This window comes from Xiphophorus hellerii, chromosome 3, assembly GCF_003331165.1.
Source record: "Xiphophorus hellerii strain 12219 chromosome 3, Xiphophorus_hellerii-4.1, whole genome shotgun sequence".
NCBI lineage: Eukaryota > Metazoa > Chordata > Actinopteri > Cyprinodontiformes > Poeciliidae > Xiphophorus > Xiphophorus hellerii.
The window spans coordinates 26,990,093-27,113,001 of NC_045674.1; the positions used below are offsets into that span (position 1 = coordinate 26,990,093).

Sequence of the window (122,909 nt, forward strand, 5' to 3'; positions counted from 1 at the left end):
GACCAATCCGCCAATTACGATCCGGCGATGTCCGTTTTTAGTATCACAGCAGCAGCAGTTTACGCTCTGCAGATGACAGCTCCCTCCTTGCAGAAGTTAGGAACAGGATTTACATTTTCAAGAAAAAACTTTCCATTATTATCCCAAAAAAAACCCCATCCATTTGTGCGCGCGACACCATCTGATTTAATATTGTAACCGTCTGATGAAACGGGTTACAATGAAAGGAACTCCGAGAAATATTGAATGCAACAATTATCATCTTATGTTTCAGATTGAATAAACTAGCTAAAATAAATATAGCAGGGTTTGGGTTTTTTTTGGTGGTGGTGGGGAGGGGGAGAGAAAAATGGTAGGAGCAGGTATTATTCTTTAGTCCACAGCGCAGTTGTGTTTATCAACCCGGCGCGTCTGTGACGCATTATGGTCCAAAATAAAAGGAGCAAAGCACCAATTATTGGTCTGTCCTCCGTCTCCTCTGGACGGAACAAAGTCATACATCTGTTAAGGAGTCCGTTCGTGGGTGAAGCACGCAGACACACACACACACATGCACACCCCCATATACACACAGGTGATGCAAGACACGCTGCCCTCTGCTGACTTTTGATTTAACCCTAAACAGGTGTATTTGACATAAAAAATCCTTGTTTAGTTGTTAAATTACACATAAGGAGAAAATTACAGCCATAAGTAGGAGTAACAAGCTGTTTGCGAGCAAGTGCAATAAAGTAGGAAGGAGTAAAGGGGGCGGAGGAGTGGGGGGCGCAGTAAGAGAACTGAGTTATGAGAAGGTTAAAAGCAGAGGGAAAGAGCAGCGGGGGTGGGACAGGACATTAAAACGATGGGTCCGTCTGGCTAATGGTGCTTTATGGCTCCCTGGTGTCCTCAGATGGACAGGATGACTGGCAGAGTGTGTGACCGTGGCTAGCCGTACACGGCCTCCGTTTGCACCCCCACCCGCGAAGAAGCGGGCCGCTAAAAACACCATAAAACCCCGCAGACTAAACAGCCGTTCATCTTCGCACGCGCCCGACTGTCCCGCTCGGCGTGCACATTAAAACTTCATCAAGTATTACTGATACAAAAAGCATTTAAAAAAACAAAAAAAAAGGGAGACCGACCACTTCAACCTCAGTGGCTTCTCGCGGCGTCCAGAAATAAGGCAATCACGGGGTGAAAACGGTTTCGCTGGTCACTTTTATTGAGCTGGTGATGACTCGAACCGAGAGCATAAAAAAGTACAGCGTTTTTGGTTGTTTTTTTTTTAATTTATTTCATTTTCCTTTTTTGATAGACGAGTGTGATCCGTCGTCACCAGGTAGTTAAAATCCGCCTTCCTGGCCGGCCCAGTTTGGTGTCTGGGGAAAAAAAAGAAAGAAAGAAAAAAAAACAACATAAAATTAGACTTTGTTTTTTTTGCAGGTAACTGGGGTCGATCATAACCAAACGTTTTGGTGCTGACTGTGGGGAAATGTGAAAAAGCAAAATACATGTGCAGGCAGTTAAAAACGCTTGTCGGGAAATGTGAGCGTGTGTGTGTGTGTGTGTGTTCTGCTGGTGAGTGCTGGGTGGCTGACAGCGACCCGAAGCAGTCAGCCCAGATGGCAGGCAGTAAATGTTCCCTAAATGTAAGTGATTTGTAGTGTTGCGGACAGCAGGATGGAGTGGTGCTCTGCAAGTTGTTTGCAGCCTCTTTTGTCTAATTAGAAAAACTTCCTAATGAGGCGGGCCGGTTTTTAACTAGACCGTTTTGTGGCTCCGCTCCAGCTGCAGATGTTCAAACAATAGACAGGAGAGTAAACAAGGAGCTTTCAGCGGTAACATAACCGTCGGGTAAAAGACGGAACCCGTCTGTTCCATTTAATGGAGGCTAAAGTGACTGGCAAAGGGTTTGGTTACAAGAAGCAGCCGAGAAAGTCACATTAACTCTGGAGGAGCTGCAGGGATCCAGGGCTCATGTGAGAGATTTTGGTTAACTTTGGTTAAAGTGGTTGTCAAGTTGAAAGTAATGTAAGAGCAAAATATTTTTTTTTCTTTTCTTTTTAAAGGGGCAGTATTGTGTATTTTCCAGCCACATGGTGCAATTTTATATCACAAGTAACTATGCTACCTATATATAAATATATATATATATATATACATATCGAATATGACTTAGAAGAAATCTGACTTAACGCCTGATTTTAACGCCTTAAAATTGGGCCAATGACTCTTTAAAAAGCTCTTGCTCTTTCTGAAACGCAGCCTTCAGGAAATCATCACAACATGGCTCCTCTATCAACCCTTTAATGATTTTTAAACAGCGTTAGTAGAGAAGTAGCTCATATAAAGAATTCAGCAGATGTGCTGCTGGTGTTTGCTAATTGCTGCTGGCTAGTCTGAATGAGCCGAATGGGGGAGTCGCGGAGGGAGAGCTGCTCTGTGAGTCGGAAGCACGGAGCTTGGAAACTGCAATTCTGAGGAGGAGTTGCGCCTCGAAGGCGGAGCTAGGTCCACCCAGGCGTCTTGCACAGCTGAATGGTTGCCACGGGAGATTAAAGAATTTCTCAAACATGCACGAAAGAACCAAGATAACACTCCAGACATATTTTTCGTGAGGGAACAACATTATAACATGAGGTTAAGCCTTACAAAAAATCTAGTTTAAATAATAATGCCCTTTTAAAATGCAAAAAATGCGCAAATGGCACATAATTATTGTACAATTGGTGTTTTTTCACAGAACGCAAAGTTAATAATCCTTCCTCTTTTAGGTAACATATAAGTTAAAAAAAAATTTGTCACACATTTGCAAAAACCGTGGGTATGTGGGCAACTCTATGATGTCTGCAGCGACGCACGGAGAACCTGGAGGTTATTTTTATGGGTTCAAATAAACCAAGATACTTCATTTTGACGTTTTGAAATTCATTGCCAGCCCAAATATAATGAAAAACAATTCAGATTAGGAGATTATTTCGATATACAGTACAGACCAAAAGTTTGGACACACAGTTGTGTCCAAACTTTTGGTCTGTACTGTACATCCAAATATATCTTTGTGACTTTATTTTCTTTTTCTGAACGAGCAACCTTTCGGATTTGGGTACCAACATCCACGCACGAATTTTATTGAAAAGAAATCCCAAACAATGCACATCACTGAAAACTAATTTTATGCTGGTCGGCACAAAACGAATTAGCTGGGTAAGAGCCGGTTGAAGCGACATAAATCTACAGGAAGGGTTACAGGAAGCAAAGCATGACCATTATTCTGAAATGCAGAGAATCCATAGCATCTGCACGGTGGTACGCATACAAAAAGTGTCAAAATCAAACAGACTTAAAAGGGAGTTGCGGACCCTAGGCCAGGTATCTCCGGGTCTTAAGAGCTGGGAACGCCGCACGTTAAGTAACGTTCACCAAACGCCGGCGAGAGCGTCCTCATTTACGTTGCCGAGCTGAGTCACGGCGCTCGGGCCTCGTTTTATGGCCGCTTAGACTCCACTTTCTCATTAAGCCTCTGAAGAGACGTGGAAGGATGAAAGCGCCGGCTCTGCTCTTATAAGCCTACTCCGTGTAAGGAGAGCTTTTTGTTGACGCTCGTTTCATCGACATTCTTGCGCCGCGTTCCACCGAGGCACTTTGAAGGTTCACGCTGACCTTGGAGCTGACCGGTTGATGGGAGTTATGGGAGCCCTGCAGCGACGGGCTGGAAGGGAGTGCTTTGTGCGGTGTTGGTGTGAGCATTACTCACCTCGTTTCTGTTGCTGGCGGCCTGCTTTTTCTCAATGTTCATAACCAGCATTTGGCTGCGGAACGAGAGGCTCTTGGTTTTCTCAATCACCTGCTGGTAAGGCGATATGGCGTTGTTCCCCATGACAACATGACCCTGACGCACAAAATAATAAGAAAAAAAGGAAAAAGATTGGACCAAATTATACAACGCACTGAAAAACAATTCAAACACAGAGTTTTTAGTGTTCATTTCCACTGTACGCACATCTACAGGACTGCTGGAGTTTGTTCCGATAATAACAGAGCGCCTTTGTGATGTGTATACCGCGATATCGTAAAAAAAGGCTTTGAGCACAGATGTTTTCTATATAACCTCACAAGGGCACATCATTCAAAGTAAAAAAAAAAAAAGAAAAAAGAAAGCGAATGTATTAAGCATTGAAGCCAAACAGAAGGACAGGAAGTCTCACCAGTTTGGAGTCAATCTTGGCGTCCAGCCTGGCGTTGCGGATGAGGTTGACGATCCATCTCTCGGCCTCCTCGGGAGACATGTTCAGCTTGTCGGCCAGCATGCTGTTAAAGAAACGGACAAGGAGATGAGGAGCTCCAACTTTATTTGAGCAACAACAAAATAAAAGTCAAATGGATCGGAGTCTTGTGCCGTCACTGTCGAGTTTAGATTTACGGCCTGAAAGTCAGGTCGAGTCGGCCTTGGGCTTCTGTGAAAGGTTTAATAGGCTTACAATACATCCAGCACAGAGACGGTCAAACGAGAATGCGCAACATAAAGTCGAGTCAACCGAATTATTAAAGTCTAAATATAGGAGTAGTTAGCGTAACTTGTTGAGGAAAGACAAAAAATAAGGTGTAGATGTTCAGTAGACCGCCCTGTTCCGTTCCTATCAATCACATAATCCCAGATGATTTGGTCTCGACTCATCCTGCGGTTACAAGCGACTAAATGAAGCTCGAAGACGTGAAACAAAAGCTGTAAACAGCAGAAGTTACACTGCGTACTCAAATTAAGGTCTAAAAGCAAAAGCTGTGAAATCTTAATTAAAATGGTATGTAGGTAATTAAAGTTAATTAGTCGGGTTGTGTCGGACTCAGGCACAATCCCCATGGGGTCGGGTCAAGTCGGGTCGAGTTTCTCTACTCTACTGAGAACTTCAATGTACCGGTGAATCATGTGATACTGTTGTTTAATGGTTCAAAGATCATTGAACAACAACACTTGTTCTGTCAGATCTTTATTCTTGTCCCAATGGGTAATTAGTTTTACAGCAACAATGAGTGTATGACCTCACATAACCCATATGCACACAGTGTTGTGTAGGTGCGCAGACTGTGGTATTCTGGCCATTCACCGATCTATACAAAGCCTGACCTACCGATTCCGATTTTGGCCAATACAGATTTTTTTTGTCTGAAAACGTGGTGAAGTTGCCAACAGTGGGGTGACGACTGTTAACTGCGCACATGCACAGGTGGACAGATATATCAGTCTTCCCTGAAAAATCTGTTTCTCACCAATTTCGATCAGCGTAGCGTCAGATCTGGCCTTTCACCTACTTTAACTGCTTCCAAATGTGTGATGCATTTTAGATCTTGTCAAAAATAAAAAGTATTTTTTACAGCACTGAGGGTCAAAATCTCCAATATATCAACGCTTTTAAGACTTTGGATGATTGTTGTGTTTGAAGGTTTTAAATGCCTGCCGCTACATGCTATAGGAACAATCGTATTTAGCTCCTGCTGAAACGCGTAAAGGGTTCATTTAATGTATGTATTGTGTCAAAGCTGCAGTATAAATGTGCATTTTATTCAACAGAAAACCAGTGAGTCAATGTTTTGGTTTTTGCAACACTGTTGAGATTTTCTTTAATCTGTCACTTCCAACAGCACTCCATAAATAATTGGCTGTCTAACGTTAATGCTATTTTAAGTATAGCGTATGCATCCGACTGGCCGATCAGTCCCCCTTATGTGTCCTCTCCCACATCATCACAGAAAGTTGCTCAATTATCTGTTTAGTGGCCGCTTTGGTGCTGAAACTTGGAAGACTTTGGTTGTTTCTGAAAATCTAAACCTGACACCTCTTCTGTTTCAGATTAACAGAAACATCAAAATTAGGCTGCAACATTCCTTTCTTCAGGCTCCTGAGAGAACAATAAACACTTGTTAAATTTAAGATCTTATAAATTTCTCTCCTATATTAGTAATTTGCACAGGCAGAGCTCATTTTTATTATTGTTCTGTTTTTTAAGCTGCCTTGATCTCATACTATAATGGAGTAAATCTTGGTGTGAATGCATAAAATTTCTGATTTGGTTGATTACTAGCGCCCGCAGATTTTTCTCATAAACTAAGTTGAAGTCTAATGATCTTTTTTAGAATAATAAATCTTAATAAAGAGAAATATACAGATATACAGAGTGCACCAATTGCAGTTTTCCAGCCGATCACCAATCTTTAAAAAGCCCGAACTGCTGATTCCAAATTTGGACGACAATTTTTTTGTCTGAAAAAGTCGCTACATACAGTGACAAAGTTGGCGACTATTGTTAACTGGGCAGATGCACATGTGACCCAGCGGGCGGGTCAGTCGGTCAGTTCTCTTTTATGGCAGAGCAAAATGGGACAGTGGCTGATTCTCAGACCTTTGCAGGTAAATAAGATCAGCTTCTCATGTAAGCATCAGACGATCGAAAATCTCTCAAAATTAAGGAAAACAAAGCCTATTTATTGGGGAACCCCTAAATTAATACAGTTCAACTGAGCATAGTGTAACTATTTTTCTGTCTTGGGGTTAATATAATAAAAACATGCATTTGGGTCCGGCTGCTTTATTGTCAAAGGACAAAGCTTAATAACTCTTCTTAACGATTAGTGAAACAAATCTATCATCTTCAGCTGGATTATAGTGAACATGAAAACATCATGTCAAGCTAAAAATGGTAAAACATGTAACAGACAACCAAAGCTTCAAACCATTACTGTAAAGCAGCCTCCTAGAACCCTTAGGAAAAGTCCAAGCAGATCCCAGAAACAACAACAGGTATCTTAAAGCAGACAGTTTGAGAGTAATAAAGAACACATGAAATTGAAGCTATAATGACACCGTTTTTCTTATCGGTAATGAAGGGGGATATTTTAGAAATTCAAACACATGAACTGCAAACAATCACTTCAGCTGAATTGTAGAAAATGTGTGACAGAACCAAAAAATCTTTCAGTTAACGTAACAACATGCATGATCGATGTTGTGCGTTTAGCGCTAAATAAATAGCGACTGCTCCAATCTGTTTTGCTCCAGGCGACGTTCCTAACACAAAGCACACCCAGAGAACCTATAATGGCCCAATACTAATGGGAGCATGATTTATAGACTTGCAGGAATTACTCCATTAATGGTGCCGGGACTGGTGTTGCCTTCGGTTGCTTCAGTACCTGCGTCCGCGTCAAAACGCGCTCCGTTCGGCTCGCGCGGTGACTCGCCGTTCCGACCTGCGGCCGTAGCGGAGGATGAAAGCCGGGTTGGACGCCGGTTTGCTCTTTCAAACATCTCCGAGCCTGTCTCTGTGCCACAGAGACAGGAGGAGCGGGGAGCTGGCCCGCTTTGATCTGAAGCTTTCCCCCACTGCAGCTGGCCTCCCTTGTGGCTTTCTTAATAACTAGACCCCCTTGATACCCTCATCTAGACCCCCTCTTCCACCCTCCTTCAACATTTCCTGCCCTCATCGTTTGACCCTCCCCACCGCTTCTACCGCATTTCATATAAGGGGCCCAATAAATATCCTCTAACACTTTGAGCACAGCTGAGAATATGACGACCTCATCTAAAGAGCTTGACAAAAAAAACAAAACACCCAACCTGTAAAAGCCATAATGTAGAATGAGTTGAATTTTTCTCTGTATAATAAGGGCCAATATAAAAACAATTTACTTCGCTAATTTTTCACTTCCTGGTCCATAAATCACACTCGGTGAGACTCGGTCGGCGTTGGCTGAAAACTCCTGAGACCCGGGCACTTCTCACGCCACCGCTGTTACAGATTTTATTCATGACATTCTTGTAGTGGGAAGTAATCTTATTTGGGAATTGGAATTTACAATATGACCGGTCTTACCTCAAGGCCACTTTCAGGCCCATGAATGTTGCTAAAATGGTGGCAAAAACCACATGAAAACAAGGAAGGGAAATGAAGTCAGTCTGTGGATGGGGCGTAAACAACAAATAAGAAGCATTACCTCAGCATAATGAGGAAAATACGGTCTGGTTTCCCCCCCGAGTGACCAGGCCTCAACACGTCCGCCGCAGCGAAGCGTCCCCAAGAAGGGCAGGTAATGAGCTGAAGGAGTGGCACGTGTGTGTGTGTGGGTGTGTGAGTGAGAGAGAACGGGGTCATGACCAGGACAGAAAAGGACACAGAAACGGATGGATGCATCACTCGCACCGAACAAACACGAACGCTCGGTCTGCCGAACAGAACAGCTGATTACAATTCAGCTCATCAGACACGGGGACAATGAGTCATGACGGCTAAATTACACCTATGGATCATCGTTGGGAATCTGATCTGAATCTGGAATCAGTTTTTAACCATAAAAATCTTGACAGATCGATCAACCGACAGACAGACAGACAGACAGACAGACAGACAGACAGACAGACAGACAGACAGACAGACAGACAGAGCAATAGAGATAAAGATAGATACAGAAATGGAGCAATCAATAGAGAGAGATAGATGCAGATAGATAAGGACATAAAAATAAGATAGACAGGTAGAGTGATAGAGTTAGATAGTGCCATTGATGCAGCGACAGATCAATTGATAGTTGATTAATTGTGTTAAAATTTGTAATGAGTTCAAATCTATGTAATTAATCAAAATGAAATTCTGGCCCCATCTATCTATAGCTATCTTATATCTGCATCTGTCTTGTATATAAGGTGGATACAGGGACATCTATCTATCCATCTATACAGATTGACATATATATATATATCTTATATCTTACTTCTCCACAATAAAGTAACCTGAGGAGGATGTGAATGAACCCTGACATTTCTTCCAGTTCTGCAGTGATTAAATGATTGCAGCAGAGCCACGGTGTGGCTGTTTTGCTTGATAATTTAAGTAACTGGGGGCACATGTCAGTCAAGTCCAGGTCAGACGTGCTGATCAAAACAAACATGGTCTGGTTTCCTCACTGGGGACTTCAAGCTAAGCTCTAACCCTTGTCAACGAGCTCTGTGCAGCATAACACAGGACCACCAACCCCCGCCCACCCCTCCCAAGAAGGGCCACAGGCTGAGCCCCGGATCAGTCTAGGCTTCTCTAATCTAATTTATAAAAATCAAGAATGGCAATGTTTTCCTCCCCAGAAGCACATTTGTACATCAGATCAGAGGTTCTTCACTTTTTGTCTCAGTTAACAACCCCACTTAAGCAGGGGAAAAAAATTGGAAGTTTTAAAAGAAAGAGAAGAAACAAGGATTGGGTGGGATCTCAAAGAACCGACACTATTGACATCCTTTGGCCGATGAGTCGAGTCTGTGGCTGGTTTTATTTTACGTAACCATGATCTTGTTCCCTGGGGTGCAGAGATCAATTTCACTTCGACCCCTCGTGCTCTCTGGCTCCTGAGCCTTCCACTTCAGGCTGGGTGGGACTCCTGTGGCTCTTAATACCCGCCTCACATTTGAGGAGAGGGGTCAGGATTGGGGTCTAACTCTGTTAGAGAGGATGGGTGGTAGTAGTGGCGGGATCCTTCACCAAAGTGGCTCCCTCCTTAACATAACTGCTCTAAAAATGCATGCATTGTTAAACAGGAACACATGATAGGTAGTCTTGGGATTAAATTTTTTTTTCTTTTGGGGGGGCGAAGGGGGGACAACAAAAAAACAAAATGATTGTGTGGTTTTTTTAATGACTCAATTGTGAGGTGGAAAAGATCTCCGGGTTTCCGTCCAAAACACCCAACAACAAAAAAAGAAAAAATCCTTCAAACTACAAGTGAGCTGTTGTGTACAAATAGAGATGGAGTGGGGAAGCCTCCCCTTCCCTACCCCCCTCTCACCCCCAGATAATCACATCTCAAGCTTTTCTTCAAAATCTCACAAGACAAGTGAGCACTTTGAGGTCGAGAGAGAGTCTTGCCACTCAAACGTTCATGGGAAGACGACGTAAATAAAGCAGGAAAACAAGGCTAAATTGAAAACATACACTTTAGACAGCAAAAAGTCTAGGCAAAATACATTTTATCTGACTGCAGAATGCTTCACATAAGTCTTTATTGCATAAAACAACTTCATCATGCCAATGTCTGGTGTAGTTGGGGTTTTTTGGGGGGGGAAGGGGGAGGGAGTCCGAGCTGTGGGCAAAGTATCTGTGAAACCATCATAGCCAACAGCTGTAAAAACCGCCTCATTAAGTGGGGAGTGTGGGGGGCAACAAATTCATTAAAATCAACGCTTGGGTGCAGAGGGCTACTTGGGAAGAGAACTAATGACTTGGCCAATCCCGCCGTCTGTCAGAAAATAAGACGTTTTTCCCCCCCGTCTCATCGTCATAACACCCGGCAAGTAAACACGGAACTCCCTCCAACGACCCCTAATTTGTGTTTCCCGCGTCGGAAACTTCAACAAGAGGAGAGCCGAGGACGCCGAAGCGAATCGCTGTTCGACTTCCTCTTCCAGCGTTACCACTAACCTTTGTGGGCCTTAACAAGAAAATGGATCCAATTGCAGTAAGTCTGCCAAAAAAGAACCAGGGCTCCTAATCAATTCCAGACGATCTGCAACTGGAGATTTAAACGGGCCCCAATCATGTTCCACGGTTCAACCTTGACAGCAGACCTCCGAGGCTCAACGCGGCAGTCGATGGCATCATCTTTATGTGGGGCGATGGGTGTGGGGAAGTAATCAACTCCCCTCTTTGTTTTGTTTGTTTGCGTGGCGTGTACAAAAACGCAGACCCTTCCTTTGAAATCTTTAGCGTTAATTACATGTCTGGGAGGCCGCTTCTAAGAAGCGCAGTCAATTAAACCATCCAAGGAGCAGGATTAAACACAACATAACTACAGGACAACCGTGCGATACGAGACTGAATCCCCTTATATAGACTAGGAATCGTTTCTAAGACGGGTGAATGCCGTCTTTATCCCAAGTCAGCTTCCAGATCTGATGTAAGGCAGCAGCCAAATCCTATAATCTCTCCTAATTGCAGACAATTAAAAACAATCTTTTTTACTTTTCTCTCCACTAATGCTATAATTAGCAATTACTACATTTCTTGGTTTTGGGGAAGCATCCAAGGTCAACTGTATTTCGTTGCAACTAAACCCCCGTTTCAAAACTGCGGACACCGTAGGCAAGAAGAACCCCCGTTTAACTTCCATTTACACCAACAAACAAGAGCTAGAAATGTTTCCGAGCACTGAAGCAGCTGGGAACGTCTGGAGCCGTCTAAGCCTTGACCTCTTTCTGGGGGGGGTAAAAAAACAAAAACGGTCTGAGTTTGGCATTGGACAGGTGGTCTTCAAAGTCAAGCCAGCTGAGAAACCTGATGAGACCTGGAAGCAGTTAAGCCACATCAGCTTTAATCCCAGAGACGTGTGGGGTCAGAATGGTTGAGTGTGTGTTGGGGGTGGGGGCAATAAACACTTGTTTGCAAGAAAAATATGACAAATCACAACGCAGACCACCTCAAACGTCTAATTACCACAAAACGGTGTCGCTTTTTTTTTTTTCCTTAGAAATGTCTGCAAGAAGCTACTGCTTGAAGCAAGACTGCATGTTGTTTATCGGGGTCGTGTAGTGGGACCAACCTGATGCTAATGCACTGGTGGATTCTGCAGAATGTCTCGAAGATGAAGAGTCGGGCGTTTTCAATGAAGTCCTCCAGGCATGCCACCAGGAAGAAGTCGTTCACGAGAACCTGCGAGGCAGAAAGCAAAATGTAGATGGAAAATGTTCCGCAGGGATGTCAACACTTGAAAGCCGAATGTTTCCTCTAATGGACAGAAATCCTAATTCCTGGTAGGCCTGTCGCAATAAGCAATAAATCACCTAATTGCATAAATAAATTAGGATAATAAGTTCCATTTGCATGTCTTACTGTTTTTTCTCGCTTTCTACCAAAAGCTGGATGACAAAAGTTTTCATTCTGGTGCTTTGGTCTCGACAAGCTCTTTTTACAAAAGAAAATTTTGTTTACAGAGGCTTCATAATTCATTTTATTTGTTTTTCTTTTATTTTGTTTATTAATTTGGGATATTTACAATGTCTTCCAGTTCCTGTGTCTCAGTGTCTCTGTGTGCCAGTTTCCCGTCTCAGAAAGTGTACCCAGCTCTGTTAAAATCCAAATTTTATGATGCAGTAAAAATGAGCAATTTAATTTAAAAAAATTATCAAATGTAAAAAATAGCTAAATATATCATTTTTATAATTCAAAACTATATTAAAGAAAAAAAAAATTAAAAAGTGTGCACACTTAACACTTGCTTGAAGCACCATTTCCATTAGTTTCAGGATTCAGTTTTGACTTCTCATGTGACGTAACACTTCCAGGAACTTTATAGCTGACAGCCATCTTGGTAGGTATCCGTAGTTAACCATCATGACAGTTGCTATGGAGTTGGTAGGTCAAAAATAAACAAGCCAAGTCCTCTGTGTGATATGGATCGATCCCAATAGCAGCGATTTTGTTGATGTATTTTTCTCTTGCACATTGGTCAATAGTGTCAACACAATCTTGAGACTAAAATCTGTTCATCTGTGTTTTGCAGGAAAAATATGACAAATTTTTCTTGTCTACCAAGATGGCGGTTCAGTGGGGTGGATCACTTCGGGTTCAGACTTGTGGGAACTACGCATAGGCAACAGCAGGGTGGGTTAACCGCACACAAATGCCGATGTGACCTGGTAGCTGGGTCTGGTAGCCCTCTCTATTGGCAGAGTGAAAAGTGTCGACCAATTACTGGTCTCCCAAAATTAAGGAACTCGGGGCCAATTTATTGGGGTAACTCTACTAATAACGGTGTGACATCAGAGATGAAATGTTCATTAAAACAAACAAAAAAAAAAACATTGCCATCTGTGCAGAGACAAGCCTTTTCTGGACAGCATTTTCCTCCAGTGTATTATAAGCCTGGCAGGCCACCACGCTTAGCTTGCCACCCCACAAGGCTAAGCATCATTTCTTTAATTTAAATATGGTTTTTATACACCACTAACGTTGACAAAGTAGACAAATTAAGCTAGGTTTGTAGCTGGTGCACTGGAATGGGCACGAGAGGGTGCGCACCAATTGCGCTTTCCCTGCACCTGCCTGTTAGTATTATTTTCAAATTATGATGCCTACTTGCAGATCTCTGAATTTTTAGAATTTAACTTTTTTTTTCTTTTTTCACAAAAAGACGGTGGTTTGCTGGTGGATTTGCCTAGCACCCCTACCACAGCAGGTTTTGTGGGGGAAACCTTGCTGGACATATGTCAAGAGTGTCTGTTGTTCAAAGCTTACCAACCAGATGGCAATCACCATCTAAAACCTGCAGGGCCTCCTAAATGTACCGCACACAGACCACTCCTTCACTGAATCCATTACTTGTGCTTAGATGAGGTAAGAAATACAGTCTTGCTTGAACTTGTTGACTTTTTTTTTTTGCATGAGACCAATTCAAGTGCTTCATTCTACTGTAACTGTTCATGACAAAGCTGTGGCCCCAGGGGTACAACTGTGTGAAATTCCAACTCTCCACAGAGAGCCATTTTGCAGCACAGACTTCCCAACTTTTAAAAAGTTATTTAAGAATTACTGCCTCTTTGTTTTCTTAAGCCTAAAAAGTTGTTATCTAACCCAGGGTTCTGGTCGAATGAATCCAAACTGCACGGTGCTATCGGCCGACGCATTCTTCAGCTACATCAATGCTTATCTACGGTTGATAAACTTTGAACAGCTAAGTACCCTAATTATTGTCATCTGGGGTTTCAGACCACAAAGCTCAAACAAATTCTCAAATGGGTTGAAGAGCCCCTTTGTGCGCAATCTGCGGGCCTCGCTGTACGTCGCTCTACGCTTTTCGTTCTTGGATATGAAGGCATCTCACATCTGACAGTGATTCGAGATGCGGGCAGAGCGGGTACGGATCTGAAAGAAAACCTGCGAGGCCTAAACAGGATCGTTTAACGCAGGCTAATTTCCTCATTTAAAAGCGCTTTTATAGCGTTCAGCAAACTTAAAGCGGGACAGCTGAAAAACAATATCGGCATCTGGCTGTTAGGGGAACTTACAAACAGAGATGCTCTCGATGGCTCTAAATTGATGCACTGTTAGGAAAACTCAAGCGAGTGGAGTATCCATTTACCCCAATTGCCACTGTCTGTGAAACATCCCTTCTCCCTTTGAAGTAACCTGTTTATTCTCGAGAAGCCTGCATGTGTATTTCTGAGGGTAGACCAGCTGCTTTGCTGACTTCAAACAAGTCAATTTTGATAAAATACCCGGAACCATTTTTACTCACCATACAGACGCTGCAAGACCAGCTTCTGAACTGCCGTTATTTAGGGAAAGCCACTGTTAAACGGACATGGAATGTCTTGGTTTTTGACCCGAGAGGGATTTTGGAATGTCCATCAATTGTTAACAGTGAAACCAAAAAAATGCATGCAAGTACTTAACAAGGCCTAGGATTAAAAAAGAATGTGGATTTTAGCTGAAATCCAGTGCTGTTTTCATCTCGTTGACAGGCTTTAAGCTAATATTTATTCCCTAGCAAAACGGTGACATACATCTTTGATGAATTAAACTCAACTTTGCACTTTGTCATTTAACATATACACAAAAGTATATTTTTAAAAAAGCATATTTCAAAGCGTATTTCAAGCTGTCAACATTAATATGTTGATAAAAGTGATCTGAAAAGTTCAACGTGCTAATATTTACGTAATGTCAATTAATTAAATTACCTATCCTGACCTAAAAGTCTTTCTCCGGCAAAGGGCTACCACAACGAACGGTGCATGTTTTCCACCACTAGGGTTGAACCCAACACAAGGAATGCAATGGAAGTCGCAAGAGCGACAAAAGTCGAACATTTTCCAGCTGTCTTGTCTTGCGTCGATAGCCGAAATTTTACATGCACAAATTTTGTCGGTTGCTTGGCTGGAGGAGGACAGGAGACTGTCGCCTCAGGTTCCACAGGAAATGAATGGGCGGAGAGTGACGTCGCCTCCCGTGTGTCGAACCTGTTACTGCGGTCAACGATGCGGAGTTGCAAACTCGAGTGAAAAGATGAGCGAGGAGAGTCAAAGTGTCCAGAGAAAACTTTCCGTTAAAAAAAAAACCACCCAGATTGAAGCTTGGATAAAACCAAGGTAGCATGTACATTTTGCAACGGGAAATTGTCCTTCCATGGAAGCACATGCAGCTTATACTTAACATTTATACATTAAAGTTTGAAACTTATACCTTCCTGAACATCAAAATCTGGAAGATTGAGAAACTTCTGACAATTTGGTTTAAGACAAAACATTTCTTGCCTGTTTACATTTCAAGCTTATAAATGTTAAGCATAGTGAGTAATCGCAGCGCTAGAGGGTAGTTAATCCAATTACACTTTTTAATCAACCTTGCACAGTTTTAAGTTGCTTTAATGTTAGTAAATGTGCTGAAAAAAACCTTTTACTCATCTGTATTGAGAATAAAGGACACAGCTTGACTTTCCCCTACTTGTTGTCGCCGGCTGGTGTGATGAAAGTGTTTAATAAATAAAACTACAGTTATTGCAGTGTGTTTTAGACTGCTTCGTCCATTTTTTTCTTTTGCTTTACTCCGTGTCTCAAAAAAACTAAGGCACCAAATCAAACTATAAAACTATAGTAATCAAACTGGCATGATCAAAGGTCAATTAATAGCAAGTGAAAATAATTAATGGACGGACGGACAAATGGATGCTTCAAATCAAAGCAGTTGAGTCACATTCCACATCTTAGTTTTGAATCTCATGTATGATGTGTGATATTATGATGTCTTTATATAAGGTTACTGTGAGAATCTCTACCAGTGGTGGAGGAGCTTTGGAGGATTTAATCAGGTCAGGTTTGTTTCATTCAGGAGCTTCATTAGCTAAAGGGATAAATAAAAAGCCTCAGTTTGAACTGTTCCTACTTGCGCTGTAAATCACATCAGTCTAAGAAAGGCAGAATATAACGACACGGAGAAACATTCATAAAATTGTACAAACGAGACATTAAATTACGATTTTGGTCTATTCACGTAGCCAGCACGTGTAGTTATCTCCCGCTAGACATAAAGTATCAATATACCAAACTGCCAAATGACTGTAAAAAAAGTGGAGATCAAATGTTTCCAATTTGCATGATTCTTTGGAGCTGCGGAGGCAGAATGGATGTGTCATCTTTTATGAAATTCAGCTTTTATTGTGACGATTAAACATGGTTAAAGTTTATGTTTCGCACTGTGTGTTTTTGATCCCGCAGTGGGGAGTCGGCTGAGACACTTTCTCTTTCAAGCCGAGCCAGTAAAGCTTTCATCCAGCAAGTTTTCTCTTTTCTAGTGCAAAGTGTAATAATAAAAATAAATTTAAAAAAAAACAAAGAAGAAGCTGATGTTGGTCCACCAGCAGGAACGATAAGTCAGAGAAGAAGGAGGCGGCGCATGCACCAATGTTTCCAAACAAACAGCAGCTATTGTCAATCTGCTGTTAGCACAATCCTAACGGCATGCATGAAAGAACATTGCTGTGCAACATGGCCTCCTTCACTGGTTTGGGTATGAGAGAAAATAAAGAGAGAGACTCATGTTTGGCGCTTTGTAGTGTGAAACAACAGAGCGCATTACAGACATGTAGCTTCATTTTAAAAGTAGGGGAAAGTTTGCAAAGAGAGAACCTTAAGGTCTGTTATACGACCAGAAATATTATTGTACTGACTTAAAAAAAAAAGACATCAACTGAAATTAGACAGTCGGCTTAGTTTATAGCTACGTAAAGTACAAATCTGCACTCTCAAAAAATACTTTACGGCAGAAAAACGTGAAATATATTTAGCTTTGCATGCCAGCTTGAATTCCAAACAATGTAATATGAGCTGTTCTTTAGGTGGACACCCTACAGATGTCAAATCTCAATGTTCCCCGGTATAAGTTTTTTAAAAAATGGCTCTGCAACCGTGGTGCTGTAATCCAGTTATATTTGGACTAAAGTCCACCAGTTACATTTTACAAAGCTCAAAAACCTGTTGTATCAAAGACGGAATGATTTGCCTCCTTAAAATGTTGCATATGTTTCATATTATCATTAGCTTTACAGATAAGAGCTGCTCAGCCATCAGTTAAGTCATGCTTGTTTTTTGTTTTGTTTTGTTTTAAGTGATGCATATGGATTTGAAACCAGCTACAAATTTGCAACACGTGGTGGGAAGAGCAGCTCAGACCCTTTGGAAACTGAAATACTTCTGCGCCTGGTTTGAATGTAAAACCAACCATGTTCAATGCAGTGTTTAGAGCATTTTAGCTTAAGGAACTAACGTTTTTAGCCATTACTTCAGACAAAGTTCCAGGTGGGTTTTTTTTTTAACATAGCAAAAAATAAATGACAAAATTTAAAGCATGAAATGTTTGTTTGAGCTCTAAAACTCCTTACATGTTCACCGTAACACTGTTCTGCGAGTGTTTAGTTCTGCAGTCAACATCCAAACCCTTTCGCTGCGTACTACCAACTCTATTTTCAGGTTCTGTAGTTACATCCAGCTTTTATGAAGCAAGAGTTGAAACTCCCTAAATAGCAGCGCAATGACAGATCTCCCCCTCTAAAACAAGTGTCTGCACGCCTCTGCGGAGACTTTTGCTTATAAAGCTTTTACTGTTAACAACCGGCCTGATGGGTCAATTACAGGCCGTAGTAAAATCCGACTGAAGCCTGAGTCATCCAGCATCCAGAGAGGCTTCTATATGAGACGGTGAGATACGGCGTACAGGCTCTTACTGTTCAGTAATGACCCTGCATTGAATGGGGCTGGGGGTTGCGGCGGTCAGACGGGGTCACATGACTGTTAGTCGTGTTTACTGCGACGGCCTGTGAGAAGGTTCAAGGGGTGACCAACAAATCGAGAATTCCGAAGTGGGTAGAGATAGAGAGAGAGACAGAGACAGAGGCCGAGTGCTGCTGGTGTTTCAGGAGCGAGCAGCTAAAATGAATGATGCCAGTTACATTGTGGAGGCGGTTTACTTACAGACTCGCACTCCCTTAGTTTCTTCTGGGCGCTGTCGAAGTCGAAGTTCACGTAGAGGCACTCCACAAACTCAGTAATTGGGTCTTTGTAGGTGTACGACTCCTAAAAAAAAAATTAATTGATTAATGGAGAACGTTTTGTGTGTTTATTGTTTTTACATGTTTGGCCACATTCATCTTGAATCTCTCAAGAAGCAACTTTGACAAAGACAACATTAGGCTTCATCTGAGCCTAATGTCCAATAAACGCCCACTGTGCTCAAAAAGGAAGAGTTGGTTTAACAATTTTTCTCAACCTACCTGTAACGAGTAAAGGTGGACTGATAAATCCTCCCTGACTTCCTTAATTTTTGAAGATCGCCAATCAGGCGATACTTACATGAAAAAGAAACCGATTTTATCTGTTCCAAACTTTGCAACTTTTTCTATATTTAGCAACTTTTCAGCCCCCCCAAAAAAAGAAAGAAAATCAGTATTGGCCAGATTTGGCCGGCTCAAACATTTTAAAGATCAACAATTGGCCAGAAAACTGCAATCTGTGCACCTCTATTGGCCACTTTTGTTTTTTAAAATAAGTTGAATTAAACAAAATAGCGTCTCCGTGTAACCAAGCTCTTACCTGCTGTATGACTTTCACCAAATCCTTCAGAACCTGCCGGCGCTTCCGGACATCCTTGTTGGTAATGACCGCGGTGGTCAGGTAACGCAGGATGTGGGGGCACATAGTCTGGATTGCATTGAGGTATCTGAAGAGGAGGGGGGGGTTCAAGTAATCACTTATTAGAGCAATGTAAGCAAAGACATGATCTTTACAGAGAGACACATAATATAACGCTCTGGCTGCCTCTTGGGCCTTTGGCATTTTGACTTATGAAAAAGCCCTTGCAGCTAAACAGATAAATGTCCCGACAGGACCTGCGTTTCTGCACATGGGCTCCGGCTTTAAGTTGTCTCTTTCATTAGAGTCCTGAGAGCGAAGAGGAGGAGGAAAGGGGAGGAAGAGGAAACCCTGGCAAGAAGATATAGATCAGTGAGCACAGACGTGCCCAGTAGCTGAAACTCAATCCATTAGGGACTGTTGCTCCAACCACAGGTCAACTTGCTAAGGGCTGAACACAAGGTACACAATGTTGTTACAGGCTGATTCTAATCCCACGCCTGCTCTGGAGTCATGGTGCTGTTGGCGAAAAAGCAAAAAAACAAAAACTAAACACACACATCCCTTGGTTCTCCCGGTCCAAACTGTCATAAACTCACATCACCTGTATCGTCAAAGGCGGTCTCTAGCATGGTGACTTTGAACTTAAACCTCAGCGACCACATCAATTTAGAAGAGAGGAAGCTGAGTGGGTCTCCCTATAGCAACGGCTGGAGAAAACACATGGCGCTCAGAAAAGCGGTACTGACAACAGTTTAATTAGGCGAATCAATGAAAGGGACAGGGGACCTGTGGCAGCTGTGATGCCAGCAGCGGGTTCCTCTGTGAAGCCTTTCATTGGCCGGGTTTTTGGGAGGGCTCCTTCCTCCTCTCTGGAGCCAACCACAACGCTTCATGCTGTGGCCTTGATTAACTTACACCTACTCACTCCAGAGGGGGCCCCCACCCCCAATAACAACAATTATTGCAAGAGTCTAAAACTGAGAGAGTCTACACAACATTTATGTCAAAATTACAGGTTTTTTTCTAGCTCTCTTGGTCCTTTTAAGGCCATTTTTGAAGTGTAGATTAGAAGACATATCCATAGTCGTTTGGATTCATAATCTGGAAAAACCAGAGAGTCAAATGAGGGGCAGAGTGGCGCGTCGCTGTGAAGGAGACACCCTGTAGGAGACCCTTCAGTTCAGACCAATTCATTTCTGACAGAATTTGAGGTGACAGTCGCCTGTTCTCACCCAACCAAGCGACCGGCGAAATTTGTGCACCTGAAATTTCAACCTCGTACACATAGACGCGATGCGTGAGCTTGCAAAGCAATAAGAAAACCGTTCATTTGTCACTGCTGTTGATACCGAGTGTGTGTGTTGGGTTTCACCTCAAGAGGCGACGGCTTTGTCCGGTAGCTGTTTGTCGAGCCCAATAGTCCTCAATGATTAATAATTAATTAATTCTTGCATTAAAAGTGTCAACTTTGCATCATTCTGTAAATAATGCCATTTTAATGCAACGTTGCATTAAAACTGGCATTAAAAGTTCATTAAAAGTGTCAGCCTTGCATTAAAAATGTCAATATTTGCCAAATGACACTTCATGACAACAGTCATAAACATTCATGAAGACTCCTTCGTGTTCATGACAGGTGTTATGTTTATGACACTGTCATGTCAGTCTTATGAACACACCTTCAACTAAAGTGTCACTTTGTATTCATCTTACGCAAAATGTATATATTTTTTTTTTTTACAGTTTTGGCTTAATTATTTCTCAAAATATGTTGTTCTGAAAGTCTGTATCCTCCAGTTAACGATTAATCGCTTACTAAATTAGTTGGCGATTATTTCAGTGATCACGATTAATCACACTAGTCATTTTAGCCCTACTTTTTATTTCTGGAGTTTTATTAGGTCAAACTGCAACAATGTTTTGGTGAAATGCAGCCCAAATGCAGAAGTCACTGGATATATTTGATATTTGCCCATTCAGCACCTGGATAATAATAATGCTTCACTGAACATCTTTCTTTCTCCAGCAGCCCACGGCGTCTGTCAGTAGCGGATAAACAAGGCTTTGGACAAACATCTGCTGACTGCAGGGGTAAGGGAGGTCAGATGTGAAGCTGAACCCAGCCGCTGGTCACCGACTGCAGCCAAAGGAAGTGCTGGTCAAGGGATGGGAAACAAGAGCCGAGCCAAGCCTCAGCGGGGAAAACATGGGGTTTCTACACTGTGAAAACGCAAGGCACACAAAACTACCTCAGTTTGTCCAAAACAGATGGCTGGGTGAGCGTTTCATGAGTAATTATTGGGCAGGCCTCCTTAATCATCCGCAATAAAATTAAAAACTGAGCAAAAATTCAGGGAACCAGACATTCGAGCGTGCTGTGTTGTGGTCTTCGGTCATACAGTCTGTGCAGCCCAATCATGTGTACAATTACACAAGCCTGCAATCAGATCGTACGGGGGTGGTGGTGGCAGTGGTGGGGGCTGAGTGTGGGGAGGGGGCGAAGACATCAAAATAGGCAGTGTGCAAATTTTAATGCGCTGTGTAAAGTTTCCGATCTGCGATACACATGGCCCGCTTCTCCACTTAGAGTAAACAGACCACACGGAAAATACACACACTTCTGAAACCACTTTAAAAATACCAGCAGGGTTCATGAAGAAGCCCGGCACCCAGAAAATGTGTTATTAAAGCAAATAGTTTACTCTACATAAAAAAAAAAAAAAACACACTAAAAAAAAAACAAACAGAAGAGCTGTTATTTTTAATACTTCGCAGTTCGAAACATCCAAACCACGTGCGACTTCGTTCAAAACCCGGCGATGCAAGGCGTTCGTAAAATGTGTTTGTTTTTTTTAACAGCAAGACAGCTTTTTTGTAAACAGAGGTGAGTCTTAGCGACCACATCCACTTTCGGTGCAATTTAAAAAAAAGGGTCAATCAAATTCAAGTTTCCATTGCATAATGGAAATGCATTTAGACTCAACAGTTTTCCGTTGTTGGGGGGCTTAAATGCGACTGAACAAATAAACTTAGCTGGAAAAGGAATTGTACTTACTGTGGTTGGTAAAGAAACAGGTCAATGATGTTGTCTCTGCCCTTGGGGTGGTTGAAGAAGACGAAGAGCGACTGAACAAATAAACTTAGCTGGAAAAGGAATTGTACTTACTGTGGTTGGTAAAGAAACAGGTCAATGATGTTGTCTCTGCCCTTGGGGTGGTTGAAGAAGACGAAGAGCGACCAGTGAATGAGCCATGTCCGCTGCTGGAGAGACTGGAGAGGCGAGCTCACCGACTGAACAAGACCAGACCAGAAAAATGTCACAAAAACATACGCAAAAAAAAAAAAGAAAAAAGCTGAGTTTTATATGCAAGATATAAAACTCTTTCTATAGTGAGGTACAAGGAAAACAAAATCTTGTGTGCTTGCCCTCTAAATGGCAATTAAACACCAACAACGCCTTCATAGTGGGATCCAAGTTCTTAAGTACTCAGATGAGAGCCGGTGGTAAGAAATAAAATGCCATAGCAGAGCTGTTCTGCAAGTGAAATGTCAATATGGGAGTCTATGTAAGGGAATCTAAATGCGGTATCAAATTCTGAGAAGTGGGGCATTTACGTTGTTATCAATAGTCTCTCTCAGGCGGGTCAGGTCCTCCATGGCTGCCTCCCAGTTCTGCATCAGGATCTCAGAGGCCAGCTTGCCCCACAGCGAGTTCAGGGCATTCCTGTCAGTAGACGGCACCTGGGGAGGGACAAGTTGACATTGTGCACTTGTTAAAAAAGAAAAAAAAAAGTTATGAATCGCAACAATGGAGAAAATACGGTTCGGCAACAAACAAACAAATAAAGAAACAAACAGGATTTAGGAGTAGTGTGTGTGCTAAATGTGTTAGATGATGCAGAACAGAACTCGAGAGTAAAGACAGGCTGCTAGAAAATAACTGAACTGGTGTTTCTGTGCTTACTGCACTTTTTCCATTCCTTTCAACAAATTTAGGTGTTGGAAAAATATTTCTGGTCATGTAAAACACTGACATTGAAACTAAAAGAAGCACCAGCTACCAGACACATTACACTGCCGTCAGCTAAGGTGAGCTCCTGTTGTTACTCTTCAAAGGGCAGAATGGCAAAAATCTAGAATATTCTAGGTAGTGAGCAGGTTTTTAGCCAGTAGGTATTTGCTTATTGTGATTAATATTTCAGATTAGGGCTGAAGCAATTAATCGTGATTTATTCGATTGTTGAAAAAGTAATTTAGTAGTCAAGTAATCGTTAATTGTTGTATGGTCTCTAAAAAAGGCCATTTGCTGAGAGAGCAACGCAGCCAGAGCAGTGATTAAATCAGAACTGTGCAAAGATTATGTACATTTTCCATTCAAAAATGAAAACCTTCTTCCTCTGTAAATATGTTCTACCTAAAACTCCTCCAGTGACAGTTTTAGATTTAAAAAAAAATAAAAATAAATAAATCTATTAAACACCTTTTAACAAATTAGCTCCACAATGTCGTGACGTTAAGTCGAGCAGGAACAGCTGAGCTTTCACGTGTTAATTTTAGACGTTTTTAGTTTTGTTTTTTCTTTGCTGCAGACGCATCCTTTGCTACAAATCATCACTACAGGAATACTTTTGTTGCATTTCAGGTAACAAAATGTTTCTTTTCTTACTTAAAAAGGAACTGGATTATTCGTTTATTTGAAACTTAATGCATTCCTAATATTGTACAATAAAGCTTAAGTGGTTAAAATGAAAAATCTGCAGAATGCAAAGATTTTTAAAAAAATCCAATTAATCGATTAATCATCAGAATAGTTGATAGAATAACTGATTACTAAAATAATTGTTAGTTGCAGCCCTATTTCAGATTGTTGTATTAGGTTTTATTTTACAAATAAAAGCAAGCAGCTGATCCTGCTTTATGTCAATACTGTGATATTATGAAACTGTAGATAACTCGAGGTGATCAAGAAACTTTCTTCCTAGTTACACTCAGGAAGAAACTAAATGCGATTATTTAGTTACATTAAGTTTTTCGTGTTTTTTTGCTTCATGTTTTTGTGTTTTTTGTTTTGCTGGTGGCAAGTAGAATAAGCAAGAACTCAATAAATATATTGCTAAAAAAAAAAAGAAAATGTTTTAAACAAAAATTACAGTTTTGTTGCTTGTTATTTTTAGCTCAATTCAGATAATAAACACAATTTTCAGCATTATCCCCACTCAATCTAGTCAATCTTCTTCTCATCACGGGGTAATTAGACTGAAACCTGACCCGACTCGGACGAGGACATCTCTGAGAGGATAATTACTCTCAAACATGTTGCAGGTTACCATTTGTGATTTCCAGAACAGGCCAAAACAAACAGGAGAAGCAGTTAATGAAACGCAGGTTGCAAAAAGTCCTCTGATCCTCAGCTGGTAGTGGACATTGGGCTACACCCCAAGACTCATGGGAAACTCAGACTCACTTTAGTCCGTGGTAACATCAGACGGCCAACGCTGATGACATGAGTCAAGCAGGAAGTGAGGGTGGATGTCTGCTGAGTGTCCAGCGAAACTAACCACACACCCCCGTGCATCAATTATGAAAAAAAAAAAAAACAAGAAACACACAGACGCAACCACTTGAAGTGGTTGAATAATTCTGATACATCAGTTTGAATGAAATATTCGTGGAAACACAAAGGGCGGCATTGCGACTCTGGCTTTAGAGTAAAGGTCAGGGTTTCATCTGTAGAAGTGTTTTATTTTGGTTTCCTTTTACTTTTTTCCCCCCTCTCTTCTGGAAGTCCCTGCCTGCTACATTTGGCTGACCCCCAGGTCATTATGGCAGCTTTCTCCACACACACAGAGTCCGGCTTTTTTACTAGTGGCCACGCTAGAAAAGTCTCAATACCTGGGTTTTTCCAGCAGTTACCTTAAGTTTCCACTGGGTTTGTGAAATGGGCACATTTTCCCTGACTGACCAGCAACAATAAATTTACTGTGCTGGGGTTCAGGCGGGACACCCAATCTTTATTCTTAACATCCAATCCCTGCATTAAGTGATGATATGAATAAGTTGCTCTTTTCGGGGGCCTGGGCCGCACTGTAACAAGACCTGAGGCATGGATTTTGCAAGGCTGGCTTGCTTCGTTTAATTGACTGAGTTTCCCACGTTAAATGACTTTATGGAGCCTCACCTCTCCCCATGGAGGAGGTCTGGTTGGGGGATAAGAGGGCGGGGGCGGGGGGGAGACAGACAAGGAGCTTGTGAGGATGGGAGGTCCACAAAAAGAGAGCCATACACTGAGTAATGAAATCCATTTCTACCTTTTCCGTTCGCCCGAAAACCCTGCCGCATTGTCAAGTTTAGCCAACAAAAGATTTAGTTACAGAGCCCAATTCTGGCCTGAACTTTACACCAGGGGTCTGACCGACTGTGGGGTAGGAGATTTTCTTAAAGTCTACGCTAGACTTTGAGCGACTGAGCTCAATTAGAGCAATTTTGGTTTGTTTAGAATGAGCCGGAGAGCCACAAACAACTGTTGGAGGAACAGTCTGACATAACTTTTGCGAGGGGGGTTTTGGGCACTTTTTAACGGGGTTTTCTCCTCTTGTACAAATGACTTGTCGCCATGGATGTGGTATGGTGGAGAGATAAATAAACAGATCCACTGTTTTTTAGGGGAGCGGCCAAGTTTCCGAGAAGAGACCTTTCACGACAACCCAGACATCAACGACGTCAAAAAAAACAACAACAACAAAAAGACACCACAGAAAAAAAAAAAAAAAAAAGACGAGGAGGGATAGTGCAGGAGTGAATCTTAATTTGAATGAATTCGTTTTATCACTGTTTTGGAGGAAAAAATAAATAAATGTTGCCGTTACGGCTGCCAATTCTTTCAGGCCTGGGTTTGGCCTGAGCGCTCTTCTTTCCCACAAAGCTAAATGCTGAACCAAAGTCAAACCGAACGCAGCGGACAACTGGATGACATTTTGAAACCGGCAGTTATGCAGGCTGGTTGCACTGGTCATTAAAGGACCTTTAGCTGAGTTCAAGCTCCTCACACTTGATGTAGCATCACAAAGTTCACATTCAAATAAGTAAATAACCTACTTGTAGAGAAAGCAACCTTTAAAGATATCAAAAGCCACTTTGGTGTGAAGAAAAACCAAAGCCATTGGAAATAAACTTTATCTAAGGTTATTATCGTAACTTGAATCGCAAAGGGACTAAAATTATTTTATCTCCTATAATAATGATTGCAGTCAAAGAAAGACTGCTGCACCTGCCTGTCTATGATGTTTAATAACAATGGTTATTAAATTGTACTAAATTTAAAAGCAAACATCCATTAATCAGGAGAATGTTTTTAAAAGATTGTTTGGACACAATTAGCTGGAACTGTACTGAAATATGTGTCAGGCTGAACTATCAATGAGTCATATCAAAACAGAGCAATCATTTAAACTCTAGCCATTGAATGATTCCAGGATTGTAGGTGTTATGCGTTGAGCTCAATGTGAAAACGAGTAGGGCTGAAACAATTAATTGGATTCATAGTGATTAACTGATTATTGACATAATTGTCAACTATTTTAGTAGTTGAATAACAATCAACTGGAGCATAGAAACTCTAAAACAGGCCATTCGCTGAAAGAACAACATGATCAGAGCAGTAATTAAGCCAAAACTGTACAAAAAGTGCATACATTTTGCATTTACAATGAATAAAAAACTTTGTTTGAATATCTTTATATCTAGTGGCAAATTTTCAGCTTCATGGGATTCAAAATGAGGAAAGAGAATCTCCTGCTAGTCAATTATTAATTGGTTAATCAAAAAATAAGTAAATAATAATAATCACCAGAGTAGCTGTACACTATAGCATTGATGTTAAGTGAAGCAGAAAGGACTGAGCTTTTCACATGTTAATGTTTGAAATACTGTGTTTAGCTGCAGATGAATCACTTGACAAAAATGATCTAGGATACATTTAAGGAATGCTACGTTATTGCATGTTAGGTGATAAAAAGTTTATTTTTCTATTAAAAAAGGAATTACATCATTTGCTTACAAATTTTTACATTAAATAAAACAATCTTAAAGCGGTTAAATGAAAAATCTGCAGAATGTATAAATTTTTCCTCTGATTAGCCATCAGAATAATCAATTACTAAAATACCTGTTAGTCACCACCCTATACAGAGAAACCTTTATTTTCTAAATTATCGTCTGTACACAATTAACTGGGACTGAACTGAAATATGCATCAGCCTGACCCATCAATGAGTCATATCAAAACAGAGCAATCATTCAAACTTTGCTGAACAAAAAACAACTGTAGGTGTGTGTTTTGAGATTGGAAGTAAAGCCGGATTCAGTTCCACTCACTCATCAGTCAAGCTTCACTCATCTTTGACTATATTAATGACTTTACTGCTGTTTCTCAATAACATAACCCTCTGCAGCCTCTTGTAAACTGCCTCTAACACTGGCAGCCAAGTATAAAGTGTCTTGCATAACTAAGCAGAGAAGCTTGGGAGTCGTGACTGGGGACTCTCTGGCCACAGTTCTGAAATCAATAAGCTGTCTGGCGGGGCCCCGCCCTGTGAGAAGAGTGCAGATTATGCAGCCTGCCGCTGATCATTTGGCCCAATAAAAGATCCAACTCAAGTAGCACAACAGCCTGCGCTTGATATGGAAGATGTGGAGGGAATTAAAGAGGCAATAACTTGAGCTTTTCCAAGTTCTAATGTCCTCTCCTGCGGAAGCACTTACATCTGACAGAATTTCAAAAATCCATCAATGCCTTTTTGAGGGCACTAAAATTTGTAAAGATGAATTCTTATTCAGCAAATACATTTTATATTGTTCTGATTGTACACTTTGCCCACTATATTTTGCATTATTTTCCAATTGAAGATGAAATAACATCAATTTTGCTCCTACAAAGATGAGTGAGGTTGGTGAAACTGATGTTCATATTTGAGAACAGAGAGGTGACACTAGAAACGACTGTGTAAATGTAAATGTGTGTGATAAAAGCTGGAAGCTTACCAAGACACGGAAGAAGTACAGGTACTCGGCGGCGCCGGAGTAGTTCCCGCACTCGTACTGGAACTTGGCATATCGGTACAGTGTGTCCAAATACTCCTGACGGAACTTCAAAGGAAATACAAATACAACAATTTTAAAATTCACCGTTGCTTAATGTGATGATGGCAGAGAAACAACTTATCTTTACAGGGAAAGCATTTATCCACAGTCCAAGCTAACTAGCCTGAGTGATTACGACTCAAGTAACGCGGCAAGCGATGTGCACACAAGCATGATTGACAGCACTGAGACCCTCCTAGTGGCTCTGATTGGTTGTTTCTGACAGAGCTACGCATTTCTGTAGCAAGCACTGGGAGACGGCAGAGGAACTTGAGTTTTTTTGCAGGTTCGTATTATGTAGTAACGGTTTTAACAAATATGTGAAGAAAACTTTTTTTATATATAAAAGTTGCATACTCCAGCTTTAAGGCCCAATTTCTACAGCACATCGGCAAAAAAATAAACTGATTGATTTATTCTCATAGTAGCACAAAGTATAACAACTGTGAAACTGAAGGAAAAAATCTCTAAAAACAGTGAGTCATGCATTCTTATTCAGCTGCCTAAGGGTGAACACTTGCATCTGAAGACAAGTGGTTGTAAGGATTTTATTTTTGAAAGACAGAAAAGTAGAAAGAAAGACGGAAAGGAAAAAAGGAAGACAGAAAAAAGTCAGACAGAAAGGAAGAAAGACAGAAAAGACAAAGAAAATGCTTTTACTTAAATGTACAGTACAGGAGTTTGTAGGAGTTGAACATGAGTGCGACCCATTCATTGTAATTAAAATCACTATTTTAATTGTAATTTTAATCTACAATAAAAATGAAATTTTAATTGTAAATAAATTATAAATCATCTATCCTTTTCCTTCAGCTTCAGTTATGCGTTTTTTGTACTGGTTTATAACATAAAAGACATTAAAGTACGTGGCTGTCACGCGACAAACTGAGCAGAGGGATGTGAAAACTTTTGCAAGACGCTGTATGCGCAAACATTTACTGCACGATATTCTGTCAGTGGGATTTTTCTCCCAACTTCCAAATCTGCCGTCCGTGGCCAAGTGAAAAAAATAAATAAATAAAAATATTGAAAATGCATAAATATATAGAGGGCGGTCGCTTCCAGCATGCAGGATGGTGTTTGCTGATGTGCAGCGTGTCAGCAGTACCGACTGATGTCAGGAAACCCCCAAAATAAAAAGCCTGTGCAGCAGCAGGTTGAGAGGCCCAGCGCCTGGTCTGGGTGGAGGTACGTTGAGGATCGCACGCAGGGTCAGCAGGATGCAGGAACGGGACGGGACCGATGGAGGGGAGGGTAAGCGGCCCGACATCACGGTAAATATAGAACCTCCGGCATTCTTGCGGCTCCATCCACAGGTTCCGAGCTATTCCGTTTATTCTTAACAATTCACCACAGAATGTAAATGTCCGCAGGATTTGTGCAAGCCATACAAACCCCGAAAATGAGTTAAGGGTTTTGGGAAGTAAATCTGCTGTTCCCTGCTCGGCCCCGTCCTTTCTCTCCCTCTCTCCCTCCCTCCCACTTTGCCCCCGAAACGACCACGAGTTCACCCAGAAGCCATGGGAAACGCTCCGGAGAAGCAACATGTCAGCAAATCGGGGCTCGACTTACGTTGTGCTTTTCTTCCAAATAGTCAAAGAGCATTCGTCCGTCCCTGGAAAACACAAAAAAACAGAAAGAGACAAGTTCCTGTAGTTAGTTAGAGCCAGTTTGAACCGAGTTGTCGTCTGGCTGACATTTTAGAACCACCTCCAGGTATACTCTTCAACTTTTGGTTGAAAACAAGAGGAAAGTGTTCAAATATGTGTGATGAGCTGTTTATTAAATTTGGTTTTGGTTTGATGGGAGGAGTGGGGGGAGCAGGGGGATCTTTTGCATGGTGAATAAAGTGAAGACTGATTTCTCAGCCCAGCCTCTGTGTCTCTCTGGGTTTGTCAAAAATCGAGGAATGCACTGGCTCCTTTGGAAACCGTTGTATCCCGAATGCATTTTACTACTTTGCCGTCGACCAAAAAATCTATTTATGTGGACACCACATTCAAACTATGTGTCTTTCTAGGGTAAATTCAGTTTTATAAAAAAAAAAAAAGAAGCCGGGAGACGTGTGAGTGTGAGTTTGCTGGCGCGTTTGTGTGGTGTGTTAAATGAATTTTGCTCTGAGGCATTCCCCCACGGTTTGCAGGCCAGGTTGAAGCAGCAAGAATGCGTCGAGGTTAGGAGATGGGCGGTGTGTGTGTGTGTGTGTGTGGAATGGCGACCCGCTGGGTGTTGCAGAACAAAGATTCCACAGATTGATTAGCACCAGCGACTGCTGTGCGCCGTTCTCTCTGCTGGACGCCTTGAATGCTTCAACACTTCCAGAAACTCTGCTTTGGATTTACCGGGGTGACAAAAGTGAGGAAACAGGAGCGTTATGTTTGGACTACGGCTGTAATGATTGTTTTAGTAGATGGATCATAGGCCTGTCAGACTACAACCAATAAATCAATTAATTAAATGATTAATTTAATTAAATTAATTAATTAATTTAATTAGTGATAAAACCCTTTATCAGGACTAAAGGGGCTGCACAGTGGCGCAGTTGGTAGCACTGTTGCCTTGCAGCAAGAAGGTCCTGGGTTCGATTCCCGGCCAGGGTCTTTCTGCATGGAGTTTGCATGTTCTCCCTGTGCATGAGTGGGTTCTCTCCGGGTTCTCCGGCTTCCTCCCACAGTCCAAAAACATGACTGTCAGGTTAATTGGTCTCTCTCTCTAAATTCTCCCTAGGTGTGAGTGTGCGTGTGCATGGTTGTTTGTCCTGTGTGTCTCTGTGTTGCCCTGCGACAGACTGGCGACCTGTCCAGGGTGAACCCCGCCTCTCGCCCGGAACGTAGCTGGAGATAGGCACCAGCAACCCTCCTGACCCCATTAGGGACAAGGGTGAACAGAAAATGGATGGATGGATGGAATTAAATGATAAATCATTTCCATCTGTACGATTTATTGTTTTTCTCCTTTCTTTCTCTCTTTATACCAAAGATTTGATGACAAGAATCTTTAGTTTGGTCTCAACTAAACACTTTTTTGAAGGGCAAGTTTGATCACAGAGACTAAAAGCAACACTGTCTGTTGAGCAACCGACTCAACACTTCCAGCTCTACACTTTATTGAGAAGAACTACCACATTACTTACTTAGACGTACCCAACAAAATCCAAACAAGAAACGTTACATGCAACATGTTCATAACTGTAATAATTAGTATCCTAGGAATAACTGCTTTTTGTCCTGCTTGGTTCAAAACTGTTAGAATCTGTTTGCACATTTTTGTTTTTAATTCATGTGTCAAAAATGTAACAGCCTGCTATTTATTCTCAGGTTTCTCATACCGTCCAGGACTAAAAGCCTTATTATCTCTCATTGTCTGAATTGAGTGTATTTAAAAAAAACAAAACTGTATCAGGTATTAAACAAAAACAACAGAAAGAAATATTTTTTTCAGTCACATTTTTTGTGGTTCTGTGCGACTAAGCTACATGTACTCAATAACCCGAAAAGACAGCAGCAGTTCTCAAGATCCCCTTATTAGCAGACAAACACAATAAATCAAGCAACAACACTGCACATAATTTAGGACATAATGGCAAAATAAAGAGGCAAACTGTCTGTTGGCCTGAGAGACAGATCTTTAGACCAACAATTATGAGATTATGATCGCGTTCGAATCCGACAGACACAGAGTGAACATCTGGTGAATAAAAACAAAGGCTTCTCAATGTTTTACTGGTTACAAACTACAAATCTGCTAAAAAAAAAAACGTATTTTAAACCAATCTGTCTTTTGAACAGAAAATTTGTTTGATTGAAGAGGAGATGAGGGATACGGTCTTGAAAGTTTTGTTATGATATTTTGCTGTAAAAATGATGACAATAACTATTTACTTCTACTTTTTTAGGGAACTGTATGACTGTGACTGTGTGTCAAAGCATTTACAGCCCCACCAACCCAAATACGGGTCTGGACAAACATTCCCACTGGCAGTGTGGTTCTTTAGGACAGCAGTCACACAAAAAAGTGTGATTTGTATCACTAAACTGCACACAATGTTTTCAAATTTATTGCCATTTATTGATGTTTTCATTGGAGCGGAGAAAATAGTAAAGCTGTCAACCCAACAATAGGGACAGTTTTAGAGGATTTTAAACATCATTAATTGGAATGTATTGTGACAAAGATAGATCAAAATTCTTATCAGAATTAATTTATCGCAATAAATGATGAACGTTCCTGTAGATTAGGTTAAGATACCATTCCAAGACACCAAAGTGTTTTGATTTTCAACAACACTTGGGATCTTGAATCTTTCTGCGATTGTTCAACCAATTTAGCTCTCTAAAACCAAAGACAATCTGATGGATATCAAGAAGTCTAAGGGTTTTTTTATGTTGTTTTTTTTTACATTTTTGGCCTCACCTGGTGGACTGTATCTGCCTCGTCGCCTCTGGGTCCTCAAACATCTTAACGATGGGTTCCGTCTCCCCTTGCAGCTGCTTCAGCTGGGCCACCACCTCCGTCCTCTTCTCCCTGAGAGCTGACGAGAGGATGATAAAGAAAGGTAATAGTTACGCCGGCATCATAAAGCGGCATGTACGGAGTCCGGACCCCAGCGCTGGAAAAGGCTGTAAAATAAGTTTACTGCTAAATCGATGGCGAGTGGAGTGAGCGGTGTGCGGCAGTGGCCCTTTTATGATGTCTATCAAACGATATTAACCGTACTGATTGATTTTGTGGGTGTTAGATCTGAAGACGGCAGTGCGACGTCGACACTTACTGTGGGGAATTTCAGTGTCGGAATAGAGGTTTCTGTAGACGTCCATGGCGAAGTCCACCATGTTGGTGTCACTGAGGAGATCCAGTTTCCCACGGAGAAGTTCCTCCTCATTGTAGATCTGGAAATTTGTCACAACTTACATGAGATTTAAAAAAAAATTAAAATAACATATCAATAAAAATCTAATTTCTGACAGCTAACATATCAATAGAAAGCAAAAAAAAAATTATTTTATATTAATTCATTCCTTCGTGTTTCTAGAAGCATCCCAGAATTTTACAATTAAATCAACTTGAGAGCTGGCAGTTAAATGACTTCGTAAAAACAGATTAAAAGGCCCAAATGAACATAATTCATTTAAATAAATCTTATTTGAACAAGTAAACCAATGTTCTGCCTAATTTAGCATTCTTTACTATCTCTTGTGTTGCTTGAGGCACTTAAGTGCTGCTTAACGTGAGCAGCATTTAAGAATTAAGCCTTTAATTCTGCCCATATTCTGTCATCATTAATAACATGAACTTCTATGAGTCTAATATTGCAAATTGGTAATTCATGCATTATGAATAAGTTCCTATTAGCTCTAATGGCGCCAATTCCAAATTTTGCTTGTCCCAGAAATTATTGAGATAAATGGTAATATTGTCGTTCTGAGACCATTTTCAAGTAGTATATTGAGAATGACATAATAACGTTAGTACCATATCTAAAAGGTCAATAAACTTGAATTTCTAAAGAACAATTAACGCTGGAAGTGGAAGGCATTCTAAATATCCAACAGAAACAATAAATAAAGTTGCATCGTCTCAAACACAGACAACAGAATGGCCCATTTGTCATAACTAACTGCTCATTTTTGTTAGCCTGTAACGTAAAATGAGGTTTGTGGATAAAACGACAAAAAGTTGAAGAAGTGTGAATACTTTTGGCCAGCCACAGAAGAGTGTAACACTTGCTAACTTGCAAATGAACATAAAAGAGTTTGTCAAAGCAAACCAGGAGACTCTGTTGGCAGCAGTTCTGATTCTGAAAGCTGAAAAGAGTTACCCAGCTGCAAGAGAAGCATAACATGTAAAGTATAAAGCTTCTGTAGCTAGCGCTACGTAGACCCATTTAATGAGAACTTCTTACACCAGAATATTCCACTGGGGCATCTACAGCTCTTATGACACTCTGTACAAAATCTCCGCACAATATTTGGACACAAACAAAGCAGTTCAAAGCAAGAAAAGACATACTTTAACGAGCTAGTGTAAAGTTAGCATTACTACAGCGGACACTTCCGGTTCATTCTCTTCACACATGACTCTGCTAAAATCTTAGCGTTTCTCATTCGTTATACTGGAGTTTATATATGCGCGCTGATATAGACATTTATCTTTGAAGTAATTTTATGTTTCAGAAATCACTTCCCACATCGTATTACCACAAATAGTTGTATCCTACTTTTTAAACAAATGTTGAGTAGTGCTTTTATTTTGAAAACAGCTCCCCCTTCTTCCGCCTAAAGTGGAAAGATTTTACACGCGGGAAGAAAATGTGGCCACCTAATCCTACGCATGTTTGGGCTTCCCCGACTGTCTAATTCACATATTTTGAACGATTGAAACTACGAAAGACAGGAAATAAATGTTTTAATGTTTAAGTGTTCCATACCTCTTTGACGGACAAGAACTCCAGCAGAGGAAAAACGAGATGACGGTCTAAAAAGTGGGCTATTTTCGTGGTGAGGTCGTACTCCGCCATCTTTGCGCCGGGGAAGAGGAAGTGAATTTGTGATGCAGCTGTATGCAGAAGGATTGACCAATCATAGACGTTCTTAGCATCCTCAACGAAAGGGAGAGAGAGAAAGAAGAAAACCTTGGAAATACATACTGGAATACATTTGAAATATTCAATAAACATGTAATATGTTATGGCGTGAGTATTGTAGACAGCTAGAAGCATTAAAACATATTCTTAGAATGTATTAAATATGTACATTAATATCAGAAATCGTTATGAAAATAAGAGTTAGTTAATATTAAGGGAATTACTTCAAAATCATTTCAGGTGGATCTTTTGGGATATTTTTACATATTTGAAAGAAACTTTAAAATGACACAGTGATAGAAAATAGATTCTGACCCATAACTACTCTACTTATGAAGGTGGTGGCAATTAACCTAAAAGGTATTTGGCAACAAACAAATAAAAGAAGGCAGACCCAGTACTGTTAAAGCTGAATGCAAAGAAATATTCCTTCAAAAGTGATGTTATATCCAATGATGTTACCAAAAAAAGTTATCTGGTAAAATTGAAACATAAATATAAAGTTTTTTAAAGAAGTGTATTTAATTTAAAGAAATACATCCCATCCAATATTGTTTAATATATATATTAACATACCTGCACAGTGACGCAGTTGGTAGCACTGTTGCCTTGGAGCAAGAAGGTCCTGGGTTCGATTCCCGCACGGAGTTTGCATGTTCTCAATGTGTATGCGTGGGTTCTCTCCGGTTCTCCGGCTTCCTCCCACAGCCCAAAAACATGACTGTCAGGTTAATTGGTCTCTTTAAATTCTAAATTCTCCCTAGGTGTGAGTATGTGTGTGCATGGTTGTTTGTCCTGTTTGTCTCTGTGTTGCCCTGTGACAGACTGGCGACCTGTTCAGGGTGACCCCCGCCTCTCGCCCGAAACGTTTGCTGGAGATAGGCACCAGCAACCCTCTTGACCTCATAGGGACAAGGGTGTTAGAAAATGGATGGATGGGTATATTATACTTCAGAAAAGTATAACTTCACCAATATTTTTACACATTTTGCATCCAATTTTTTTTTTAAATTAAATACAACTGTGAAATCTTCAATAATGGATACCTACTGGATTTGTTATCTAAGCTAGTTTCACATAGCATTAAAATAAACATACGGGTAACTAAAATCGTCCACATATTTGCAACATTTTTAAAATTGTTCTCTTTTACTGGGTGCTTTTAAAATGAAACTGACTTCTTCACAATGCAATCTTATGTGCAAAAACAGTAGTGCTCATCATTCTTTAGAAGTACAAAGAAGTACTATGTATTTCTTTTCTAAGCTGTTTGATTTTCTTCTGATCTTTCTAACTGGACTTTTAGGGACTTTGTTGTTTAATGGAGGCAACTCATAACCAAAAATTTTACTGAGGCACAGAAGACAGATTCTGGGACACAGGTCAATGCCTTTGTTTTTTTTATCTTCTTTATGGAACCTATAGAGAATGTTCTTTGATTATTCTCATATTGTCCCATTGCCTGTGTTTACATCAACCAAAAGAAAACCTTACAGGACTGATCCCTAAGGGTTAGCGATTTCTAAAATCTTCAGGGAACATTCCAGGGTCATTCAGGTTGTACAAGGATTAGACCTTATTAGGTGACCTTAAAGACACATCTGTTGAAGTTTATCCTAAAGTTGCATTTTGAAAGTTTCAGGGAACTTTTAGGGGAACATTCCCAGAAAGTTGGACTGGTTCTCCACCGGTCAGGTATTGTTTAACCATCAGGAGATACTCGGGGAACATTAGCTGAAGGTTCTCCTGACGCTCCAGGGTTCAAGTTGAGGGTGACTTTTAGAAAATATTTTTGCAAAAGTTACATCACTGTAGATGACAACCAGGGAACCTTTCAGTGAATATATGAGATCACCAAAGGTTGCTGTCTATACTGCAGCAGGGGAGACGCCCAAAAGATTCCCTTCAGATCACATAGTGAAAGTGGTGATTGATCTTTAGGGAACATTTAGAGACAATAGTTCCCAGAAATTCGCAATGTCTGTGTTGAAACTAACCTTCCGAGAACATTTAAGGAGCATTTTCTAAAGGTTCTCACAAGGTCACAAGGTAGATTAATAACCTTCGTAGGATAGGCCTAGAAAAGTCTTTCTGGGGAATTTTGTTTCGACACATACAGGGAACATTCCCATATTATCCTCTGTGGATTATAGTTTATTTTGCCCTTCAGGAACATTCCCTGAAGGTTTCAGTAAAGTTAGTGTTTGCTAGTGTAGTGTTCCATTTAGTAACAATGAACGCTACTTAGGCAAACATTTTTACCTGTTGACTTATTATGCTGTTGCTTATAAAAGTGTGCAACATTTTTTAAAATATGTATCTATTTACTTTTTTGATATTTATTTATTTACCTCCAGTGGGTTTTCCAAAGAATGCATGGATGCAAATTTCAGGCATCCTATAATTTCCTTGCCGTGTTGATACAGTAAAACATTTCCTTTTTAAAGGTGGATCCAAGTGAACACTTTGTTGAATATAAAAACATAGGCTTTTCCTCCAGACACCACCGATATTGCTCCTAAAACTTCTTTATGAGGCTGAATCCCTCTGAGGGCAAATACAGTCCCACTATACCCCTTCTCACCCCCACCCAAACAACCCTCCCACACACACACGCACCCCCCCCCCACCCCCCAACACACAAACCACCACCACCACCACTACTCGTGAGGCTGCTAAATTATAATGAAAACCACCATGTCATTTCCATCCGCCTGACTTTTCCAAAAAGGTTAGAATGTCTTTATTGTGACTCCGGACCATCCTTCTTTGTCTTCCCTGTTTTCAGCAGCTGACACATAAAGGTGGCCATGTGTTAACCACGTCCTGCTGACAGCAGCCAATATCAGCCTCCAAATGGCTCGCCTCTAATAGGTTTCACTGCTACCTTGTTTTCTTGACAACCCCACTGCACTGTCCCGTGTCCCTGCACAATTCCCCCCTTGTGGGCTCTGGTGAGCCTCTCTCACTGCAGCCCTCTCTTCTCTCCTCTGACTGATGGCAGGTAGAAATGAGTCACGAAAAGACAGCACTCTCTGTGGCCCGTTGGTGTTTTTTACTGGGTGCTTCTGACACGGCCAGCTTTCGCTCAGCAGTAATTGCCCATTTATAAATGAAAAGGGAGAGGAGAAAAATACATCTTGTACCCTGCCGAAATGTTTTATTTCAGGAAAGATTGTGCAATAACATTTTCTTATATTATCGGTGCTTTATATTGCAGAGGTTGAAATGACTTTAGTCAATCTGCATGCTAGTACAGCGAAGTCTGCAGTTCTTTGCAGAAATAGCGCTTGCCTTGAACCTTTTTCATATACCGTCAACGTGCTCAGAGTATATATTGTTTTCCAAACGGAAATCTTAAAAGTGCGAGTTCTTACTTAGTAGAACCGCTGTTAGAAGCTGTTTTGCAAAATAGATTCAATTCAAAGACAACTAATGGAGACTGTCTGTACATTACAATTTTTATGTCTTGCCACACACCTTCCAAGCTGAATTCAGGCCTGGACTTTGACTGGGCCAACCCGCATATCTGCTGTTATGAGAACGATTCCATTGTGGCTCTGGCTAAGATAGTGTTTGTCTTTCACCCCAGTCTGAAGTGTTTTGTGGTCTCTAACTGCTGTTTTCTTCTGGAAGTGTCCTTTATTTAACTATGCCTATCTTCCCATAAACTCTGACCAGCTTCCCTGTGGCTAAGGGACTCAGAGCATGGCAGTGGCACGACAGTTTTTCATGGTGGGGTGTGTTCATGGTCGAATCTTAATTCACTAAAAAAAGGAAATACTTTTATGCAAAGTGTCACAAACGTACGGCCAGACTGATGAATCGATCATAGTTTAGCGTGTATGCCTATATTAGTCATGCCTTTTTATGTTTAAAGAAATCTAATATTCTAATATTTTTCTAAATGATCCAGCAAAAGTCACAACTTCTATCTGATAGAGAATCTAAATATTAGCTCAATAGGTGTTCCAACCTTAAAAACTTGGAGCTCCTCACCAACTACAAATAGCCAACAAAAATACCAGAGCATACTTTAAATAAGCGTTTCAGTAGTTATAGGGAGGATTTTGGTTATTTGTTTGTTTGTTTTTTCCTTATTGGAAGGGTATACCATTTTTAATAAGCCATTTTTTACAAAAAAATAGAAAAGAATATTTTTTTTCAAAACTGGTAGTCTTCTTTTATCTCTTGGGTTACGTTTCAGAAACAAACTTCATTGCATCAAAAATAATTTTAGCTCTAAACAGGCCAGAGGAAAGGGTAGTTTTGATATTCACCGTATTCACTGCAGGTGAATAAAGAGGTTTCTGTTTAAAGGGAGGGTTATGGAAGATAGACTACATTTAACAGTGTCATAGTCCTGTATCCTGTTTTTAATTTTTAAGAATTTGCATTATTGCCACCCTGACATGTACAGAAGTTGAGGTCGTATTTTGAACGTCTACAAAGAGTTCAAAGAAGACATGGTTTGTTCTGGGAATTAGCTTCATTTTTTTTCTGTCCACTGTAAAACATAAGCTCTTCACCATCCTATCGGTTTTCATAAACATCTGTCTCCTTGCATACTAAATTTCCTCCCAAATTACCAGAACCTAATAAGCGGTCCACCATCAAACAGAAATATGTGCACCATATTGTGTACTGTTACAGGTTAATGTGAGGCGTGCACTGGGATAATAATACTTATTCCACATTATTGAAAATTGAATAAGTTTAAAAAAAAAATACCATCACTGGTTGAGCCAAAACCAGTACACTCAGTCAGATGGGTTTAATACCGCAAATTATATCTAAAATGACAAGCGCTGATGTATTTTAAACAATGCTTTGATGGCCAAATTGCATTGGTTTCTCTTCTTTCAACCAAGAAATTCTCATAAAGAAGTGCCTGGGATGAGTACTTTGGAAAAACACACCACAGGATTCTTTAATTACTTCTGAGGTTGATTGTTTTTTCTGTCCTGAGGCCATCCTTAATTTGTCAGTCACATGTAAATTATGTGTCAAAACAGTTTTCCTTAGCCTCTTTGAAAAACTCCCGCCGGACATGTAAGTGAAAGAAACATCTGCTTCTTCTTCCCTTCTTGAATTTGACGTCTCGTGCAGCCTTCATAACAAAACGCAAAAATCAAACCGTGCTCGCCGCTAAATGTCAGTAGAACCTAAAATATGCTCAACCAGAGCCCAAGACTTTTGGAAAACGTTGGAAAGTGGGCGAAAGAAAATCAAATAATGTATACAGGGACCGATGAGAGGACAGGTTCATCCCACTTTTCACACAACTCCTAATGTTGTTGCTCACAAGTGGAAGATGAGTGCAGAGAACCGGTTAGAGGAAAAAAATGCTTTTAAACCCTTCAGTTTCCAACCCACAAAATAACAGCAGAGACCGGCAACAGCCCACTATCCCTGGGCGAATTCAATAAACATGGCTTGTAAGTCAATCGAAAATAAGGAAGCAATGACACCACAAATGCCCCTTAACAACAATAATATCGCTTTGACTGCTGTTTTTATTAATGTAACTTGGCAAGGTATTTAATATAACTACTACTTTAGTGAGCTCTGTTATTGGTACCATGGACATTCCTTGGAGAAGTTTATGTTCATTTTGTTATGTTCACGTTTTTGGGGGTGAAGGCAGACTTACAGTATGTGAGACATTTCTAAACAAATATTACATAAATTGTAATCCTTTCATAAAGACAATGAAAATATGGATATTTTTATAGTAGAATTTTGGGTGGAACAGTTAAATAGATTGTAAGTAGTTACCCAATTGGATGTGTAGTGCATGCAAAAGAAATAATATAGATGGGCAACATTCAAGCAAATTTAGATGCTAAGCACCCCATTAGGTTATATTTTCATTTTTTATGATGAAAATTGTCATCTGTCAATTTTTCATATGCTTTTGGAGCCAACAGTCAAAGTTATTGCTGTTATCATTATCTTTACACATTGAGTTTACATGACTTACAACCCACACATACCTCATGCATATGACATTTTAGTTTAGGCTATAGCACTAGATAGAAATCACACAGACCAAGGCATAGCTAGCTGAATTGTGCTAACCGGCTAAACCCATGCTAATGGTTGTTATTTATTGTCACTGCTATTAGCATTCTTGGCTATATTAGCATTGAACCAAGAACACTAACTGGTTGTGGTAGAGTAGACTGTGTTTGTGCTGACTGTGCTAATGCTGACTGGTTGTATGTTCAACAATGGGATGTAATGTTGAAACAAAAAGTCAAAGTTTAGATCTGGAAATCACATCAAATTTGAGCGTGTTCTTGTTGTGAGTAGCGAAAGCAGCTGGATTCAGTATTTGCTTTGCTGCTAAATGTTATCACTACTAGCTGATTGTAATGTGTGTCTCCTCATTTTAGGTATTTAAATTTTAAAAGAACATGTTCAGACGTAGATGGATGACCCACTGTGTGGCGCTGGTTGAACAAAAAGTTAGAAGTCCTTATAGAAAGTATTGCAAAGCAGCCATGTTGGATCCACATTTCCCAGTTGGCACTCTGATTGTAGGAGATGTTTTTGCTGTATTCCCAACTGGGAACTTAGTAAATCCAACTTCCAAGTACAAAGATTTATCTTTACCATCCTTTCGAGTTTTTGGAAGTGACTAAGCTACTTTATGAATATCTATCTCTTTGCAGTTATCTTTATCCAACTTCACTGAGCTCTGGTACGCTTCATCCTTATTAAAGTTCATCATTTTCAACACAATCCAAACACAAACAAATTATTTGCTCACATCATCTCCCTCAGTATCCATCCAGGGTGCTCAGAATGAAGTTTGGACTAAAGACTCATCAAAACTTTATGCAAAGCCAATAAAAGTGAAGTAAACATAAACAGCCAGCCACAAATTGAGACTTTGCGAGTCGAAGCATGCATGTTTTTTTTTTCCTCGCTTTTTTCTGTAGGGTGATGCAGTTGCCGACAGTGATGGCTTAGACCACACATGACAACTAGGTTCAATACTCGGATGCTGTCAGGATCAGCGATGCATTTCTGCATGCACCACGGTTATCCATCATTGTTCTCGTTTGCCTTGCAGAAAGTAGTTCTCAAGCCTTAATGGGATAAATTCAAAAGGGCCCTGATGCCCCCGTCCAAATATTCCACGAAAAACCTCAACTCTTCAGTTCTCTGAAAGCTTTCTTGGTCAACAAATGAATCCCAGAGAGGGAGAGGAGATGACACTGCCAAAGACACCCACCACTGGCCTTGCGCTAATATTTGTCAAAATATAAATCAATAGGATCTGAAGACAAATGACCGGGCATTTAATGCTGCAAAAGCCAAGCGTCCCTCGGCAGAGTCGGAATTCCAGCATCTCATATGAATTTCAATGATTCTTCTTTAAACCTCTTACATATGCATCACCTCACTCCCGAGTGCACGTCAGGTTATAAATCAGCGGCCAACCCTCCGGATTCATAGCCCACTGCTGACTTCAGCACTGTCACACTCAATGGCAGTGGGATGGAGGTTATCGACCGGGCCGATGGGGGCTGAAAACAGTACGGACTCCTCGTGAGCGTCCGTGGCGCAACATGTGTGCAACACATGTCCCACACCACAAACAAGGAGGGATTTGTTTCATCCAGATCTGCAATATCATACAAGGGACGCAGGGAAGCCAATCAATATTTGAGCCTTAGCCCTTCCCCCTTCCTGTGTTTGAGCCTGTTATCAGCCACTACTTCTCCTTAGCTTTGTGATTTAGAAATTTAGAAGAGTAACATTTGTGAACCCATGGAGACCGGCATGCGGAAGGGCTCCTTCCTGCTAATTGGATTTGTGCGACTTGCTGATGTTCTTAGGAACGACTCCCCTCTTGCAATACCGTGAAAAAAAGTAAGACCAGATCACAATAACAGCACTTTCCCCTGTCAAAAGCATGATCTCTTATTTAGATGAGAAACTCATTGAGTTCAAACATATTTCAAGTTCCAGCAAAACAAAAAAGTGCTGGGGGTATGAAAGAAATCTACCAGTTGCCTGGACTTAGAATGAAAGTCATGTGATTCTTGGACACAAATAGGACCCTAAATATTCAATATTTGACTCAGAGTTATCAAAACTGCAGTATCTCTGCAGATCCTCTCTTGGAAATCAACCTCACTCTTAAAAAAAAAGAGAGAGAGAGCATGATGCTTATGTAAGGCTCAAATGTAAGTGCATCCGCTTCTTTTTAAAAAAATTTTATGCATTCCGATACACGGAGATCGAGCTGCTGATGGGGAAATCCATTAGAGGTTCTTGTAAATACACCACATCACCTGCTGCTTGTGCTGAAGCGTTGCTGTCAGTAATCGTTTGCAATTCCAATGCTAAATATGCATCCAGATTTAATGAGAACAAACAATTAGTCCTTCAGTTCAGCCCAGCAACACAAAGGACCGCACATGTGGTAATACTCCGGCTAAATTTCTGCAATCAAGCAACCACACGGGGCGTCGGGGGAGTAATATGTTTTAGTATTTGTGCCGTGCGTGTACGTCAATTACCAGCAGGGTCCTGCTCTAACATGGGGGCCGACCGTTTTTCTTGGCACCAGAACCGCAAGAGCGAGGAGAAGGAGCGTGAGGAAGCCAAACTGCGACATGTCCTAATGTTCCCTGTCAAGGCTTCTCCATCAGGATACGGATGAGGTCAAAGGTGCAATCGAGGGAGTCCATCAAAGGCGAAGCATGCTCAAAGCCATCTGCGCAGAGTTATCTGCGGTGAGGTGAAAGCAGCTTGCTCAGTCAGGAGGCCTAATCAGATTTCAAAGCAAACACTTGAAGGCAGAGTCCAAACACCGCCCGCTAATTGCATCTGCCTTCATTTTCCTGTAACTCACTGTACAACACCAACAGAACAGGGGGTCCCAGTGGAACAGGAACTGTTTTCAAAAACCGCAGGGAGCACCTCAACGTTACCTCAATTCCTGCGCCACAACTGTTCATTTTGGAGATTGCCAACTCTGATTGCTTCTGTCAGAAATCAAAATATAACGTCTGTGAGGTATTTCTTCTGGAATATCTCTTTTTTCTTGTTCTTGTTCTTGTTCTTCTTTTTCTTCTTCTTCTTCATACGTGGAAACCGAAAAGGAAAATATATACGTGTTCACCCTGGGTGCCATATGTTGGGAAAAGAGCAAGTCAAGTAGCAAAGTTTGGGTTTTCAGATGACTGCAAGTGATCAGCCATAATGTGACATTTATATGCAAGGGAGCTGCAACAAGCTAAACGAGCATTTCATGGTTCCCGATACATGCACTCACTATGGGCATGGATATTTTATCATGCAGGGCTTTAAAAGACTTATTTGAATCCTTCTTTATTATGAAATACATAAAATCCATAGCCTGAACGCTAGCTTGTTTTGCCTGTTCCAGTTTTTATGTGGGTTTGGGTCATTCTCCTGTTGAAACACCCAACTGTGTCCAAGTTCCATTTTACTTTTATGTCTGAAAGCCTCACCTAGACTTCTCCAGACAACATTGCTATTATGGCTATCACTCAGTCTTACTACTAAACTATTTTACCAGATGATGTTTGAATATTTGGTAGAGGCAGCTGTAAATTTCATTTGAGGGTGTTAGTTTTGGAGCGGGAACTTCTTTCTTGGTTGTCACCCTCTCGGTCCAAATTGATGTTAAACTACTTTCACCACTAACAGTAACAATGGTGTTCCAGAACCGTTCAGTTCATGGTAAGCTTAAATTGTAACTGCTCCTGAACATCCTCACCAATTTCTCTTCCTCTGAGGTTGACAGATTGACACTCGGGATGGGGGAGGGGGAACGAATGTTACAATTTTCAAGGACGACGACCCCAAACACACACACCAAACCCAGTTTTGGTATAGAAAATATCAAGCTTCTGGAATGGCCCTGACCGCAACCCTTCTGCGATATTATGAAGTTTGTTCAAAAGCTCGATCCAGCACGATACACCTCATCCAATTTAAAGAAGCCCCATCAGTTCTGACAGGAAGATTGGTCAATTATGGACTTAAACTGATGCAAAGATGTTAACTGATTATGATAGCTTTTTTTCTTCTTCTGCATCTTGCTAATGAAGTATTAGGTAAAGTGTACACATCTCTATTAACTTTAAAATAAATCTTTTCAAAACAGTTTTTATATGCTATAATGCAACATTTATCCTTTATTATTCAAATGAAAAACAAATGAACCTTAAAAAGATGAAACAACCCAGTTGCAAAGGGTTTGCATTCTTAGGCTTTCGGAAAGGTATTGCTTTGAATTTAATTTTATAATTGGGGCCTGCCATGCAAAGCAATGGCAGGAACCTATTACTATTGTCGGAGAGAAGCGTCTCTTTAAGTATTATTGGGGCCTGCCATGCAAAGCAATGGCAGGAACCTATTACTCTACACCCAACAAGCGTCTCTTTATTATAATTGGGGCCTGCCATGCAAAGCAATGGCAGGAACCTATTACTATTGTCGGAGAAAAGCGTCTCTTTAATCTTTATTTTTCTTCCGTAACCGTTAATGCGGCTCATACCGCTGCGTGCACACCTACAAATGAGGTATCAAAACGTGCAGAAAATTCACGCCATTGGAGCTATTACTTTTGGTGGGATTTGGGCTTAACGTGGCGACATAATTCGCAAAAAACTACGAAAAAAACTCCATTATAAGTCAATGGGAAAAATCCTAGAAATACCCTATTTTTGAGGATTTTCTGTGTCGTCACGAATTCACGTAGAAATGCCATTCAAATTTCATTTTGTAGATACGTCTGTGATCTCTTCGAAAGTGAAGACGGCTCGTCGATACCAGTTACGGTTTGTCCACAATTTGCCTCTAAGCGACCCAAAGTTTCTCATTTTTCCTAAAATTAGAGTGCGTCTCTCGCTGATTAGAGTGAGAAATCAAGAGACCTTTTTCACCCCAAAATAATTTTGAAATCGCCATCACGCCCACAAATATCGCACGATTGGTATCAAAATCGGTCCTCACATTGATACGCATGTCTGCTCCGGTAAAATGTTTTCGAAATGTATCTAGACCGTACGGTTTTCTGTCACGGTGCTTCAGAGCAAAGTCATGCGACAGGATTTTCTAGGCTGTCTGAGGCTCTGTCACTAACACTTCACACCTTGGTGAGAAACTTATTTAACATAGCAACGGAACTCAAGAGGCTATTGGCTGCTGATTAGGACTACAAATACGCATCACTGTAGTTCTATCTATAGTGGAACCCTCAGTTGAAACAGATCAGGACTGAACTGGCCTTTAGAACTACTTTCTGCTATGGGCTGTATATAACTGATTTAACTCAGTAACTGTTACACATGGGATTAGTTTGGAACTTTAAAATGAAGTTTAACAAAAATTCCAAAATAAAAGCCTTGAATATTTTTAAATCAGATATTTGCTCTGTTGAGCTTTATATAACTGATTTTATCCAATGACTGTTCACATGGTATTAGTTTGGCCCTTTGAAATGAAGCTTAACAAAAATTCCAAAATAAAAGCCTTGAGAATTTTTACATGAGATTATAGCTGTTTTGAGCATTATATAACTGATTTTATCCAATGACTGTTATTCATGGGATTAGGTTGGCCCTTTGAAATGAAGCTTAACAAACATTTCAAAATAAAAGCCTTGAATATTTTTACATCAACTACTTGTGTTTTCAGCATTATATAACTATTTTAACCCCATCCCTATTACGCATGGGATTAGTTTGGCCCTTTGAAATGAAGTTTAACAAAAATTCCAAAATAAAAGCCTTGAATATTTTTACATCATGTAATTGCTCTTTTTGGCTTTATTTGACTTTTTCATCCAAAGCACTGTTACACATGGATTAGTTCGGAACTTTAAAATGAAGCATACTGAAAATTTCAAAATAAAAGCCTTGAATATTTTTACATGACGTAATTGCTCTTTTTGGCTTTATTTGACTTTTTCATCCAAAGCACTGTTACACATGGTATTAGTTTGGCCCTTTGAAATGAAGCATACTGAAAATTTCAAAATAAAAGCCTTGAATATTTTTACATGACGTAATTGCTCTTTTTGGCTTTATTTGACTTTCTCATCCAATGACTGTTACACATGGTATGAGTTTGGCCCTTTGAAATGAAGCTTAACAAAAATTTCAAAATAAAAGCCTTGAATATTTTTACATCATGTAATTGCTCTTTTTGGCTTTATTTGACTTTTTCATCCAAAGCACTGTTACACATGGTATTAGTTTGGCCCTTTGAAATGAAGCATACTGAAAATTTCAAAATAAAAGCCTTTAATACTTTTACATCAACTACTTGCGTTTTCAGCATTATATAACTGATTTAACCCAATGACTGTTACACATGGGATTAGGTTGGCCCTTTGAAATGAAGTTTAACAAAAATTCCAAAATAAAAGCCTTGAATATTTTTACATCATGTAATTGCTCTTTTTGGCTTTATTTGACTTTTTCATCCAAAGCACTGTTACACATGGTATTAGTTTGGCCCTTTGAAATGAAGCATACTGAAAATTTCAAAATAAAAGCCTTGAGAATTTTTACATGAGATTATTGCTGTTTTGAGCACTATATAAGTGATTTTATCCAATGACTGTTATTCATGGGATTAGGTTGGCCCTTTGAAATGAAGTTTAACAAAAATTCCAAAATAAAAGCCTTTAATATTTTTACATCAACTACTTGTGTTTTGAGCATTATATAACTGATTTTATCCAATGACTGTTATTCATGGGATTAGGTTGGCCCTTTGAAATGAAGTTTAACAAAAATTCCAAAATAAAAGCCTTGAATATTTTTACATCATGTAATTGCTCTTTTTGGCTTTATTTGACTTTTTCATCCAAAGCACTGTTACACATGGTATTAGTTTGGCCCTTTGAAATGAGGCATACTGAAAATTTCAAATTAAAAGCCTTGACGATTTTACATCAGGTATTTGCTCTTTTGGGCATTATGTGAATTTATTATCCAAAGCACTGATAAACATAGGATTAGTTTGGCGCTTTGAAATGAAGCTTAACAAACATTTCAAAATAAAAGCCTTGAATATTTTTACATCAACTACTTGTGTTTTCAGCATTATATAACTATTTTAACCCCATCCCTATTACGCATGGGATTAGTTTGGCCCTTTGAAATGAAGTTTAACAAAACTTCCAAAATAAAACTTTGACAAAATTTTCAATCATACTGAATGGTGCACGTCCACCTTACTTAACGTTCTTGTGATTCTCCACATGCTATTGATTACGTTGCAGCGTTCTTTAGCATCGATGCTAATTTGTAGCATGACAACGCCGGGCCCAAACCGACGGGCACGCCTTGGCAGGCCCCGGCTAAATTTCTTCCGAAATTTTCTAGTTCTTTATTTTTCTTCCGTCACCGTTAATGCGGCTCATACCGCTGGGTGCACACCTACAAATGAGGTATCAAAACGTGCAGAAAATTCACGCCATTGGAGCTATTATTTTTGGTGGGATTTGGGGTTAACGTGGCGACATAATTCGCAAAAAACTACGAAAAAAACCCCATTATAAGTCAATGGGAAAAATCCTGGAAATACCCTATTTTTGAGGATTTTCTGTGTCGTCACAAATTCACCTAGAAATGCCATTCAAATTTCATTTTGTAGATACGTCTGTGATCTCTTCGAAAGTGAAGACGGCTCGTCGATACCAGTTACGGTTTGTCCACAATTTGCCTCTAAGCGACCCAAAGTTTCTCATTTTTCCGAAAATTACAGTGCTTCTCTCGCTGATTAGAGTGAGAGATGAAGACAACTTTTTCAACCCAAATCATTTTTGAAATCGCCATCACGCCCACAAATATCGCACGATTAGTATCAAAATCGGTCCTGACATTGATACGCCTGTCTGCTCCGGTAAAATGTTTTCGAAATTTATCTAGACCGTACGGTTTTCTGTCACGGTGCTTCAGAGCAAAGTCATGCGACAGGATTTTCTGAGGCTCTCAGGCTGTTTCACTAACACTTCACACCTTGGTGTGAAACTTATTTAACATAGCAACGGATCTCAAGAGGCTATTGGCTGCTGATTTGGACTACAAATACGCATCATTGTAGTTCTATCTATCCTCAGTTGAAACAGATCAGGACTGAGAACTGGCCTTTACAACTACCTGCTGCTATGGGCTGTATATAACTGATTTAACTCAGTAACTGTTACACATGGGATTAGTTTGGAACTTTAAAATTAAGCATATTGAAAATTTCAAAATAAAAGCCGAAATGAAGCATACTGAAAATTTCAAAATAAAAGCCTTGAATATTTTTACATCATGTAATTGCTGTTTTTGGCTTTGTATGACTTTTTCATCCAAAGCACTGTTACACATGGGATTAGTTTTGAACTTTAAAATGAAGCTTAACAAAAATTTCACAATAAAAGCCTTGAATATTTTTACATCATGTAATTGCTCTTTTTGGCTTTATTTGACTTTTTCATCCAAAGCACTGTTACACATGGTATTAGTTTGGCCCTTTGAAATGAAGCTTAACAAAAATTTCAAAATAAAAGCCTTGAATATTTTTACATCAGAAAATTGCTCTTTTGAGCTTTATATAACTGATTTAACCCAGCAATTGTTACACATGGGATTAGTGTGGCAATTTAAAATTAAGCTTGATGAAAATTTCAAAATAAAAGCCTTGAATATTTTTACATCAGGTAATTGCTGTTTTTGGCTTTATTTCACTTTTTCATCCAAAGCACTGTTACACATGGGATTAGTTTGGCCCTTTGAAATGAAGCTTAACAAAAATTTCAAAATAAAAGCCTTGAATATTTTTACATCAGGTAATTGCTGTTTTTGGCTTTATTTGACTTTTTCATCCAAAGCACTGTTACACATGGGATTAGTTTGGCCCTTTGAAATGAAGCATACTGAAAATTTCAAAATAAAAGCCTTGAATATTTTTACATCAACTACTTGCGTTTTCAGCATTATATAACTGATTTAACCCAATGACTATTACACATGGGATTAAAATAGACTGTTTTGCATGAGCAGCAGATAGATCCTCTATTGCACATGTGTCAAACTCAAGGCCCGCGGGCCACATGTGGCCCGCTACGTCATTTTATGTGGCCCTCTCCCCCCTACCACCGTTTTACAGCCCCATTGATTGACTTAAAATAGGTTTTGAGCACGAATTGACTGCAAACTACATATCCCATAATGCCTTCCGATTCTTACCAACCAACATTACGGCTTCTCGCCACTAGAGTGCAGCAGAGTCACCTCAAGCTGATTATTAATTTTCCCAGCGAATAAAACTGAAACATCGACAAGCTAACAAGCTAAAGAGCGAAGTTTAGCTGAGCAGTTTAAAAATACTGAGCATATTTTTAAACTGCTCAGTTTAAAAATACTGTAATTTTTAAACTGAGCAGTAATTTTACATCCATGCAAACTCAAATGTAATATTTAAAACTTGAATACATAAAATCAGTTATTTAACAATATGAGGTGTTGTTTAAAAATAAAAAAGATAGCAATTTCTTTTTATTGCAGAGACATTAGATTCTTAAATTTATGGTATTCTTTAAATGTTGTAATTTTGGTTCATTGTAAACTTTACCTGTAAAAAGTTTGTAGAAATCTTTAACATAAGGTCAATATATATTTTTAAACTGTGATATGTTTTGTGTGTGTGCATTATTGAAAATTTATATTTGTGACAATCATTAGGTAAATGCTAATGAACTGCCTTCCTGCAGTTTATGAGCATTGAACTGTTACTAAACAGTTCAATGCAAGGTTCATTAGCGTTAGCATTTTAGCTTCAATAAGCTATTAGCTATTTATTTTACTTTTTAGCAATGTTTAGTATACTGAATGGAGTAAATCAATTACAGAAAATATCCTAGTGATTTCCCACATACTGATGAAAGCAATGACGCTAACATTAGCGTTTCTGCTGATTTTAGCTGATATACTTACTTTATAATACTGAATGGTGCACGTCCGCCTCGCTTAACGTTCTTGCGATTCTCCGCGTGCCACTGATTACGTTGCGGCGTTCTTTAGCGTCGACGCCGATTTGTGGCGTGACGACGCCGGGCCCATGCCCGACGGGCGCGCCTCGGCAGGCCCCGGCTAAATTTCTTCCGAAATTTTCTAGTTCTTTATTTTTCTTCCGTAACCGTTAATGCGGCTCATACCGCTGGGTGCACACCTACAAATGAGGTATCAAAACGTGCAGAAAATTCACGCCATTGGAGCTATTACTTCTGGTGGGATTTGGGCTTAACGTGGCGACATAATTCGCAAAAAACTACGAAAAAAACCCCATTATAAGTCAATGGGAAAAATCCTAGAAATACCCTATTTTTGAGGATTTTCTGTGTCGTCACAAATTCACCTAGAAATGCCATTCAAATTTCATTTTGTAGATACGTCTGTGATCTCTTCGAAAGTGAAGACGGCTCGTCGATACCAGTTACGGTTTGTCCACAATTTGTCTCTAAGCGACCCAAAGTTTCTCATTTTTCCTAAAGTTAGAGTGCTTCTCTCGCTGATTAGAGTGAGAGATCAAGACAACTTTTTCAACCCAAATCATTTTTGAAATCGCCATCACGCCCACAAATATCGCACGATTAGTATCAAAATCGGTCCTCACATTGATACGCCTGTCTGCTCCGGTAAAATGTTTTCGAAATTTATCTAGACCGTACGGTTTTCTGTCACGGTGCTTCAGAGCAAAGTCATGCGACAGGATTTTCTGAGGCTCTCAGGCTGTCTCACTAACACTTCACACCTTGGTGTGAAACTTATTTAACATAGCAACGGATCTCAAGAGGCTATTGGCTGCTGATTTGGACTACAAATACGCATCATTGTAGTTCTATCTATAGTGGAATACTCAGTTGAAACAGAGGTTGACTGAACTGGCCTTTAGAACTAATTGCTGCTATGGGCTGTATATAACTGATTTAACTCAGTAACTGTTACACATGGGATTAGTTTTGAACTTTAAAATTAAGCATATTGAAAATTTCACAATAAAAGCCCTGAATATTTTTACATGACGTAATTGCTCTTTTTTGGCTTTATTTGACTTTTTCATCCAAAGCACCGTTACACATGGGATTAGTTTGGCCCTTTAAAATGAAGCTTAACAAAAATTTCAAAATAAAAGCCTTGAATATTTTTACATGACGTAATTGCTCTTTTTGGCTTTATTTGACTTTTTCATCCAAAGCACTCTTACACGTGGTATTAGTTCAGAACTTTAAAATGAAGCATACTGAAAATTTCAAAATAAAAGCCTTGAATATTTTACATGAAGTAATTGCTCTTTTTGGCCGTATATGACTTTTTCATCCAAAGCACTGTTACACATGGGATTAGTTTGGAACTTTAAAATGGAGCATAATTATAATTTCAAAATAAAAGCCTTGAATATTTTTACATCAACTACTTGCGTTTTCAGCATAATATAACTGATTTAACCCAATGACTATTACACATGGGATTAGTTTGGCCCTTTGAAATGAAGCTTAACATTTCAAAATAAAAGCCTTGAATATTTTTACATCAACTACTTGTGTTTTGCGCATTATATAACTATTTTAACCCAATGACTATTACGCAGGGGATTAGTTTGGCCCTTTGAAATGAAGCATACCAAAAATTTCAAAATAAAAGCCTTGAATATTTTTACATCAACTACTTGCTTTTTCAGCATTATATAACTGATTTAACCCAATGACTATTACACATGGGATTAAAATAGACTGTTTTGCATGAGCAGCAGATAGATCCTCTATTGCACATGTGTCAAACTCAAGGCCCGCGGGCCACATGTGGCCGGCTACGTCATTTAATGTCGCCCTCTCCCCCCTACCACCGTTTTACAGCCCCATTGATTGACTTAAAATAGGTTTTGAGCACGAATTGACTACAAACTACATATCCCATAATGCCTTCCGATTCTTACCAACCAACATTACGGCTTCTCGCCACTAGAGTGCAGCAGAGTCACCTCAAGCTGATTATTAATTTTCCCAGCGAATAAAACTGAAACATCGACAAGCTAACAAGCTAAAGAGCGAAGTCCCGTGATGTTTCAATCGAGGACTTTTACCGTCTACTGCCCCCTGATTTGATGCCACAGCTTCGACTCCATGCAGCTCGTGTTTTGTCCACGTTTGGAAGCACCTATCTGTGCGAACAGATGTTTTCAATAATGACTTTAAACAAGGCCAAGCACAGATCGCGCATTACTGACGAAAACCTACACGCCGTTTTGCGGATTGCCACAGAATAGAACTAAAACCAGACATCGACGAACTGACCAGGGGAAAACGGTGCCTGACATCCGGCCAGAAAACATTGGTAAGCACGAACAAACTACATTTAAATAGAATGAATGTAAAACCAAAACTCAGTATACTGGAATATGCATATAGTTTATTGATTTTGCTTGTGTTTTGTTTATTTACAGAACACAACACAATGAGGATGTGTGTGAGTTGGTGACAGGGTGAAGAGGGATCAGCGTTGTGTTCAAGGACAGGCAACGTCACCTCATTGTTTTGTTCTTATGTGAAATGCATGTTCGTTGTGTAATAAATAACGAAAAAGTTTTGTGAATGAAGTTGAGAGTTAATATCAAAACTTGTTTTTTATTATTTGTCTGCTTATCTTCAAAGCAGACAAAGAATAATTTTCCCAGTGAATAAAACTGAAACATCGACAAGCTAACGAGCTAAAGAGCGAAGTTTAGCTGAGCAGTTTAAAAATACTGAGCATATTGTTAAACTGCTCAGTTTAAAAATACTGTAATTTTTAAACTGAGCAGTAATTTTACATCCATGCAAACTCAAATGTAATATTTAAAACTTGAATACATAAAATCAGTTATTTAACAATATGAGGTGTTGTTTAAAAATAAAAAAGATAGCAATTTCTTTTTATTGCAGAGACATTAGATTCTTAAATTTATGGTATTCTTTAAATGTTGTAATTTTGGTTCATTGTAAACTTTACCTGTAAAAAGTTTGTAGAAATCTTTAACATAAGGTCAATATATATTTTTAAACTGTGATATGTTGTGTGTGTGCGTTATTGAAAATTTATATTTGTGACAATCATTAGGTAAATGCTAATGAACTGCCTTCCTGCAGTTTATGAACTGTTTAGTAACAGTTCAATGCAAGGTTCATTAGCGTTAGCATTTTAGCTTCAATAAGCTATTAGCTATTTATTTTACTTTTTAGCAATGTTTAGTATACTGAATGGAGTAAATCAATTACAGAAAATATCCTAGTGATTTCCCACATACTGATGAAAGCAATGACGCTAACATTAGCGTTTCTGCTGATTTTAGCTGATATACTTACTTTATAATACTGAATGGTGCACGTCCGCCTCGCTTAACGTTCTTGCGGTTCTCCGCGTGCCACTGATTACGTTGCGGCGTTCTTTAGCGTCGACGCCGATTTGTGGCGTGACGACGCCGGGCCCATGCCCGACGGGCGCGCCTTGGCAGGCCCCGGCTAAATTTCTTCCGAAATTTTCTAGTTACATTTTTTATGTAGTTTTTTTTTCTTGACTTGACAACCATGCAGACATTCTCTAAGTTTCTCACATTGTTCACAGTCCTCTTCAGGTGAACTCTCAGATTTGCTGTTGTATTTTCTTTGGAGTTATTCGAAAAGTTTGATTTCTCTCTCCATTAGTCATCCTCCTGGTGATTTGGATGGATGGTTGGACTCAAAGGGAGACTTAAATTTGAAATATGTCTTTATTTTTTTGCTTTCTAGCAGAATCCTGAAGGTTTTAAGCCAAATCAGACTGGTATCTGAAACAACTTATGATTGTGATTAGCTCTGCGATTGAAACCCCAGTTCCATCACAGCATCATCCTGCCAATATTACGTTTCACAGTGGGTCCAGCACAGAATCAGTCATGACTAATCGGTCGGAAAGTTACAAATAAGCATTATAGCTAGAAGAAAAAAACCCATCCCAGCCCAAAATCACCATTGACCCAGCAGACAAGTGCCCGGTTTCCCCGACTTCCAGTCCAGCGGTGGGTTCAGAGTACTTTTGGGGTTCAGTGTTGATTTTGTTTCGAAACATACCAGCTCTCCCACAAAGTTAGAATATGGCAAATTGTTGTTGCATGTAAAACACAAAAACTTCTGTAAATATTGCTGTCAGGCTATGTAAACCAAATGAAAATTCAACTGGGACAGCTTTATTACCGGTTAATCAGGCTCAATACGGATATGTCAAGAAGACTGAATGCTGAAACTAAATTGAATATTTTTCAGTTGTATTGTAAGGAATCTATGTCAGACTATATGTGGAAAAAGGTTTAGTTACATCACAAAAACTCTCATTTCAAAAGAGCATGGTAGACTTTGGAAAGCTGCAGTATCTGAACTAATATGTATAATTTTTAACATGTGTGGATTGGAGAAAATCAGCAATATATTCGGAAGCCAAATGGTTGTCCTTAGAAATAACTGAAATAGTTTTTTTTTAATTCATTTTCCCACACAGAAATAAAAAGAAATGCATGTTCAAATGCATCTTTGAAAGCCCCAAACTAATATGATTTTCATTCTCATGATGTGAGCACATGCGCAAACCTCTCAACTGTACTGCGTGTCAAGAGGATATTTTTCGCCACCACAGCATCCAGCTGCATCTCAAAGTTATGAGCAGTGTACTCGCATATGGCTCTCACCCTCATCTCTCGAAATCCCGAGAGGCTCACCCGCTGCATGGTGTTTATTGCAGGTCATTATTAGGGCCCTGGCCCTCACAAGCACCTTGGCAGACAGAGGAAGCCCTCCACCCCAGAGGACAGAGTGTGATTGTTTTAATGTGGCCGCTTTGGTATTTGGTGCTCCAGCAGAAACCCCAACCACATATCAACCGACTGCCATGTGCAGACTTGAAAATTACAAGAACACCAATTGCCAGAGCTGAGCGTAACTTAAACTGTACACGGTGTTATTATTTGTATCCCTGGAAGGGATGATGACATTTCTCCTGCCAGCTTGCACTTGCCCATTACTGATGATGTTAGGCTGTTTTAGCGTATCAGTGTACCTAAGAGCATCTCTTTGTTGGCCTCGTTGCCCTTTCTTGGAGGAATATCAACAAAGCACGTAACAGAAGGCTGTGTGCAGTGAGCAGCAGTAGATGACATTACATCTCTGAAATGTCCTTTGTAAGCAGGTTTGTACTGACTACACATCAACAAGTGTGTAATGTGGTAAGGGAGAAGAGTGTAAGCAAGCATTCGCAGTAAAGGAATGAGATTCTCAGAGGGTCCTCTGGGAATTTGGGATAAAATGCCAGATGTGCTTGAAAAGCAGTTCTCAAATTTTCCAGGAGGAAAAAAAGTTGTGGCACAGGCAGACCTTGCTATCCTATACTTTGATAAAGATTCGTATAAAAATTGATATGGGATACAGTCTCCTGGTAATCATGCTGCACTTTGCTGACTCCTATACAGTTGCACACGTTTAGGTTTACACTGCATAGGACAAGTTCAAATTGGGCTTGAAAGTCATTAGGAAATTACGTGCTCACCATGTTTACAGCTGAAAGTACTTCTTTGTGATGTAAAATATATGATTACAAAACCTAATGTATTTCTTTTGTTGTTGTAACACTCATATGTTTAAGATCAGCAAATTCTCCCCTCACTAAGTCATGAATTAACGGTAATTAACATACATCTTATGAAAAGCCGTGTTCAGTTTAAATTCTGAATAACTACAAAGTGACGTTTTTGAGTTTTCCAATACACCTTAAATAAAATAATTCTAAGAGTGAGTAAAAATTCCCATACAACTCCTTGAAAAAGATTATTATTATTATTATTATTATTATTATTAATAATAATAATAATAATCTTAATCAATTATAAAATATTGTGTTTCATTTATGTGTTTAAATTTTACTCTGGATATCTTACTGTAAAATCCTGTTTGTTTGTGTCAATAGCAGCGAAAATATCTGTAAGGAAGCGAATAGTTTTTAAGCACTATATATTAAAAAACAGTTTATTTTTGTTCAGGCACGCCTCCAGTCGGCATTTTTCTGACGTAGAAGTGGCGTATGTTGTCATATGAGGGGGGTAAAAATATGGCGTCTTTGTCAGAAATGTACGATGTGGGGTGGGAAGGTAAAAAGACATTTTATGTGTTCTTACGCAGTGGCATGCTCTTATATGCCTTTTAAGATGTCTGATTTTCTTGCTTTATAATACTGCGTTTGGTCCTCGCTGTTAAACTGTTAAATTTACACGGAAATACGTCTGTGAAGAATTGAGCAATGCTAATTAGCTCACAGTGCTAACCTGTCAACTTAGTGGACACACTGACACGAAAACGAGCTTAGCTACTCCTCAGTGGTATTCAGTTGATAATAAACTGTGTAGCGCATTTATACAGTTTAGAGGTTGTAGATTGTCTGAACGAGAACGACTCGTAAACGTAGAAGCATGTCGTTAATGGTTACGGCTAGCAATAAGCTAACTCTATTGCTGTAGAGGAAAAATAACGGTGTATCGCAACGTTAGCGATGTTACTTATCCTCTTAGGCTTCACTGATCATGCCACGTGCATGTTAGGTAGGTGTAGTTTCATAGTCAACATTGTTCAGGTTTATTTTGGGTACTTTTTGTGAATGATGTGCGGCTAAAACTGGCTAGCAGTCATTGCTAGAAGAGCAAATTCGTACTGTGCAAAAATACCAACATGACCAGATTACACATATTCAGGTGTGCATGTGTTTAATAACCGAGTAACGATGCAAACTATAATTGATTTTATGTGGTTGAATGTCTGTTTGTACAGAGATGAGAGACAAGCTGCGTAAATGGAGAGAAGACAACTGCAGAAATAGTGAACAGATAGTGGATGTTGGTGAAGAGCTCATCAGTGAACATGCATCAAAACTGGGGGATGACAGTAAGTAGCTTTTTTTTTTTACTCAACTAAAAACATGCGTCAATTACTTGATTTTTCTTGTGTGAAGCAGAACTTTATAAGAAAAATTAGTGCCTTTTTAATAGTAGTGGTAACCTAAAAATACAAGTAGATTATTATCTTCTTACTTAACGAATATGATGTATGTCTTTTAAGTGATAGTCATGGATTTGTTTAATGCTGAAAGAACACTTGTTCATTTTAAAGGCAGGAATGTGGCTGTAAAGAGTCTTTAAAAAAATTAAAAGAAAGAAAAAGTAGAAATACCAATCGCACAAAAAAAGTCAACAACCATTACACTGTGGGTGCTGAATTAGTTTTACAGATAGGATCACATTGTTATGTTTATTTAGCTGTACTGAGAACACAGGTGAGGGTCAGCGATGAGCTCAAAACAATGTATTGCACAAGTTTTTTTTTTTTTTCAGGTCAAGATTTTTAGAAGAATCAGGAATTGAACTATACTTTAGTCATAAATAGTGATATAAACAGCAGGTGTTTATGAAATAGATGTTTTTTAAACAGTTGTGTTAGATTGAAGTAAAACTTAGCATGAATTAACACCTGCTAAATTCAGGATTTTGTAACTAAATGTGTCTTATCGCTTCTTGCTATTCTAATCGTAGAAGTAACACTGAAAAATAATACTATCTGATTCTGATCAGTCTGGGTTTTACCTGTTCACACAAATTTTAATAACCTCTTATGTGTCTTGTTAAGATCTTATATTAGCAAAAAATTAGCAATAGTAACTGTAAATAGCAGTTTTGTGTGTATTCTCGAGGGAATGTATACCCTTACTTGGTTAGCTCTTCATTTTCTTTAAAAAAATTATAATACAAGGAGCTAGTTGGTTAAGCCTAAACTTTGCTAAAATTTGTTTTGCCATCTCATTATCTGCTTCCTGTTGTCAACCTCCATATGTTTCATTTTAAATATCTTCTTACACCTTCTGTTTAGCCTCTGACTTATTTTTTTTAAATATTTCACGTATACTAAAATTAGCTAATTTTGAGTTTGTTTTTCTCAGTAACAACTTCCACACCGAAGCCCACCTCTTGTTGACATCTTGGTGGTGCAATCTCTGAACGGAACAGTGTTGTGCTTGAGTTTTAGCCCAGCAATACTCTCTGCATATTTCTCTTTTAATCTTGACTAATTGAATCAAATTCGTGCAAAAAAAATCACAACTTGTTAAAACTCATCCACAGTTTTGAACTGGAAGATGTCTGGCTTTGCTTTTTGCTCGGAACGGTCAAGAAACAAATTCACCAGGCATAAAATGCGTTCGGTGTCCAGAAACGCCTGGACACCGACGTCATCCAGAAGTGATGCCTTTTTTAACAATTGAGACCAAAAGCAACGCAAGAGAGTAAATTGAGGGGAGTCACTTTGCTGTCGGGTTGGATAATGAAACGGTATCAGCAAGGGATTATGGCAGCTTCTTATACGTTTGATGCCTCGTTTTTTTAAACGCAGCCGTGCCTCTGGTCAGGATTTGAGGAGTCCTTCATGCTGAGACAAACATGCAGCTCCGTAAATATCATGTCATATCTTCAGGGCAAGAGAGGCTTATGTCATTTATAGAGATATCTTCTGCTTAAAGAAGAAGCGGGACTTCTGACAATGGCATGGCCTGTGCAGAGCCATGATTTCAACGTTTTTAAGTTTGTCTGCCATTACATGAAAGGAGTCAGTCACGTGAGTCGTGAGGCTGCCTCTCATAGATGTTTTCAGATTCCGTCAAAAGAAAATCCATCAAAGTGTATGTAGACAAAATTATGTCCAAGTAAAAATGTTGATTATTTGATTAGATTCTTTTGTATGTTTGTTCGAATTACATTTATTTGTAAAAAAAAAACAAAACAAAAACCTGGCAAAAATAACTGAACTCTGCAAAATGTTTTCTTGCATCCCAGCATTTTCTCACTTGTTTTTATTGGTGCGGAAAGCGCATGCAGTCAACTGTCCTCGTGAGAGCGATACAAACACTTTGACATGCCATGTTTTTATTGAGCCCAGGTCCCGAATTAGCTGTAAATGAGATGGCAATTATCGGAACCAAAGCTGGAAGCATTAAAGTAACATAAGAAGAAGAAGAAAAAAAAAGTTGTTTGTTCTGGCACTGTCTGCAAGCTTTTATGAGGACCTGTGCTTCACAGAGGAAGTGTTAACTTTACCTTGTCTAACACGTACTAATTCAAATAATCAGTCTTTGTTGGCTGGCTGTCAGTCTTTTATAATGATAAAGTAAAATGGGGAAGATAAGTGTTTCGTGCTTACTACAGAATTCAGAAACTTAAATCATAGCATTAGCTTTCTGTAATAGTGGTACTGAATGTACGTAGTTCAATAAATACAAGGCTAAACATATTGGATAGATTTGGAACACTTTTCATTTTGTAAAAGCAGTTCCAGAGTGAAATAAATGTAATACGATTCACTAAATGTATATGCATGAAACTTTTATGCATAACAATATTCTAAAGATTTATGTAAGGGATTTTATTACCAACAGAATCTGTATCTTAAACAATTTCTATGACATTTGTGCAAAAGGGGGACTATTTTTTTCTAGCGGCGCACAGATTGCAGTTTTTTGCCCAATCGCCAATATTTAAAAAGGCTGACCGTCCGATTCCGATTGAATAAAAAACGCAACAAAACAAAACAAAAAAGAGAAAAATAGCAGGTTACCTTTGAGGTATGTCAAAAATCTATGACAGGTGTTTTGAGATTATAGTAGTGTAGTGTTAGCCACAGTTTAGAAAGGATTAGGAGTGTTCTCTGTTTTAAAAATACAAGCAAAGTTATTGTAATATGATTCTAGACAAACTGCAGAATTTCAGGTACGAGAAGTTTAAGGTACCTATGTTTTATAAGGTTTGAAGTTATAAAGTTCTTACTGACCTTGATGATTACTGGTAACATTACAATATTCTCTGTTCCCTATTGAAGCAAATGCTTGATTTTACTAGAATTGTGAGTGTTTTCTGTAGGGCTGGGGTGTCCACAGTGTGGCCTGGGGCCCATTTATGTCCCTTAAAATGACTTCACAAGTTAAGAATAATAAAACAATTGATGACCCAAAACATTTCAAAAGTGTCTGTCCTGTTATGTTTTTTTAATAATGCAACCTTTCCAGATTAGATCTGCACACTGTCTAGATAATTAAAACACGTCTTAACTTATTTGTGTTCATTGGCATTTAATTGTTGCCTGACTTTTCTGTTGTGATGTTTTATTTACTCATTATTATTGCTCTTATTAGTTTATTATATTATTATTACTTTGGTTTTGTTTTTGTTTTTTTCTTTTCATCAAACGATAACGCATTTATTGTGTTATCATTTTTGTGCAGCGCTTTGGTGCAGGTTTAAACCTGTTTTTAGAAGTGCTACACAAATAAATGTGACATCGACATGCAACAGTTCAAAGCCCTTTTTATGTTTTAGATCTTTACTCATGTAGAGATTTCATTAAAATGTTTATTGTTGAGCAAGTTTAAAGTAAAAACGCAAAAATTAGTTTGCAATTGATTTTATTTGATTTTTTTAAGGACTTCATGACCTGCCAGTTTTGGCCCCCTCTGCAAAAATGTTTGGACACCACTACCTTAGTAATGTAGCACTCTGAGTTAAATGAAATACAACAGTCATTTAAATGAACTGGAAGGTTGGTTATGTGAGGGGGGAAAAAGCTGCTCTTGTGAGGGCAAACTCCACACCAGGTAGAATTTAGGATCTTTTTTTTTTTTTTGCGTGTGTTCATAACGAATGGAAAGGGCATTTAACACTGTCCTCTTTGTCCGTCTCTCTTCTGCCCAGTCTGGATTATTTATGAGCAGGTGATGATCGCCGCGTTGGACTGCAGTCGGGACGACTTGGCTCTGGTGAGTTTTCGCCACACTTCCTCACACGCCCAGAAAGCTTCACAAGTTAATCGTTCACCCTGTCGCAGCCAGTTCGAGTTTGCAGCACCCCGCACTGCCAGATTAAAAAAAAAAATTATATATATATATAATAGCATTATATATATATATAAATAAAAAAGTAATTTTTATTTGGCTCCTCTGTGCTTTTGGAAGAAAACAGCGGGAATTCAGAGGGCGTAGCAAATTAGTTGTTCTGACTTTTTTTCTTCTTCAGCTTTATTAATGTTCCTAAGTATTCTTAAGCCTTAAGCACAGCACAAAAGACACACGATAGTACCAGAAGTGGTTAATCATTAATAAATGTGGCATACACTGAGAGGCAGGACTCGCTTATTAAAATGAGTTGTCTGTTGGCGATCCTCTCAGTCCAGCTGCCACGCTTAAAATAAAAACAAAACAAAGGACCTTAGTTGAGTTGATGGCTTGTGGAAGCGATCCAAGTCGCTCTGTAGATTTTTCCATTTAATTCAGTTTAGTGCAGAGGATGTTTTTTTTTTTTTTTTTTTACAGTGCCTTGTGAAAATATTCAGAACCTTTGAATGTGTGTACATTTTGTCACATTACAACTAACTTCAAACTGTTTTATTCATATATATATATATATATATATATATATATATATATATATATATATATTTATACATACAGTACAGACCAAAAGTTTGGACACACCTTCTAATTCAGTGGGGTTTCTTTATTTTCATGACTATTTATAAGGCAAGAAATCCCACTTATTAACCTGACAGGGCTCACCTATGAAGTGAAAACCATTTCAGGTGACTACCTCTTGAAGCTCATCAGGAAAATGCAGAGTGTGTGCAAAGCAGTAATCACAGCAAAAGGTTGCTACTTTGAAGAAACTAGATTATAAGGGCTATTTTCAGTTGTTTTACACTTTTTTGTTTAGTGCATATTTCCACATGTGTTATTCATAGTTTTGATGCCTTAAGTGTGATTCTACAATGTCAATAGTCATGAAAATAAAGGAAACTCATTGAATTAAAAGGTGTGTCCAAACTTTTGGTCTGTACTGTATATATATATATATATACAGTATATATATATATATATAATGTTTTATATTTGATAGATGAACAGAAAGTTGGTCATAATCGTGGAGTGGAAAGAAAAGGATACTGGGCAGGATTTCACCAGCCCATTATATCACATGAATAGGTTTTGATCTAAACTATTCCATTGTAGCTCTGGTTGTAGGTAGGGCGGCAACTAATGATTATACTAATAGTCGATTATTGTGACGATGAATTGGTTAAAAATATTGGCACAGTCTGCATATTTTTCATTTAGCCACATTAGCCATTTTTTATTAATGGATAGCACAAAATGCTTAATAGAAGATATATTTTTTACAGACTGTGACCCAAGTGAAGATAAAACTAGGATACTTGTGGAATTATGGGTAGAACAAAAACAAAGGTGGATTTTTTTCCACCTTAAATCCAAAATGTATGTTTGTATTCAGTTTTGGCTGCTTTCAGTTAGCTCTCTCATCCAATGGCATGTTTTAAACTATGTACACTCCAGTTACAGATTGTTTGATTACTAAATTAGTTGATAGTTTCAATAACCAATTAGTTACAATTAAGCCGATTAATTGTTTTAGTCTTAATCGAAACATGACCAAATGTGATCTTCAGGCCTTTAAAAGGCACTGTAGCAGTTCTGACTTGGATCATATGGTATAAACTCCACCTTTGTGTGGAAAAGCCATAAAAAATGTTGCAGTAAGAATCCTTATTTTTCTTCTTTATGGCTGCAAGTTTCCCAGATGAGTTGCAGACTAACCACAAGTTGTCGTCAGACAAAGGAGGGAGGCGGGAGGCTTTATGCCAGGTTATTTTACCAGTCACTTCTGTTTATAGAAAGAAAATGAACAAATCCTAGAAAATTCTACGGTACCTACACGAGAACAAGTGTTTCATAAAAATACCACTGCCTGAATTGGTCTGATTTTCTTTTTCTTCTTCTCTTCCCCCCCCCCCCCCCCCTCCTCCCAGACCTGTCTACAGGAACTGAGGAAGCAGTTTCCAGATAGCCACAGAGTGAAGCGATTAACGGGCATGAGGCTGGAAGCTTTGGAAAGGTAAGCTAGAGAGAGCTGAAAAAAAAGCAGCAGCACCAGAGACGGTTCTGTGTGATTATATTGGGAGATGAGGGAAGGGGGAAAAAAGTGTTTGCAGAGCCTAAGTGGTGCTGCGACTAAGGCGTGTTTATGTACAGTACGCTGTGTTTATATTGGATCGCCCGGCGTTTGTCGTGGAGAAGAAGAAGTGGGGGTGTGGGTGGGTGGACGGGGAGCAGCGACTCAGCCCTGCGTGCTCCTGTGGCGCTTTAGCTTGTGTCAGGGATTCCCGGGAAGGAAGCGGTCGGCTCCCACTGTTATTCCAGGGGTCCCTCGGTCGTTTCTGGTTTCTGCGCTATATTTTTCTCATTTTGTTTGCTCCTTACCGCCATTTCTATTTTTTATTTATTTTTTGTTGCTTTATTTCTTCCTTCTCTCTATTTTTACACTTTTACTGTCTTGTTTTGGTTCCTTTCCCGCGAGAAGGTCTTAGCCTGGTAAATATTGACACTTTACCACGCTCGGCATGCGGATCTGGGGGACGAGACGTAAACGGGTCGGCTCGCGGCCTGGACGGTTCGGTTTGTTTATGACTCGGTGAGGATCACCTCTGCTGGTTTATTGGTTATGTCAGTTTATGTGATAATTGAGAAAGGTTGCTCAGGCTCTGTCAGATTAAATAAACTGCACAGTAGGATCTAATTGGCTGCAGACAGAGCTTCACTTGAATGACACGACTTCAAACAGTATAGCCCTTCCTCTCCGACACACACGCGCAAACACACACTTGGTTCTTGAATAAATAAAGCAAATCAAAGTGGCTCGTGAGTGGTTGCCTGGTGCCATCTGAAATCTCCCAAAGTGTGGCTGAGTAATAAAGTGAATGTGAGGGAAGCGTCAGGGCTGGAAATGGGGCTGTGCATTGCTAATGGGAACCAGAGTTGCCTCTGTATGTTGCAGACTGTGGGTGGGATGGCTTCTGGTCACAGAGCCACGGCTCCAGCTGCCGGCAGCCGGCGCTTCAACGCTGAAGAAAACAGTCAGGAGTCACACCTTGGTGCCTGATTTGATATAACAAGTGAAGTGCAGATTTCCCTATATTATTTGGTATTTATAGCTCATACAGCCTCCCTATTGCTGAAGTGTCTTATGACCACAAACTTCAATGTATTTTGTTTTGATTTTATGAGATGAAACAATGCAAGTGGTGCTTGACTGTAAATCAGAAGGAATGATACAAGGTTTTAAACTGTTGTGAAAATCAGGGTTCATATGGGTTCTTCAAATCCTTGAAATGCTTGAATTTCAATTGGGTGTCTTCAGTTGGGTTGATTTCTGTATAAACTCCTTTAAAGTTCTTGATATTCAACCTGCACAGTTTTGTAGTAAAGTGCAATTTAATCTTTGATTATAAGCCTTAATTTGGAAAACTCTATTTGCAATTGAAACTCGAAGTTTACATACACAAAATAACAAGACAGACATTTTTTTTCTTTGTCTGAAGTTAAATAAGGCTCAAATTTTTCTTGCTCTTTGTGAATTAAGCAAGTGGAATTGAATAAGATTATGTTCTTTTTGTGTATTTCTTTTGTCTAATATTATTCTGAACTGAATAGCCAATTTTAGGAGGCAAATAAAAGCGTACACACCCTGACACATACAAATCTGAAAAAGGGTGAGATGTTTGACGGGTATAAATACTTTATCTAAAGCTTTGGATAAAGTGAAAACTCTCAAGGTAAACTCGTAAGAGCAGCAGTTTTATTTGTTTAAACCAAAATAAACTTGAAAACGGTTGCATGCAATAGTAAAAATGGTTCGATCTGTTCTTATTGTGTTCATAACTCGTTGAGGTGAAATTACCATGTCAGAGTGTGAGCTGCACGACTATCAAAGCCAAAATGATTTCTGTGCAGCCTTCACTTCAATCAGCCTTCTGCCATGCTGTAGACACAGACTTCATTACCTTAAATTCACTCTTATTTCCCACGACTAAATTTTGCCCACGTGAGGTTTGCGACTGGCTACGAGGCTAACTCCTGCCTGTTTCTGTTTGTCTGCGAAGGTACGACGAGGCCAACAAACATTACGACGCCATTCTGCAGGAGGACCCCACCAACACGGTAAGATGGAGAGCAAATCTGCCTGCTTAGCCTCAAACTCGGCTTCATGTCGTCGTCTTGGCTTTAAATCTGCCTGACCTTGGTGTTAGCGGTAGGAGTTCACTAAGTTGAGCTCTTTGGCCTCACTGCTCTCAATCATTGTACTGATCAGCCTATCACTCACACACCCACGCACACACAAACACATACACAGCTGAAGACTGATTAGGGTGTGGGGCTGGGTCATTGGGAGGTGATTCATGATCTTAGTCAGTGTTATATATGTTTGGAAGTGAAATGTTAATAAAGGTCCGGTCTTTGAAGGTGGTGATTTATCAGACCTCCTAGGGTCCCAAAGTTTCTGATCCACCTTCTCATTTTTTTCGGTCATTCATTGACTTCAGTTGAAACGTCTGTTTTGTGGCAAGCGCCGAACAGCGTTTTGTACAGAGCACTACTAGACTTTTGTTGGGATATTGCTTTTTTTATTCCCACGTGACTGTCCGTACTCATAGTGGACCTGCTGGTAATTGCTCCCATCAGTACTTGTGGCTTGTTGTAGGAGTGATTTATTTTAAAGCGGTTCACAAAGAAACTTTGCCTGGATTCACTGTTGCTACGCCCATCCCCAACTTTCCCAGAAACGTTCAAGTTTCCTCTGACACATCGATACAAGGTTGGTTAAGGTTTGGTCAGTATCTCTCTCAGATGGACATCCAGCTATGTGTTTAAAAAATATAGCACTTGCAAAATAATGTCAGACATTGTTTTATTCTATACCATTAGGGCCTGTGGTAGCAAAGGAAAACACAGTACTTTTTCACCTTGCTAAGTTTTCAAGTGTTGCTTCAGATTCTTGTTTTGTCTAAAGGCAATGAATTATGAAATATGCTACTTTCTAAAGAAAACTATCAGATTGTATCTTAATCTGTAATCATAAGTAGTGGTGTGACTTGCTAATGCACAAGACACAAGAACACAAGAAGACATACAAACACTGTTCAGATTGTCTAGCCTTCCTGCCATAACCAGCCAATTATAATAACTCATATAGGGATATGTGACATCACACTGTGTTTTATTAATCATAAAACAGTGACTAAGGATTTTACTTTCTAAGCTGTCTTTAACATCTTTGACTATGGCAATGGTACTCTATTATTTTCTGTCATGGCCTTATGAAGCATACACTTTTTTCACTTCCCCCTTGACTTAAAATACTATTTAGTAACTGATATTTATCTGTACTAGCCCCTGTATTCTGCATACACCTGATTTTCAATACAATTCAAGAAAATGAGCTGCAACAACTTAAAATGTAAGTTTGTGTTAAGTCTTAAAATAATTTCCAGGCTCAGTTTATTAACTCAGTTTCAATCAATTAATCAAGACTGCTCAGTCTGTGGGATTCTCAAGAAAACACAGTGAAATTCGCAACAAAATGTTATTGCTTGGTTACCGGAGCTGAAAAATTACAAGTGTACCAAATAATGTATTACTATTTTAGCGATAGTCATACTCAATGCAACGTAGAGAAAGTGAGATGAGCGGCGGATGAGATGTTGATCAGAAACTGCTCAGATTCAGATGTCAAAATATAACAAACGATCTCATGCAAGTAGTTACAACCTTGCATTTTGGTGTTTCACTTTATTACAATAAAATTTGAGCTAACTAGCCGATCTGAGATGAAAATGAAAACATAGCAAAAATTAGCTATGTTTTTAAGTTCGTTTAACTCTGTGTTAAATATTACACAGGATTTGGCTGGCTCTGTTTAAAGAGAGGCATCATTTTACATACTGTTAAGTAAATACCCCAAAACAAAAACCATTAAGAATGCCTAACATTTAAATTTTTATTTGGCAGCACACAAAATTAAGAATTATTAGATTATCTTGTCTTTGCATTCAGTTTATGCTTCGGAACGGCTGTAAATGCGGAATTGGTGCCACCGTGCATCCACCCACTGTTTTGACAGTGGGAGTAGTGATTCCAGTGACTCCCATGGCACCCCACCTCCTCCACCACCTAAAGACTCCTGGGACTCACTCGGAAAGGGAACGGTCCATTTCCTGGTCTTTGCTCGCGCTGCCACCCTGTCGGGCTTAAGCTGTCACTCAAACATGGGACTGGGAATGGAACAAAACACACAAAGTACATTCCCTTATGGTAACTTTCAAGTTTTTTGTTTTTTTTCCCCCACAGTGCTTTTCCTCTCTATAAGGGTATTGATGGCAGTTGGTGTGAAAGACACAATGACCTCATTTAGCCCACCTGTCTCGGGGTGGGGACACTTTCCTCCCTCTGCGTTCTCCACGGAGCACGAGATTGTGCCGATGGGTCTGAGAGATGGCGGAAAATTGGCAGCTCACGAGGAAGACTTGCGAGGCATCCCAGCATGTGAAGCAGAGATTGGAAAGGGAGCTGTTGTAATTACAGACTGTGGAATAGATGTGGTACACATTAACCAAAATTGTTGAATCAACAAAAATTGCTTAGGATTTTTTTATTTTTTTTGCCAAGGAGCTTTTCCAAAAAGCATTTCAATCTCTTTAGACCTTCCACTGCTCAATATATTCCAATGCCTACATCAAGTTGCTAGCCAAGTGTTTGTCTCTTTGTTTTACCTTCCGAGAAGGATTTTTTATTTATTTATTCTTTCCCACAAGAAAATAGCAGTTTAGTACGTTATTAAACATCGAGTGAAACCACACATAATATTAATATTAAACTCTTCTGCACTCTTTGCATTTCCTCCGTCGCGTTTTACGTCGGACGATTCCTGAGGTTTATCCACAAATGTCTGGAATTAGATTCACTTCTGAATAAATTATGCTCTCCCTCTTGAAGATTTGAAGAATAACATCTCTTATTTGTTTAATGAAGATGTTTGCTGTCCTGTGTGCCCCTGTGTTTCTTTTTTTTTCCTTTTCTTGGTGGCTAAAATATTGCCTGTCAGATGAGGTTGCAGTCTCTCAGCAGGTCTCTATCCCATCTTGATGGATAAGTGGATTTTGTTTGATGGCAGTGTCAGGCGAGGCCCAAATTTACAGTCCCCTAGACATGAGTCATACACGGCCCCCCAACGGTTCCAGTTATTACTATAGGATAGGAAGCCCCACTCAATCAAGTGCCACTCCATAAATAAAATAAGGTTGTGGCGGGGCAGCGTGCAGCTAATGGAGCAGCAACCTCCTGTTAAGCTTTTTCCCCTTTAGTATCAAAAGAAGCAGGAGAAGAAGAGAAGGAGGAGGTGGCAGGGTGAGGGGAGAGTAAAATATTTGGAAAAGTCAGAGCAGCAGGGGTAATTCTTCCTAATGCAGATTGATGAGAATCTAATCCACCTTAAGGTCAGCTCCAGCTTCAAAATGAGGCGGAAAGCAATTTTCAGCTGATGCGCGTCGGAGGCCCGTGCAGCTGGAGATGCGTGCTGCGCCGGCAGGAAAGCCGGGCGTCGGGGTTTGGGGGAGTGTGCCATTTTCCCCACTTGGTAAGAGGATGAGTCACCGCTTTATCTCAGCCACTGAGCTCATTCCAGCTACCAAACACTGACTCATAATGTGTGCCCATCTCATGCTAGACATAGCCACTAACCAATTTCCAATTATGCCTCCGTAGACGTATATTCATGCAAGTCTCACATTAATTGTATTGAAAAAGAAACAAACAAACAAAACAAAAAAAAACGTATCTTCTAAAATCTCAATAATGCAGGAAACGTTTTGGCTTCTCTTCTAGGAAATCTATTTTGTTTCACAGCGAAGGGGTAAGAGTTACAGTGGCTCGCTGAAGAAGTGGAACTCTTAGACTCACTCGAGCTTTTTACCGCCGTGCACACAAACACTTGAGCCGGGGATGTTAATCCTGTTTACTCTTTCCTCCACAGGCAGCAAGGAAGCGCAAGATTTCTATACTGAGGGCCCAGGGCAAGAGCACTGAAGCAATAAGGGAACTCAATGAGTATCTGGAGCAGTGAGTTTTCATTCTCTTTATCTGCTCCAACTTTTATTTGAATAAAAAATGAGTCTACTTTAAATAAAGGCAACAAATCCCCACGTTTATTAATGCTTTTTAGTTAGTATTGGCACGATTACGTTGAGTTAGTTGGAATGTGTACACTTTGTTCGAAAAGAGGAAGAACGCAATCTGTTTTTGCTCTTCCAGGTTTGTTGGAGACCAAGAGGCATGGCATGAGTTATCAGAGCTCTACATCAATGAACATGAGTAAGTATATTGAGTCTCTTTTTGGATATTTTAGGACTGGGTCATATGGCGGAAAAATGTATCACGAGAGCTATTGTACTCATTCTCCTCCTGATCCTGATTGTTGTTTTTTTTAAGCAGTTATGGGAAAATGTCTTAATTTTCCACAATCTTAATGGATACTAGCAACTTTGATGAGCTAGTTATGCACTCAGCCCAAATCCTTCTAGACCAGGGCAGCAACATAAAACAGCTACTGCGCATGTTTTGCAACAACTTGTTGTGCAACAACGTTAGCTTACCTAACTTGTTGCTAGATAAGCTTGCAACCACTTTGTTACCAAAGAGTTAGTGAGTTAGTTGATGCCACCAACCTTTCTTAAATGGGTCATGAAAGGTTAAACTGCTAAAGCCTTTCATCTGCCTACATCATCCAGAATGCTGTGCGGCTTTGCATCGGAGTTCAGTGAACTTATCTAAATTCTATCGGACATATTTTCTGTTTATCACGTGTCTTATTGCAATAGATATCGTTATTGTTTTAGCGCCCAGCTTTGGCGTTATTATGTACCCTTTTTCTCACAACCTAATTTTGTAAAATGCCTCTATTGAAAATGAAGCTGCAGAAATGGACAACTTATAATAGAAAGTTGTCTAGAAGGACATTGTGAGTTGGAGATGTGGTTCATTCAGCTTCAAACATTTTGAAAAGTGTGGGTCAGCTTCAGGATAGAGTTAGATGAGACTGCTTTATCCACTGTCCTCTGATGTTCAGTGAACTAAAAATATATTTATACACCTTGAACATTTGCACATTTTTTTCACTTTACACCCACCAACTTTATTGGATTTTATTGGGATTTTTGTGATGAAACAACATAAAGTAGAGCATAATTATTAAGTGGAATGAAAATAATGTCCTGGCTTTGTATTCAGTGTAATTGGGTCTACCTGTCTACATTTACAAATGCTATAACAAGTGAAAAACTAACACTTGACATCAACCCAAAATACATCATTTCTACATTACAGCTTAATGCGTTTCTTGACAATTAACTTGTAGAAGATGATTATAAATACATCACCACACCTGTCTTCTTTTTTGTTTTTTCAACCATGTATCATTTTCTTTCCCTTTACAATTATGTGCTACTTTGTGCCAATTTATCATGGTATGAAATACTTTGGAGGTTTGTAGTTGTAACGTTACAAATTGTGTAAAAGTTCAAGGGAAGGAGTGTGAATATTCCCGCAAGGCACTGTAGGCTTTATGTCTTTCTAATCAATTAGCAGATATGAATAGCCCCCATTCTTCCTAGTTAAGCTATTACTAACCTGTACAGTTACAACCCATTTAATATAATAGACCATACAAGCAGGGCATTTTCTCCATATGGGTGATATAAGGCACCATTAACAGTCTGTGAGCTATTTCTGCTTTTCCCTCAGGACAACTACTGTTTTTATTTTAAACCAAAAGTAAATGATATTAGAACCCAAGGTTCAATAAAATAAAAGGCACTTTGGGACATTCCAACACACTAAAGAAATTTCAGTGTATAAAATAGTTATCTTGTTCTACTAAATTACTTTTTTCTAGCAAAATAAACTTGTTACATAAACAATAAGGCAGAACCGTGTTGTATTTGGTATTTAAATAGCGCTTTGGATCCGTCTGACAGCTTGATCTCTTGAGCGCTGCGGGATAGCCACAACATAACGGTCTGAGATGCCTAACTCAGCCAGGGGTCTGAATAGAGTTTTGTCCATGTTTGTCACATAAGAGTAATTTGATAGGATTTCAGTCTTAAGCCCCTCAAGACTACCTGGCCTCCCACTGGTGAATATATGCATGCGTTCAAGATGAATTTCCAGACAAACCAAAGACTCGTTTTAAACAACAAAAAAAAAAAACATGAAATAATTGGTGCCAGATTTGTCATATCTGAGATTGTTTGAAGGTTCAGAGGTTAGTGAAGCAGTGTCTGCTGTTTCATTAAGTCTTCTCTACAGCCATTTGTGTAGACACTTGTCTCTGTGGTTGCTCCGGTACAAAAGTAGTGGCAGCAGGAATGTGTTGCGCCGTCAGACAGCTACTTATTGGATATTTGGTGCTTTTGTCTGGGAGGCTTGATGGCTGTAGCGGCCAGAGGAAATCCAAGGGTGAGACCATTATCTCCTGGCTAATCCCAACACTTCTAATATCACACCATTCACTCCCACAGAGCCTTATCTACAGGCGTGTCAATTTCTTTTCATTCTTTTCTTTATTTTGGGTTACAAACTCCCTGTTTCCCCTCCTCCTCCTCTTCCGGCCGGTCGGGCATTATCACCAGGGTTTTCCTAGAGGGATGGAGCAGGAGAACACTTGCTGTGAAATTCCCAGGAGAAGGTGGCGTTGCTTGTCCTGCCTCCCTGAGCCGCCTGAGAGAGAAAACACGGGTTGTTGTTGAATTGTGCAAGAAAAAAAAAACACTGTCCTCCCCTCAATGTCCAACTCCCTGGGAGCTAATAATAAGCAAAGTGATGTGTGTTTGCATTGCTGCTGAAAGTGTTGCATCACAAACACACCACCTAAATAAGAATGACCAAGTTGTTAATATTTCAATGATATCTTGATGGGGTTTTGCTTTTTGCAAGTGTTAGTCCCAGGTTCTGGTTTTGAATGTGATATAGAATATTAAGCTCATAACTAGGGCTGAAATGATTAATCAGATAAATCGTGATTAATTGTGATTAATCGGTTATTGAAGTAATTGTCAACTAATTTAGTACTTGCGTAATCGTTAACTTGAGTATAAAGACTCTAAAACAGGGCCATTTGCTGAAATAACACACTCAGAGCAGTAATTAAACCAAAACTCTACAAAAAAACACACATTTTTCATGCAAGATATAAAAAATCTTTTGTAAATATTGTTCTACACACAACTCCTAAGGTGTCATAGTTGAAATTTTGTAAAAACTAATGGTTTTCCTAGAGGGGAACCCTCTGGGGGGTAAAAACCAAAATCTCCCATTTAGCAGCTTTTCCTACCCAATCATCTATCAATTGATGCAATGAGGTTAATTAATCTACAAATGACCAAATGTTCACTTAAAGAAATACCATGTTATTTGATTCTAGGCAATAAAATGTTTTTTTACGTATATTTTTTAAAGGAACCGAATTGTTTTAGTATCTTTTAATATATTAATAATTTATTTTTTAAAAAAGGCTAAAAGGTAAAAGTGGTTAAATGAGAAATCTGCAGAATGTGCCAATTTGTTTATCCGATCACAATTACTAATAAAATAATCGTTAGTCGCAGCCTTACTCATAACCCAAAGGCTCCCCCCGCAAATGCATTTCGCCAAATCTAAATCAATTTCTGTCTTCTACGCTGCGAGAGTGTGGCGTTAAATACAGAGAAAAGCATTTGATGGCGGTTTTCTTAGCCTCCAAAAGAAACAAAAACAAGTCCTGCAGCCTCTCACATCATCGCGGCTACAACCTTATTTAAGGCAGCCCTGGTTAGGAGTTAGTTCAGGAACCCGTTTTAGGGTTGCAGCTTGGTAACGGTGGACTTCAGACGGCGAGTACGTGGGGGTTAGGGTTCTGGATGTGGTACAAGATTCTGCTTGATGGCTGACGGGGTGAGCTCTGATGCAAGCCGCGGCCTCTGCACAAGCACATCTGAAAGTCTTTACGGAAAGGAAGTGGTAATTGTAAGCAGCCCCTCAACCCTTCAAGCCCTCTGATCTCCCCCTTCCACTCAACTCCTTCCCAATGTTTATTTCTTTCTGTGTCCCAAACCTTCCTTCCCTGGCTATTCTGCTAATCTTTCAACCGGTTAGAATGGAAGATGTTAAGCTGGCTGATAAGTTCTTCTTGTTCTCGCGTTCAGCATTTCAGTCATGGTTCTCTTCACATCCCAACATTTGCCTTCATTCTTCAAACACAGTGGAAGATATTTGATGGAAGATATGTTAGTTTGAAGTCAAGTGAAGTGAGGTCTAACGCAAAAAATGTGTAAACAAAAATTACACAAACTATATTCAGTATTTTGTAGTTTGACTTGATTTCTGTGTAAATCCCTGCACAGAAAGGCGCTTTTTTTCTTTCACACAGTAGCTTGTCTGCATTGCTTACTGCACAAAAGTGTATTCTTGTTTAGTTAATTATTTAATATTATTATTATTATTCGACAGTCCATCCAGGATTTTGATTATTTTGCAATCAAAATAAAAAATTTTGTGGTGCTACTTCAGAAATATTTGCAAGAAATTTTGCAATAGTTTTTTCCTCATTAAACCTCCTCCAAAATCTAAATGTAGAAGCACAAATATGAAAAAAAAGCAGACGGATTGTAATCCCAAACATTTTCATTCTTTAAAGCACTTAAGAAGATACGTTTTTGTTAGTTACCATATCTGTCTTACCAAGTTGCACGCAGACATCTTCATTGCGTTGTTTCACTTTAGGCAGTTAAGGCTAGCGGTATCTCGCTGGTAACGTACCCTTGCTAGCTAGCTAGCTTTTTTGACATCCATCATGGGTATGTGGAAATTTATCACCACTTGGCTGGACGACATTCCTGCATTTCTGTGGCGATATTTGTCTTAAATTCCTCCGACAACAGTCTTAAAAAGGTCTTAAATTTGAGTTTGTGCAGCCTGCAGAAATCCTGCTACTACTTGACATCTACGAAGGTTGAGGCAGCAGTGTAGTAGAAAAAATTATGCCCCCTGTAGGTTTTTTTTAACTGTTTTTTTCTTGTTTAAAATTTTCAATAAACTCAATTATGTATTATTGCAAAAAAAAAAAAACAACAAACAAAAAAACATCAACAGAGGGATCTGGTGATATTAAGTCAAATTCTGCGATTGTGGAACCGTGACTGAAAGAGTTGCATTAACAGAATTTTGCTAACTTACAATCTATGGTTTTGTAAAACTTTGAACTGCTGCTACCAATTTTGCTTTAGGAACAATAATATAAAATCTAATGCATCACTAAGAATCTGTCTTTAAGCCATCCTGTGGGTGTTGATTGGGACCAGAGCAGAATTCAGGATGCATGTGTGAAAGAGGAATTACTAAAACAGGGTATTCATATTCTTTTAAAACAAATAAAAATTGATTACAGGGTTGCCATTTAAGTTACCTAGGCTACCATTACCAAAACAGCACTTTCTATTAAGTCTAGAGAATGTAGATCCTGATTTTTAGCTTTAAAACTCAATGGAATAAAATGGAACACCTTTGCTGTGCTGTTAAATCTTCCTGGTTTTTGTAGAAAGCGTTGCTCTCCTGGAAGACTTTCCTCTTATGTTTCTGTGCTGCTTCTAACTTCTTTATGAGACATTTTTAAACACCTCACTAACCCTGAAAAAAAAAGCTAATTTTCAGTCTTATTTCCCCAGTAACAGTATCCACATCAGAGTTTGTCATTGGTCAGCTCTAATCAAACTGAAAACTGACTGACTCGGATCAACAGCAGAATTTTCAGTCCATCTCTCAATTATCCTAATGGTTTTTGGAAAAGGAAAACTTTGTTTTAAAAGCGGAAACTGCTGTAGATTAGTGTGAGAACAACAGTTTGGTTGCGTGTTGCTAAGCAGTGCTGTCATATGCCTATTAGTGTTTCTGCTTTACCTGTGGTGCTGAACTGAGGAAGGTAGAGAAGTACAAAAACTAAACGCACATTTAAGAGTTATCCCCAGTGTCCTCAAGGGAGAGCGAGAAATCACAGTAGATGGTGTGGAAAAGAGGAGCCTGAGTACCCTCTGCCCTGATCCTGTAAATATGTTGTATGTCGTTACTTGGAAACAGATTGAAATCTCGTGTGATGGCTAAGATTTAAATCCTGAAACTTATTGGTGAGTTTCAAAATGCATTTCAAGGTTGGTGGGCAAGCTAACGGATGACTCATCCTGAGCTGAATCTATTGACTTACTGTTTGCCTCGTCATTTCCACAGCTATGGAAAAGCTGCGTTTTGTCTGGAAGAGCTGATGATGACCAATCCTCACAATCACTTGTACTGTGAACAGTATGCAGAGGTGAGTTCATCATCAACCTTAAGGGCAGGCTGCGGAGTTAATGCTGAGATCCCTCTTTTAATAAGAAAGGAAAGATTATTACTATTTTTTTGAAGTGAGGTTATGTTAAAATGTTATAAACAGTAAGTATCCTATGCTGTCGGCATTTTCATGTAGTTTATGTCCAGATTTAGTTTCAGAGCGTTAAGCTAACGGCTATTCTCTGTCAGGAGAAACCAAAATGATCTTCCGCCATCTTAACATGACTCCAATGTCAAAAAGGTCACACTTTTTATGTACATTCCATTTCATGGGCCTTTTTGCTGTCTTTAGCTTGTGTTGTGTTTGGATGAACTGCTCTAATCCTTTTGGAGCAGGAGTTAATTTTGCTGCTTTGGTCCTCGCTACTCTTGGCTTCAGTCTAACTAATTCGGATGTATGCTAACTAAAGATACGAAGAGAGTCACTGCAAGTACGATAGTAACTGCTTGCAACTTTTAGCACAACCTCACTTCAAAATATGCCCACTTAATTGCATCTGTGATGTGAATAAGAAACCCAAATGATTTCTCTTTTAAAGGGCATGACCACTCAGTGTCATTGGGAACATACTGTAGACTCATTAAAGCAGATGTGTTTACTCAAGGTGGTCATGTCTTGCTTGTTCAGATGTCATGCTGTCATTGCTTAAGTTGCCCTTTAGCAAAAGCCTTGCTTTAATGTCTTCTCTCACAGGTGAAGTACACACAGGGGGGGATGGAAAACCTGGAGCTGGCCAGAAAATATTTTGCCCAGGCACTGAGATTAAACAACCGGAACATGAGGGCCTTGTTTGGCCTGTACATGGTGAGTACTGCCTTGCTTTAAAGAAAAGCAACACAAGGAGAGAGGGAAAGAGGGGGGGGGGGGAGGGGAAAGAACAGCAGGACCATTTTAGCAACCCTGCGGTTTGTCAAGGTTAAGGTTGGCCACAGTGGGAGTTAAGTAAGACCGCGTGTGTATGTGTTTTTGTGGGGGGAAAACAGAAGGGGCTCTCAGACAGGTCATCTCGCTGCTGACTCAGACGTTGAACCCCACTGCTGGAAAAGTCTCCCCCTTTGCAGGGCTTTATTTAACCAAAATCTTGTATTAGCAATGCTTCATGTTCTACTTAGAAAAAGTAGAGACAAGTAGTAGAAAAAATATATATCAGCGAGAACAGTCTGACCTCAGCAGTTATTTTGTCAATGGCAAATTATCCAATCAGTGCTGATTTGATTGCAGCCTGGGTTGAATCTGCCTTCCATCTGTGCATTTGTTTAAACAGGATGTTGTCAGCTATGGCCAGTAAAATACATGTAAGAGAGATGTGACATAAAAACACAAATAAAGCATCGCTGAGAATAAAGGTTTCAGAAGGGAAGAAGGAAACTCTAGTGTTTTCACCTTTCTCCAGTGGGAGTTTTCCTGCAGCCTAAACACCACAGAGCAGCCAACACCTTGTCAAACCTCACCGAGTTGGTGGCAGCAAATCCACAAGCAGGACAGGTTCTGTTTCAAGACATTTGTCTATGCTGCCCTTAGGTATGGTCAGGTTAAAGATGTACAGCAATGCAGTAGTCAGTGTTCTGTAAAAGTCTGATGGGCCAAATGTGGTGTTTGGTCAGATTACCAGCTAATATTAAAGCATCTAAGCATAGTTTGCTTCTAAAACATCTATCAAAAACTGGTTGCCCTCCTATGATCGGTTAATTCCAACGTGGTAGTCTGATAGGATGGCACCTGTCCAATAAATCCACAGCAAGTCAACCGCTAGTGAAACTATAACAAAGTGAAAGCGACTAGGAACAACGGCCAGTAATCCAGGAAGGTAGATCACAGAGCAAAGAATGCAAAGCCACATAGTGTGGAGAAGTTGTTTCCGGCGGAGTCAATAAACTTCTTGAGGCCTTTAGATTAGCTCAAGTAAAGTGGGTCGAGACCTTCCAGGTTAGGTTTCCCTTCAGGGAGCAGGTACATGCGGGTTGGTGTGATTTGGTATGCCATTTTATCTATTGCCAGTGTTAAAGAGACCCACACAACCAACCCGGGTCCCCTTCAGTTATAGATGTATGATAATGGTACATTAGGGGGAAGCTACTGGCATCACCCAACATAATCTATTGATTGACAAGCAAGAGTTGGGGTCAAACCCATTGATGCAGTGAAAGGAACTCTTAACGCATCAGCAAACCAAGACATTTTGTCCAGTTTCATGGTGATGATTTTGTGGAAACAGGTTGGGGGACCCTAACCGTGACCTGTTGCCGATGTCCACAAACCAGTCAATGAAGACATGAAGGGCCAAGTTTGGTGTGGAAGAACCAATGACCTTTGGGATGGATTTAAGCGGAGGCTGCAAGCTAGTCCTTGCCATCCAACATTAGTGTTTGGCCTCACTTATGCACTTCAGGAAAAACAAAAGGTCTAAATTCCCATAAACACATCCCTGGAGCTAGAGGAAGACCTTCCCAGTGTAAACTATTACAGTAAGGAGCAGGTTTTATTGAACCGTAGGGATTAAGAATGGGAATGTCACTTAAAGATGTGTGTGTAAAGACAGACAAAAGAATACTTTTGTAATATAGTGCAAAAGTATTCATTATGTTGCAATATAGTATTTGAGCCGCATATTTGACAATATCAAATATGCGGCTTGGGCTCCAACCATTCGTCACGCAGTGAAAACCTCCCTAATGAAAAGTGTTATTAGTAGGGCTACACATTATTAGGAAAATGTGCAAAATGCAGTACTTGAATAATATCGACTTAATATTGTTATGATAATAAACTTAATAGCCAGCTGTTCTGGCTATTAAAACCAATTTTCAGTCCCTAGCTATGCTTTTTAGTTTCCTGATCAAACATAAAATTGGATGATTCCAGGCATCTTAGCCCATTTCTCAGGAAATGTTCACATCTGATATAGAAATTTGTTTGTCTAAGTGGTTTTTTTCCCCCTTTGGAAATTGTAATTGTCACTTTTTTTTTAGTCTTGACAGGTGCAGGCAGTTCAGTGAAAGGGCAGAAAACTTTCACCATCCCAAACCCTGTGAGTCAGTGTGACAGTGGACTTGGTAGCACTGACCACAGTTGGCTTGCGGTCGAGTTACTGACAACACATGCACGGGGATTCCCCTCCATAATGGAGCGTGCTGTTATTCAGGGGTAGCCTGTCAGGGTTGACATCATCCAAACTGAGGTTTCTATTGAGTTGAAAAATAGAAACAAAGAAAAGGCATACTGAAAAAAATAAATAAAAAAATACAGAAGCCAAACCAAATTTTTTTCCTCAAAACAACAGGGCCAGGTTGATTGGTATGTAGTTAAGGTTTCAGCACAGTGGAAGAGAGAGCTTTGAAGTGCGGGCCGACTAAGTCTTCTGGGGTTTGCTGTGTGGAGATGATGGCAGGAACATGGGAAAGACATGGGATTTGTGGTTCAGAGGGGAGCTGTCGAGGCAGGCACAGACTGTGATTCACAAGGCACTCTACTCAATGTGCAATAGGCGATTCTTTTTTCTTCTTCCTTTTTTTAACATACAAGTCCTTTCATCACCGAGAACCAATGGTGTTGGAGAAATTAGATCCTGTTAAGTGACAATTTGCGTATGAAGCATTAAAAGCACTCACTTTTTCCTCCCCATAAATGATTCCCCCTGTGTCATCAGGCCCGGGTCTGTTTTTTTCTCTTCATTCTGCCACAATGACTAGTGGAGTGGTGGATGGTAAGAGTGGTTGCACATTCATCTCAATTACCATTTTTTTATTGCTGTTTCAAGTTTTGATAGTAGAACACTTCTTCCCCTGTTCTCTCCTTCACGACTTCCTCCCTTTTTCTGTTTTTTTTCTCACAGTCTGCAAGTCACATCGCTGCCAGTCCCAAAGTCAGCGCCAAGGTGAAGAAGGACAATATCAAATATGCGGCTTGGGCTGCTGCTCAGATAAATCGAGCCTACAAGGTGAGAGGATCGAGACATACTCGAACAATGCATTCGTCGTATTCCGCTGCTTTATTGGCTACAGAAAGCCGTGCTTTCCACATGACTCTTCAGTCCCCCACACACCAATTGAAAAAGCAAAACAGTTTCATCTGTTGTATTTTAACTTTCACTGGATATTTGCGCACAACATCTAGTCATTCTGAAAACCCCTTTATTTGCATAAAATTGGAAAGAAATTCACTGCCAGAGGACCCCAAAAAGGCACAGTCTGCTTCCCTGGCTTTCATTTGCAATGCTGTTATAGATGCAGCATTGCAATGTATAACAGCATTGCTGCTGTTATACATTGCCAGGGTGTGGCTTTCACCCTGTCTGGGCCCATTTACTCTTTTTGTATTAAGTTAAGGTTGTAGCGTCTTCAAAGAAACATGTTATCTTCAGGAACGAGCGTCTTATATAGCCATAATCTGATCTCGGCGAATAATTACATTGAACTGTGAAGAATTTCAGACTTGTACTGCAAGACATGAAGTTATCTTTGACTGAAAAAGTCAAAAACAAGTGAAGCAATACAGATTATAGTTGCCACAATGTCAGTATGATGTTCTTTGTATTTTACAATCTATTGTAATATTTCAGGGTGTCCAGGCATTCTTCAACAGGCTTAAATGCCAACAGACCCCAGAAGATTTCACAATTTTTGCTGTGCTTGATTGTAATGCAACCGTCCCCTGAATTTATAGTCATTTAGGTCTTAAATTTCAGTCAAGGTGTCATTAATAAGGTCTTAAATATGACATGCTGAAACCCACAGATGCTTACAAGATGCTCACATTGAACAAAATTCTGAAGGTCACAGTTTAATGGAAGTACAGATGAGAAAGAGGAAAGAAGAATCTGTGCACATATTGCTCCTGATATCGTCATCCCAGTATTTCCCAATACTATCACCATCACAAGATTATCTAAAATGGTGCACCTCTTCAAGTGGTTCACTTTTAGGTGACTCACTGTGATTCTGAAGAAATGCAGTGTATTTATTTCATTGTACTTTAAAGCTACTTTATACGGGAATACGTTGATTTTAGTAACTTGCAATGAAGCATTGTGTTGGGTCAACTGATGATAAAAACCGAAAAATGAAAGAAATGTCTGAAAAAGCCTTTTGATTTTACTTCTTTGCTTTAAAAAATGTTTTGAGCTCATAAGTTTGTCTTAACGTTTTTAAAGCATTCTTTAGTCTGTCCATTTTATCTCGTTTTCTGCGACCAAAAGCAAAGGTCTTTGTAAAGCAAACCTAAGTTAGAGGAGCCCATCTGAAAGTGTTCAGAGGAGTTGGTCAGTAGCATAACCAGTAGTCCAGCACATGTTTCCCTGCTTAAATATTTTCTTTACTGTCTTGTGTGTTTGGGAGAAGCTTCGCCCACAGAGACGGAGCACATCTGGGTTCAGTGATGTCGGCTGCTTGGAACCAAACAGCCTGGCATGTTTCTAATGCTTGTTTATTATTAAGAAAGATGACTCTAAACTAGCGCATTCATTTTGTGCACAAACATTTAGATAAAAACAGCAACGAATATATTAGATTGGTGTGTTTAAAAGGACTTTTAAAGGGTTTTAGTGGCTGAGCGACTTTCTCTTTTGAATTAATATGAAAGTTGGCTTTAGAGTAACAACAATTAGATGCCTTATTCACTAAACTACCATCACGTTCCTCCTTTTTAGTGATTTGCAAAAGTGTCCGTCATTCATATCTGTAAATACAATCCAGTAGCTCGTTACAATGTGACAATATAGAAAAACGTTTCACTTTCCTCGACGTTCTTTTCCAACGACCTGAAAAGTTGTAAATGTCGGCGTAGTTGTGCGTATCCGTGTTATTATGCCTTGCAGCAAACTTCCATGTTCCCCCCCCCCTTTTTTTTTTTTTTTTTTTTACCCCCCTCCCACCCACGTTAAACAGGCTAAATAATAAGGTGTGAGGTTCTGCCCTTCATTCCGCCTGTCCTTCCTCCAGTTTAATAACTTCTGAACCTTTCTAAGGTAGCGGAGACGCCAGGCCTCCGTCAGACAGCTGCAGGCTGCTGCGCTCTTTGTGCTGGCTGATTGATGGCCCCTTTAAAGTGTTGTTCGTGTCAGTCGTCCGGTTTTATTACACTCCGGTACCTGGTGATTGTCATACCTCAGCGTTGGGGTCGGGCAGGTGGGCGCGAGACGTCGACGAGAGTTCACGGCCGACCGAGGTACCGACATCTGAAAGACCTGGAGATGTCGGGTTTGTTTCGGGGGAGTGGGGGTCCTCGGCTGCACTGCATGGGTTGGCCTCGTGCCCCGACTCTCCAAACAAATTCTCTGATTAGCTCCACTGTCACGAACTACAGGCTCCCACTGCCTCATGGCTCTATTATCAGATGCTCTAAATAGATGTGAAGCTGTCTGGTCTGCTCCTTCTGTTGGAGAGGAGGGCAGAAGTTAATGTGGTGGTCTCACCTCAGGCTGAGGAGATAATTGACTACGAGGTCTGGGCTAATGGTGCATTAGGCAGCAAAGCAATTAAATGTGCTGATCATTGCAGCTACACCATCTCAACACACACACACACACACATATAAATATATATATATATACAAGCACACAATAAATCTAGAAGAATGAGTCACTGTTGGAAATTACGTAGCCAATTTTATACCTTCGCCAACTGCCCTGTCTAAGTTTGGCAAAAAGGGAAGGAAAAAGTTCTAGCATGGAAATAGCAGTATGGGCTAGGTTTAGGTTACAGTTACTTCCTGTTTGTGGACTCTTGAGCAATGCCAAAGGTAGAATGAATAAACGTGTCAATTCAATAAAAGTGGTGCTTTTTATTGAAAAAAAGAAGAAAAAAAGAGTAAGCAGGGTTGTTCTACACTGCTTAGTTCGGTTAACTGCACGTCTTGGAAGTTGAGGGGCGGTTTTTTATCATCTTGCATTGATTAGACATGGGCCAGTGTGAGATTCTCACCATATAAAAACTAACCTTGTAAGTGAGGGAAAAGTGAAGACAGCTCACTTACGTTATGCAGCAACGAATGAAGGACAACTTTACCGTCCGCAGAGCTGGAGAAAACTCCCATCACTCCAGAACTTTCTCTGTCGTCCCATTAACACTAGGAGGGCCAAAGGTAGTCCACATAGACAACACTCCTATTCAGGCTAGAGATGGCCAAATGGCCTAAGTACCCTTAAGTACCCTTAAGTACCCTGGTAATGGCCTCAACGCATCTCACAGTTGCACAATTGTTCCTTAGACTTCGACTTCGACTTAGACTGACTTTGTTGTCATTTTGCATGCACAGGGTGTATACAGAACGAAATTTCGTTGCATACGGCTCAGGACAATGTTTGAGGTTCCAATGTTGTGAGTAAAATAAAATACAGTATAAAATATGAATATAAATCTAAATATAAAATATAAAGTGCAGGACTGACAGTAAAATAGAAGTCCACCCGTCTCTCCTGCACCCCAATGCATGCCTGATAAAGCACATGTGCATTCAGTGCTGCCATGTCAATCATGTTTGCCAGGTTTGCTGACCAGCTGTCACATAGTGATGGAACCTTGGTCACCCCCCGCAAGATTATGACTGAAATAAATGCCATTTGTTCTTGTGAACTAAATAGGTGAAGCAGTCACCTATTTATCCTCCACAGCACAAAAGGCTGCATGCAAATTTGCATGTGCAAAGTCTCCCAGATCTCTTTTGCTTACACTTTTTGCATGATTTTTTTGAGGTGGATCAACACAATTAATTTGGTTAGTTTATTTCTAAACTGTCATTTTATACCCTCTTAGCTTTATTTCAAAGAGAAACATTACTAATTTCTTTTAGAAAAACCTTTGCATACTTTTTGAAACAGATTGTATGTTTTGCAAACTCTATGTACATTTGGCAAAATGACCTGGATAATGCAGCACAACATCATGGATCAGCTGCAAAAGGTCACATCTCTCCAAAAACACTTCATGTATGCTTCAAAACTAAACTGAAGAGCATTACCTACAGGAGACCTGACCTCCTGTAGGTATCATAGATACCCACCCCCAACATGGACTATTCACATCCCTACCTTCTGGCCTGACGGTCAACGACCACATGTACAATAGAACAATAGAAGAGATGAATGGAGGCTAATTTGAGCCATCAGAGTCGTCAGGTTTTCAAGACCAGGTCTTGAAAACCTGGCAGGTCTTAAAAACCTGGCCCTCCTAGTCCATATAAAAACTAACCTTGTAAGTGAGGGAAAAGTGAAGACAGCTCACTTACGTTATGCAGCAACGAATGAAGGACAACTTTACCGTCCGCAGAGCTGGAGAAAACTCCCATCACTCCAGAACTTTCTCTGTCGTCCCATTAAAGGACTTAAATCTACAGGAGCAGTATGACTGAAAATGTAATATTTAGTGATGCACCAGCGTGAACATTTCTGCCGATATCATTATTCAATATTAACATTGGCTTTACAGCCAATATCCAAAACCTACTGATATTGCATAAACCTACTCTTTTGACACGTGAAAAAATTACCATACCTCCGACATTGCTTCTCTGCTTCAGTTGGAAGTAAACATTGTGTATTATTTTCAGCCCAGTTTTGCTTATGGGACCGATCAAAAAATAGCATATCTTAGTCCTTATTTACTATTAATGCTATTAATATATCATACACCTCTAATCATAAAATAAAGCCACAATGATTATGTAATTACTAAATAAACACCATATACACACAAGTGTTTTACCTAATGTAATTTACATGAACACAAACATTGTTTTCAATATCGGCCCAGTTTTACTTATCAGGCCGATAACGATATGTTAAAAAAATGACTAAAATCATCCGATACCGATGTCATTGCCGATATATTGTGTGTCCCTTCTTAAAATCAGGAAAATTATGGACAACCCTGAGCATCCTTTTCATAAGGCTGTTTTTACAACTGCAGAGTTTCTTCAGTCAGAGACTTCTTCTGACTTGCTGTAATACTGACTGCTAGAGGAGATCCTTCCTGCTCACAGAAGTCAGCATCTACAAACAACTCTTTGAAGAAAGTTGTCTGATATGTTGTTACAGCAACATTTAACTTCCCTTTTGGATTAATAAAGCATTTTTAAGTTAGATGGGTATGGATGGCCCTGGGTGTGGTCTCTTTAGCTGCCAATCTGTTGCTCTTGAGTATCTGCAGTTTAGAACAAAACCTTACAATGGAGCCAATGACCCGTGTATTATCACCAATCTCGAAGTACGTCTGCACTTCAGATCACTTCAAACTTTGAAAACTTTTAGAACCTGTTTTTATGTTTTGACACGGATTCTGATGTCTTATCTGCCATTTGCTTTGAATTTGGACTCCAGACAGAGTTGCTTACTGCAACCAGGCGACTCTCTGGAGGAAAGCTGTTCAACTGAACGTATTGTCGACGTCACTGATTTTGTTCATCGTCGCAGCAGCCTGTAGGCCCGACCTTACCTCACCACGTTGCCCTGAATGATTGCGTAAGAGGTTTGATTGGACGAATTTGTTCCATTTCTGGCTCCTCGCCTACAGTTAAGGAAGTCATCTTTCCTTGACGTATTTTGGAAGTGGCTGCCTTGCCCGCTGCAGAACTAAATTAGGTAGAAAGATTGTGTGTCTGGGTGTGTACGCTTGAGTTGTCTCGTACACGGTTGTGGTTATGATTCGCGGCACTTCCTGTGAAACAGTCTGGACATGGCATAGACATCAGCGTCGGGGGGGGGGGGGGGTGTTATGTGCTCCTGCTCCAGAGGCCATGGAAGTGGACTCATACTAGACTCCTGTCTCTAAGCACTCTTGGATCAAAAATCCAATGCACAACATTTGAACAAAAACTCTTTAATTAGAGGTGATTTCTTACTTTGCATGACCTATTTGCCAACTCTAAAGACTCTAGAGCTGATTATTTCAGCTTCTAGGTCTGAACCTGGAATTAGGATGTTTTCAATGGATGAGCCATCTGTGAAGCCTTATTAAAGTGTCTGGTTTAAGGCTGTGACTAATGACTGTTTTAGTGATCTATTCAATTATTCTGAAGATTAATCGATTAATCGGATTTAAAAAATTGGCGCATGTTGAAGATTTTTTATTTCCCTACTTCAGCCTTTTTACACAATATTAGAAATGTGCTAAAAGATGCAAATAAGAATATAATGAAATTATTTTTTGAATACGAAAATAAAAAAGGATTGCCTAAAATGCAATATAATAGCAATTCTGTAGTGTACGCTTGTTCACTTGCAGCACAGGACGCATCTGTAGCTAAAGAAATACTGCCTTTCTAATCTGTTTATATTATCATTAATACCTGGACAGCAAAAAGTTCTAAATAGCTTTTTTCCCTTTCATTTTTTTTTTTTTTTTACAAAATTAGAAGCAGGTGAAGCTAAAGCTGTACTAAAACTAAAACAGATTTACAAACAAAGGTTTTTCTTTATTTTAAATGCAAAGAATATATATTTTTGTACACCTTTGGCATAATTACTACTATGAGGATGTTGTTCTTTCAGCAAATGTCCTTTTTTAGAGTCTGTATACTCCAGTTGACAATTAATCGATTACTAAATTGGTTGATGATTAATCACGGTTTGTTCAATTAATCATTTGAGCCCTAAACTGGTTGCATTTTAAGCCTCATACATAATGAGTAGACTTAATTATTGCTCTGAGTGGTGTGTTCTTTCAGCAAATGCACTTTTTCCATGTCTGTATACTCCAGTTAACAATTAATCAATTACTAAATTAGTCGACGATTAATTCAGTAATCGATTAATCACTGTTTACTCGATTAATCATTTCAGTCCTGGTCTGGTTTTATATTACTTAAGCCTAATAGGTAATGTTTTTTTTTCTTCTCTCTCTCCTTCCTTCGCAGCTGGCTGGTCGAGGCAATAAGGAGAACAAATGCTCCATAAAGGCAGTGGAGGAGATGCTGGAGTCCATGCAGATCACCATGTCATAGGTCTCCTGATTTCACGTTTCCTTTTTGTTCTGTTAAGTCGGAGCAACATGGCAGCTCAAACGTCCTTGCAATTTGACCATTCATTCATCGACAAGTGTTTTTTTTTTTTTTTCTACCACCTTTAGATTTATTTTTTTCTGTCATTATTTGAAGACACTCTCAATAACTCTAACTTCAGTAAACCGTGCTGTAGATAGTTACCCAGCTTGGATCATGCAGCCCCCTGATTCACCCCAGTTTCTAGCAGGTTTGAACTGTTATCACTTAGTACTACATCAACATTAATATCCATACAGTGTGACCAGAACACCTTAGCTGTACAATACATGCTATTTATGATCCCCTATGCTCATTCTCACAATTATCTGTAAAATAAACTAATAAACTTTTTTTTTTTCCAAAGTGGAACAAACTACAGATCTGAATCTGATTTTTTGTAAATTTCTGAATTGAAGCTGATGTCCAGATGCAAAAAAAAAAAAAGCTGGGCTGTTTACCTGCAGACCAATATAAAAACCCAACAATGTTAGTATTTTGTGCGCTAATGTTCAAAGTATAGTAAAAAACAGGAAAAATAAAGAAATTTAATCAGAACAATAATGGAATTCTGAAATGGAAAATATGGAGGAACTCCGAAACTAGAACTTCTGTCTCTTGCAGAAGGTTAACTACAGGTTTGTTTGGCCTGAGATGGCAGCTGACTCAACTGCAGGAAGCTGAAAAAATGCTGTCATTCGTCAATGCAGACCTCCAAAAATATGTTGACAATGATTAATGGAGGAAAAAGTTTATTGATGAACCTGGGAAGAATCCTGACAGACGGAGGAAGGGATGCATCGTAAAGCCTTCTGAGGCGGGCCTGCTTCCCTTATCCGGTTCAGGCTTTACGAATTGAGCCTGAACCAGATAATAATCTGGAGTTGTTCACCCATGCAGGATCAACTCTTACTTCCATACCTTTTTTATTTTTTTTTTAAAACCATGGCAGTTGTCTACAATTTTCCTTTCGGGCTCAGGAAAAAGAACTGTCGAGTTCATATTCGTCTGATGGCTCTTACGCTGACACAAGTCTCCGGCTCAACGCCGCTAGTGAGGAAATTCTTTTTTTTTTTTTTTTTTTAATGTCTCTGAGTTGGCTCACGAGTGTCTGCATTTGATTTGCCTCAGCAATTTACCAGAACCAACGAAAACCAGGCGATATTTTAACTTCGACCGACCAAAGTTAGTTTTACAGAGGAGAGAGGTTCAGCCATGAACCGACTGCCTTTTGAAGAGTTGTAGAGTGAAAGCTGTTTAATTTAATGCAGAGTTGAGGTTTTATTTATTTATTCTTTTGGTTGTGTTGTGCTGTTTGACTCCTGTGTAAATTTTATATTTATATTGAGCTCATGAATATACATGAAGTTACATAGGAGGAAAAAGAGTTGTCAGTTTGACTCTTGATCAGCATGAGAAATTGCTCTTCACTGCCCGTCAGACTGAACCAATAGTGCCATCTGTAGTTTGGTTTGGGAACTGTGACTTTTGGAGTTGGGAGGAGAATTTGGAAGTGTGGTAAAATCCTCATACATGGATTCATAACATGCTTTTTTTTTTTTTAGCAGATTTGTGCCTGTGACGATGAAGTCGCACACTTTTGTAGACGAGAAAAATGAATCTCTGCGTCCGTCCTGAGAACTTCCACTGTCTTCTTAACTTTCTAAAGTTGGCCCATATACTAACAGAGACGACGGGCCAAATTAAAGGAGACTGCAAAGAGAGAGAGCTGACTAATCCAGTATCTTATCTTATTATGTTTAGAGGATTCACTATTGGTACTGCGTGTAATCCGGGATTCCCAGGAAGATTAGCTCCAGGACGGGGTGGAGGGCTTCTTGTTCTTCGCTGCTGTGCACTGGGCAGTTTAGAACAGGATTAGCCCTGGGATGATGGGCTTACGCTGAAGCACGGCTTTGACTGGTCAGCCGTGTCATCAAATGGAAACCCGACGACAAAAAGTAACTTTCCAAGTTATTTTTATCCATAAAGGTATGGATAAAAATACAGTTACCTCAAAATAAATTTGAGGGAAATGCCTTGTTCAGTTAAATATGTGGCAAAAAAAACCCCCTGAATTCAACAGATATAAAATATCCACTTCTTATTTGGTTCTGTTGTTCACGATCCAAGAGCTTTAAGTGAATTGCTCTTTCCCCAAATGTTAATTTTGCCCAGGGGAAACATTCTCAGCTCCTACAGGATCAATGTTGATGATTTAGGAAATTAGCTTCCTCTTTTCTTTTGAGTTCGTCATAGTTTGTTTTTCCACATCAGCGCACTTTGACTTGCTGGGTGAAGCTTCTGTCTGTATATGCGTGGTATTCTGTATTTGATAGTTGTCTTGCACACGGTAACACACACGCATACAAAAAAATTTAATTACTAAAAGAGCTTCCTGTTATGAGGGCTGTATCCATGGAAAGTTTAGTGTAAGGAAAAAGTGTGCTAGGAAAAGGGCCAGGCTTTTTTTTTTTTTTCCTCCATATATTTGTAAAAAATGTCACTATGTCCTGACAGTAGAGTACAAGACAGAAAATCTGTTGGGGGGGGGTGAATAGTCTCTTCTAAGTGTCAATCATGTTCGTGTACGTGCTGCTCATACCCTTCCCCGGCACAACGCGCACAATCATCCAAGCGCAAGATTGACTGACGGTTCAATGTAGAAACGATGTTTTTGACGCCATGTTTCACGTCAACGTTAGCTGCTTAGCTAATGGCGTGAGACAACGTAGCGTTACGTTTGAAAACTGCCAATTTCTCGTGTTCAGACCGTGTCAACATTTTCTTGGAACTTCCAACTGCAGCCTCAAGGTCCAGTGAGAAGTTTCCAGATTTAATGTTGGTTTTAGGAGCCTCTAAATCTACACCAAAAGGGCTACAACAGAGTATTGGCGTATTATGAAATAAACATGTTGCACTTTATTTGATTTGCTTCTTTCCTGAACTGCATGGGTCACATTTAAAATGATTATCTTTTATTTTAACATCAACAAAAAAAAAAAAACAGGAATGTGTATGAGTTTTCTAGATGTACTGTTTGTGCAATCAGCTGTCCAGACAAATCAAAGTCTTGCGTCTCAACTCTGCATACGGAAAAATAGAGATGGCAATTAACACATATATTATCACACAGGATATTAAGCTAATCTGTGATAATAAAGACTCTAATCATGACTTAACATATGACGATATGCTTCATCCACACAGCAGTGACTCCTCGAGACGCATCACATTCCCTCTGCTTTCAGAAGTTGCGTGTCATCGAACTAAAATATTAGAGGACACGTAAACACGCCCTATGAAGCACTCGCTAATCGAGGATCAAGTACGGCATCCAACTAGCTAATGGAAAGAACAGACTGAGTCATCGAAGGTGCCTGTCTAATCTCGCGGAGAGATACAGAGACAACGTTCCCCACTGATGTAAGCATGCGAGATCATCTCAATGATTAAATGTGAATTACCTGCTTCTACATTGTCTTCAGCAGCAGAACATCTAATTGTGGTTTTGGTGCACTAACAAAGCGTACAAATAAAGGACAAGCCCCAAAGGTCATCACCTAAAAAATGAGAAGCTAAAACAAATCCCAGGGTCAATCCTAAAATGTTCTTTTGCGTAGTCAGTATTCTGATATAACTGTAAGTTTACGTGAACCAAAGTGAGTACATGGTAGGTTCCCTACCTGCTCTGCAGAGGATATAGTGAGAAGCAAGGCAACCTACTGACTCGGTTGGCTCGAAACATGGCTACAGAAAGCTTCAATGGGGAATTTGTAGAGCAACTCCCAGATCCCCTTTAAGAAAAGCACATATATATCGAGTGAAAGATGCCTACCAACACCAAGCTAACGGGAAAGCTCTCTTTGTATTCCTAAGACGTAGACAAAAACTGTTCGGGGAAACGGATAAGTTACGTTCGCTGCTTCATCCTCCACGTCGGTACACAAGAGAAAGTAAATTGGGTGATAATACCTGAAAATACAACTATCATCTCTAAGTGCTAGTTCTCAAAACAGACGTAGTGGATTCACAGGCACGTTAACACAATCAGGTGTAATATTACCGCCACTAACAGGAAAGCTGAGTTACTTATATCTCTTTATTGTTGCACCTGTTGGTGTGAGAGCAAAAGTGACGGCAAAACTAACAGATGTTGTTAGAATAGGACTGAATAAAGCAGTTGTAAGCAAATTTACTATATTACTTAGCCATTAGTCTGGGCAACTGAAAGCACAACGCTGCGTTTCCTGCTAGCGGAAACGCTCCCCTTCGTCTCTTATGGCTTAGGATTTGTTCAGAGGATAACGCTACAATCTGTCTTTAAAGTACTTTAAAATACTCTGCTTTCTAAGGTAGAATTAATCAATGCTACAACCTTTTGTTGCTGGCTACCTCTGGCGTGCAACAGCAACTTTTTAGGTTCAAAATAATCCATTCTGAACACCGACAAACGGGTAGCCTCACTTCCCCAAGCTGAGGGAGTAAATAAAAAAAAGGTAAGAGCACATTTATTCATCACTGTCTCTTTTATGAGGAGAGCCCCGGAGAGCGCTAAAGATGGATGAGGCACGCAGTGCTAAATCCTGGCCTGTCCAGTCGCATAAGCAAGCCCGGTGATGAGATACTGTTTTGGCAATGGGCAGAGATGGCCTGATCCACTCCCTTCTTTCTGGGAACGGGATACGGGAGAAAGCAGAAAGTTGGACCAGCGAGAATCCAGTCATATAACACCTGAAAGCTGCAAGAACGTAATTGCCGCAGTCGCCACGTTTTGGCCACCCCGACCTCGCCTAACAAGTTCAAATTAATCTGCAACTGTGTTTGATATGTGTGTGATAACAGTTTAGTAATTCTGGTTTGTTGATCATGATTTGTTTTTTCTTGTGGAGATTAATTTTGTGGGGGTGAGGGAAAACGTGACAAAACAAATCAGGGTGTGCTCTATTTATATCTTGGACTGATTGCAAAGAGCTGTACAGTTTAAGTGGAGAGGCAATGAATTGTAATAATTAATAAATGCAAGGACTGCACATGAAGCCACAAGGTCACCTGGCTTGGTAAAGTGCTTCTTTTTTATAGCTTATTGCCAAAAGGTCTTCTAAATCCACCCTCCTATTTTTCCTCTACACAATCGCACCGGCTTGAATGCAAATGCAACACTTTCTCCAAGGGCATTGTCGCTTGGTAATGATTTCCTCTCGAAGCCAGGAGAACATCTTTTTGGAAGTCGTGTTTGAGGGAGAAAGATGGGGGGAGGGAACCGTGTGGGTGCGAAAGTGCAATTTTAAATGTGCAGGCGTGCCTTCGCGTCGGCTTGAGTTCGTGTCCGACGACGGACGTTGCTCTTAAGAGCAGAAATGAAGCCTGTTCCTCTGAGCCGGAGCTTGTGAGGGTCAATTTCCTGACCGGGCTGAGGTTGGATTCAGGTGTCTTGTGTCAGAGAGGGCAAGTTTCCAAACCAATAAAGTCGCGCAAGAGCATCTTCATACGTCGAATGCGCAAGTCTAGTCATCGCAGGGATATTTAGTGCTACCCACTGAGAGACACTGCAGACTACGCAAGGTCAAATCTGATGACGTTTGTTTGGTAAAAGCAGAAGCTGACTAGAAAAGTATTATTAAGGTTTTGTCATGTATAGTGATAACTATTTTGGTTTAAGACAATGTTTCCGTTCTACCCCTGTGGAGTTTGGTCGTTAACACAGTTAAGCCAATCAACATATTCCATCAACGAACAGCAACTGACTTACGAGCATGAATTTTTCATTTGATTACAATTTGTGCTCATAAGTCATAGGAAATCTTCGAATACAAATCTTGAAGCACTTATTGATATCCGTTTGTCTCTTGAAGATGATATGTATATATATATATTTTTTTTTTTTCATATAGTGAAGCTGTACTTACAAACTAACAAAACAAAATGTGAGTCCATGTTCAGAGGAAATAGGTGGAGCTAATTAGCCACAATGATGAGGCATATTTAGAGATGTACTGGTGAGACTGTTAAACTCGGGAGAATTGGAACGACGCTCAAACATGCTGGTATTAGGATCATGCTGCGGGCTTTTTCTCTGCCAGCAGTGGTCGTACCAGACAACAATAACAGACAAGTATCTCCCAATTCACCAAGTGGTCCTCAAACCGTTGGTCCTCAGACAAATAAAACTTGGGCACAATTTAGTGTTCCAGTGAGGTAATGATCCTGAGCGCACTCTGATTTCTCGATTAAAAAAAAAGTATGCTAAGCCAGTGTTGTATAGTAACGAAGTAAAAATACTTCACTACTTTACTTAAGTATATTTTGGAGTACTTCATACTTTCCTCGAGTATGAAAATTTTTGATGACTTTCACTTTTACTTCACTATATTTCCGAACTTAATTGCGTACTTTTTCTCCGATACATTTTCAATGTGTGGTTTAGTTACTCGTTACAAAAAAGCAAGAGAGAAACGCAAGTGTTTTGATCCCACCTACTGATTAGCAAGTAGCAAGCAGGCTACCGAACAAAGTCTGTAGCCTACTTGCCTGGGCTTGTTCACCACCACCAATAGGATACACCTGTTTCGCTTCTCCCATTAACACAAAGCAAGTCTCGCAATCAGCAGCAGCCACATGGAGGAGGAGACGGAGACCACAACGACTGCAACTACGTCGGACACGGCTCCATGGGAACCACCAGCTGGTGATGAGAGCCCATGGCCTTATTTAAACACAATACACTCTTTCGTGGGTGTTAAAGATTCGTCGTACCGCATGCAGTGTATGTTATTCCTGCCCAAAGATGTGGAAATTCTATCTTACAAAAACTCCCCGTTCAACTTGAAGAAACACATCGAGGTAACGTCTTATGAAATGGTTATAATCCTCCTGTTCCAGTAACTATAGTTTGGTCACTAGGCACTACTGTATTGTGAAACGTTGACCATAAATGAACTTTGTTTGGCATTGTTTCAGTTCCATACATGGTGTATTTAGCTTAGGCCTAATGTTGACTGTAGCAGGCTACCTAGACTCCTCTGTTCAAGGGGGGACAGAAGCCATAGCAATAGCAATTTAGACTAAATTTAACGAATATAGGAAAGGCATGCAAGTTCAAAACCAGGTTTACAGAGATGCCAATAAGCTGCATTTCCCTCCGAATTCTTTTTTTCTTTTGCATAATGACCAGTTGTGTGCACCACCTACTGACTGTAGGATTGACTGATTCACTGATTTGTGAAGTAGAGTAATCGTAACAGCTCTTTTTCTTCATGTTGGCCGCATTTTCTGTACTATTTATTTTTCTCATTTTCAGCACTGACCTTACTTGAAGGAAAAACTTGAGGCTTACAAAAACTTTGTATTTTCTGTCCTGGAGGGTTTACTAAGAAGCTGGTTCAGTTGTAAAGCAGGTTAAGTTAACCTTGTGCTATAGGTAAAGCACCTAATTTTCTCAACTAAATGATGCCTGCAGGTATATCTATTAGCAGGTTTAATTTTGCCTGCACTTGGTTGTGTACATTATTTTAAGTGTATTTGACAAGTTTACCAAAATATAAAAAATGTCATTCAAACTGCATTTGCTTTGTTTTACTTTTTACTTGTACTTTTCATTACATTACTTGAGTACATCCATTTTTACAGTAATTTCCATACTTAAGTACAAGAAGTTTCAGATACTTTAAGACTTTAACTCAAGTAACATTTCAGTCAGTGACTTGGACTTTTACCAAAGTCATATTTTGGAGAGGTACTTATACTTTTACTTGACTGAGATTTCAGTACTTTATACAACACTGTGCTAAGCTAAGAAACATAAATTTGTGATTGTGTAATTTTGACGAAATTCACTACAAATACTTTTACAGCGAATTCGTTTCACCCTGGGAAAAGAACAATATAATATAACCGCAATTGTATGTACATCCTTAGCGACATTGGGAAACACTGCAATCTAACTCACTATGTCTCTATTGTCGACTTTCTACCATCCAACTTTTCACATGCATCTTTTCATTTTATGCACCCAATATAGAACAAAAATACACAAGGAACTCCCTTATGTAAACTATCAAGCGGCTCTTAATACAGATGAACTCTTATCATGTTACTGGAACCAACAATTCCAGGCGCACTCACGACCACACACACACACACAGCATTGGATACCTATTTCTCATTCACGTCGGAGTCAACTTGGCAGATCTGCTTGCCATCATGGATATGGCAAGCTGACAACCACAACTATCCAAGGTAATAGTGATGGCTTCCACTTAGTCTCTGTTTAGCAGACAGCAGAAGACTTCTCATCCCACCATGTTTGGACTATGTACAACACGAGCCGCAGCGCTGTGACAAAGTGATTCTCCAGTTTACTGGCAGCTACTCTTAACTTTTTCTTCTTTTTTTTTCCCCCCACCGACCCCATTATGTAGTCTTGTGTAAACCGGACAGAAACGTTTTATTCATGGTCCTTTTTTTTTTTTTTACCCATGTAGATGTATGAGCCAGTTCTCAGCAGAATGTTCAGGTATGTTCATTTTCTTTTTCTTTTTTTTTGGAGGGGTGGGGAAAAAATGTTAATTAGGGGGAAAGTTCTGGACAAAGCGAAAGCTGTGAGGTGTAGCCAAACAGACTAATGAGAAAACAGAAATAAATGAGCTAATTTTATGAGCTGGGTTCTCTACCAAATAAATGGTTGAGGTCCTCGCCAGAGTATAAAAGGCCCAGGCAGCAAATCCAATACCTATGGCAACATTTTTAATGGACATTTTAAAATGTTTAAACGTCTGGAGCGTTGTCAACCCAAATTCACAATTTCTCTCAGATCCTTAAAAAGCTCCAGATAGCCGAGCCGCTAATGATATTTATCAAAACTAATTTTTAAGGACCGCGTTTAGAGCCACAGGTTTCACCCAGTGGTTATTTGTGGCTCTGATGTACAGAGATATCCTCAGGTCCTTTGTCAAGTATTCACAACAACTGATTTTATAGGTCTGTGAAAAGAAAACGGTAAAAAAAAAATCTGCAGCACCTAAGTTTTAGAAAAAAAACAAAAAATTTTTTCACACCTTTGTTGAAACTGTTACTATGTCGTGACGGTATGGTGTGCGCGGGCCACACTAAGAAAAGTTTAAAAAAATAAAATTACAAGAGTAAATTCATACAATTATGAGAATAATTGGCCAAATTACCAGAATAAAGTCAAATGAGAATAAAGTCGAAATAATTCTAGAATAAAGTCGTGACGAGAACGAAGTCGTACGAGACATAGTGGAAAAAAATGTTAGAATAAAGTCGTAGTCTTATGAGAATACGGTCATAATTTTACGACTTCATTGTGGTAATAGTACAAATTTATCCTTGAAATATTGACTGTTCTCATTTTTTCATTCATTTATTGATTTGCTTCAGACATGTCTAGTCATATTAGTCACTTTAGGAGTCGTATGAATCTGCATCTATACATACTGTATATACATACATACATACACGCATACATATGTGCCTACACACACATTTGAACATATATACATCTACCTTAACTGAATGCACAAAAGAATAAATCTACAAAGTAAGTATATACAGAATGTGGACACATCTATCCATACATACAAACCTATCTACACACACATACAACAATATACATGATACATATATTTTCATATTATTACAATATTATTCTCATAATATTACGATTGTCCTGTAATTTTATGAATTTATTTTCGGAAATTAGATTTTTTTTTTCTCCCTTAGTTTTTCTCTAATATTCTGTCGTATGAAACAGATAATCTGTGAAAAACTGTCTTCTACCAGTGCTAACTAAAAACAACCAATCGGAGCCCGGAGGTGGGTCTTAGCGCCGTCAATCACGCTTGTGCACGCGCCGCTCCCCCCCTCCGCTCTCCGTCACGCTACAGCTTCTTCCTGATACCTGAGCCCGTCATGAATGCTAAGGTAAGTCAGCATGGCCACCGATCGGCAAATTGTTTCTCCGCCATTAGCATATTAGCACACATACCCGAGGGTGATTGACAGCGCTAAGACCCGCCTCCTCTGCTCTGACTGGCTGTTTTGTACCGGAAGCCGTGCATTTCTTTAGACTTCAACAGCGGCACTGGGAGGAGCTCGATGTTTTCACAGATTATCTGTCTCCTAGCGTACCGTCACCACATAAAAAAACAAACATATTTTTATAAAAGTTACACACTGCAGCTTTCTGATGAAACATCCTTCTCACCTTGTTGTGATATAGATCATCCTCCCAGGGTTCCACCACTGAACAACAGAAAGAAAAAAAAGTGTATCAAAACAGTAATGTCTTTCCAAACAATATCATCAGAGTGCTTGGGTTGGATTACCTAAAGGACACCACTCTGGACACGGGAGCCCATGTATCAGCACGTCCAGATGGACGTCAACAAGCCCACTGGCCGAGAGAGGAGATCAAATTCTCCTTATGAGCTATCATATTTTGCATAATCCAATAAAAAAATATATATATATATATATATACACAGTATATATCTTGTCCAGGAGCGGCTGAGTCAGTTTAGCCCAGTTCAATAATCTCAATTGCCTCTGGTGTCCACTCCATTGTGCAGCAGCGCAACACGTGTAGCGACCTGGATACGTGATCCAAAGGGGCCTGCTGAACGACGTGTCCTGCTCAGAAGGGTTAGATGTTCTTGGCGTTTACTGCCTGTCGGTAACTCTGGAAATTCATTGCAATAATTTTCTCTCCTCCCGGAATTTTAAATGTCGAGGCAAATTTCTCTCTTTTGTTGCTGGGACGGATCGAGTCCAAGATCAAGACTTACTGGTCTGATTTCTGGGCGGTCCAAATATTGGCTTTTTTTTTTTTTTCCACCTTCACGAGTTCTCAGGCTTAAAAAACAAAACAAAACAAAAAGAAACTATTCACTTTCTTGCCTGAAAGCGTTGCTTTTTCTTTTGTTGTTTGCACTCGTGTCAACATTCTTCTGGTTAATATTTTTGCTTTTTGATATAATGTTGGAGCGTTATCAAGTCCTCCGAGGAGTCTGCAAGTCTATCTTCTGCAAAGCTATCATTTCACCAAGAGAGACAGAGACAGAGAAAGAGGGGGGAAAAAAAGACGCTGTAATTTCTCAACATTAGGGAACCGAATCAGAGTCTAAATCTGTAAGACACAAGGGAAGAAGGTTGAAATCAATTAGTAAGAGGCGGATAATTTAGCGGACACTTCATCATGTTCTCCTTCTGACTTAAATCATATGTGCCACAGGTTGAGGGGAGACAGGCCGGTACCTCAGGGCAAGAGCTGGTCGGTAGAGATTGATGAGCCCGAGCTTAAATACTTCCGTCATTAAACCGCAGACGCGACCATGATTCACCCTGACAGATAAAAGGCCGGCGTGTTTTATTTGAATAAAAAAAAAAAAAACTCCCACCGGTGATACATTTCATCTCATTCCCCATCCTCTTTTCAATAACTGACGTCAGTGCTGCCGTCGCTCTCCACATAAAAACCTACCGAGGTAAAAAAAAAAAGAAAGAAAACGACTTTGTTAGGGCTGGATCGAAATGATCCTCGTCTATTAGGAGTGAAACGGAAACGCAGACAGACCTTTCGGAGGAAAAGCGGAGGGGCGGTGATTTGTTCTGGACCCAAACCAAATCACCCAGATCCAGGTTCTTGGCAGCGGAGCTTTTTTTTTTTTAGCTGACCAGAGATATTTTCTGAGAACCTCTGATGCTGCCATCAGATGTGATTATCTATACATTTCCTGTATTTTTAGCAGGACTCATAGCTACACTTATGTAAAAAAAAAAATAAAAAATGGTACGTCTCAATAAATATTCAGTTCTTTATTATGAAATAATCACAGATCAAGAACGCCCTTTATTTATGTGTATCTGTAAAATTGTTGCACACTTAAAGCAGCAGTAGTATGTTTTACAGGTACATGGTGCCATTTTGTAGCATAATCAAGTAATTATGTTACCTTTAGTTGTTATAAAAATGCTGGAAATATGACTCAATTTGACTCCCTGATTTAATGCCTTGAAATACTTCGTCTCTTTAAGGAAGTCGTTACAACATGGCTCCTCTATTAGCCCTTTCACAATGTTTTTAACGTTTTCCTGAGAAGGAGCTTGTGTGACGAGCTCAGCTGATGTGCAGTTCAGTTCCAGCTGGTGGACTCGCTGCTCTGCGAGTCCAAAGCTCGGAAACTGCAGATCAAGGGAGGAGCTGCGGCTTGAAGGCGGAGCTAGGTCCCAGCAGGTGTGTTTTTTTTCACAGCTGGATGGTTGCCATGGGAGATTAAAGGATTCCTCAAACCTCCAGGAAGGAATCAGTGCAACACTCCAGGTGTGTTTTTGATGAGGGAATATTATCATAACATGGTGTAAAGCTCAAAAATGTTTACTTTTACAAAAAGAAACACAAAAGTAACCTTTTTCTAACCATTAAATACACCATGTTTCAAGTGATATTTTCTCAGATTTTCTTAAATGGTCAATGTAAATGACGGTCAGTATAATTTTCAAGTCATGAGCTATTACAGTATAAATCAAATTTTACTGAACAAAGCTCCCCATGAGAACAGTATTTTATTCAAAAATAAAAAAAATCAAAATGCACTGTTCCAAATTATCATGCACAGCAGATTTTCTAAAAATGTTATGGATTATAAAGAACATTAAACGGTCGTTTGAATGTGCAGCATTAAGTGGTCACATGTACTAAAATCAAAATCTATTTCAATCAAAAACATCTTAACAGACCAAGTTACATGTTAACATCGGACCTTCTTTGAAATCACAGCACAATTCTTACATCCATTGAACTTGTGAGTTTGTGGAAAGTTTCTGCTTGAATTTCTTTGCAGGATGTCAGAATATCTTCCCAGAGCTGCTGTTTTGATATGAACTGGATTCAGATCTTCTGCTTGAGGAAACTCCAAAGGTTCTCAATAGTGTTGAGGTCAGAGGAGGATGGTGACCACACCATGAGTTTCTCTCCTTTTATGCCCATAGCAGCCAATGACACATTGGTAATCCTTACAGCATAAGATGGTGCATTGTCATGCATGAAGATGATTTTGCTACTGAAAGTACGGCTCTTCTTTTTGAACCATGAAAGAAAGTGATCGGTCAGAAAGTCCATATACTTTGCTGAGGTCATTTTCACACCTTCATGGACTCTGAAGGGGCCGACCAATGATTCTCTCCCCATGTTTTCAGCCCACAGCATGACTCCACCACCTCCTTGCTGACGTCACAGCTGTGTTGGGACGTGGTGGCCGTCCACCACCAATCCACCACTGCGTCCATCTGGACCATCCAGGGTTGCACAACAGTCATCAGTGAACAAGTCTGTTTGAAAATTAATCTTCATGTACGGCTGGGCCCACTGCGACCGTTTCTGCTTGTGAGCTCTGGTTAGTGGCCCAATAGTAGCTTCATGCACCACAAACCTCTGGAGGATCCTCCACCTTGAGGCTCCAGAAGCACCATCAGCTTCAAATAACTGTTTGCTGCTTTGTTAGGGCAATTTAACAGCTGCTCTCTTAATCCGATGAATTTGTCTAACAGAAACCTTCCTCATTTTGCCTTTATCTGTAGAAACCATCTTTGTTTTGAATCAGCCACAAATCTCTTCACAGTACGATAAATGCTTCAGTTTTTATTAAATATCTAATGTTTTCATACCTTGTCATACGGCACTACACTATCTGATGATTTTCGTCAGCAGAGATTCTTTCTCTTTCCCATATTGCTTGAAACCTGTGGCCTGCTTAATAATGTGGAACATCCTTCTTAAGTAGATTTCCTTTAATTGAGCTCATTAAACAAACTAATCAACCAGCTCTCAGAAATTAATTATAGTGATTCAAAGAGCCCTGACACACAATACCATCTATAAATTTAAAAGTACAACAAAAATTTTTATCTTTGACACTTTAATCCAATTTGCATAATAATTTGGAACACAGTGTAGTAGGAGTGGGAATTTATCATATCGTTTATAATTTATCATGATGAATTTCTTATAAGAATTTTGATTTAGTGTTATCATGATAAATTTCAAGTAATGTTACAGGGAAATGTTTTTCAACAGCAGTGTGTTTGTGCCTGTAGGCTTATGGTTACCGTGTCAAGCAGTCACAGCCATACAGTTCCCTAAAAAAGGAGGAGTAAATACTTATTGTCATTTTTATCCATGTCACAATAGCGTCAGAAAATGTCGCAATTAAACTTTAAGCCTCATGCCTATCAAATAGGATGCAATCCACAAAAATATATATTCTAGCTGTAGGAAAAGTTTAAACGCCCCATAGTTAAAGTTATCCCATCGCAGATACTTGAACTAGATGGTGGCCTATCAAAAACGAATACAAGAAATAAGCAAAACCTGTCTACTGTAGGAGAATTAACAATTGTCCATGCTGAATTCTTGGTGTAAAGAAGAGTCAGTAAGTTGAATTTATGAATTCTATTTATTGATACCGAAATACAGCTGGTCCATTCCGACATGTTAAGAGCTAACATGCAAAAAGGCGACAAGCAACAGTTGGTAACTTCTTTTGCTAGCCTCTGTCTAAGGCGTTCCCTAGTGTGTCCTTTCCTCACAGCAGAGCTCTCATTTGCATTTCCTAACATGTCATTTCCTTTAGGTTCAGCTTAGCAACTAGCTAACCGAGATAGAAGGAAAACACAGAATTTATATATTCTCCACACTACTTTTTCTTCCACTTCCTCATCACTACTTCTTTGTGTGTTTATCTATGAAATAAACCACATTAAGGTTTCTGGTTGTGAACTGACAGAATGTGAAAAACATCCAATACCTTTGTGTTATGCGAGGCAAACGGCGAGTAAACAAAATGTGTTGCGCTTTTCTGTTAAGTACAAGCGGCGCAATTTAGGGCATAAGAATGTGCCCCGGGTCTGTAGAATATCCAATTTGACTCCTGGAGAGTCCTTGGCTTGACTTGCAAAAAAACCCCCCAAAAAAACGCCCTGAGTCACTAAACAAAGCTCTGAGTGTTGGATAGACTACTGGTCTGGCCTGAGGGTCTCGCTGAGCAGCGGGGGTCCTGCGGTAGGAAGCTGCGGTCGGCAGAATGCGAGTGCAAAGCTTGGGAATCAGTGTGACCTGCTGGCTGGACTACATTATGAAGGATTCAGAAAATATTTGGAAATTAGGAATTCATCACATCTGAAGACCGCAGAAGACCCGGGATTTTGGGATCTATCTTCCAGACAAATATAATCAAGGATGTTATTTGATATAAAAAAAAAAGGGAAAAGAGTTGTGATTTATAGTGAAGCTGTAGGATGTGGATATTTTATCCAGAACTATGTCGCTGTGAATGTGTATTTGTTAATCAGAATTGTAAACGGTGTAAACCACAGCCTTGGCTCCGCAGCAGCCGTCTAAACCGTGTCTTCTGCTTGGTTTCAATGTTAAAACACGTCGTTACTTCGTTCTAATTTGGCTTTTTCACAGTGGAAAACTACTGTTATGTTCAGACTCAAACTGTAAATATTTCTAACAGTGAGCGCTTAGCGGTCAGAGATGTTACACACATTACAGTTTGGAGAATTTCTATCTTTGAGTTATTTGCATCCTCGGACCAATAATTTTATGGGGTAATTTTTCTGACATAATTCGAGAGCAAACATTTTCGGTCTGAAAACAGAATTTCATGTCTTTTGTTCTCAAAACTTGTAATGCTTGTACTCAAAACTTCTGCTCTCTTTTCAAATATTCACTGTGCTTTCTCAAACCTTCCTCCTCGTGCTCAAAACTCGTCTCTGCTACCTCTCTGCTCGCTTGCGAATCATTTTCTGCTCGCGCTTACAACACAAAAGTACCGTCGCCTGGCAATCTCTCAGCCAATAGCATGCAAGTGTCATACGGGGTGCGTTTGTTTCCTTGGAGTGGGTGTGCCTGTGTGGCTACTATTGATTGCAGTAGAACCCAAATGGTAGCACCCACGTTTCTGCGCCACCCACTGACGCAGGGAGAAACTATGTCAGCTTTCTGCTTGGTGGTACAATTTAATGTGTAAATATCCCTCAAATCAACTTTTTCTTCTTTTTTTTGCTGATAAACTGTCTAGATAGGTTATTTAGGGTAGAAATTTGTCAAATGTTCCAACTACAACGAAGAAGTCGGACATGCTTTGCTCAGAAGCAGGAAGTCCATTAGTGGATTTCTCAGAAGTTGACACACTAAAAATGCAGTGTTTTTGTTATGTGAAAAACACAAAATTGTGCCATTGCGTTTATAATCTGCATTGTACGTCACCGTTGCCATACACGGCACAAGTAAAAAAACAGAACAATTTCTTAGAGGAATAAATATCAGAGGGAAAACAAAACTACAACACTGCTACATTAATTAATGTGCACACTCTTAAGCTATTTCTACGTTGAAGTATTCGCCATTCTTGTATCTTGAATTCACACGTGCCATCGAGAATCATACTTCCCGAAACGAGTTGTAAGAGTCTTAGTAGGATTTTCCTGATATTGCTTATTTCATGCGGGAAAGCATTAGTTTAAGAGGGTGTACAGTTATCAAATACGATACCCTGATCACAAGCTAAGGGAGGCTGCTATTGATTTCTTGAACATGTAAATAAAATATAATGTGGAAGGAATGTCCTGACAATAATTTTACTTAATCTCGTGCTACTCAATGCAGACGCTCTGTCCTGGACTGAAGATGCTCTCACTTTATCACGCAGAATGACCTCAATAGCTAAAAAAAAATTAAATAAATAAAAGGCAGTTTTTGATTAATTTAGCTAATCTGAACTCTTGGTGGAACTGAGGGAGGCATTGAACTATCATCCCAAGATGGTCAGATGAGCATTTAGTCTAAATATCAGAATGGACAGTTAACCATGTTACAATTAGGTCACATTTATGTCACCAATAAGCAGTTAATCGTGCTCGTGTGATTAGATATTTGCAACAATGTTGCAACAACAAAGAAAAGGGCCTTCTAAATCATAATTCCTTCTTATTTTTCTCACTAAGTGACATCAAGAAACATTCCTCAGGTTTTCACTCGCTCACAGAGAGGAGCTCCCAGTGAAGTCATGCAAAAAACCCATAACCTAGTTTTCCTATTCCCAGTTGCAAGCAGGGAAAGCCTAAGGCACTTCACATTCCTAAAAGTAATAGAAAACTTGTATTCTTTTTTTAAAATAATTTGGCGCTTGTGCGCACCCTTTACCACTACCAGTTAAGCCAACTGACCATATGGCTCATATCGCAAACCACCACTGAAATGCAGGATTTCTATCCCTAATCTTCCGTTTTCGATTGTGAATTTTCAATAGAAATCATATCAGAATTACATCTGCAAACCACCTTACTGTAAGAATAAGATTAGCCATTTTGCCAACATGCGGGGGGAAAAAAATGAAAGTCTTGCAGAAGGAAGCCCACACGGCTTTCAAAGTGAACTTATCTGACCAGAGAGCTCATCCCCCTTCTATGATGATCTTGTGTCAGGGGTTCAGTGTCATTTCTGCCAGAGCTGATAAATGACTTCCTCCTTGAATAATAGGGCCGCTTCAAGTTACATTTTTAGATGCAGGAGCAGAGCGCGATGATTGACAAAGGATTTCCAAAGTGCTCCCTTGCCACGTTGGCTGTATTGATCATGGTGGCGTGGTACTTTCTCATGAAAATTAAAGCGTTATTTTTCCTCATTTTTCCTTACAATATATATACTGTATATATATATTTAAAAAAATACATATATATATATATTTTTTTTTTAAATGTAAATACCACTCCACCGTTTTGTCAATTTGCAATCCATCTTCTATTTCTGTATGCAGTTTAAAGTGGCCAATTAATTTAAATGACAATAAATAGCAGGGAAACCCAAACCCTCACTATTCTACAGGTTCTACTGTTATGTTTGCTACCTTTATCAAATATTCTTAGCAAACTACTAAAAATATTGCATTTCTTAGTCCAGCGGCTGCTATAATGTGCTTTAATGCCTGCCAGTCCTTAGTGTTTTAGTACTGTTGCAGTTCCTCTGAAAAACACAAACTACCACGTAACGCCTAGTGCGTCAGAATACAACGAGTTGCTTTTTGTATTCCTGCCAATCAAATATTAATGCTGTAAATCAACACCTCTCCCTCCCCCACCCTCCTGGTTTAAAGGCAGCTCAGTAAAACACAAGGTCAGACTGACATTTTGTGAACAGAACCGTTAACATTATTACCTGAGAGCAGTTGTACTCGTGTGGCTGGAGCATCTGGAAAGTTGGAGAGATTGGACGGATGGAAATGTTTGAGCTGCAGTTGTCTAAAAAAAATTTGTTTGGGGGATAGTGTACTTTGTGGACAACCGCTCGAATTCTTCTACATGATGCTCCCAAACGTTGAGGAAGAACGGGATCACGAGATTAGCTGAGCATTTGTCAACAGACAGAGGAGAAGAAGAGCCCAGTTAGGAGACGAAGGAAATCCCCGGGACGGAATCCAGTTCCATCACCAGCCAAGTCAAGATTACATCCCCAGGACTGTGACCAGTAGCTCAAGGTACGGACATCAGCTGCTCAGTGATGATAGCAGTATACCCACTGGCTTCTTACTTTCCTCTATTCTTCTAATTTTGCAATCCAATTGCCTAATTTAAGCTTGTGAGCTTATTTACGGTAGTTTACACGCCTGACAACCCGGCTCGATTGTGGACCAAAATTGCGTCATCTGTTACATTTTCAGCTGGTGTGGTTCACAATCAAACTGCACTGTGTCAAACGATCCAAACCCCTTGTAAAACCTGTTCACCTCCTTGCCTGTGGTGGCGCTGCACCAAGGAAGCAGCAGCGCAACTTCCTTCTTGTAAACAACAATGGAGTGGCGTCAAATTTTAGCGGTTCTAGGATTTCTCTTTTGTCTTTGGTGAAAGACCACAAGCTAGTCCTCCCTCTAGTGCTAGACTCTCACTTTTGTTTAGGTTGTACTTACCCAGAATGCTCTTTGCTGTATTCTGCTTCCTGTATATGGAGTGGTCTCCTGTCCTCTCGCATCCACATATGCGTTTAAGAGTTCACTTCAACGGAACTGATACCTAGGGTTTCAGGAACACCAGAGTTTGCTTTTTGGGTTCAAATCAGAGTTTGATTGTGCATTCTCACCTCCCCAAACAAACCGGACTTTTAGACAAAGGTTCCATTAAAACGGACTAAAAGGGCCGGTGTGAACGCACCCTCAGTCGAATCCTAAAGCATGTGTGGAATATGTTCGGCATAAGGACGGGGAAAGCTTAAAGCCCCTTTATTTCGTGTGTCTAGAAGAAGAAAACGACTCAACCCAGCATGAAGTGCGTGCGCCAATACTTATTACATGTTGGACGAAACCTCGTAAAGGTTTTCCCAGCATGAACAGCAGCAGCGACATCACACCGGGCAGCTTTCTGACGAGCTGAAACTCTCTGCTGCTTCTTGGGGTTCGTATGTTTCGCCTACGTTTGGATTCTCAGTTACAACAGCCTCCCGGGAACGGGCGGTTTTTTAATCTTCTGCTTTGTGAAAGCCAAATTGTCACCAAGTCTGTCTGACCGCCGGGCTTTTCTTCATTTATGAATCTGTGCTTGCTTTTCTAGCGGCCTGCTGCCTCTCGCGTCACGCCTGCTGCCTCTCGCCGTGGTGCATCCAGCTGACTTTTTTACCTGAGGTTGCGTGTTCCCCCCAACTCTAACGAAAGTCTCGCCAACAACTGAGGCCAACATAAAAAGGCAGCTATTAATATCGGGGTTTTTTTTTCAGCAGCTCCACGGCTCTCCGTGTGATCTGCGTTTGGGAGCTTCTGGCACCTGACAGAGCCCAGCCGCCCTCCGCACCACCAGGGCTATGAATGTTTCTCTTTTTGGGGGGGGGTTGGGAGGGTAAGAACCCAAACTGTTGTTCTGTGTATTCAAACTTCAACTATTTTCACATACTTCTCATGTTTCAGCCACAAGTTTCAATGTGTTTTATCGTCAATTTGGGGCAAACGCGTAATGCATAATGTGGAGCTGCGGGAAAATGATACAAGGTTTTCAAACAAACAAGAAGAGGAAAAGCACATTAACTATATCTGGTCTGGCGTTCTGTTTTGGCTGAGGAACTGCAGCCAACAATTTCACATTCTCCCTCTAATGTTTTTATGTGTAATCAACACAGAAAGTTTTTCTCCATCATTGCTTCTTTTGTTTTTTGTGCGTCTGCTCAGTCTTCTCTTCCTGTTAAAGTAGAGTTTGTCCTTTCCGCTACGTGCACGCTCGATTATGTGGGATTTCAAGTCACTTGCTTTTGTGAAGTTCCTCGTGACGACATTGGTAGTTAACTGGCGCTGCATAAATAAACCGAATTGAATTATGTTGTACTCAAATAGAGACTGATAAAATCCATTGCGGTTAAAAACTTTTACAGATCTAAATAAGGAAAAGTGTCATTTTATCTGAGATGAAAACAATCCAGCTTTTGAGGAAAAAAAAAATCCAGATCCCCGACACCAAACGTTGCTTTCAACGTCTTCACAATGTTTTTTTTCCACTATACTACAGGGCTGACGTTCTTCGGCGCACTAAAAATAATTTATTTTAACAAGTGAAAGATATTCATAAAATAGCTAAATGATGGTTTCATGTATTCAGCTCTTTATAGGTTCAATCAATCAAGTTTATTTGTATGGCACATTTCAGCTGCAAGGCAGTTCCAGGTGCTTTACATAATCAAAACTCAACATTACAAAGTCACAAAGAAAACGCCGTACAGTCAACGATCGAACAAACATTACATTTTGTTGCGTGCCATCACCAAAATCGTACACGTCAGATATGCTGGCCAACGTTTCATATATTATGGGTTCAAAAGAAACTCTGAACAGGGGGCGGGTTTTAGTCTTGACTTAAAGGATCTCTGTGTTTCAGCTGTTTTACAGTTTTCTGGAAGCAGAACCAGAAGACCTGAGAGGTCTGGAAGGTTGATACAACAACAGCAGATCTTTAATGTATTTTGGTGCTAAGCTGTTTCGTGGTTTATAAACTAACAACAGCATTTTAATGTCTATTCTCTGAGCTACCTGGAGCCAGTGGAAGGACTTTAGAATTGGGGCGGTGTGTTCTATCTTTCTAGTTTTAGTCAGAACGCCAGCAACAGCGTTAGTCCTGGAAATGTTCTTCAGGTGACAGAAGGCCGACTTTGTAACTGCCTTTTGTGTGGCGCTGAAGGTTCAGGTCAGAGTCCGTCACTACACCCAGCTTTCTGGCCTGACCCCTGCTTTTCTAGTTGTTGAAACTGAAGCTGTTCACTGACTCTAGATCATTCCTCTTCAGATCCAAAGATAATAACTTCAGGTTCTGTCATCAGGTCATCCTTTCGGATCGTCACCTGTCATCACAGCCGTCCGTTTAAAACCCCCGATGCAAAAATCCCCATAAACGATTTCTTTCGCCGAGCGAGAAAAGCGAAGGTGTTCTTGACAAATCAAAAAGGAAGTGCGTCTAAAAGCAGCGCCTAAAATGAAACCCTCTGAGCCTCCGGGCGATGATTGATTTCCCTAATTTCCTTTCTCACCTCCGCCCCTCGGCTCTGGGCTCCTGCTGTCCCCCCAAAGGAGCAGGAGGAACATCTGAGGATGATCAGAGAAGCGCGTAGCTGCGCAGGGGCCCGACCGAGGCAGCTCGTACAGAACACCGGAGAGCATCATCAAACACTGTATGTGCGGCCCTGGCAGGGGTGACTCGTGCTAGCTTATATATTGGTCACTGCAGGGCTTCCGTTTCTGGAGTCCGCCGCGCATTTTCAGAGGATCGGCTTTCCGGGGCTAAATTTCACATGTGCGTGTAAAAGTCTGTTACTTTTATGTCGAGCCGGACCAGCAGGTGTTATCTGTTACTTCAAAATGAACATGCCTTTCCCTCACAACATGAGACAGATAAATGGTTTAGGGCGAAAAGGACAGAAGTTTATGGAGGGGGGGAAACAAGACTGAGCTCATGCATAGGCTTCGGTCTGGAGGATCATTTCATGCAGAGGAGAGCTGAACTTTTGATTTTAATACTTTAATGTAAGCCAGAGGATGTTTTTTTTCTCTTTTTTTTGGCTGTTAATATGCATTTTTGATCAATTTATCAATTTAGGTTCCGGTACAAATAAGAACTACGAGCGAAAGGACGTCCTTGCGGGTGTACTTTTTTCTTCTCCTTCTTTTTTTCCCCCATTTGATCTCAGTAGTACTGTGAGCTGGCTTTTGCTCAACTTCAAACGACGTTTGGTCCATTTGTATAATACAGGATATTAGGAATATTTCTGCTCAGTCAAGGGCAGGCACTTGCCTAAATCACGTTAATTCCAATAATGCACCATTTGCAAATGCAATATACAGATGTTGTTTTGGGCTGTGGGCCTAACTATCATATCAGGCTCATTGAATGAGTCACCCCACAGAAAATCAATGCAATCTTAATTTTCACACTGGCATCAGTATCAACTATTTGCTTTTTAAAATTTTTATATATATATATATATATATATTTGCAAATTGTTATTTGTGGTCCATATTTTCCGATCTGCAGCTCTATGAATCAGGCAGTGGAGAAGTAAATAGACCGTCTGGTAAAATCAATTACAATCAGTCCTTCTGGAGGATGTCCCGTCTCTCGTTTCATGTCACAGATGCTTCACAACTTTATTCCGATTAAACTGAACAAAAATCTGTGAAACTATTGCGCAGTTTGCATTTCTAAAACAAACAGCGCGCACAAGTCTAATGCAAATGAGCAAAAAGCACCAATAAAATGGGAGGGCTGCAAAAGAAAAACACAGAGTGAGGCATGGAAAGCACCAAAATAGGAGACCCTCACATTTTTTTCACATTATCATGTGAAAAAAAAAATGTAAATGCATGCATGGCTAAAATAAAAAAATAATAGTTGGGCAGGAACAGGAGTCCGTATTTACGAATATTAAGACATCAGCTGATGGAGATGGAATTTATGTACAGAGAGGATAAAAAATAAGCTATAATTCACAACCAAACAGAAAAAAATAATAATTCAAAACTCAAATCACGAATGCCACACTCAGCGGTTCTTCCCGTGCCCCCATTAGATTAAATGTGTTACTCAAGAACTTTATCTTTTGCCTTTAAGGGACTATAACGTGACTGAGATGGGGGAAGTGCCATTCAAGTTGATCATCACAAGTAAAAAAAAAAAAAACATCTGGAAGAAAAGAACTTCTCGACAAGTTTTCTCCGTGCGCAGGAAGTAGCGGTCGATGTGTTTGACCTCCATAATGTTTCTTTATTTTATTTTTTACCACTTTGCCGCTGCACAGGATCCCATTGCAAAAGAGACTTTTAATCCCAATGGGATTTCCCTGCCGAAATAAAAGTTAAGCTAAAAATCTTTAGTGTGATTGTAGAAGGCAAAGAGTGTAAAGAGTTTCTGAAGAAAGCAAGCAAACACCCGCACCAATATGCTGCTCAACAAGTGCTTTTCTATTTCAAGGCCTTCTGACACTACAAGCACTCAAAGATAAGAAAATCACTTTTAGTTGGTCAAAAATATTTGAAAACACATGAGCAGGAGTCCAACACAGATTTTATTCTAAACTTGTTCTTGTTCGTCCGAATGTTTTTGTGGCACATCGCCTCTTCACAAACCGCTTATCGCTCACTCGCCGATCTACTCGATTCGTCCCGCATTGTCCGTTCGCACCCAGAGGCCCTAAAAGGGGCTTCGGAGGACTGCAGTTCTGTACGTCGAGGCTTTTGTTTTTTCTTTGGCTTCGACTTTAAAGTCTGCTTTTTTATCACTTCAGGATTTACAGAGGATTCCTTCTAGCATCTAAAAGACGTTTATGAACCACACTAAAATGTGATTTTGTTCCGCTGCCCAAATCGTCAGACCTCAAAAACCATTCAGTCATGGCATTAACAGTCTGTATTGACCTGTTTTTCTCCTGTGGCCGGCTCCCACTGGCACGCAGTCAAGACTCTGAAGACAGACGTGTGCAGCCCAAACCTTCGCTCTGATGGAAGGAGCGAACCAAGTAGTTTTTTTTAAGTCTACAACGGTGCAGAAAATCTGGACTTCCTCCACGGGGAGTTATTATTTTAAGGCCCCTGGGCTCACGTCTCAACCTTTTTAGGAGGTTTTCGTGTGAACAAAGGATCACACGAGGTTAAATATGCTAGTAGGTTCTGTGGTGATTGTATTTTTTTTCTTTCTTTCTACAATTACAACTTTGATGTGCTTGCATCCAGCGGGGTAAATGCGGGTACTGACACGCATCCTGGCGATGCTCTACGCATCACTTCAAACGCCCAACGGAGGAGACTGGACCCCGAAAGTTCTCAGAATATTCTGTTTCGGTGAGAGATGATGTTTACAGTTTGAGTGAAGCGGGAATTTCAGTGAAATGTTCTGTCAAGTCAAGACACTCAAAATAACACATTTGCTGTGCCAGCTCAGAATCCTGTGTGACTTTCTGAGCTTTTGATTATTTTTTTACATTATTTTTTGCGGTTGACTGTTATTTTTGTGCTGTTACTTTTGATTAAAGATTTTTGAAACCGCACAGAGTTATGCATCTCAGCAAATCTGGCTCTTCTGTAGATCCGAGACGTACAAAACAAGTCCTGTTAAATATATATATAAAAAAAACCAAAACACGGTTTATATAAATATGTAGTGCATTTCAATGCGGTTATTCAAAAAGTTAGAATGCCTCTAGAGACTGTTGTCCTCCTAAGAAATATTTCATATGTTAGGGATTCATGCGGGGAATTACCGCCTACATTTACTTTAAATGAAAACAACCGCATTTCATTAGAATGGGACGGGGCTGCAGCCATGCTTTAGCGCTTCCTGACTAGAACCAAATCGCTTGGGCTTCTGACTCAAATGTGATAGTTTTTCTACCACAAACCATAAACGACACGCGTTAGCAGCTTTCGCGACTAACAGATGGGCTGTTTCTTAAAGGTCACATATAGCACAGTGTCGTTCGGATAGACGTTGACCGCGGGTTGCCATTTAGGCTAGAGTCGGCATTTAATCACGGAGTCGCAATAAAAAGGAAATATTTTAAACATTGTTAAGTATTAAGGAGAACATTTTGTTGTACATATTCAGTCGTTTGTCCGACAAAAACTTACTGTTGTTGGACTCTGTTGCCTCTTTCCATCCATGCAGTTTTTTTGTCCTTTCTCTCACTATTCCAAAACATGCATGCGAGATTAACTCTTCACTCTAGTTTAAATTAAACGTGTGTGTGTGTGTGGGTGTGTGTGTGGGTGTGTGTATGGTTATTTATCATTTGAGTGTTTGTGTTTCTCCATGACTGAGAGTTGACCCGGTCTGAGTGTACCCTGCCTTTCGCCCATTGGCTGCTGGAAACATTAGCTTGTAAACCCTGGAACGATTGTCTTTACAAAATGGATCCAAGATACAGTTTTAATTTTAAGTAGTGCTGTCGATTTAAATTTTTTTAATCAAATTAATCACATTCTAGCACCGTGACTGATTACGATTATTACGATGCTTAGCTTCGTAAGCTCAAAGTGTAAGTATCCACATTTTCAAAAAATGTTTTATTGTCTCAAACCAAATGTCCGAAGATGCTCTATGATTCTGCGATATGTATAGCTTACATACTATCTAATGTTTACAACTCTGCATTGACCGCTGTACAAAACCATATATAACACTCTGCTGTGAACTGGGTAACTCTGTGGGGAGGAGGCTTGAATGAGTTTGACCCAATTTTTGAGGTTGAAGAGTCAACCCAGTATGCTGGATAAACCCAACCCGGTTCTGTAAAACGACCCAGGCCGGGATTTATTCATATTTGACCGTAGACTAGATGAGCAACATAACACAAAGTGAGTTTCTTTTAGCTCAGTAGTTTTGAAAAGCTTGTAGAGTTGTACTGGAGTTATGTTGTCCTTCCAACTCTTCCCTTTACAGAGGGGCCACACAGCTGTGTGCACACAGACTTGGCATTCCCCATTCTCCCTCTGCTCGACTTTGTTCAGCTTTATATCATGTTAAAATGTCATTCCCTCATCCAAACCATACCTGGAATGTCGCTTTGATTCTTTCATGCATGTTTGAGAAACCCTTTAATCTCCCATGGCAACCATTCAGCTGTGAAAAACACCTGGGTGGACCTAGCTCCGCTTCAAGGACAAAGTTCCACGTCGGAGATGCAGTTTCCAAGCTTCTAAACTTCCACATTGCAGAGCATCTCCTCCCCCACTCCGCTCCTTCAGACTAGCCAGCAGCAATTAGCAAACACCTGGCTGAACCGTGCGTCAGCTGAGCTCATTATACGAGCTACTTCCCAGTGAAATGCTGGTAAAAGCATTGTTAAGGGATCAATAGCGGAGCGATGTTGTGATGACTTCCTCAAGGCGGCGTGTTGGAAAAAGCAGGACTTTCTCAAGGAGACAAAGACCCAATTTCAAGGCGTTCAAATACAAATCAAACTTCTTCTAAGTCACATAGTTTAGAGCAGGGGTCTCAAACTCCAGTCCTTGAAGGCCGCAGTCCTGCAACTTTTAGATGTGCCTCTGCTGCACCACACCTGAACAGAATAATTAGGTCATTAGCAAGACTCTGGAAAACTGATCTACACAAGGAGGAGGTAATTAAGCCATTTCATTCCAGTGTTTTGTACCTGTGGCACATCTAAAAACTGTAGGTCTGCGGCCCTCGAGGACTGGAGTTTGAGACCCCTGGTTTAGAGTCATGATATAGTTCCTTGATTGGGCTATAAAATGATTCTGTGTGGCTGGAAAGCACATAATGGTGCAGCACTATGTGTCTTTGTCATGGGGAAACGGAGCAAACAAAGCAAAATGTTATTTTATAGCAGTTTGCCATAGGAACTGAAACACAGGCAGATAAACTGAAGGAGCGAAAATGGCATTTTTCTCTGGTGGTGAAACCTCTTAATTAGCTGATACTCATGTAATCAAGGGAACACATGAAGTTCCCACCCTCACATGCTGCACTGTGTTCTTTCGGCTGCCTTCATGAGGATTTTTTGACAATCCATGTCTCCAGCTCTAATTTCTAAAGCAGTTAGCTGTTAGAGCACAGATGTTGCTTGTTTGTCTAATAGCACACTGGTATTGTAATGTGTCTACTCTCAAAATGTAGGATTACTAAAGCCTAGGGGTCCTTCCATTAGGGATCTGGAGGTGACTTTTTATGTCAATATTAATGGGCCAAATTTGTTGAGTCATCCAGTAATAGCACCAATAAATCACGTTGTGTTGTACTGGGACCAACCGTTTGCATTGCTTTGCCTCACGAACCTACCTTTACAAGGCATCGCAAATAATGCAGAAATGTGGTTTGATGTTTGGGCTATAGCTTGATGTCAAATCAGCTGTACTGTCCTAAAGGGGAAAAAAAGACAGAAACATAGAGAGAACGACTCAGAATTTTATCTAAGCAGCATGTAAAGGTGGCTGAAAAGTTGTCCATGTTGGCCATATCAGCAAATAAAGACAGGAACAAGAAATATGGGTGAAAAAAGTTCAAATTTTCACTAAAAAAGAAAAAGACTGCCCAATCTGAAATGACCACGAATAAGAAATCCGTGTGAAGGATCCTGCGAATGGATCTTTAAAAAAGCAACTGCGTGTAAAAATTTTTTTCCACAAACAACTGTTTCCTGAAATTTTACTTCTGTGCAATTTAGTACATGGCATGAGATCCAAATGCAAATTCAGCTCCTGAGTCCAATCATGTATGTCATGCATGAAATCAAGTATGTAGTCAGAGTTTTGTTTTTTTTTGCTTTGAGGTTAGAAATATATTGCAGACACTCTTGGAGAACTGTTTGGTAAGACAGTGTTTGTTAGTTTCCCCAACTTATTACGACATGCTCGCTTTTCACAGCTTTGTTTTGACATAGTCCTTTCTTTCTTTTATTTTGGAGGGACTCGCTGGGTATTGTGTTCAACACATACGCACCGCATGGCCAAAAGTATTAGCTCAACTGTTATCAGACACGTAGGAATTGAGTGATATCTCATTTCTAATCCAGAGTTTAATGTGACGTTGGCTCGCCCTTTGCAGCTTGTACGCGTCTTTAAAAGTGTCCCACAACTTTTATTAGTCTACTCACTTAATTAAAAAAAAAAAAAAAACTCTTGACCATTTTTCCACATTGTTTCCACATTTGTGAGGTCAGGCGCTGAGGGAGGAATAGAAAGGTCACAGGTTCACAGTCACTAGGAACAGGAAGGGGCCATCTCCAAAGTCCAACTTGGATTTTGGAGAAAATCCGAAATTGTCCAAACTGTTATGGTATGGTGAAGCACAAAGTGTTCTTTTCACTGGCACTAGGAGGCCTTGTCACTTAGGTAAGTGCTGTTCTTATGAAAAGTGTCAACCCCGGACTTGTCCATTGGACTGCCAGAGTGGTATGACTAATCACTAGAGAACAAGTCTCCTCTTCTCCTGAGTACAATGGTTCACACATCTTCATCTAACACTTTGGATCCAACTTGATGTTCTTGAGCTAGCCGGAGAGCCACGTGCAGTTTGGAGGTCTGTAGCTTTTGGCTCTGCAGAAAGTTGGCGCCTTCTGCGCACTGCATGGTCCAGTTATCGGACTTAGAGCACAGATGGCGTTCTATAGTGACACCGTGCAGGACTTTACTGAACTCTCCGTAGAAGCAGTGCTGGATTTTGCACACCTTTGACCATAGAGGTGACTAGAACACCTGTACTCAATTATTTGGACATGTAAGCAAATACTTGGTGAAAATGCCTTTCTAATATATTCATTCGCCTCAGTACCTGCTGCCTCCTATCAACAGAATTGGATGGTGAATCCTAGCCAAGTTGTTATCGGGCAGTAGGTGGGATGCAACTGGAAATGGATGCAAATTCCCCAATAGTTTTTAAATAGATAAAAAAATTCTGATGTGGTCCAAACGCGTTTGTAGATGGAAACGGACCAGAGGCCGCTCCGAAAGCAGGGAGCGAAATACAATGCAGGACCTTCAACCAAAACTAACCAGAGGAAGAAATGTCTCCTGATCGTTTACCGAATCCTACAACTAAACTAAAATCTGATGCAACTTAATTTTTGTTTACATTTTGTGAAAAAGGAAGTTGTGCTCATATCTTCTTCTGAGGTTTTTGTGTCGTTTCCTGCAGTGGTTCTTGGTGCAGCGCCGCCACAGTTGAGGAGGGTCGAATGGGTTTTTTCCAATTAGTTTGGATCGTTTGCCTCAGCGCAGAGGGAAAGAGAACCGCAGCAGCTGAAAATGCAACCAAATCTATCAGACTATCAGGTGCGACAACACCCTAAAAGTCACATGGTAGTGCCGTTGAAACCTCACAGGACATCTTGCCCCCAGAGATTCCCAACCGAGGCACACATCTGGTATGGCATGGGCGAGGTTAATCCGCGGAAACTATGCTGTTCTATTACAAACACTGTGTCACGTATATTCCAATGCTTCACTCTCTCCGAGGCAATGAATCAATCATGCTTACATGTAATATAAGCAACAAGAACTAAAAAAAAGAGGGTCATGGTTATTATGGCACTAAATGTGATGCCGTCAAAGGGCATCTTTTTCCCCCTTTGCTTCTTTTACGGCTGGTCGTAGATGAGAGTTTTATGGCTTCACAGAGGCTAGTGCTCGACCTTCAGCAACGGCAGAGGCCCACCCCCCGCATATTCCCGTAAGACGACTTTTAAATAAACTGAAGTTGTAATTATGGCTGGCAGAGGCCAACGATGCAGCCAAAGAGCAACGTGAACATCTTCGTGCAGGCCGTGTGAAAACCTTCGTCTGGAAAGCTGGAGGCGCACGGTTACACGTCCGAGGTCTACCTCGCTAATGGCTTCAGGAGCCATGCTGTATCTTAATCGTTTTTTAAGTTCTGCAATAACAATGAAAAAAAAAAAGAAAAAGTGGGCACCAGGCTGCAACCCACACTGATCTGAACGATGCCAGTCTTAATATTCTGCTAAAGCTCAGGATGTCTAAATTGCTACACCTTCACATGTTTGTATTCAAAAGCATTGAAGAGAATTAATTAAAAACAAAACAAAAATGCTGTCAGAGATTTGTAGAGTGGCTTATTGGACCCCAGTTGGAGACCCTGGCCTGAGGTGTGTTTTGGTATATCATCCAGACTGTCCGTGCTTATGACTGTTGCACATTGGGTGGTGCACAGCGACCGAGTTATTGGATATTATACTTGTGTCCACATATTGAGTTTCTATGAAATAATATTTGGCTTACTGGGGACTCCTCCTGCCTCATGTCAGGTCCAGACTGTTCACTCGGGCCTCAAAGCACAGGAGAAGCATGTGAACATGTCAAAGATAGCACTTCGAAACCAACAAGAATGTGGAATAATAGATTGGCGTCACAGCTGCGGGTCCTTGAGTTTCATCCGCTATTTGACTGATCGGCAACTCATTGTGAAATAACAAACGTGGAGGAATTTATTGTTTTTAAAAGCAGAGTGGTGGTAACCTGATAGTTTTCTTGCAAAACCGTCGAGGAAGTGACAAAACTATTGTCGTAACCCTGCGCTTTGTTGACCTCTCAGTACGGTAACTAGCCAGTGATAACATCCATAAATATGAGGACGTACCGTGGAAGAATGGTGTAGCCCGAACCCGGTTAGCGCCAGGTTCTCCCTGATGTGGCGTCTTTTGATAACCCAATGTTAACACAACAGATATACGCGGAACTAAACCATTGTTTGATCCATTTGGGACATTAGTTAATGTAAACTTATGATTTTAACATGTAATAAGTCCTTATATGTTTACATAGATCAGATGGAGAAGTTGCTCGTGAAGGTCTTTTAAATTTTCAACTGGCAGTCTTTTTATTTAAACCGTCGTTTTTCCAGGATAGAATTGCTATACAACATAAGACTGCAAATATTTTTTAAAAATAATAATTTGATGCAAAAGTTTGAATTTATTGCAGGTTCTCTCTAATCTACACATGGTCAGAATTACACGAACGAGATCCCCTATCTATATATGCCTAAACACCAATACTGTTTTCGACTAAAGGCTCCGTAGAAATTTGCACATCAACCACACGCCATCACTAAGCATCCACTACAATTCTGGCTGAAGCTGAGTTTTTGACCACTGCTCTAGTTTCTGTTTTTGGAATCACTTTAAGCTGGGCAGTTTTTTCTTTTCTTTTCTTTTCTTTTTCCCCACTGGGACCCGACTTCTTGGCATAGTCCACGTTTGTGGACTTCAGGGCTTTGAAACAGTCATTCCAGAAGCTTACTTTAAGCCATTTTTTTACCCATTCCAAAACCGCTCTTGATAAGCTCCTGGTTGCATGTCCTGCTGGAACACACAACTGTGTTCTTGTATAATTCAAGTGGGGGGGGGGAGAATGAAAGTAATAAAGAAATCACACACAAAAAAATGTATGTAGGGGAGGCGAAGTGCGCTAAACGTTGCCAAAGTTAGCTAAAGTGCTAAGTGAAAATTTAGCTCTGCTCTTACAACATCAGTAGATTAGCGGAAGTTTACCCTACACTGCCTAAAATAAGTTAAAATAGTCACAAAAGATAAAACGACTCATTGTACAAAGGTCAGGAGAGGAGCTTAAACAATTTTGAGGTTTATAAGTACGCCATGTACCGTGGAAGCACTCACTGGAGACAAATGCAAGCTAAGGGGAATATTACAAAAATCGTATGCTTCTCGAAAACTGATAAAAGAACGAAAAGTGCTACTTGCGTTCTACACGAGGCAACACGGTCCTGTGTTTTTCATGCAAAGAAGTAGGGCTGAAAAGCAGAACTCTCTTCTTCCAGAGAAAACTGCCAAGCATGGCTAATATCTCCCTAAGCCTAGTAGAATGTAGTAAAGTATCTCCTAAACCCAAATTTGAACATTTTGGGTCAAAAGATCGTTTGCCACAAAACATAGCAGTTGATGTTACCAAAAGAACACCAAACCCACAGGGGAGCATAGTGGTGGATGCATCATGCTCTGGGGTTATATTTTCAGTTGGTTCAAAGCGTTTTTAGGTTGATTTTTATGGGGTAAATGTAATATTATAGGTGATTATCATCGTTTCTACATCACAAAAAGGGTGTTTGCACTTTTGAGAGTTTTGCAGTGTGTATAAAATAATTAATGTGTCACATACATAACCATAACGGTGACATTTTGTACTCTTAAGGCACCACGTCTAAAGTTTTTCCCACAATTTCCACTAGCTGAAACTCTTGTGGTAGGTAATTAATGCTACCAAATCATTTGTCGAATTTTCATTTTTATTGTGCAGGCTGTTCATTCCTTAACGTTCTTACTGCCGCCTTACGCTCAAGTCCTAATTCATCTGACAAACCAGCGGAACTCGGGTAGACCCTAATCCTGGTCCAGTCAAAGTACAGTGGGAATTTCCACGAATCAGATTTTGTCTCTGTAAAAACAGCCATGGTTGCACACACACACACACAAAAAAAAGCAGAACAAGAGCAAAATCTCCACGGACATAATTCAGAGGCAGCTGAGGCAATGGTATTAAAAAAAAAAAAAAAGGTGCTGAAGTCGAATAAAAATGGACCGCCGTCAAGGTCGAGCTGCCACAGTCCTCCCAGACACGCAGCTTCAGGAAGCTGGAGATGTTGAAACAGATGTTTTTTCATCTTGACTCCGTGTTGCCGCAGCAGATGAGTGCTCTGTTTCATTAATGCAACGCGCTGTCCCTCCGTAGCCATCGCACTCGATTTCATCCGTCCCCAATTACTCGCAACAAAGTGTCACTCTTTGTGGGTGTGTGTGTGTGGTGATTTGCTTGGCCCGTATTCAGCAGCTAGCTCAGGTGTGTCCCCCGTATCCTCGGATGGCTTTTGTGAAAAGGGCGGCATAGTTTCGACACGTTGCAATCGAGTGTGGCGCTAAAGCAGGAGGCAAACCTTTCTGCGTGGAACAAAACGTGAAATCCAAACACAGGAGAGCTGATCGAAATACTTAAACCTACTATACACACCTGAAGCTATGTATAGGTATGGTTTACACTTAAAAGTATTTTAATATAAAAAATTTAAATATAAAAAAAAATATTTCTATATCTACTATATATATATATAAATCAGAATTTTATAATGCTGTGTTGGGCTTGTTGGAATTTTTAAAGTATTTTCCGGTCATAAATGCGACTAGGTTTCTTCTGTATCCCCGTATGGATAGAGCTGACATTGTTCTGTTCTGTGAGACATATTTGTCCTTGTCCCGTGTCCTATTTTGCTTGCTCCTTTCTCTCACACACGACACACACCCATGCACACCCCTACACACACTGTGCTCTCTCCCGTCCCGGGAACGAATGAAAGCCGACATGCAGCTAACGATATTAAAGCGAGTCCAACATTGGTTGTCTCCGTTGCCCTGTGCATCTGTCTCCTGGTGTCCTATCCTTTCCCTTTAGAGATAAAGAAGGCCGTTTACCTATTACACCATTACCCACACAGCAGTAAAAGCTGAAGAACGTCTCCTTTATTGTGCCTCCATCAATTTGAATTGAACGCGCGTGTGCATGAAAGTGCAGCTCTTTAATTGAAAACTCGCTGTTGCTAAAATGAGCTACTCGAGACAGTGCAAATGTAGGCAAATCTTTGTCAATATTCTCCTAGTGTTAAAAAAGAAAACAGAATTTCTCAGCAGTTGTGAAGTGCCACGAGGTGTTGCTAGTTGCTAGTGGCTAGTCTGAAGGAGCTGAGACTATAGCTTGGCGGTTCGAAGAGGACTGCCTTAGAAAGACGCGTCTTCTGGAGGCACTGAAGCACCGGGCGGATACGGAGTAGAAAGAATGAATGTTGACTAAAAACAAGTCCGTTTTTGCTAAATTGTTGCTCCTCATCCAAAACCCCTAAACTTCTGCAAATCATCGTTAGCCTACCGTCCCGTTTCGAATAGCTTTGAAGAGAGCTTTAGGAGTTGTCTTCATTTCCTCGCGTGTCACAGAAACACAATTACAACATGGACTCTTCAGCATGAGAACGGTGATTTCATCTTTTTCCATGCTCCTGGTTTTCATCCTCCAGTTGTGTGTTTTCTATCAGTTTGCGAATGGAGGACTTTGTAGCTTGGTGCACAGTGTCCTTATCGGTTTAAAATTTGGATATTCCTTTTGTTCGGAATGTTCTTGTTCTACATTGCTTCATCACTTTTCTCAAGCAACTCAGGTTTACGTTCGTAGTTGTCGCTCAGTTCCTTTGGGTCCATTGGGGATCGTTGCAACATGGCCCTGTAGACTGTTTAACCTGCTTGAGTCACGCTCTCCGACAGCTGATGGCTGTAATTTCACAATTTTTCCTCCAAATTCTGACTTTTGATCTCAGACTATTAATCTAAATTCTCAGAAAAAAAAGTCATAACTCTGACTTTATCCCTGAATTCTGACCACAGTGTTGGACTTTTTCCCAGAATTTCCTGACCCTAACCCTATCTTCTGAGATCAAAAGTCAGAATTCTGAGACATTAAACTTGTGCTGACTTTAAAGCAGAAGTCTAAAGTGAAAATACAGAGGGGAAAAAAATAAATCTAAACTTTGAGATTTAAGTCAGAGATCTGAGGGGGACAAAAAAATCAAGATTCTGAGAATAAAGTCAGTATCCTGCGTTTAAAATCAGAATTCAGAAAGAAGAAAAGGTCTGATTTTTTTCATTAGCTCTAATCCTCTTCCATACAACTGTTATTGGCTGTCTATAAATTTAAGTCTTATACTAACTGGCCACTCAAAATTATCGGTTTCCTTAAGAACACGTCTAGAACTTCAAATGAAAGTTGAAGTTTCCGTAGCCATCGCATAGTCAGTGTTTCTATTGTAACTCAACAGAAACACTGACCCGTTTTGCAAAACGGATAGCTGTTGGTTATGGATTATCGGGGGTCTATATTCATGCAGAAACTTACTAATTAGAATTGAATTAAATTCAGATGAATCTAAATTAATCTGAATTTAATGTAATTTCAGGGATCAATGGGAAATAAAGTGAAAAACTGAAAAAACTCAAGAGTGTATTTCAGATTAAGAAACCCAACCCGCAGACCTCTTAAGCGCAACACACACACACGCACACACACACAAATATATATGTATAAAAAATGGAGTGGACACGCAGTGGAAAATGTGCTGTCATTTGGTATCATTTTCTGCATCCTGTCTGGGTGATTGGCCGCAAAGCCAGTGGAAAGAAGTGCTGCTCTGGACTCCGAGCCCCGAAATCCCAAACGCTTGTCCACTTTTTTGAAACGAAACGGAGTTAAATTGCGAGCGACCGGCCTATTATCTCCGTATAAAGTTCCGTGTCCACTTTATCGAAAAACGTTTCCAGTAAGCGTGGGTGACTCATCATTTTCAGAGAAACCGTACCGAGCGCACGTCAGAGCTCCCTCCGTCCCTCCCTCCGTTCCCCCTTCAGCTTGGCCTCCGCTCCGGGTCGGCGCGACGCACAAATGGCCCTCGAGCCGCACAAACGCTTCGTATTTTCACAGCAAACTGCCTCTGCTGTTCGACCTCTGCCAGAGCAGGAAGGCTTTCGGAAAGAAAAGGCCCGACAGCTGCCAAAATCCATCGGTGGTTGGGAAACAATGGCACGCCCTGTGTGGATTCTCAGCCGCTCCCCCCCCCCCCTCCTCGCTCTCGCCGTTCCTTTTGCTCCGTCAGATCACGGTTGCCGCCTCCAATTTGTTTTGTCAGCTTTGGCGCGGGAGCACCGAGGAGACCTGACCAACATTGGTCGCGCGGCTTGCCAAAAGGGTGAAAAGGAAGGAGGAGGGAATGCGAGAAATGTTGTAATTGCTGCAATAAGTAGGAACGAAGAAGAAGGAGGGAGAAAAAAAACAACAACCTTGAGAACGGTAACAGGAAGGCGGTGAGGCGAGCGGTGCGATCCAAACAGACTCGAATTAGCCGCGCTTCCTCGTTCGACGTGTGTGTCAGATGTTCTTCATTGGCCGCTGGCCACGCCGGGACAATAGCAGGGAAATGAGAGCTATTATAGGAGTGCGCGGGTTTGAGTGATTGTCGCTGCAGTGAGGGTCGTGGACGCGACGTGGCTAACTGATGCTGACAGATGGGGAAGAGGTCTGCATGTCTAACAGCTGGAGAATGAGAGCAGCTCTGTTTAGGCTCCCTTTGACTAGG

At 40.0% G+C, this 122,909-nt stretch overlaps 2 protein-coding genes and 2 long non-coding RNA genes across 5 annotated transcripts; 2 read left to right on the forward strand and 2 right to left on the reverse strand.

Moving 5' to 3' along the window:
* Positions 1 to 1,181: 1,181 nt before the first annotated feature.
* eif3ea (eukaryotic translation initiation factor 3, subunit E, a) lies at positions 1,182 to 34,336 on the reverse strand. Of its 2 annotated transcripts, XM_032558981.1 has the most exons (14): positions 34,206 to 34,336; positions 32,550 to 32,667; positions 32,192 to 32,309; positions 29,351 to 29,393; positions 27,680 to 27,784; positions 22,256 to 22,381; positions 21,848 to 21,931; positions 21,696 to 21,736; positions 18,599 to 18,725; positions 17,981 to 18,082; positions 11,557 to 11,666; positions 4,191 to 4,293; positions 3,740 to 3,874; positions 1,182 to 1,361 (listed from the first exon to the last, which is right to left on the reverse strand). In XM_032558981.1, exons 1-14 carry the CDS (start codon positions 34,293 to 34,295, stop codon positions 1,326 to 1,328), a joined length of 1,338 nt encoding a protein of 445 aa, XP_032414872.1. In that variant the 5' UTR covers positions 34,296 to 34,336; the 3' UTR covers positions 1,182 to 1,325. The 2 variants fall into 2 exon arrangements, with proteins under 2 accessions (XP_032414872.1, XP_032414871.1); XM_032558980.1 differs by lacking the exon at positions 21,696 to 21,736 and having other exon boundaries at positions 21,807 to 21,931.
* Positions 34,337 to 56,447: 22,111 nt separating this feature from the next.
* emc2 (ER membrane protein complex subunit 2) lies at positions 56,448 to 87,101 on the forward strand. Its single transcript, XM_032559075.1, has 11 exons — positions 56,448 to 56,558; positions 57,232 to 57,345; positions 61,191 to 61,255; positions 63,316 to 63,401; positions 65,446 to 65,503; positions 69,372 to 69,457; positions 69,650 to 69,709; positions 75,650 to 75,731; positions 76,446 to 76,556; positions 79,585 to 79,689; positions 86,598 to 87,101. Exons 1-11 carry the CDS (start codon positions 56,492 to 56,494, stop codon positions 86,682 to 86,684), a joined length of 921 nt encoding a protein of 306 aa, XP_032414966.1. The 5' UTR covers positions 56,448 to 56,491; the 3' UTR covers positions 86,685 to 87,101.
* Positions 74,214 to 87,021, reverse strand: LOC116717589 (uncharacterized). The gene is made up of 2 exons (XR_004338766.1): positions 86,842 to 87,021; positions 74,214 to 74,930 (listed from the first exon to the last, which is right to left on the reverse strand). It is a non-coding gene; the product is annotated as an uncharacterized LOC116717589 (long non-coding RNA).
* A 7,407-nt stretch (positions 87,102 to 94,508) lies between the features above and the next one.
* LOC116715399 (uncharacterized) lies at positions 94,509 to 98,533 on the forward strand. The gene is made up of 2 exons (XR_004338182.1): positions 94,509 to 95,235; positions 96,961 to 98,533. It is a non-coding gene; the product is annotated as an uncharacterized LOC116715399 (long non-coding RNA).
* The last annotated feature ends 24,376 nt before the right edge of the window (positions 98,534 to 122,909 follow it).

What these genes read in the sequence shown, in the direction of transcription:
- eif3ea (XM_032558981.1), bottom strand. Translation starts at nt 34,295, where the DNA reads ATGGCGGAGTACGACCTCACCACGAAAATAGCCCACTTTTTAGACCGT. An exon ending in CGACACTGAAATTCCCCACA is followed by an intron (nt 32,310 to 32,549) that starts GTAAGTGTCGAC and finishes TCCTCTCGTCAG; the next exon opens with CTCTCAGGGAGAAGAGGACG. An exon ending in CACCAGTGCATTAGCATCAG is followed by an intron (nt 4,294 to 11,556) that starts GTTGGTCCCACT and finishes TTTCTTTAACAG; the next exon opens with CATGCTGGCCGACAAGCTGA.
- emc2 (XM_032559075.1), top strand. Translation starts at nt 56,492, where the DNA reads ATGTTGTCATATGAGGGGGGTAAAAATATGGCGTCTTTGTCAGAAATG. An exon ending in GTACGATGTGGGGTGGGAAG is followed by an intron (nt 56,559 to 57,231) that starts GTAAAAAGACAT and finishes CTGTTTGTACAG; the next exon opens with AGATGAGAGACAAGCTGCGT. An exon ending in GTCGGGACGACTTGGCTCTG is followed by an intron (nt 61,256 to 63,315) that starts GTGAGTTTTCGC and finishes CCCTCCTCCCAG; the next exon opens with ACCTGTCTACAGGAACTGAG.